A 141,283-nucleotide genomic window follows, 5' to 3' on the forward strand; every position below is an offset into this window, starting at 1 on the left:
CCCACGTGCCCTGCAGGTGCGGGGCTCAGCAGGAGGGCATCTCTGGGCCAGAGGCCGCCAGCCCCGACCTCGTCCCGCAGCTTTCCTCGTCCTCGTTCTTTGGGTCTTTGCCCGGCTGCGGCCCAGCTGAAATGACGCCTGCCCTGACCGCCTGGGGAAGCGTCTGTCTTGTCTCCCTTCCCTCCACCCCCCCCCCAAGCTGGTTCTCCCGAAGCCGCTCCTTTCAGAGGCTCCCCAGCTAACCCCCCACGCGCCCACTCCCTCCCCCCCCAGGCCCATCTATTGGCCCCTGAAGGACTTCACAGGCAGCTCCAGGATTTGCCGCAACGGTCCAAGGTCCAGAAAGGTGGCCCAGTCCCTGCTAGTGGCCCACGGATGCCCCGCGGGGCTCCCTGACCCGGAGCTACCTGACCCAGAGCGGAGGCTCGTTCCCTCCGCCCGCCGGGAGAGAAGAGCACAGAGGCCCATTGAGGATCCAGAAGTGGACCCAGGATTACAGCCGGGACGCTGAGGGAGGACGAGTTCCGAATTCGGACCCAGAACCTTCAGAGGAGGGCGGGAGAAGCGCAGGGCGGAGCGCACAATGGCTTCCCGGGTCTTCAGATCAGCCTTTTCCAGCCCTTGCCAAGGCGCAGCAGAGGGGCCTGGGACTGTTCTTTGGATCCTCCGCAGACCTATCACACAATGGACTCCTCCAGGATCGGCTTCCAAGGGAGAGGCCATCCTTCCCAGGGGCGTCCCTAAGGGGTCAGGCCAGGCCAAGGGGAGGCAGGGACTGCCGCAGAGAGGGGATTGCTGGCCCAGTCCCAGGGGCCCTAGGGAAGAAATGAGGGCAGACCTCGGGGAGCTGGGGAGCTCACCTAAAAACAGAATCAGGAAACCCAAGTCTGCAAGTGGATTTACACCAGACTGATCTAGTCTTCAGGTGTTTCCCGGGCTTTAGCCATCTCAGGGTCCTGCTTCCCGCACTGGCCCCTCCTATAAACCCTGTGCCCTCTGAACCCTTCTGACTGTGAGACCATGCTGTCCCTTAAATCCCACTCCTTCCAAGCTCCCGTTAGTCCTTGCTCCCCAGCACGCAGCCCCTGTCCCGACAGTGTCTGAAAGCACCTGCCCCAATGGCTGACACAGAAAAGGGAAACGATGAGTGTGGGAGATGTGGGAAAATTGGAACACCATTGCATGGCTGGTGGACTTGTGAACTGATCCAACCACAGGGAAGACCAGTTTGGAACCGTGCCCAAGGGCAGCCAAACTCTGCATGCCCTTGACCTAGCAATACCGCTCCTGGGTCTGTGTCAACTGGACTGAACCAGCCTCTAACCTGTGCGGGGCTGAAGTCCAACGGGGCAGGTAAAAGACGGGAGAGTTGGGAATCAACTAGAAGTTTAATTTCAAAGTGAGGGGAAGAGCTTCCAAGCAAGGATCCATGTGCCGGGATCCCACCCCTAGAGGGCTCCCTCCTTAGCGTGACCAAACCTCCATATCTATACCTATGGCCGCACAGTGAGCTGTATCCCTGACAGCGAGAGGGAACAGCAACACTCCGAGAAGTCTTGATTCACAGCAGGACTTGCACAATCAGAACTTGCCTGAGCTCAGAGAACACTCGGTACTGGTCAAAGCGATCCAATAATTATGTGATTTTGTCAAAGGTTGACATTATCCAGCAGGTGAGCGCAAAGAATTGTTGTTATGTCAAGCTCAGGGCGCCTCCTAACAGTATGACATGTCATTGTTTTAGCCAAAGGGAAGAGGGTCCTCAAAACCCCTCCCCTTCTGGTCAATAGGGGCGAGGCAGATATAAACCAAGACGCCGTGACAGGCCAGTTGGACCAGGTCAACCTTGTTGACCACAAGGTTATTAGTTCCTTGAGGGGACTTATTGAAGTAGGTTCCAGATATCATTACTAACTGCTGTTCACTTGCAAACAGAAAAGATAGGTCACGAATGCAGGAGGAGAAAATGCCAACACACGCTTAAATCAGGACCTTAGTGGTTGGGCAATTACAAAAGGGAAGAGGACAGTACACTCAGCCCTCATCTGGAATCTTGGGATAGCTGTCTCATCTTGATATTGGCTGCTTCTCAGTCCAAACTAGATGAAACTTGAGGTCCCTTGAGGAGTTTTCTTTAGATGATCAACTAGTCCACAAATTGGACCAGTGTGGGAATAGTCAGAAGAATCTGGTAGGGGTATCAATCTTTGAATCTGAGTTTTTGGTAAGACTGTTGTCTAAACAACAGAGATGATAGTTTCTCAGACACACAAGACTACGTCTAAACAATACAATCAAATTTCTCACGATTCCCATAATGACATAATTAAAGTCAGGTACAGATCAAATTACTTAAGAAGTCTCACAATGGACTAGTTTGGAGAAGGAAGATTTACATGACACCAAAATAACCCACCAAGCAAATTTAAATATAACTAAAATCAAGTTTCCTTGCATTCTGGTGACTCATTACAAGTATCCATTGAACCAGCACATTTTGAATCTCGGTGTAGTCATCTGATGCCTAAAAATCTTTTTTTGGACAATAAGCTTTATTCTCAGGACAGATCTAAAGAGGGCTCTGCTTCTCTGGTTTCAATCTAGAAGTTCCTGGATAATTCTCACAATATAATTTAGTACAGTCATTTAAATTTGATTCGCTAGTCTTGAAACTTCAGAGAATTTCCATTTATATGCCATTTGCTGTTTCTATCTTTACCTAAAACCTATACCCGATATAAGAGTATTTTTAAAATTTATGAAGATCTAACTGTAAAATGAGCTCTTTTGCTTTTAAAATGATCAGAGATGCTTTAGAAAATGGGAAAATAATTTCATTGGCATTATGCATATAATTTATACATAAAATCTTGATCCAGTTTTGAGAACTTATTACTAAAACACTCTCAAAACCTATGAAAGATAAATTTTGGAAGTCAATCATATACACATGTATTAGTCCTTAGAGAAAAATCTAATCCTGTTGCTTTTCTCAAAATTTATTGTTCCATTTATTTAGGAAACTTTCATATTACATCTTTGTCTTATTACTTTGTTTAATCGTTTTTCTCTTAGTTCCCCCCCCTTAATTTCCACATTATAATTTAATCACAAACATAGGTTCAAATTGTCATATGTTCATACCTGCATCCTATTATAGTAACTCAATGATGTTCTAGTATCAATCTATTATTTAATAGATTTCATATTTTACTCACAAAACTTCTTGATTATAGAAATTTGCTAGAAAAGGAAAAAGACAGACAGAGTTATAACAGTCATATATCATAATAGAGGCAAAAACTCCCTTAGCTCTGTGTGATTCCAAGAAGGAGTCATATCTGGCAGTCAATCATGTAGTCACAGCATATCAAAAGCCAAACAGAATCAATCAGGTGAGGAAAATGCCATTTCCTTCCTGGAGTCAAAGGGATCCTATCCAAGCCATGTCCAAAGTCATCCCCAAAACCTTTCCCAGGTACAGACATCCATCTTTAGCAGTTCTCAGACTGCAGCACATGCCATTTTCTACTTTGGGCTTTATGACAATTCACACAATTATCTCTATAAGCAAAGCTCAAAACAATAGTAAATGACAGTTCCAGGAATTTTTACCTAAAATAGCAAAATTTCACTAACCACAACTTAGGACTTGGATATCTTTACTGATGTTTCCCTAATAGTGAACATTTCATTTCTCCTTTACTTATAAATTAAAACTACCCATATTCTGGGGCTTCAACCATACAGCAAAGATCTGATAGTTGACTTATCACTGAAATGTTGAAGCTACATATTTAATTCTTTCATAATTGTAAAGAATTTCAAATAAAAATCTGGTGTTACATATCACGATTATCTGCTCTATACAAAATATAGCCCATTAAATATTTCGTAATTGTCAAATGTCTATTTTAATCACATCCTTTTAAAAGCCCAATTCACATATAACGGCACCCAGATTAAGAAGGTGTTTTGTCCAATAGCATTTTTGTTACATGGTGTCTCAAATTTTCCATTAGAGAATTTAGAAATACAATAATAATAATGAACTTCAATGGACATCAATTGCATTCCCAAACTATCACACATAAAAATCATTAATCTTATTACCTTTGGCATTTTAAAACCACTTTATAGAGTTATCGGATATGGAATAATTACATTCAATTAAAAATAATAACAGTGCTTTACATATACCGATCACTGTGTTAAGCACTTTATAGTCCCTATATTAGTTTGATCTTCACAACAATCCTGGGAGGTGAGTACCATTATTATTTTTTTCTTTGTAGAGCAGGAAACGGGGGCAAAAAAGAAACAAGCACAGCTAATAAATTTCTGCAACAGAATATAATTCAAGTTTTCCTTCATTTTTTTCATCCCCTGTATTTGGAAATGTGATCTTAGGTAAGAGGAGTTAATAGTGAGAGGGAGCGGATGGCTGAACTAGGGAATCAAAAAGGATTTCTGGTTAAAATAATCATTTAAGGAAGGGTTTGCAAGAGGTTGGTATAAAATGTAAAGCATTTACATTTACTTTATAGAGTTAGAAAAAAATTATTTCTTTATTCCGTCATTATTTATAAACCAGCTATCTCCTTTGATTGCCCTAAAATGATGAGGCTATTACTCTTGTCTCTTACTAATTTTTTTTCTGTGAACTATCAGACTTCCAATGAGAGAACTAAGGCGGGCAAGTACACCATCTCATGACTTCCAGAAGTTTGGGGGTGGTTATGCCTTATAAAAATTTTAATGTATTTTATTCTGAATTTAAGAAATAAAACAAGCATTTCCATAACAAAGTGGAATAGGAAAACAGGATTGTACCTGAATCGCAGATCCATCATGTACAATTTGCTGCTCCTTTTTTATACAACAAAGTTAATGATGTAATTTTTTTCTCCTCCCCTTTCACTCCAAACTTTACCTACCATTAAACACAAACTGAATGTGTGTATAAACACACACACACACACACACACACAGGTGCACACACATATACACACATATGTGTGTGTGTCAATTCTTTTTCTGGATTCAAACAGCATCTTCCTTCACAGAATCTTTGTGGGTAATTTAGGTATTTATAATCGAATGACTCAGTTGCCCAATCTTACCATTTACCTTTTTTTTTAATTAAAGCTTACTTTCAAACTATATACATGGATATACATTCACCCCTATAAAACCCTGTATTCTAATTTTTTTCCCTCCGTTCCCTCTCCCAGTCAGCTAGCGATCCAATATATGTTAAACATGTGCAGTTCCTCTCTATATATTTCCACAAATCTCATGCTGCTTCAGAAAAATCAGATCAAAAAGGGGGAAAAATGAGAAAACAAAATGCAAGCAAACAACAAAAAAATTGAAAATACTATGTTGTAAACCACGCTTAGTTCCCAATGTCTCTTCTGTGGGTACAAATGATTTTCTTCAACACAAGACACATTGGAACTGGCCTGAATCATTTCATTGTTGACAACTAAAATGTCCAACAGAATTGATTATCTATAATCTCACTGTTGCTATGCAAACTGATCTCCTGGTTCTGCTCATTTCATTCAGCATCAGTTCCTATAAGTCTCTCCAGGCCTCTCTGAAATCATCCTGCTGATCATTTCTTACAGAATGACAATGTTCCATAACATTCATATACAATAACTTATTCAGCCATTCTCCAACTTAGGGTCATCCACTCAGTTCCAGTTTCTTGCCACTACAAAAAAGGGCTGCCACAAACATTTTTGCACATGTGGGTCCCTTTCCTTCCTCTAGAATCTCTTTGGAATATAAGCCTAGTAGAAACACTGTGGGATCAAAGGGTATAAACAGTTTAATAGCCCTTTGAACATAGTTCCAAATTAATCTCCAGAATGGTTGAATCAGTTCACAACTCCACCAAAAATGTATTAGTGTTCAGGTTTTCCCACATCTCCTGCAACATTCATCATCTTTTCTTGTGATCTTAGCCAATCTGGGAGGTGTGTAGTGATACATCAGAGCTGTGTTCATTTGCATTTCTCTGATCAATAGTCATCTGGAGAACCTTTTCATATGACTAGAAATAGTTTTAATTTCTTCATCTGAAAATTGTCCGTTCATATTTGACCATTTATCAATTGGAGAATGGCTTGTTTCTTATAAATTTGGGTCAATTATTTATTTTAGAAATGAGGCCTTTCTCAGAACCTTGAATGTAAAAAATGTTTTCCCAGTTTGCTTCCCTTCTAATTTTGTCTGCATTGGTTTTGTTTGTACAAAAACTTATTAACTTCATCAAAATTATCCATTTTGCATTCAATAATGTACACAAGTTCTTCTTTGTTCACAAATTCCTTTCTTTTCCACAGATCTGAAGGGTAAACTATCCTTTGTTCTTCTAATTTGCTTATATCATCACTGTCTAAATCATGAACCCATTTCAGCCTTATCTTGGTATACGATATTAGGTGTGGATAGTTTCTGCCTTATTTCCAATGTTTCCAGCAATTTTTGTCAAATAATGAGTTCTTATCCCAAAAGCTGGGGTCTTTGGATTTGACAAACACTAGATCACTATAGTCATTGACTATTTTGTCCTGTGAACCTAACCCATTCCACTGATTGGCTATTCTTTTTCTTGGCCAGTATCAAATGGTTTTGTTGACTTCTGCTTCCTAACATAGTATTAGGTCTAGTTTCAATTAGACCACCTTTATTGGCATTTTTAAAAATTAATTTCCTTGAAATTATTGACCTTTTGTTCTTCCATATGAATTTTGTTATTTTTTTCTACCTCTGTGAAGTAATTTCTTTGGAGTTTGATTGGTATGGCACTGCATAAATAGATTAATTTAGATAGTATTGCCATTTTTATTATATTAGCTTGACCTACCCATGAAAACTTGATATTTTTCCAAGAGGTAAGATCTGACTTTGTGTGTCAAGTGTTTTGCAACTGTTTTTATATAGTTCTTGACTTTGCCTTAGCAAGTAGACTCCCAAATGTTTGATAAATTATTTAAATGCTATTTCTCTTTCTATCTCTTGCTACTGGACTTTGTTGTAATATATAAAAATGCTGATGATGTATCTAAATTTATTTTGTATCCTGCAACTTTGCTAAAGTTGTTAATTGTTTCTGGTAGTTTTTTAGTTGATTTTCTGGGTTTCTCTAAGTAAACCATCATATCATCTGCAAAGACTAATAATTTGGTTTCCTCCTTACCTATTCTAAATTCTTTAATCTCTTTTTTCTTCTCTTTTTAGTAAAGATACCATTTCTAATACAATGTTGAATAGTTACGGTGATAGAGGGCAACCTTGTTTCACCCTGGATCTTATTGGAAATGGGTTCTAGTTTATCCTCATTACATCTGATGCTTGCTGATGGCTTGAAATACATGCTTTTAGTCATTTTAAAGAACTCCATTTATTCCTATTCTCTCTAGTGTTTTTAAAAGGAATGGGTGTTGGATTTCGTCCAATGCTTTTTCTGCATCTATTGGGATAATCATATGATTTTTGTTAGTTTGGTTATTGTTATAGTCAACTATGCTAATGATTTTCCTAATATTGAACCAATCCTGCATTCCTGGTATAGATCCTACTTGGCCATGGTGTATTATCCTGGCTACTATTTACTCTCAAAACTTTTATAAAATCTAATCCTTGTTTTTCCTTAAAACAGTGGTACCCCCAAATTTAGTAAATTTAATACCCCCCCAAAGATCTCATACTAAGATAAGGAGTGAATTTCTTTTTCTTTTTTGCTGAAGCAGTTGGAATTAAGTGACTTGCCCAGGGTCACACAGCTAAGAAGTATTAAGTATCTGAGGCTAGATCTGAACTCAGTTCTTCCTGACTTCAGGACTGGTGCTCTATCCACTGCACCATCTAGCTGCCCCAAGGAGTGAATTTCTTAAATTACCCTAACATTTCAGGAGTACTCTCTTACAATCTTAAAAATGATAAATCTTCAAACTCCTCAATGATTAATCTCCCAAACTCTAAAATTTGCTAAGATGTTTTTAGTGGTTCTACAGACTTTCATTATCTGACTTTTTTTTTCTGTAATCCCAACGTGGCCAAAGCTGAAATGAAAAGTAGTTTACAGAGTTTTTTTTCTTTTCTTATAACCCACTCTCTCACAGAAAATCTAAAGTGGGAGTTAGTCCTGCTTACTGGGACAATTGCTTCAACTATGAAAGTTCACCAATCTTTCCCAGCGTTCTAAATTTTCTGTCCACAGCCCTTAGAAATTTTTCTGGCTGGCCGCATTTTAAATCTTTCAAGATAATAGAACCTTCATGGACATTGTACATGACAGAGATATTTTACATTTTACAAAGACACGCAGATAAAACAAGATAGAGACACAAAAAAGTCTCACAAATTACAAATCTAATTTTAACTGGCTTGGTGAGGCATACAGTTACTGAGGCATGGAGCTAGGGGGAAAAACAATCAGAAGATGCAGTTACAATTCTATAGAGGTGTGCAGTTTAAAATAGAGGCATGCGGAGAGGCCAATTAACAGAGACGTGCAGTTTAAAAAAGGATATCTTTATCAGAGTGATCTGATATGACTTGAATCACTAGAGGAACAAAAAACAGTGAGCTTGAGCAAGGCAGGAGCTTGGGAGGACTAGAGCAGGGACAAGAACAGACAACTCACCAGATGAGGGAGATATTTACAGTAACTATTTTTGGAGTGGCAAAAAGAAAGAAAGAAAATGGAGAGGATGCCCATTAATTGAGGAATGACTGAACAACTAACTTGTGGTATGTGAATGTGATGTGTGATGATCAAGTATGATTGACTTAGATCCTCTCAGCAATACATTGATCCAAGACAAGTCCAAAGGATTCCTCATGGAAACTGCTTTTCTCATCCAGAGAAGGAACTGATAGGCTCTGAATACATATTAAAATATATTTTCACTTGTGTGTGTGTGTGTGTGTGTGTGTATGTGTGTTTTCTTCTTACTCTGTTTCTTCTTTCACAACATGATAATATGGAAGTATGTTTTATGTAATTGCACATATATAACCTGTATCAAATTCCTTACTGTCTTAGAAAGAGGGAAAGGGGAGGAGGGAAAGGAGGTGAAAAATCTGGAACTGATTTGCTCATTTGCTACACTGAAAAAAATGAAGAGCTTTATTTTGGTTTTTAATCCCATGAAATAAGTACTTTCAATCAGACATGAACCCTTGCCTTCAGACTAGAATTTGAACTGGAAGCCTGAAAGGACTGTCATGGCTTAAGGAGCCCTGTGCCCTACCTCACATGTGGGGCCACGGAATATCACAGATGGGAAGGACTCTGAATATAACCAGAGTCCAATTCCCTAAATTACGAAGAGTTAGATCTAGGACTTGACTCCAAGACCTAATGTTCTTTCCCGTGCACTCCCCTACTCTACTCCTTTCCATTTAGTTGTGTATAAGTACAACACGGGATTTACAAGGTGCCAAGCTGTTGGTGGAACAGGAGGCACTGGCCAAATCAGCCAGGTCCTTAGGAGCTTGCGCGGTGGCTCTGCTCTGTCTGATGCGCCTGGGGATGCTCTGTTTCCAGGCAGCTAACAGTGTGGCTTTGATTGGCACTGATTGGCAGCCAAGAGGGAACTGAACATGCATAAAAGAATCCTCTGGGACCTCTAAGAACTTTCTCTTTTCCTGGCTGCCAACCAAGAAGCTAAACCTCTATGGACTTTCAGGGGAGGGAGGGTCCTTAGGGCCGCCCTCGCTTCCTTAGAGCCAGCGGGAAGCCATCAGCATATGGCCCTCCTGCTGCTGAGGGTTGTAGTGCCAGAGCTTGGCTCTTCTTACAGCCTGAAGCCATGAGCTTCTCCCAGACTCACTACAGTGCCTGAAGCAGTTATTTTCTGCCTTGGGTAAATAAAGGATTAGAGGTGGAACAGATTGGGCTGTCATTTTGGGAGCTTCGAAAGGCCGGGAGAGACAACAGACGTTGAAAAAAGGACCAAGGCCCATTCCCTCCAAGATGCCATAGATTAGCTCTATCCACTGGCCATGCTACAATGGGAAGTGAATTCGGTAGGGGCAAATGCTCTGTGGTAACTGCATTACACCCGGGGACCCAAGTGGCCTGGAGCATGCATCCAGGAAGAAATGTTTTTGCTTCTGGTCTTGCTCTTGCTCCTCAGATTTTTTTTTAAAATATCTCTTTACAAAAGCTAATGGATTGTAATTGGTTAAATGATACTGGGGTACCAATCGATGGCCAAGGCACCGTAATGGGAGTCTGAACTAATATTATTTGACACTCCACCCCCACAGGAGCACCAGTGGAATTCTGATAGGGAGACAGTTTGATGCTGGTCTCTTGGGGGTCCAACTCTTCCAAGAAAATAGAAGTTAAAATAAAAGGCCCTGGAGATTCTAAGGGCTTTGTGTCAACTGACAAAGCCTTTGTCTTGATTTCTGTGCTGTCAGGGATGGAGAAGGGAGGAGGGAAAGGGAGAAGGATCAGCCAAGAAATCAAGAATTTATTTAGAGCTCACCATTTGCCCCACCCAGTGCCTGGAATGTGGAGACAGAATTTAAAAAAGAAACCATCCCTCCTCCATTATCAAGCAAATTGGGAATTCAAAGGATCAAGCAGTGATTTAAGGAAGAGTCCCCAACATCACCGCCCTCTGCCCTAGGCAGCTCTAACCGGTATGGGCTGGGGTCTGGGCCACGCACTTTAGGAAAGTGCTGAAAAGCTGGACAGCACCCACTGCAAGAACCTGGCTAACAAAGGATCTGTGATTCAGAACACAGGAACATCCTCTGACGGTACTGGAACAGTTTAGTCTCAAGAAGAAAAGATTCAGGCCAGTGATGTTTTTGCTTTGTTTTGTTTTGTAAGTAACTGAGTGACTGTCTGGTGGAAGAGGAATTGACCTATCCCGAATGGCCTCAGAAAGCAAAGTTTGGAACAATGATACTACACAGAAGTATATTTAGGCTTATGTCAAAGAAGAAAAAAAAAAAAAACCTAAACTTTAAGGCTCTCCCAAAGTGAAGTGATCTGCTTTGGTCCTGAGAGGGTTATGCGTCCCTGGAGGTCTTCAGGAAAAGACTGGAGATCCAGGGGTCAAAAATGTCATGGGGTAGTGGGAAGCTCTGGGGACTGGAGGACTAGATGACTTCGTTCTGAGATTCTGGGATCCCAGCCCAAGCCCAAGCAGGTTTGGTGGCACTATACTCACTGCTGGTGGCACTATGCTTACTGCCGCTTCCACTCTGTTGTTAGAAAAGTATATTTATTCCACTCCCCTGTTTCTCTGTCTCTGTCTCTGTCTCTGTCTCTCTCTCTCTCTCTCTCTCTCTCTCACACACACACACACACACAGACACACACACACACACACACACACACACAATTATTTTAGAAACAATGTCAGGTGATTCAGGGTCTTCTGCATCCAAACTTCCTTTGAGAGATCTTCTGACAAACTTGGCAGGCCATGGTGGTCAGCCCCAGGAGCATCAATGCTTTGGTCCATCTACCTCTCTACCTAATGATCTGTCCATCATCACCTCTCCGTCTTGCCTAGGTCACTCTCTGCATCCCCACCTTTATCCATCCATTTGGCCACCTGTCAAAGTCAACTCCTTATCAAGGGCTCTCCTGTTCTCAATCTACTCACCATTCCATCCATCCATAGCTAGCTAGCTCTTGAATTAGCCATCTCTGCCCCACCTCAGAAGCAGATTTATAGAGTCACCTAGGTTCTTCTATATATAGATATATAGATTCTATAGATTTATCCATTTCTACCTAAACACCCATCTCTGTGTGCCTGGGAAGCATCATGGAGTCATGAATAGAGAGTTGGGGTCAGAATCAGAAAGATGCAGGCTGACTGTGTGACTTTGGACAAATCATTTATCTTCCCCTCCCCTCAGTACCTCTCTCCAACTATAAATTGTGGAGCAGATGCTGATCTGAATTGGTAGGGGGTGTTTTCTTTCCAAGAGTTCCCTACGCCAAAGAAATTCTAGATCCAATCCCAAAATATCTATCTCCTTGCCTGAAGCTGCCCCGCCAGTCCTGCTGGCCCATCCTCCTCTTGCTGCTTTGGGGTTGAGTTGGGGAAGAAGAGTAAAGAAGTGAGGGGCAGCTGCAGCAGGGAGACGAGACCGTCGAGGTCACAGAGGAGGAGAGGCTGAGGTACCAGCTAAGGAAAGCAAGTGACTCAAAGATGCGGGAGAACCCCTCCATAACTAGCAGCACCTCGGGACCCCGACCCCAGTTTTTTCCAAGAGACACCACCATCTTCCCTGCTGGGCACAGGGGGCCTCCTAGCACCCCATCCCTTTTACTGCCCCCTCCTTCCAGATTGGCTTGCCAATCTCCTGCCACCGGAATGGCCCCACTCAGAAATTCTATGACTGTGAGTCACAGGCTGCCCTGAACCACGCTGCTTTCCCTGACCGCCCCTCCCTGTTTTCTCTCTCTCTGACAAGCCCATCCTCCTGGGTTCCTAGTCCATCCTACCCTCTCCTATCCAATGGTGCCAATTGGAACCCTTTCTATTGTTAACAAGCTGCTTTTCCATCTGGACCCTCCTTCTGGAAATTGCTTTGCACATATTTTGCATTTAATTATATGTATGTGTGTGCAATTTCCTCTCGATAGAATCTAACCATCTCCTTAAGGGCAGAGGCTATAATGTTTTTATATTTGTATCCTCAGAATCTTGTGAAGTGCCTACCACACAGTAGGCACTCTAATTGATATAATAAATGCTTTTGAGTTAAACTGACCTAGGACACGGCGAGATGTGGAAAACATAACCTAAATATTAAGGCTCATACAACAAAACAATTAGCAAAGAAGGAGACCATATACCTCTCACAGCTGGGGAGAGAGGATGAATTCTGAACCAAAAAAGAGATCGATGCAATTGCAGAAGAGAAGAGAACTTCCATTACTCGAAACTGAAATACTTCTGTCCGGACAACCAGAACACAGAGGATGAGAAAGGACGTGGTCCCATAAGTTAAAAACACTTTGGATCAAATTTCTCTGATCAGGGTTTGGTATCCAAACAAATAGTTCTCAAAAGAGAGACTGCAAAGAACTCACAATCACAGAGTGGGAAAAAAGATAATCTAGATCACTAATAATAAGAGAAATGCACATCAAAACAATCCTGGGGCTTGCAAATTGGCCAGAAAAAAAAAAAAGATCTAAAATGGCAACAGTCAATGCTGGGGGGGCTGTGGAAAGATAGCCACACTGATAATACATGGTTGGTGGAGCAGTAAAATAGTAAAATTTTGGAAAGTAATTTTGAATTATGCAAAGTAAGAAAACAAAATTGCCTATACCCATAGGGCAGCTAGCTGGTGCAATGGGTAGAGTACTGGCCCTGAAGTTCAAATCTGGTCTTAGACACAACAATTCCTAGCTGTGTGATCCTGGGCAAGTCACCTAAGCCAATTACCTCAAAAAAAAAAAAAGCTTATACCCTAAAACAAGGCCTCTATTATTATTGGACTTATATCCCAAAGAAGCTACCAATAAGAAAAGAATCTTCATATGTGCCAAAATATTTACAGAAGTATTTTTGTGATAACTGAGAAATGGAAACAAAGTAAATTCCCCTCGATTGGGGAATGGATAAAACAAAATGAGGAATAATAGAATTCTACTGTGCTGTAAGAAATGATGCATGTGCTGGATACAGAGAAGCCTAGAAAGACTACATAAACTTGATATGGAAAGAAACAAGTAGAACCAAGAAAATCATCTACATAATGACAATGTTACTAGAAAGAACAACCACACACCCAAATGTAACCAAATTATAAAGAGCAAGAATTAAGACAAACAAGAAGATACCACCAACCCGGCCTTTTCTGGGGGTGGCGAGTCAAGAGTTATTGCAGAACTCCCCAGTATCCGATGCTGACACTGAGCAGGCTTCCGTGGGGAGCTATCAAAGATGCCCGGCGGTGGGACATTTGCAGGACTTTGCCCTTCCTGCTTCCATCTCCCAGTGCCTGCCGCCACTCTGTCTCCTTCGCCTGGGTCTCTCCAGATGCCAAGGCAAATTTCTCTACGTGCACAAAGGATCCCCTTTCTCCTCCTCTATAATCCCCGCTCACTCACAAACCTTAAATGTTGGCATACTCTCCCGGACCCTAAATTATGTGTCTGACAGATATAACAAAGGCAAACCGAGTGGAGTTCTCGCTTCTTCTGAATTCCAGTAGTTCAGGATGTCAAAAGACATAGGAAAGCTGTTATAGCTGCCACTGGTTGATCCAAACGTGTGTGTGTGTGTGTGTGTGTGTGTGCGCGTGCAGGATATGACAGGCCAACAATGGATGGGTGATGGGTCCAAGAAGTATTGAGGATGCCGAAGTAGCCTTTGTGATCCTGGACAAGATGCTGGGACACGATTTGATCGTTTTAAAAATTGCCTTCACATTTCTGTAAAAGAGGCCATGGAGACACTTAGTGCCCAATCTGCATCTTCTAAGGAATTATTCTCCCCGGACAGTCTATGTGCTATCTGGCAGCTAAAGCCTAGATTTGGTTCAGATAAGGGCCAATACGCTGCCAGAGCCCCTGCAGTAAAGGGACCCTCTCCTCAAAACGACCCCCACAAAGACTGTGCAACTTTTTCAGCCTTCACATATAAAAGGCCGCTTTCCAGCTTCATAAATCATACACGACAGCTCAGGTTAGAGTTCATTGCTCCCTCTCTACTGAAGCACAGAAATGGCCACCCCCCGGATCTCGCTATCTCCCACAAGAATTCTTCTTCCCCATTTCCAAACTCCTTCCTTTGGTCATCCCATGTTTCCCTGTGCCTTATAACACCTAAGCTTATTCTTTGTCCTCGGTTTTTACCCAGCCTTCAGTTCTTCCACAGACACTTACACAGTCTTCTCCCTGCTAAACCCCAACCTCAGATCCCTCCCTCCCTCCCATCCACGACTTCATCCCTATTCCCACGCCGCCACTGGCAGCTAACTGAATGGCTCTCAGACATCTTCGGGCGGCTCTCACTTGGTGCCAGGTCCCATGGAACCCGTTATCTAGGGAGAGGATTCCCAGATTCCTAGGAACAGCGTGAAGCCGTCTCCTGAACTCTGATCTCCCGTCACTGACTTTTTGATCTTCTCAATTGGTTACCTCATAAGCATTTCAGCCTCCATGTGTCCAAGTCAGAACTCACTCTCTTTCCCCCTTAACCCCTTCCTTTTTCCTACTTTGCCAGTGACTGAGGCTACCACCATTCTCCCAGCTGTCAATCAATCCTCTGAGCCAGACTGTTGCCCAGTGTGGTCGCTTCTGCCTCTACGATCTCTTTGATCTGCATCCCTTTCTGTGCCCTCACACAGAGCATACCTTGGTACAAGCCCTCAGCACCTCACACCGAGACTGCAATAGCCTCAGTGGGGCTCCCTACCTCAAGCCTCTCCCCATTCCATCCTTTCTCCCCTCACCTAAGTGAGGAACTCTCCCATTCTCCCCATTCTCCCCTCAGTTGCCAAAAGAATCTTCCCCAAACTCAAGCTGGTCCACATCACTGCCATAATCAAGGTCAGAGGCAGCTTCTTCCCTCCAGAATCAAATATAAAGCCTTCGACTTCCCCCATTTTTCTTCTGTCTTGTCTCAACAATCCACTTGACCACTGACCCTCTGGCCTCGTTGTTGCTCCTGCCACACAAAGCTTTCTCCCCACATGCCTTAACCCCAAGCTCGGAATGTTTGCCTTGCTCAGCCTCCTGGCTGACCTGGCTTCCTTTAAGATTCTGCCTTCCCGGAGGGGGGCCTTTCCTGCTTCACTCCCCAGCCCACTTTTAGCACCTGCCTCTGAGCTTGTCATGTATGTCCATAATTAATGGCCTTTTTTCTCCCCCATGTATTCCTTAAAGCCAGGGACAATATTCTGCCTTTTCTTTGAGTCTTCAGTGTCTGGAACACAGTAAGTGCTTAATAAAGGCTCGTCAAGTTATAATATGTGCCAATACCAGTAATTAGGGTAAGCGCCTTTTTTTAAGTCCAAGAAGTTATTACAATTTTAGATTCAGAATAAATTAATAAAAGTCATTAACATAATCAAAGTGGAAGCAAAAACGAGTCATTTTTCATCTTTACAATGGCAGCAGCACAGGAGAACACAGGCTTCCTTTCCTGCTCTTTGAAGAACCAAGGGATCATCTGTGGGCCACATTCCGTCTTGGTTGAGTCTGTATCCTCGCTATCTTCCTCATTTGGCTCAAGAACTTCTCTTTGTGGTCTTTCTCCAGTCCCCTCCTCCAGTAATAGCCTCTGACTGTTCTCTGTTGACTTATCCACACTTACTGCCACCAAATCTCTTTTCAACCCTTGGTGAGATGGCTTCAGAACCTACTTTCTTGATGATCAGGCCATCTTCCCTCCCACCCCCGCCATCCCTCCTCTTCCTCAGCCTCTCAGAAGCTTCAGTCCCTGTGGGACACCCTCCTCCCTCCGATGCTTTTCTTCTTTCTTTTACCTGCCTGAGTTCTCTGCCTTATTTTACCAAACCATCACCTCTCCTTCCCCCAAGGGTGGCAGTTTCTTCAGGCTTTGTTCTGGGTCCTCTCTACACTTCCATTCTTGGTGATCTCAATCAATTACTCTCTCCAAAGACATATATTGTCTACTATTTACCAAGCAATGAGCTAAGCTATAAAGACAAATGTCACAGGCCCTTCCCTCCTTCTATCAGAGCAGATGACATGCATGAGTGAAAATAGCTATGAAAAATAAATGTGGGTATACAGAAAAAATCACCAATAAAAACATAGCAATTCCATATAAGAAGTGGAAGTAAACAGAGTTGGAGGGAAAAAAGGAGAGCTGGAGGGTGGGAGAGAGGGAAAGAAGAGAGAGAGGGAAAGAGGGAGATGAGACATTTTAGGGTGGAAGGTGATGCTTGAGCTGTGTTTGGAAGGGAGATTTGGGGTTGTGGAGTTGGGGAGGGAGAGCAATTCAAGGGCAAGGAAGGCCTTGTAGTGGTCAATGCAAATCGAGCTGGGAGACGGTAGATTTGGCTGGATTATAGACCTAGAAGAGGAGATAATGTATAACAAAGGGGGCTCAGAAGATTGGTTGGAGCAGAGCTGGGAAGGGCTCTGACGTCAGAATGATTTATTTTGTCCCAGAATCAGTCGGGAGTCCTAGGAGGTTCTGAAGCAGGGAGCAACCAAATTGGATCTGTACCTAAGAAAAATCACTCTCCTCCGCTCCCACGGGTTAAACGATCATTTCTGTGCCATGACACCCAGCTTTTGTTATCCATCCGAAGGCTTTCCTGTGCCCAAGCGGTGCTTGGCCCCCACCTGGATTACCCACTCACAGACACCGAGGTCTAATCCAGCCTGAGTCTGGGCGGGAATCTCCCCCCATGTCTTTGCTGCATGCCCCATATTTTGCTTTTGCCTAAAGACTTCTCCCAGGAGAGAAGCCCTGAGCTCCTGAAGGCTTCTCCACTGGGAAAGGGACTTTTTACCTCAGTGGCTAAATTGGTCTCTTTAAAACTTCCCCCCATTGTTCCAGGATCTGGCCCTGGAAGAAAAGAGAACAAACCCGATCCCTCTTCCACACAGCAGTGCTACAGTCTCATTTCCCTGATGAGTCTTTCGTCCTCTAAGTTGAACATCCCCAGGTCCTGCATTCAAGGCGTGACCCTCAACATCCTTCTCTGGCCTCTGTCCAACTAATCAATGTCCTTCCTCAATGCGTAGCCTGTACCAACTCCAAGACTGACCTCCAGGCCTCCAGAATCCAAGTCCCAGCTTTTTCCACTGCCTTGGAAACCTCTAAACTAAGGGAGATTCTCTAAGCCAAATTAATTATCTTCTCACAACGATAAAAGTCCTTGTTTTTCCAGACACTAAAAGCAGTAGTCTAAAGATAGTCCTTGTTTACCTAATGCTCTCCCGTTTCTCGCGTGTGCCTGCAAACTGCCTCATCTGCTCCTCAGTGAGACCATTGCTATTCTTTAAGAGATCTGTGGGCTGTGACTGAGGCTGCTGAATTTACTGGCCCAGCTGCTTCTAAATAGGCTCAGGAAGAGTAATTGTGACATCATTGAGGGAAGTAGAGATTCCAAATTGTGTGGCTGAACCAGCCTGTTCTTAGGTGGGGGAAAAGCGGGGGCCCCCATGCAGAAGATAGGCCAAGGGTGGGTCTACACTACACCCTAGGCTCCTTTGGTTATCAGGAACCAGAATGAATGCCTTAGGGCTGATTTTCGGCCCAAAGGATTTTGCAGAGGGAAAGGAGGATTTTTCTTTGTGTATTTTCAAGTCTTGCTTCTCTTACTAGCTGTAGAACAGGGATCTAAGCTCTCTGAGGCTCAGTACCCACTCTTGGAAAATGAGAATAATAAAATATACACTCCCTCCCATAATATCTGAGCTCTGCCATACTGAGGTGCAAAATGACCTTCACCTCCAGAGCCATTCCTGGTCCTTGGAAAGCCTGCAATCAAGGCTTCTGCTGGGTTTCCAAGGACTCCTTCAACAATAATAGTGAACGTGTACCTGCATCATCTCCTTGCGTCTTTACAGCAACACGGACAAGGAGGTGCTACTGGGCTGGACCACGTTGGAGGCAGCTCCATCGCCAAGCTCTTTACAAACAGCATCCCCTCTGCTCTGCAGTTGTGGATCATTCTGGGTTCTCATAACCTTTCAAGGCAGATGCCATTGTCGCCATTTTACTATGGAGGAAACTGAGGTAAACAAAGCTCAAGTGACTTGCGTAGGATCGCACAGCTGTAATCTGAGTCAGGGTTTGCACTCAGGTCTTTCTGAGTCAGGGTACAGTGCTCTGTCCATCAATCTAGGGGGGAAATTGTCTCAGTTTGACTGAGATCCCCCGGTCAAGGTTCAAATCCCAACATAGGGGAAATGGCATTTCCCGGCTTCTTCTGGGAGGGAGAAGATTGCTTCTCATGAACGAAGGATTCGGGACCACCCCCGACTCAGGACATATCAGGGGCCTAGGAGGCTTCTGCAGCAGCCTCCTGGCTGTGTTTCCTCTCTCCTTCCACACCAACTGCTTTCAATGCAGAAGTCCATGCAGGACTTTTATAAAATTTTATTTTCTAGTTTATCAAGAGCAGGTGAGAGGATCTCCAACCACAGCAGAGCCTCTGATTAAAACTAGAGTGTTCAGGCCAACTGAATAATCCAGACTAATCGCAAAACATTGATCAAATGCCCCACTTGCATCAGTGATCATTGTGTGATCCCCCAGGGACGCACAGAACAGCTCGGCCAAGTCTACACAGAGCATACCGGAGGACAGCAGGGGAAGGCCCTGCTGAAGCCTTGTCACCCGCGTAATGCAAGCACGGGATAGGGAGGTCCCCGAGCCGTCCATCCCTTCTCACAGTCTGCAGAGCCGTCTGCAAGGGAGGGCAGCAGGGTCAGCTCAGAGGGAAGGGCCTGCGGCACTCAAGAGGAGCTGACAGAGATCCACTTCTACTTGGTGTCAGGAAAACCTAAGCAAGCGATGGTCAGCAGGAGCAGGCTGTGGGTGGACGCTGACTGGCTGACCACTCATTGGGAGAGCTGGAGTAGGGCTTCGGGGGGACTGGGCAACTGGGGTCTCTTCCAAGTAGGAGACAGACACGGATGTCTCCTTGGGCTTTTCACAAGCAGCCGACCTTGGGGAGTGCGGAGCCTCAGGTGGAGGAGGGGCTCCTTGGGCTTTTCACAAGCAGCCCCCCTCGTCCTCCGGGAGCACAGAGCCTTAGGTGGAGGAGGGGCTCCTTGGGCTTTTCACAAGCAGCCCCCCTCGTCCTCCGGGAGCGCAGAGCCTCAGGTGGACAAGGGGCTTCTTGGGTTTTACACAAGCAGCCCCCCTCGGGCTCGGGGAGCACGGAGCCTGGGGTGGAGGAGGGGCTCCTTGGGCTTTTCACAAGCAGCCCCCCTCGTCCTCGGGGAGCACGGAGCCTCAGGTGGACAAGGGGCTTCTTGGGTTTTACACAAGGGGCCCCCCTCATCCTCGGGGAGCCTGGAGCCTCAGGTGGAGGAGGGGCTTCTTGGGTTTTACACAAGGGGCCCCCCTCGGCCTCGGGGAGCGCGGAGCCTGGGGTGGAGGAGGGGCTCATCTGTAGGAAATGGCCAGCCCCTCATTCCTCTCTTGCCAAGAAAACCCACAAGGGTCCCGATGAGTGGGATTCACTGAAAGGCCTGCCCAGCAGTGGGGCCCTTTAGGTGGGAGCCACAGACGTTTGAGTAGGTGCCTTAATCTCATGGAAACCGGGCTCCCGGCAGCCCGAGGGCTCTGGCCGTTACACGCCCAGTCCCGGCCGCAGCGGCCAGAGCAGTGACCACACCATAGGGCATGAGACGGGAAGTTACGAGTCGGAGAGCCTGGGCTCCTTCATTCACAGGGAGACTCCTTCCAGCATTCCTCTGGGTCCCGCCTCCAGTGACCTTCGTTCCGAGTCAGAAACCCCGAGGAGATCCAAGCCCGCTGAGCCTCAGTTTCCCCTCCGGTGAAATGGACTTGATGATCCCCAAGAGGTTCTCCTTCCCGTCCCTCCTTCCCGGAGTCCCCAACCCCACCCCTCCCTTTCTTTCTCCCCCTCCCCGCCTCTCTCTCAGAGGAAACGCTTCCCCTTTGCCGACTCAGGGCCCGGGTCTCGAAAGGAGGCAGCCTTGGGGTGGGGGAGCGCGTGGCCCATGCTGGGGCGGGGCCTCGGAGGCCACGGTGGGGGGGAGGGGTGCGGCTTTCGAGCAGGTGTCGGGGGAGAGGCCGGGAATGGGGCGTGGTCACGGGCCACGGGGACCTTAAGGAGCCGAGCCTCGGGAGGCGGGCTCGGGGGGCGGGGCCTCGGAGAAGTTTATAGGAGAAGGCTCGGAGCGGCGGCAGGGCGGGGCCTCTGGACGGCGCATGGAGCGCAGCCTCGGAAGGAGGGCTCGGGGGCGGGGCCGATTGGGGGCGGGGCCTCTGCCGGAGGGCGGTGACGCCATCGATCCGGGCGCCGGCTCGGGGCGCCATTTTGCTGGGGGAGGCGGCGCTCGGTCCGCGGCGGCGGCAGAGGCGCGGGCGGAGCTGCAGGAGCCCAGCCAGGGCGCCGCCGCCGCCGCCCACCCCGGCCCGGCCCGGCCCCGGCCCCGGCCCCGGCCCCGGCCCCGATCAGCCACGCACCCCGGGCCCGGCCCGGCAGCCATGGCAGGTGAGGCGCCGGCCCCGCTCCCGCCTCCCCGACCCTCGGGGCCTCCCGCCGGGCCCCGCGTCCCCGCCCCTAGGCGCCCGGGCCGTGGCCCCGCTCCCCGGAGCCCCTCCCCCCCGGCCCGGGCTGACCGTGCCCTGTGCTTGCTTGCAGGAGCCGGCGGCGGCGGCGGCTTGGGCGGCGGCCCGGCCGCGATGGGCGGCAGCGACTTGCAGTGGTGCTTCTCGCAGGTGAAGGGCGCCATCGACGAGGACGTAGCCGAAGGTAAGGGCGCCCCGGGGCCGACCGCTCGGACTCCCCTCCTCTCCCCCGCCGTGCCGACCGCGTAGAACTTCCCACCTCCGGCGCCGACCGTTCGGACCTTCCCCCCTCCCCCCGCCGCGCTGACCGCCTGGATCTCCTCCCCTTTGGTGCCGACCGTTCGAACCCTTTCCCCTTCCTTCGTCCCCCTCCCCCTCCCCGGTCGTGCCACCGTTCGGACGCTCCCCCTTTTCTCCAGGGGCCGACCTTGCTGACCCTTCTGGCCTCGGGGGCTCACCAGGCCCCCTCGGGGGAGGCGCTTTCCTTCCTCCCTGAGGGGGTCCTGGCTGCTCCGAGGACAGAGCGCCCCAAAGTGTCCGGGAGTCGGGGAGCCTGAGGAACGGGGCGCTTGGGAGAATGGGGGAGGAGACCTGGGCGCCCCAACTCGGCCGGAGGGGAGGGGAGGGGCTCGACCGGGACGGCGCTTCTTTCCCCGCCGTGGCTGGCGCCCCGCCCCCTCCGGACCGTTTGGTGCCTCCGGCTTGGGGGGGCCTGGCCAGTTTTGCTTCTCCACCTGTGCTTGGACCGAGGGGTCCCCACTCTGGGATTCCTCCCAAGCCCCGAGACCCTGACCCGTTGTGGAGGAAACGCAGTTGGAGCTGCCCCCCCCTTACCTGAGGGGAGCCGTCCCGACCTGTCGTCGTCCGTGGGCCGCCCGTGGAGGGCAGGGCCGCGCTTAGCTGTGAGGAGTCGGGGAGGGCAGTTCTGTCCCGGAGCCGCCCCCTGGGCACTAACGCCAGGAGTGCCCGGGAGCGCCCCCCGTGGGCACTAATGCCAGGAGTGCCCGGGAGTGCCCGCCGGGCACTGATGCCAGGAGTGCCCCGGAGCCGCCCCCGTGGGCACTAACGCCAGGAGTGCCCGGGAGCGCCCCCCGTGGGCACTAATGCCAGGAGTGCCCGGGAGCGCCCGCCGTGGGCACTAACGCCAGGAGTGCCCGGGAGCCGCCCCCTGGGCACTAATGCCAGGAGTGCCCAGGAGCGCCCGCCGTGGGCACTAACGCCAGGAGTGCCCGGGAGCCGCCCCCCGTGGGCACTAACGCCAGGAGTGCCCGGGAGCCGCCCCCCGTGGGCACTAACGCCAGGAGTGCCCGGGAGCCACCCCCCGTGGGCACTAACGCCAGGAGTGCCCCGGAGCCACCCCCGTGGGCACTGACGCCAGGAGTGCCCGGGAGCCGCCCCCCGTGGGCACTAACGCCAGGAGTGCCCGGGAGCCACCCCCCGTGGGCACTAACGCCAGGAGTGCCCCGGAGCCGCCCCCCGTGGGCACTAACGCCAGGAGTGCCCGGGAGCGCCCGCCATGGGCACTAACGCCAGGAGTGCCCGGGAGCCGCCCCCGTGGGCACTGATGCCAGGAGTGCCCGGGAGCGCCTGCCGTGGGCACTAACACCAGGAGTGCCCGGGAGCGCCCGCCTGGGGCCTCCAGCTCCTCCGGGACCAAGGCGGGGGCCCCCTGGCATCGGGAAGAGAGGGAGGCTGAGCCAGGGCCAGAGGCCGGCAAGCGAGGGCCCAGCCCAGGCCGTTGGGCGGGACACCGGGGTCCAGAAGCCAGGGAGGGGGCAGGGGCAGCGCGGCTGGGCCAGGGGCTGGAGTTCAGCCCAGAAGTGAAGGGTGATGGGGAGCAGGGCGGGCAATGAGGGCTAGACGGGAGCGAACAGGAGCAAGGCGGAGGCTGCCGGAATCGGGGTTTGCCTTGGCAAGGAAAAGTTTGAGGAGAGGAGAAAACTGGAGGCCGCTGTCAGGAGGCAGGGCCTCGGGAAGGGAAGCGCAGGGATCTCCCCGGGAGGGTGGAGAAGGGATGCCCGGGGGCTCGAGGAGACAGACGGGAGTGAGCCGGAGCGCCCCCTCCGCCCTCCAGGGAGAAGGGTTAGCTGGGTCAGATCAGAGATTACTCAGCACAACTGGGCACACAGTAGGCGCTCTATTAATGCTTCTCCCCTCCCCCTGCTGCAGAGAAGGCCCTGACATGGAGCAGATGAGTCAGCTCGGGTTCCAGACTTCCCTCAGCCCTGTCCATGTGTGCAGAGGAGGGGGGTTAGATTGGGAAGGAGGGGGTGGCGCGGCCATCGGGGTGGAGGATGGGCTGGGCCCTAAAGGTCACAGCCTTGGGTCAGGGCAAATGGACAACAACAGGTCGGGGTGGGCCCGGTACTTACGGTGCGTCCCGGGGAAAGCTGCTTCCTTCCTTGGCTCCCTGTGCCAGCCGTGCTTGGCAGAGATTCCCCCGGACTCTACTCCATCTGAAAAGAGAGAAGCCCCTCCCTCACTTGGCGGTGACTCCACAGCCCCTTTTTTCTTTTTCTTGCTCTCCCCCTTAAGCTTTGGCTCCTGCGGGGATGCCATCTTGCTCCGCCCTTTCTGAGGCTCCCGTGTTCTGCCGTCTGCCCCCTAGGAAGGTGTGCCCCTCTCAGAGCCAGGGCCTCCAGTTCAGCTTTGGTCACCGATTCCATCTTCTCACAAAAACTTGGCACAAAAGGACGTTGGTTTGCCCTAACGTGACGGACGGAGGCTGCCAGCCTGGCCCGACTCCCTCGGGCAGCGCCCCCTTTCAGGCCGCTGCAACGGGGTCCCCGTTACCTCGCGTGTTCCGGTGCCAGGCTGGCCCGCGTGGCTTCTGAGAGCCTGCACAGACCCTTTTAGAGGCTCAGAAGCCACATAAGAGCACGTCTTCCTGTTTAAAGTGCTGCTTAAAACGGCGATCTAATAATAACCGTGGGGAGATTCGCCGTGCAGGAAGCATCTCCTTTTCACATGGGTGTTCAGAGGCCTTGAGTAAGCAATCTGAAGAGAAAGCCCCGCATTCATTCACACGAATCCAGATGCCAGAAGGTGACGCCGGCTGGAAAAGGGCCTTTGAAGGTGAAGGCCAGTGTCCTGCCCGGGCCTCGGCAGAGGAGTCTGGGCTTCCCGGTGCCGGCCCTCGGGGAGGTCGCTTCCCCACTTGTGCGTCTCTTTAAAAAGCTGGGGGGGGGGGTCTCATGATGTGGCATTCTGAAACTTTGACCCCATTTACGTAGCTGCAGCAGATGATAGGAGAGCCCCATCTTCAAACCCACTTTGGAATAAAGTCCTAATGAGGACAGCTGACCACCGTGCTTGCCCATTTGTAGCAGGTTTTCAGTAATTCCCTCTGCAGCCAAACTGCCCAAGAGAAAACTCGGGAAAGGGGGGGAGGACTCGGACATGGGCGTTGCTGGTGCATTTCTGGTTCTGTTCATTCTGAATTGCTTTTTAAAACCAAGTTCTCTGCTTGGTAAACTTCAACTAATAAAAGTTCGGATTTTGCGATAGCATCATTTTACTGATTTTGTGCAGATGTGGGAAAGGTTCTGATTTTTTAAAATTTCCATTCTGAGTCTTTTTTTTTTTCATTGAATTTTACAGTTATCAGAAACATTTCATTCCAACGAACATTGGGAAATCTAGTCAGTTCTTATGTCTAGCGGGCCCTTATCTTTTGACTTTTAAGGCAACATCTTAATGAGAATCAGCTTCAGGAGGCTATTTGTATGCCTCACTATTACTGATAACTGATTACATTGGCTGCATGTTTTGAACATTGACTGAAGCTAGGGACTGGGCCTTTCCAAGGGAAGAGGTGATTCCCAGGGCAGCCTGGAGGCCCAAGGAGCTCCTGGGATCCCTCCCCAACGTTCTCCAGGGGCCTGGGAGCCTAGTTCTGAGGCCCAGCCCAGACGCTTAGCCTTCTGGAAGGAGAGAGGGCGGCGGCGGTGGCTCTGGTGATGATGGTGATGGTGGGGGTTTGGTCTCTTCTCTGTGTGGGGCAGCCCTTGGGAAGAGTTGATTGATTTGAATAGTCTAACTACTATTTTTTTGTTACTCAGTCCTGCCTGACTCTTCAGGACCTCCCTGGGGGTTTTCTGTATGAGATACTGGAAGGGTTCACCATTTCCTTTTCCCGTTCATTTGACAGATGAGGGAACAGAGGCAGAAGTGCCTTGCCCAGGGTCCCACAGCTAGGAAGGATCTGACTACGGTCCTCCTGCCTCCAGGTCCGCCCATGCCATCTTACTGGCTTTTAGTCTTCCCCTTCATTACCTGCTGTTCTAGGGAGCTGTCCTCAGAGAAGGTGCTGACCTGTCTTGTTCGAGGGAATTGCTTCCCTTGGAGGTCACAGGTCCAGGACAGCTTCTCCCATGAGAGAGAAACTCTTGCTCTTCGTCAGAGATTCTGGCCACAATTTGCTTTTTGTTCTTCTCTTGCCTCCTCCTTTTCCATTTTTGTACAAACTTTGTTTTTGTACATTTGGAAGGAGAAGATTAAGGCTCCCTCTTTTCCTCCTCCTCTGGAAAGGCTCAATGAAGGCTTAGTAGGTACTTAAGAAATGTTTTTGAGTGGTTGTATCTGAGTAACTTGAAAAAGTGCTAGGAGGAAGCCAGTCACTGACTGAAGTGTGGGGCAGTCCTGGCACCTGCTGGATGCACACCCGCTCACAGCCACTCCATCCTGCCTTTTCCCCTCCCCCTCCAGCTGCTCTCTCCTGTGGCCCAAAGCACCTTGCTAGTTCTATGCCCCTCTCCACAATAATGCACTTTTACGTGGTTCTTTTTTAAAAGTCTTCATGACAAATTTGAGATGGCATTTGTTATCCCTAGCCCCATTTTACAGGTGGAGAAATGGAGAGTGCCGTGTTTTACTCAGGAAATGTATTTGCTCAATATCTTAGTTAGACCCCATGTCTTTGGAGTCCCAGATTGGGGCTCGTGATGGTGATTGACATGACTGAACGTTGGCTGGCACCTCTGCAGGATAATCCTGGTTACTGATCTCCAGTTACTTGTGTCCTTAGTCTTCTTCAGCGGGGGCAGGAAGGTGTTGGGAGAGGGAGATGGGAGGAAGCGGAGGAGGGAGGGAGGGTTAGGGTTGCTGACCGCAGGCAGGAGGGAAAACCTGAAGACTTAATGGCTGGTTTCCTTCAGTATGTGGAGAGCCTCCAGGGAATGGTGGGTGGAGTTAGAGGGCAGTAGATTGTTTTTCCAAGGACTGGACTAGGAGGGGGACAGAGACTGTGTGGTGTGTCCCCTCTGGCCCCCCATCGCTGGCACAGTGCCATGTATGGGCAGGTGCTACGTCTGTGCCGTGCTCCTTATCAGAGAGTCTTTGAGCAGCTTTCGAAATGGCTTTCAAGGTTTGTGTTTTCACTACTTTATCATTCAAGCACTGTGCTTGCTTTTTCTGTTCTATTTACTTTGAAACAGTACACAGTTCTCCAAACAATTAGGGTTAGGGTTACTGCCTAATGTCATTTCTTGACCACCGCCCATTTTCTCTTTCTTGCCTTCTAGACACTGGTCAGTTGCACTTATTAAATCTTTAAAATTTTAGTCCCAAATTCTTTCCCCGCTCACTGAGAAGGCCAGGAAATGCTCTCCTGTGCAGGTGCACCTGGTTCTATTGGGCTTCCCAGGTATGGGAGGGTTTGGGGGGGAGGGGTGGCCAAGCAAGGATCACAGCTCCACTCCCGTCCTGTCTGTGTCACGTGTGGGTAATTCTCAGACTTGATGTTGTTCTGGGATCTCGTTATTTGGAGCATCAGGAACTCTTCCTCAGGCCTCTGTTCCCTGAGACTCAATGATATTAAAACTGGAAAGTCATTTTTCACTCGTGTCCCATACTTCATGATCTCTTTGGGGGTTTACTTGACAAAGATACAGGAATAGTTTATCATTTCCTTCTCCAGCTCATTTTACTGATGAGGAAACTGAGGCAGACCGGGTGAAGTGATTTCCCCAGTCACCCAGCCAGAGAGTGCCTGAGGCTGGCCGTCCGACCCTAGGGCTGGCACTTGATGATGCATTGTACCTCCGGCAGTCCAAATATTGCTGGGAGGCCAATTAATGACTCTACTATGGTCTCTTAAGTGTTCGAGTGAAAGGAAGTGTCAGTCAGTGGGGCAGACTGGATTTTGTTCTTATAATTGCCACAGCCATCTCGGGCTCCAGCAGCCCCAACATCAAGGCAAGAGACTCTTGTCAGCAAAAATAAATGAAGAGAGAGAGAGAGATCACGAGAGATCACTTTGCTGAAAGCTTGGGTGAAGGTTAGCAGTTTTTAGCAGTATTTTTTTCATTAAAAAATGTCTGTTGGTTTTTTGACTTAACATGTTGTACACTTAAAAGGCTACATTGAAGGGTAAGCATAATTTTTACATGCATTGGGAAACCAAAAAGTTAATAGGATTTGCTTTATTTTCCCCAATAATATTTTATTTTTTGTCAAACACATGTAAACATTGACCTTTTCAAAATTTTGTGTCGCAAACAAATTTTTTTTCTCCCTCTTTCCTGTGTTCTCTCTGCATGAAGATGGTATTTTCCATCCCAAGTCTATTGAAATTGTCTTGGATCACTACATTGCTGTGAGTCACAGCAATTGTGATTATCACTTTATTGCAGTAGTTGGGAGCCAAACCTGCAATGTCTTTGAGCTATACCCGTATATGAAGCTTCATGCAAAACCTATTTTCATATTAGCTACCTCATGAAAAAAAGCAAGGAAAATAACTTCATTTCGGACTCACAGCTCCTTCTGACTCTGCAGGTGGGCAGCGTATTATAGCAGAAGGCCTTGGGAACTGGCCTGGATCCTTGTATTGATCAGAATCACCCGTTCTTGCACAAAGATTTCCTGGTTCTTCTCACTTTTCTTTGCATCAGCTCGTGTAGAGCTTGTCTTATTGTTAGTATTTTTTAAACTACCTACTTCATCAATTTTATTTTTTGCTTCTTAGAAACAAGAGTTTAATAAATCTGATTTGTTTGAAAGACATAAGGTCTTCAAAATTAAGCACTAGAAATTGTAGAATTACTCTTAAACTAAATTAAGATTTAGGATGCCCTGTATTTGCATTCCTACTGCTTAGCATAGAGCTTTATACATAGTAAATGCTTAATAAATGCTTCATTCATTCATATATTCATTGTTTTAGAGAAGGAAACAGCAAACCATTCTAGTATCTTTACCAAGAAAACCTCAAATGGGATCACAAAGGCACAGACACAACTGAACAACAACAAATGTGTAAAGAGGGATGCACTAGCAGAAATGGGAAGGGAGAGGTAGAATGGGACGATTTTTCTCATATCAAAGAGATACACAAGGAAGAACTTTTACAGTAGACAGGAAAATGGGGAGGATGGCAGGCAGTGCTTGAACCTCAAACATAGGAACTGGTTCAAAGAGGGGAGAACATAGATATACATTCGGTTAAGGTATAGAAATCTATCTCATCCAATAGCAAAATAAGAGAAGGGGACAAAAAATTGGGGCAGGAAGGGATAATAAAAAGGAAGGTGAATGAAGGGAAAGTGGTCAGAAGCAAAACAAACTTGAGAAGAGACAAGATAAAAGAAAAGAAAAAGAAGATAATGGGATAGCAGGAAATGCTCAGTTAATAATCATAACTGTGAAGCATTGTGAAATCATCCTCTTGTTTTTTAGTGTTCTGTTTTACATTAAGACCAGACTCTATCCTTTTCCAGTCACGCATATTCTCCATAATGGTCTTTAAACCATTTCTTATCTTCATAGCATTGTTGGTAACGCTGCATTTTATGTAATTTGCTTGCTATATGTCTTTTCTTTCTTTTTTTATTGAACTTTTTTATTTTCAAAACCTGTAGAAGGATAATTTTTCACCACTGACCCTTGCAAAACTGTTCCAATTTCCCCTCTCCCCTTTTCCCCGCCCTCTCCCCCAGATGACAAGTAATCCAATATATGTTAAACATGGTAAAAATATATGTAAATCCAATATATGTGTATATATATATATATGTTTATATTTATATTTATACAACTATCTTTCTGCACAAGAAAAATCGGATCAAAAAGAAAAAAGAGAAAGAAAATAAAATGCAAGCAAACAACAAAAGAAGTAAAAATGCTGTGTTGTGATCCACACTCGGTTCCCACAGTTATCTCTGGATGTAGACGGCTCTCATCATAAGATCGTTGGGGCTGGCTTGAATCATCTTTGTTGAGAGTGGCCATCTATAATCCTGCTGTTGCCAGCTTCATCATTTCTTAGAGCACAATCACATACTGCAGTTTGTTTGCCCATTCTCCATTTAATGAGCATTCCCTCAGTTCCCAATTCTTTGCCACAACAAAAAGAGCTGTTATCAGTATTTTTGTTCGTAGGGATGCTCTTCTTTTTTTCTTTACTCTCTTTGGAGTACAGAGCTAGTAGTCTATTGCTGGATCAGTGGGGTAGTGGTTTGGAAGCCCTTTGACCATAGTTGCAAATTGTTCTCCAAAATTGTTGGATCTGTGCGCAACTCCTCCAGCAGTTGTATTTTCTCTCATCTCCTCCAGCAGCTGTGAATGGATAAGATGGGGTCCCTCAAGAGTTGTTTTAATATATTTCTCGAATCAGTAATGATTTAGAGCATTTTTTCATATGACTAGAGATAACTTTGATTTCTTCTTTTGAAAATTGTTCATATCCTTTGACCAATTTATCAATTGAGAAAATGGCTTTTTTTTTTTTTTTTAATAAATCTGACTCAGTTGAGAAATGGGATCTTTATCAGAGAAATTTGCCCATGTTTTTTGATATTCACTGTCTACATTGTCTTTAAACAAAATGTAATTTCCCTGATTATCTTTCTTAATTAGGTCCATTTCTGTTTTTTGCTTTGTTTGAGATCATGATTACAACCCCTGCCTTTTTTTTTTTTACTTCAGCTAAATCACAATAGATTCTATTCCAATCCTTTACTTTTTAACTCTATTTCTTTCTGTTTCAAATGTATCTTATAAACAACATGCTTTTGGACTATGGTTTCTAACCATTCTTTTTTTTTTTTTTTTTTTTTTTTTGCTTCCATTTATGCGTGAACTCATCCCATTTACATTCGTCTTCACAGTTATGATTATTAACTGACCATTTCCTGCTATCCCATTATCTTCTTTTTCTTTTCTTTTATCTTGTCTCTTCTCAAGTTTGTTTTGCTTCTGACCACTTTCCCTTCATTCACCTTCCTTTTTATTATTCCTTCCTGCCCCAATTTTTTGTCCCCTTCTTTTATTTTGCTATTGGATAAGATAGATTTCTATACCTTAACCGAATGTATATCTATGTTCTCCCCTCTTTGAACCAGTTCCTATGTTTGAGGTTCAAGCATTGCCTGCCACCCTCCCCATTTTCCTGTCTACTGTAAAAGTTCTTCCTTGTGTATCTCTTAGATATGAGAAAAATTGTCCCATTCTACCTCTCCCTTTCCATTTCTGCTAGTGCATCTCTCTTTTTCCTGCCTCTTTTTGAAATCATTCCAACATAATTGACTCACATTTGAGCTTCCCCTTTATGGATACTTCTGCCTAAGTTCTTGGGAGTTACATGTATCATCTTCCCATATAGAAATGTCAGTAACTTTAGAGATCCTTCTTATGACTTTTTTATATTTACTTTTTATGCTTCTTGTGAATTTTGTGTTTGAATGTCAGATTTTCTCTTCAGCTCTGGTCTTTTCATCAAGAATGCTTCAAAGTCTTCTGTTTTATTAAGTGGATTATGGTCCATTTTGGTGAGTAGGTTAATTTTGGTTTTAATCTTGGCTTCTTTGCCTTCTGGAATTTCATATTCAAAACCTTCTGTTTAATGTAGAAATTGCAAAATCTTGTGTAATCCTGACTGTGGCTCCACAGTATTTGAATTGGTTCTTTCTAGACCTTGATTGAAGTATTTTCTTCTTCACCTGGAAGTTTGGGAATTTGGCTAGAACTCCTTGTTTTCATTTGGGGATCTCTTTCGGGAGATGATAGTGGATTCCTTTGATTTTTATTTTGCCCAATGGCTGTGAGATATTGGGGCATTATTTCTTGGTCAATTCTTGAAATAGGATGTCTAGGCTTTTCTTGGATTATGGCTTTCAGGTAATAATCCTTAAATAATCTCTTCTGGATTTCTTTTCCAGGTCACTTGTTTTTCTGATAAGATATTTCACATTTTCTTCTATTTTTTCATTCTTTTTATGTTTTTTGATGTCTCACAGAGTCACGAGCTCCCATTTTTCCAATTTAATTTTGAAGGAGTTATTTTCTTGAGTGGATTTTTGTCCCTCTTTTACTCCTTTTTAAACTTATTTCCTTCATTATATTTTTGTGCCTCTTTTACCAAGCTGTTAATTCTCTTTTCAATTTTTTTGAATCACTTTCATTTCTTTTCCTAGTTTTTTTTGTCAGTCTGAGATCGGTAAGGTTTCCATCAATTCTTATTGGGCTTGGGTCCGATTAGCATTTTTCTTTGAGGCTTTGCTTGTGGTTATTTTCACATTGTTATCTTCTAAGTTTATGTCTTAGGCTTCTTTACCACCATAAGTAGCTTTTTATGCTTAGATTCTTTTTTTGTTATTTGCTTATTCTCCAGTCTGTTTCTTGACTTTGAACTTTATATTAAAGTTGGGCTCTATTCACCTCAGAGTAGGGAAGCAGTGTTCTGAGCTTTTTTTGTTGCTGTTTTCAGAGCTGTTCTGAGGGTCTACAAGTTTTTGGTGCTTCCAAGTGGTGTGATCTGGGGAGAGGTGTGATCATAGCTTTCCTGGCCTGTGCTCTGATCTTTTACCCCCTTCTTCCCAGCTTTTGTTGGCTTTTTTTTTTTTTTTTTTTTTATACTCGCTCCAAAAGTCAAAGCATTATTTTGAAGTTATTTGGAGGGGATGTTAGAGGAGAGTTCACTTGGGCTGCCACTTTTCCTCTGCCATTTTGACTTTTCCTCTAGTTTGTCTGCATTTAGTAGTATGTTTCTGACACTCACTATAGGAAGACTTTTGAGCCATTCTCAAGCCCTGATTTGTTGTTGTCTTTGTCATTAATAAGCATATAGATCCTTAATTTAGTACTTAAAACTTTGTAACCATCCATATAATATTTTGAGTGATAGTTTTATTATTTATCAGGAAATCAATGAATATTTCAAGTTAGTTTTTTGAGTTCAAGTTCAAGTTTTTTGAGAAGCCTGTAGGTGGGGCAGAGATACCAGAAGACATTTGCCTTCAGCGCTGCCGCTGGTTATCTTACGGAAAGTTCACGGTGCCAGTAGAGGTCACTTGAGGTGGTTGATGTCCAGAAGTACCGAGGCTGGAGTGATTACTCGTGCTCACTATTGGCCAGAAGGAAAACCACCGACAAATCACCTGTGTCAGTGGTGACTTCATCTTCCGGGGGATCAGATGAACTGTTCTCTGAGCCTGACTCTGGCCAGGAGAGAAGCGACTTGCTGCCAAAGCTGAGACTGGAAGAAGTGACTGCCCTGGTCGCGGCTGAAGTCGATGGCCCCCTTCTGGGCCCGACCCGGGACTCTGCTACCAGGAAAGTCGAGAGAGGCGAAGCTGCTGAGAAAAAACTTCTAATAACCCAAAGAGAAACAGTTCCACAGAAGAAGGGGGCAGATGGGTGGGCCCAGAAATGTGAATGTTGGCAGGATGTTCTCGATGCCAGCACGGGCCCCTCTGCTGCAGGCTTTCATCCCAGGCCTGGCCCGTGACAGGTGCCTGGTGGAGGCGCCGCCTCTCTCACTCCAGCCCAGGGCGGTTCTGACCACATCACCCCCTCCTCAGGAAACTTCGGTAGCAAATAGGAAATGGTTTGTGGGGCCCTCAGAGCCCTTCCTAACCCAGCCCCCTTCCCTTTCCTGTTTCTTACACCTTAGTCTCCCACCTGTACCCTTTGATCCAGTGATGCCCGCCTCCCGGCACTGCACATATCTCGGCTCTGGGCATTTTCTCTGGCTGAGGAAGCCTGGAAAGCACTCCCTTCTCTGCTCTGACTGTGGACTTCCCCAGATTCCTTAAAGTCCCCCATAGATGCTCTCCAGAATCCAGCTTTTCCAGACAGCAAACCTCTGCAATGATGTCTCCAGGAGAGCCGAGATCCCGGTTCCTGTCAGCTCTGCTCTGAGGGTCAGGCCCGAGGGCAGGAGCTGCTCAGCAGGAAGCTTTGGCCTCTGTTTGGGTCCTGGCGAGCTGGTTTGCGCTCCCCATGTTGGGGACGGGACTTCATCCAGCTGCGTGCAGTCGACTTCCGCTGCGTCGTGGCTCTGCTCTTGGGATTCTGCCAGCACCGCGACTGTGGGCAAGGGCCACCAACCCCGGGAAGTTCTGCCCGAATTTGGATTGGCTTTAGGAGCATCCTTGAACATAAGAAAGGGTTTTTCCATTTTCTAGCTATAGAAATGGATGGGTGTGCCTCCAGCACAATCGGTACAAGGCTGGTATCCTAGCAGTGCAGAATGATCTCCGGACTCTTAATGCTTTATCCAAACTCCCCCTGCTCTTAGCCCTCCTCTCTCTCCCCCACCTTGGGGAGCCTGAAGAGGCGTACAGTGGATGGAAAGGATGGCCTGGGCCTCCCCTGTCCTGGCTAACCCACATCTTGAGGAACGTGACCTGTCACTCGGAGAAGGTGCAGGAGCCACGGGGCAAGAAGGGGATGCCCATGATAACTGTTCCCAAATAGTGAAAGCTCTGTTGTGTGGGGCTGCAGAGAATAGGAGCAGTGGAGTGAAGTGGGAAGCCACGTTTGGGGCTGGTACGATTAGACTCCAAGGAGTAAGCTTAGTTGGCTGTTTAGGGGGTGTTGGATAAAGCTTTGATGCCCGGGATACGGACTGGACCAGGTGGCTTGGGGACCCTTCCAGTTTGCTGATTCTGTGCCATGGAGTGAGCCAAAATGAAGGTTAGCTTTCTATGTCCTGGAACCCGGTTTGTTTCCTTTAGTAACGTGGTAGCCAGAATCTTAAAATTGAGGAATCAGAAAAATTGGCCTCTAAGGTAATGACTTTGAGGATGTTCATTATCTTTACTGAGCAACACTCGGACAGGTCGCTCCGTGAGGAATTGTAATTAACTTGAATTATGAAAGTACCGCGATCTTAATGGATTATCGGATGAGACTGAATAAGGTATTCAGTAACAATTCTCTGAGTCAAGTTGTTCATTAATCCAGATTATGTTTTTTTGTTTAAGAACCAGTATTTTTATCATTTTGATGCTTCTTTCTGATTCTTTGTAACTAAATCTCTCCTGAATGACTCTAGATATATTCCAAGATGGTTCCCTTGCTTTGCCTCTAACATCTCTGTTATCTCTCTAATGCTCTGACATCTACCGAAGAGCAGAGGGGAGAGAGGAGCAGCAGCTTAGAGTGGGTCTCGAGGCTTACTTTTATATTCAGCTAAATTGTGTGACGGTTTTCTGGACGACTGCTCGGGGACTATGACTAGAAGGAGGAAACTCAGAGGCTGTTCTGTATGAAACAAGGTTTTCTTGTTTTCTGTGAGAGCTTTGAATGGAGCGGGGGGAGGGGAAACATGCATGTGAACAAGAGTTAAAGAACTAACAGTTTGCAGGCCCAAATGCTTGTCACACCGACCAGCAGCATCGTCACTCAGAGCAGAAAATAGCTTCAGAGGCCATCTGGTCCAACACTGGTCGTCCAAGAGGCGAGATGACTTCCCACCCATTAGGAGAATAGCAGACGGTAACTCTTTAAGTTTTGTGAGACCCTTTACCCATTTTACCTCATTTTCTCCTCATAACAAGTCTGAGAGGTAGGCGCTCTAATTATCCCCAGTTGAGGAAAGGAAACTAAAGAAGAAGAAGACTAACCTGTTCTCTCATGTGAGCCTCGTAACAGCCCTGGGAGGGAGGTACTATAATTAGCTTCATTTCACAGTTGAGGAAACTTGGACAAACAGTAGCTTGCTCAAGGTCATGGTCAGGGAGCTGAATTTGAACTCAGGTCCTTGTGACTCTGCCCTGTCCACTAAGACTGTACTGCCTTTATCAGCTTTAGATCAATTCAGTGAATCTTGCTGAAGCCATTGCTGTGAGCCGGGTCTTTGCTCTCCCTGTCCTCTGGAGCCTGCAGTCTAATGGGGAGAAATGGCACCCAGAGCAGACTGAAGGAGCTTGAGGACCGAAAGACATTTGGACCTTAGAGCAGGGGTCGGAGCTGCCCTTTATAAAGGAGGCCTGGGCAGGAATAGAGGGTGAGGAGGGGAGACGGAGGAAGACGCGGGTAGAAGTCTCTCGGCCTCTCCTGGGCAGACAGAATGATCTCTGGAGTGGAACTGATTGTGCTGCTGCCGTCAGTAAGTGGAGAGTGGAGAGTTACAGTAAGTGCTGGACTCGAACTCAGCGCTTCCAGATTCCAGGTCCAGGGTCTTCCTCCCTTCCTCACATGAGAGACTTGAAAATTTGCATGGAAATGAAATCACTTCACTGTTTGAGGGAAGCTTTTTTAAAAGGTATTGCATTGGGAGGGCTCTGTTTGAAGAGGAGCTGGGCCCCCTCCTCCAGCAGAACGAAATTTTACTACAGGCTTAATAATGATCAGGAAAACTAGGGAGGTTGCAGTAGAACATCTTCCACCACACAGGTGCGCAAACCCACAGGGAGAAAGACCAGCACAGCCAGGCCATCCGACTAGAACCGGGAGCTCAGCTCCTCTGTGAAAACCACAGAGTGGTGACTTGGGGAACTACCAGGGTAGCACAGGATCGGGGACTCTGATTCCCCAGCTCTGTCCCGAGACCGCAGAGAAGGCCCCGAAGAGCTGGCAGCTTGAACCATTAAGATTCAGGGAGGCTGAGCTTCCATGAGGCAGCAAGAAAGAAAGATTAGAATAAAATCAGAACTTTATTTTAAAGCTTTTCATTTTCAAAATATATGCATAGTTTGCGACATTGACCCTTGCAAAACTTGTGTCGCACGTTTTTTCTCCCTCCCTTCCCCTTGTCCCCCCCCTCACAGTAAGTAATCCAATATGTTAGACATGTGCAGTTCTTCTATACATATTTCCACCATTATCATTCTGCACAAGAAAAATCAGATCAAAAAGGAAAAATGGGAAAGAAAACAAAATGCAAGCGAACGACAACCAAAAAAAAGGTGAAAATGCTATGTTGTGAAGCACACTCGGTTCCCAGAGTCTCTGTCCAGGCGCAGATGGCTGACTCCATCACAAGATCATTGGAACTCAATCACCTCATTGCTTTTTTGGTTTTTTGCTGAGGCATTTGGGATTAAGTGACTTGGCCAGGGTCACAACTAGGAAGTGTTAAGTGTCTGAGGCTGGATTTGAACTTGGGTCCTCCTGACTTCAGGCCAGCACTCTATCTATCCACCGTGCCATCTAGCTGCCCCGGAATCACCTCGTCGTTGAAAAGAGCCACATGAGTCAGAATTGATCGTCATATCATCTTGTTGCTGTATACACCATATACAATCATCTCCTGGTTCTGCTCATTTCACCTACTGATTACTTCTTATAGAACAATAATATTCCATTGCAGTCATAGACCATAATTTATTCTCCACCTGATGGGCATCCACTCCATTTCAGGTTCTTGCCACTACAAAGAGGGCTGCCACAAACATTCTTGCACACGTGGATCCCTTTCCCTCCTTTAAGATCTCTTTGGCATATAGGCCCAGTAGTAAGACTGATGGGTCAAAGGGGATGCACATTTTGATAGTCCTTTGGGCATAGTTCCCAATTGCTCGGGATTTCCCACTTAGGTTTTCATCCGGTTAGGGCCCCACTAGGCCTGTGGCCGCTAATTTGACACCTTCGGCATTGAAAATTTCCAAGCGTTCCTGATGAAAAGATCAGAGAGGAGCAACAACTTTGATATACAAAGACAAGAGTTCAGAGAAACGACCGTTTATTTGATCTTTTGGAAGGAATTGCTAACATTTGAATAAAGAGGAGACCCCTCTCAGAAGCTGAAATGTCTTCAAAGGAAGAGAGGCCGGTGGTCCTCGGGTCGGCCGGTCCTATTGAGGAAGAGGAAGGATGTCGGGATGGAGGATGAAGGGAAGGAAACAGGCTCTTTCTCAGCTGGGATGCCGGAGAAGGCCGAGCAGATGGGGGCACGGGATGGGTGTTCCTGGGGTCTGGAGGGAATAAAGGGGGGTCGCCTGCTCCGTCGCACGCTTGTCCTCCCTGCTCTTGACTGTCTGCTAACCTGAAGCCGCCTTCCAGCTAGCTTTGCCCCGTTTGGTTTCTGCCAAGGACCAGGATGTTACCTCAGATGGTGCTGAGAGCCGCTGCACTGCTCCCTTAGAGGAGATCGGAGGGCCTCATCTATGTGTGTAACGAGGGCACTTGTCCTGGGCGGCCGTTCTGCTAAGTATGAGGGGGTCAGTGGCCTCTGGCGGGCACAGTCCTGTGTTGGGGCCAAGGTACAGCAGCTTGACCTTACCATACATTTGGGAATTTTCTGGGGAAGTCACTCAGACCCCTCCCCCTGCCCTTTGTCCCAGAATCTCCATTCCCTTCCATAGTTAACACGGCAGCCCCCTGAGATACGGCAGCCCCCAGCCATTGTTGGCCCAATTCAGCCCTCAGAGATGTTGTCGCCTGGGGCGTGTATAAGCTCCCGTGACCTCGGGCTTTTCTAAAAAGAGAGAGGCCGGCCACAGAGCTGCTGCCTTCTGAACTCCTCCCTCTGCTTCTCTGCTCCCTTCCATCCCGTGCAACACCCGAGTTTGGCGGCTGAGCCCTTTCCGAGTGATTCTGGGGCAACGACGCCCTCCGTGGGGAAAAGAAAGGGAAAACCCGGCCACGAGACTTGGGTGTCCCAAGGAGGCTGATTGAAGGCTGGAGACCAAAGTGGGGCAGCCGCTTCAGAGCCAAAAAGGCGGCTTCCTCACCATCCTTCTTTGGACAAGAAACCTGGTGGCCTCCCTCCATCGGGGACTCGTGCCGAGGGAACGGGGGGCTGCTGGGTACCTCCACTGCTGACCTTCGACACCTGTGAGCGGAGGACGGGCTGGAGGGGCCTGGGGATGGGAGATGGGAGCATTTCCCAGCTTCCCTGATGGAGACCTTCCTCCAGCTTTTCGAAGATAAGGGACGGCCTTTGTGGGAAGCTCTTCTTCGCCCAGCCTTGGGCAGAGTTAGAGCTTTTTTTCTTGGGGTTTAACCCGCGTACCTCAGGATCCAGGAGAGCCGGGATTAACAGAACCCTGATCATCCGTCCGCCCAACCCTCTGAATGTCTACACACGCATCCCTCTTCGTAAATGTGTGTGCACCCCCAGGCCCTGATGGATACAGACCAGGGCCCCGCACCCAAGGCCCTTGGGAATACCCAAGCTTCCGGCCCAGGGCCCTCAGCCCCCACCCTGGGGATCAGCCCCTGCACAGAAGCAGCTGATCGTGCCCTGGCTGGGATTTGTCCGATGGTTCTTCATCAGAAGATGGTGCCATTTTGTCATGGAGATGACTTGAAAGGAGAACCACCCCCTCCAGCACAGGAGCCCCTGGGGAGCAAGCCTTGACGCACTTTCCCAATTAGCACATCGTTCAGTGCTCTATACTTGGCAGGGAGTCAGTATTGCAGCCATTAATGTAATCCCTGGCCTTGCCTTCCCCAGAGGAAGAATGGCCCAGAAGTTACAACTCCAGCCTTAGATACAGTCTTAGGGAAAGTCATCGAACCACAGGCCGGAAACCAGGAGAAATTTGTGGTCATTTTGTCAAATGGCCAGAGTCATCTGTGAGTCTTCTGAGCTGCCAGCACTGAAGGCCGGCCTTGGGGTGGCCCCCAGACGTGATGCCCCTGACACGGTGCCCAGAGCCCGGTGATCGACGGGACAGAGGAGGGGGACGGAGAGGAGGGGTGTCCGTCTGAGACACCGTCCTCGTCCGACGGCCGCGACTGCTTCCAGGAGAGCGTGGCCCGGGCCCTGCGCCTCCTGAATCTCAGCTGGGGGGGTCTGGGTCCGTCGTCCCCCTGGGGAGAGGCCTGAGGAAGCCATCCTCTTACGGTTCGCCGGCACTTCCTGTGAGCCCGGCACTGGGTGAAACACAGGGATGTGTGCCCGGAAGCTTTGGGAGCGAACTGGGCCCAGAACAGGCTGAATGTCATGAAGGAGGATCTCAAAGGGCTCCTTGCAGAAGGTGGAATTTTAGCTGGGGCGCAGAAGCACCCGGGAGGCAGCGGGAAGAGGGTGGGCATTCCGGGCACTCGGGGTGGCCACAGAAAAGGCCCAGGGGCTGGCACTGCACCCTCCGGGCAGGGCGCCACCAAGTGGCCCGATACTGGCTTGCAGAACATGCCGAAGTGAATCAAGTGGACGGGCTGGAAGGAGTCCGAATGCCCAGCAGAGATGAAGGGAAGGCAAGGGAGTTTATTAAGTGGGGGTGGGGAGTGATACGATCAGATCAGAGCTTGACTTTTACTTTAGTGGCCAAGTCGAGACTGGGCTGGTGTGGGGAGAGGCGTGAAGTGGCCGCTGCCCCCTTCTCAGCAGCTTCTGCCGTGGTTCAGGGGTGAGGGGGACCCGGGGGACCCACAAGCCTTGGCTCTGGCTTGGACATGGATGGCTCTTGGGCTGGGAGCCTGAGGCCCTGGGGCTGGAGAGGTCAGTTTTGGTAGGGGAAGGAGCTTTTGCCCCTTGGTATGGGGGCAGCTCCGCCCCCCCCCCCCCCCCGCCCTGTAATGCCGCAGAGCAAATCTCCCTCTTCTGTTCGACCTTCTGAGGGCTTGGAGACCCTCCAGCCTCGTCTCCGGGTGAAACGTGCCCCAACTTCTTCATGATTTTCATCTTGTAGCACCCCCTTCTCCCACTTCACTTCCTGTTGGCCTTCCTAAGCACCTCCTAGAGCTGCGAGTGGCCAGAATCCGGCATGATCCAATCAGGGCAGAAAGAAGTGGCCCGTCCTTCCCGCCGGTGCGGCATCGGGAAGTGGGGTGGCCCCTCTGGGCTTCGTGTCCCTGCGGCTCAGCGTGGGGGCCTGGGGTCCCTGGGCCTCTCTCCACGCCCCTTTCTTGGACGTTGGGCTCCACTAATGACGGTCAAACTTGGAGCGGAAAAGCCCAGAGCTGCCCGGGGCCACGCCTTTCTCCTCGGGGTCTGCGAGGCGAGGCTTTGAGAGCCACTTGGGACCTCGGGTTTTCCTCTTTGGAATGGGAGATTTCAGCTGTGTGGGCTGTGAGAATAACAACAACAATGATAATGTATATGATGAAATAATATGATGGTCATTACCACGTTCCTGGGCTCAGCACTTTACAGTTATCGTCTCTTTTGATCTTTACAATAACCCTGGGAGGGAGGGGCTGTTCTGATCCCCCTTTTACGAAGGGGGAAGAAATGGCAGCAAGTGGAGTTGTAAGTGATTGTCCCGGTAATTATCTGAGACTCCAGTTGAACTCGCGTCCTCCCGACTCCAGCCCTGGAGCGCTCTATCTGCGCTACCTTGTATTCAAGGGGAAAGTGAGGCTGGTGACAGCCCAGCACACCGCACTCCCCGCCTCTCTCTCCTCCTCCCTCCCTCTCTCCCTCTCCCTCTCTTGCTGTCCCCTTCTTCCCTACAACGTAATTTTTCGTTTCTTCTGCGGCCCAAGGCCGGCGGTCTTTGCAGCTCACCCAGAACCGGTCCACTTGTTTTAAGCAAATTGAGCTAGTGGTAGTAGTTTAAGAAATCTAGTGAAGAGACTGCCTCCTTTGCCCAAGTCACAAGAAGACTAACGTCGGCCAACAGTGGCCGAACTCGCTGATTCTTTCCCGTGTTTGGAGAGCGTAGAGACACGTGGCTTCTTTCCCAGATGCTGGAAGTTGGGCACGGGGATTGTTCAATTTCTTAGTTGAAGAGAACCCCTTTTCATGATGTGGTAATAATGCACCTGTCCTTCATTTCCTGATAGCGAGGGTGTGATCTAAGCCGGATGGCGCATCTTCCGGGAGCGAGAGCTGCCGGGCAGGAACGCACAGAGGTTGGCTGACGGGCCCCGCCGGAAATGGGGTTCAATACTGCGGGAAACAGAGGCAGGGGCCGGCACGTTTGTGCCACCTGAGAGGGGCCTGGGTGCTCCAGGTGTTCTGTGAGATGGTCGGAAGCAGAAAAGTGCCGTTCTGGCCACACGTCAGCGGGTTTCTTTCTCTGTAAGGTGATTTCCAAAGGCCTTTTTGGCTCGAAGTGCTGGGAGTTGATTTGCCTCTTGGCCTTCTCCCCAAGAGAGTGGGTTCCCAACACGTATGGGGGAGGGTTAGCGTTAGAAAGCCCCCTCGTCGGTGCCGACCTGTCCCGGTGACTCTGGACCCTTGGCTCCAAACTGTTCAAGTTGTGCTCGTGCTGGAGGGGGTGCGAGGGCGGGGAGGGCTCGGGCAAGGGGAGCACCGCACCTCACGGCGTCCTGGGGCGCAGTAGGGCCGACGATTCATTTTGGTGACAAAAAGTTTTCAGTTTAAGGTACGAGAGGATTTTGCTTCCTCCGGGAAGAGCTGGATTCTGTTTACTGCTGGTTGGGGCCTTTTACATTTGGCCTGGTTTTGTTTTTCCGCCAAAATAAATCGTGTAATTTCTATTTGTGTTTTATTAACAGCTGATATCATTTCAACTGTCGAATTTAATTACTCTGGAGATCTTCTTGCAACTGGAGACAAGGGCGGCAGAGTGGTTATATTTCAGAAAGAACAAGAGGTTAGTGACTTAAGAACCGCAGGATACATGTGGTTACTTCGCACAATGTCAGCGTCACGTGGAAGCAGGTCGGAGCTGGACTGTGGAGTGTTAAAAGGATTCTGGGAGAGACTCACAGAGAGTTCTTGATTTATTTGTGCTCCTTCTGTAAAAAAACAACAGCAAGTCAGCCGCCCGAGTAGAGCCATTTTCTTACTCTAGGTGGTTAAATATCACGGGTGCGATGTCTAATACTGGCATAGGTTACGTTTAACTGGGGGGAGTTACAGTTGTCAGGCATCACGGTGTCCCGGGCCTGAGACAGGAGAAAGCAGGTCCCCGGCCCTCCCCAACCTGTCCTGGCTCGTGGGAGACGAGACCCGCCGAGTCTCGCCGCTCTCGTCCTCGGGGTCGTTACTAGAGTTACTAGATTCAGCCCAAAGTCAGCCCAGCTTGGCCCTGGGGGAGCGGTCGCCCCCCACCCAGCTTGAAACCATCCTGAGATTCTCTGGCTCCGTGGACCTGGACAGCCTCAGGGTCACCCACAGTCAGGTCCCCGAGCATCCTTGTGAAGCCGCCACCATGTTCCGCGCCCCATGGGCAGAGCGCCGGGCCTGGAGGAACCAGAGCGGGGCTCACAGGCCATGCAAGCCTCGGCCCCATTTGCCTCAGTTTCCTCATCTGTAAAATAAGCTGGAGGAGAAACTGGCCAACCGTGCCACGTCCCTGCCAGGAAAAGTCCGAATGGGCGAGTGGACAGGTTTCTTGTGTGTATGAGTGTGTGTGTGTGTGTGTGTGTGTGTGTGTGTGTGTGTGTGTGTGTGTATAAATGTGTATGAGTGTGTGTGTAAATGTGTGTGTGAGTGTGTGTGTATAAATGTGTATGTGTGTGTGTAAATGTGTGTGTGTGTGTATAAATGTGTATGTGTGTGAGTGTGAGTGTGTGTGCGCGTGTGCACATTTGTGTCCTTCCAGCACAGCACGAAGAGCACAATGGCGGGCCCAGGGGGAATCCCCCCCGTGCCAGCCAGGCTCTGGGGTCAGTGTGAGGGTGGGGCTCGCCCGCTCGGGGAGTGCCGGGCCCCGAGGCCCCGAAGGTTCTTGCGGCTCCGGACGGCCTGGGGCCCCCTCGGGGAGGGCTCCGGAGCCGTCCGGGGGCCCCGCGGCCCCCCCAGTAACTGTCTTCTCTTCTGCCTAGCTGATGCCTGGCGGCGCCGGTCTTGAAGCTGCTTGGCCTGGGATATCAGAGGAGGCTCAGTCTGCAGTTTCCTGTAAGTGGCTCTTGAGGCCGGCCCTCCATGCTACCAGGGCGGGTGCAGCACTTCCTGCAGAAAAGGCACTCTGCAGCTAAAAGACAGCGAGGGGGGCCGGACCAGCCGGCCCCGCCCCCCCCGCCCCCAGCCGAGGTTAGCGGCCCCCGGCCCCCGCCCCTGCTTCCCGGGGAAGGGGAGAGATGGTCCGTGGTTTCCAGGGATGCCTCTCACCTTCCTAAGCACCTTCCCTGGACCCATTTCGTCTCTTGGGAGCTCCTCGAACTTCCTGTAAAAGCAGGGGGAGGCTGGGGGGCGTGTGGCCAGCTTCCTGGAGACTCTGGCTTCTCGAGCCAAGTTCAGGAGGGAGGGTCTTCTCCAGCCAGTAGCCGCCCAGACAAGGATGGCGAGGGGAGGGGGGCCGGCATCAGGCCGTCCGTCTTTGTTGTCCGGGGAGCCCAGAGGCCGGGCGGCCCCGCGGGGGAAACCGGGGTGCCGGGTCTTGCCCTTTTCCCCCTGCCCCTTGATCTGCTCTGCATTACACATGTGGATGCGGAGGCCAGAGGGTCCGGGTTCCCCTTGAGTCCCGCAGGGAGTCTTCTAACTGCAGAAGAAGGTGATGTGTTTGTGTTCTGCAGCCAATGCTGGCGCCCCTGCTAGCAGCGAGGATTTGCTTACCGGAAGCTGTAGGGGGGCCATTCTTTGATGTCACCAGTGGGGGGTGGGGACACGGGGGCCGGGCAACGCGGGGTCTCTGCCGGGCGCGCTCCCCCAGGCCCGCCCCCCGCCTCTCGGCCGGGCGCCCTTTCTACGCCTTTGAAAACTGGGGGGCGAAGCTCGTAGGTGAGCGCTCACGGCGCCAGATCTTCCTCGGAGTCTCCGGGTCTGTGGCAGACGGTCCGACATTGACTTTGGCCGTTGAAATTGGAGGATTTTCTTGATGTTTTCACAGGGAACGCTTGGCTGCTCTGTTGGGTGGGGGGGGCGGCCACGAGCCCACGCCCATGTACATCCGTACACTTTTTGGCCTCCCATACCCTTCCTTTTAGGGATTCCGCTGTGGCGCCTCCTTAGGAGGAACTGCTCACTTGTGCAAACCCACCCCCTCCAAATTCTGGTTCTTTTTTGTGTTAATTATCCCAATCTTTTCTCCCAAAAGAATGTAGTCAGTGGACTGGTGTGGCCTGGTCGCCCGTTACAGGGCCCGTTACACAGCCAGAGTTTCCTGTTGGCTTGGCTTTCTCGACGGCCCCAGCTCTGCCCAAAAGCCTCCTCCCCTCTTGTCCTGGGCCCTGTGTTCGGTGAGGACAAAAACAAAATCTTCATCGTTGCTTTGGCGACCACGTCACTTTGAACCTATTTGACTGAAAAGTTGAGATATTTTAATGTCTCCCACAGTGAGCTTTGTTTTTTATCCGGCTCGGATTTCTGAGCACCTGCCGATAGAAATGTTTAAAACAGTCCCATTTGACAAAGATGGGTCTCTTCCCTGTGCTGGGATAAAGGGCCCTTGGTTTAGCCTTTTTTTTTTTTTTTTTTTTAATATTTTGACCATTTCCCATTGCCCTCTGTAGAATTTTTCTTTTTTCTTTTATAAATTAAGCAAAAACATCTGATAAAAGCTATTGCAGTTCGCCAGCCGTCTCCCATTCTGTGCTTTGGTGTTGTCATTTAGTGACAGAACCAGCCGCAGTTCTCACCACCCATAAAACAGAGTCCCTCGGCCACAAGAAAATGGAGAAACGAGAAAACCGAGTTTCCGGGGCTCCTGCCCCGGCCCCTTACAGAGGCGGCCCCGGCAGTGTTGTACACACCTGACCCTTCCACCTTAGGACCTTGGCACCAGAGCTGGCGGGGACCTCAGAGCTCATCTCTGCTTCGCCCCTCCCCTTTTTACAGGTCAGGAAACCGAGGCCCACCGCTAGGTGCTAACGGGCAGTACACGTGTCACCCTTCAAAAAGCCAAGTATGGACAGTGTCGGGAACAAAGTACTTGTCTGTGCCCACGAGTAAAGTTCCACGGGACAAGCTTCCTGTCATCCAGAGGTCGCTTTGTCTCAGTAGAACTTCCTTGGAAAACAGACATGAGGAGAATCTGGAGGACGGGGGTGGCCGCCGGCCTCTCTGCGGGTCATCAGCAGAAAAGCATGCTGGGTAGGGGGCTTTATTCTGGTAACCGGGAGAAACAGAGCTTCAGCCTCTCCCTCTGCCTTCCGAGCATGGGCACCCGCCTGGGTCTCACACTGGGGCTTGACGAAGAGCACTTTGTACCCTAGAAGGTCCTAGATGAAAAGCATCACATGGGGAACCAGGAGTGGGAGGATGAGGAGGGACGAGGGGGACAGATGACCCCTCAGCCGGGTCACAGCAGAAGGAGGGTAGAAAGCGTGCCCCGAGGTGGGACGTGCTGGACACCGGGTATAAGAGAGCAGAGGATGCAGCCAGGTCAGGAGGACCAGGGGAGCCCCCGGAAACTCGGGGGCCATCGGTCAGAGAAAGACTTGCTCACGGCCCAGTGGAGAGGCAGCCAGAAAGGGCCTATGGATGACCTTGCTGGATTGAGCCGGAAGCAGGGACCGCACCCCAGAGCCTCTGGCAGACAGAGAAACCCAGAGGCAGCTTTTTACTCCTTCGGGCAGACAGACCAGGAGTGGAAGCCCCGTTTTACAGACAAAGAAAAGGAGTGTCAGCACTTGAACCTGGGTTTTCAGGTGTCTAGAAAAGGTGTGGAAGCTGAGCTAAATGCAGGGGCGGGGAGGGGGCCCCATCCCCAGGGGCTGCGTTTCATGGGCCCTTCCTGAGTGCGAGAGCTCCCTTTGCAGTCGCATTGACTGTAGGAAGAGGGCTAAGGAACTCGAGGTGTTGAGGTAAAAACCAAAAACGCTCTGTCTCTGAGCTGCCCAGATGAGCTAGCAAGTGGGGCCCAGCCGCCCGCTCATTTCCATTTGCAGGCCCGTGAACCCCCTTCTCCCCCGAGGCTCAGGGACTTGGTGCGTCCTCAGACTTTCGGGTAGGTCGTCCCAGACGATTGGTTAGTAGGGCCAGACGCTGACCACTGTCATCACTGAGGCGCAGATTACTTTGTATCATTCCTAGTTTTTTTAATTAGTACTCAGAAATTTTAAAGGCACCTCCTATATGTTTATTCTTATCCAAGATGCCAAAATATAACTTGTCCACTCAAAGATCCTCAGTTTCCCCATTCTGCCTTTCCTGCTCCAGTTTCACGTGTCCAGCTGCCTTCCAGATACTTCAAACTGGGTGTCCGGTAGACATTGTAAACCTGCGTGTCCAAAACAGAGCTCATCTCTTCCCCAAAGTCCTCCCCGCTCCCCCATCTTCCCTATTAGTGGTTTCCCGGTCCCTCTGGCTCTTGGTGTTGGACACATCTGGACCCCTCCCTTCCCCCCTCATAACCAATATGGCGCTGAGGTGTGTCGATTTCACCTGTGCCCCTTCTCCCCCAACTGGTAGGGGCCTTAACCCCCGCTCCCTCCTCCCTGCCGCCCCAGGGGCCAAAGTCCCGGTCACCAGCCGCACCTTAGCCTCCCGGCCGCCCCACGAACAAGATGTTCCACTTCTGGGCTCGGACGTCGTCTCTGGCTGCCCCACCTGCCCACACGCTCTCCTTCCTCCGACTACTGGCTCCCCCCTTCCGTAGGAACTCTTCCCCTCCCCCCTTCATTCTAAGGCCTTCCCTCTATATCTCTCTGGCCTGCTCTGGGTCCATTTGTTTGCGTGTTGTCTCTCCCGTTAGATGGTGAGCCCCTTGAGGGTCGCCGTCTCCAGTGCTCGGCACAGCTGTGGGGCACGTGGTCGGCACTCGCCATATGTTGCCATGTCCCGGTTAAGCGTGAATAGCGATTGGGACCACACAAAGAGTTCAGTTATATTTTGAAGATGAGGTGATTTTCCCTATAGGTGGTCGGAAGTTTTTACTTTCTTAAATGTAATCCTGCCTTCCTGAGGCCGGGAGAGCCTGACTCCATGGGGAAAGAGCGGCACTGGCTAAGTGACCCTGGACAGGTTGCTCGTGGCAGCTTCCTGCTGGAGGGAGTTTTCTCCCTAAGAGTTCCCTTTAACCACCTTTAACACCTGCTTGGCCCTTGATACATAATCTGTTGTTTAATTTCCTTCTTATGTGGGATTGTTTGGCTTCATAGATTACGTAATAAATGCTTCCTCTCTCTGGACATGTGTTTGTTCATTAAAACGACTGTCATGTTTTCCTTTCAGAATAAAAGCCGTCTTCATTCTAGGGGCGAATATAATGTTTACAGTACCTTTCAAAGTCACGAACCTGAATTTGACTATCTGAAAAGTCTAGAAATTGAGGAAAAAATTAATAAGATTAGGTGGTTGCCGCAACAGAACGCTGCTCACTTCCTGCTGTCTACTAACGGTAAGGCTTCCCGCCCCGTGGGAGCTCCACTTGGCCGTGATTCTCAGGTGGCGGGCTTCCGCCGCTGCTACTGCTTTGAGCCCGTCCGACTTTTTTTCTGAGTTAAACCTTCTAGAGAAATCATTAGATAAATGGGAGGCCTAATGGGAGTAGTCACAGGATAAAAATATTGAACCCGTATTCTGTGTCCTCAACATTTTGTGGATGTTCCCTCGATGTAGAAATCCCAGGGTGGGGGAAGGGTCTGCCAGCCTCTGGTGGCCCCCACGCCCTCCCGGGGCCGGGGTGTGAGTTTCTCAACCGCATGTAAAGAACGAGACCTTTTATTTTCAGATAAAACTATTAAATTATGGAAAATAAGTGAACGGGATAAGAGAGCAGAAGGTTATAACCTGAAGGATGAAGACGGGAGACTCCGAGATCCATTCAGAATCACAGCACTACGGGTACATTTCTTGCTTTGTCCCTGATGCTCTTTCCCTTGTACGTATCGATATGCCTTTTGTCCCAGTCAGAAAGGAGAAGGCTGCGGGGCTGGACTTGGCTCCTGCCCGTCTTCCCAAGTAGGTGGTTGGTGAGTGCTTGGAAGGGGAGGTGAAGGGAGCATTGCCACAGGGAGACATTCCCCCCCAGGGTTCTCTTAGTTTGCGTCTTCTTTGTGCTTCTCTGTGCAGCCTGGTGGCCTGCCACTTAGTAAGTACACTTAGTAAGTTGACAGGCCATAGCGGGTTGGAGCACATGGTTGTGACATCCCACACCCCTGCATGCGGGGGAGGCGATTCAGGAAGTAGTTTATTGATGGAATTGCCGAGGACTCGATCCTTCACTTTGGCCTTGTTCCCATGTTTATTTGAACTCGTAGAGGACATTGTGATCCCTGTTGCAGACAGCAGAAGGCTGGGGGCAAAAGCGAATTACTTTGGACACGCCACCAGAGAGATCCCAAAAGGCCCCCGGAGGAGGAGATGGGCAGACGTAACAGGCTCTGCCTTAGAAAGTAGGGAGCTTCCCATCACACGAGGTGGTCTGCTCGAGAGGAGACCTGCCTGGGACCCTTTCTTCAGGCAGGACTTGTTCCTAAGGATCTGCAGGCTTCTTTTGATTTTAATTAATGCAATTTCTGGATAGATTAATATAAATTTTTAAAGTCTCTGTTTACAGAGCTGGGTCCTTCAAGACTTTTGATTGGATGTCTCAGTAATTAATGTTAATTGAATTCATTTGTATATGGAATGAGTCACTAGCTACAAAAACACAAGAATTGTAATAAACATTGACAGTGTATCATCGTAAGTTCTTTGAAAGTTGGTAACAAAGGCCAGGGTATCAGGAGAACCCCTCACCCATTTCCTCCTCCGGGAGGCTGGTAGGAGAGCTGGTAGGAGCCGCATGGTCCTGCAGGGGTGCCCCACAGGGAGGGCTGTGCCTGCAGCAGTCCCTCACGTAGCTCTGGCTTAGAAGGCATGGACCTACAGAGATGTGCCGGTGAAGCAGAAGGCTTGTTAGAGTGGGCCCAGGAGGGGCTTCTCCCCCCATCGTGAATCTCTTCCTTGAAATCTTATACGGGAAGAAAATGGCCTCAGCCCTAAGGCTGTCCGGGCTCCTCTCGATGGCCATCTCAGAAAGACGGCCCTTTACTCTTGGCACCTCATTTTGTCCAGTCATGAGTCCTGTCTCTGTCCCAGGCCCTTTGTCCTGATGTTTCTCTTTGTGTCTGATGGGCAGCTGGAAAGATTCCGGTGCTTGTTAGACTTCCCCTGCCCCGCTTTGGGGGAACAGGTGAGAGCAGGGGTACTCCGGAGCTCAATGCTCTGGAGGAGCAGGATTAGTTCGGGACCTGCCAAGGAAATCCTCCGGACTCTAACCCTAAATGTTTCCTCCCCCTTTTTTAAAGGGATGAGGGATCGACCTGGACCAGAGCCATTAGATTTTTTTTTTTTCTTACTGTTTTTAAAGGCATACTGAGTAGGGTACCCAGAAGTTTGTGATTCAATGGGTGCTGCCCCCTGGAGAAGGCTCTTGGGTGGTATTTCCTGCAAATGGGCTTTTTGTTCTACATTTGAAGCTAATCAGTGCAATTTATGTTCTTGAAAAACATCTTTTTGGGGTTAAATGTTCCTTCCCAAAATCTTGTTGATAACCACTGAAGCTTCAGCCCAGACCCTGATGAATACACGTTCTAGATTGCTGAAGTGAGAGCGAGGGCCACGGGGCGCGCATCCCGAGGGCTTCATAGCTGCTCCCTTGCTTTCCTTCCTCCTTTGGCTGTCTGGATCTTCAGTGCATGGCAGCAGCAAGGGCTGCCACCTTTTTACTTCTCTTCACGTCTGTCAAGGGATCCTGGGTCTTGAGCTGTGACCAAGGGGTCGTGGCAGCCACCTTTGGAGGAGATCGAGTCTCTGAAAATGAGAAAATTGTCTGGAGTCCTAGTGGCTGTTCACGGCTTTCCTAAGAACCTGCAGCTTCTGGAAAACCCTGTCAGGTTCAGATGGCTCTCGGCTCCGTGGACCAGTACTTTAACTCCGTTGAACAGGCTCCTTCGGGGCTGTGGGAATATCCAAAACACAGCTTGCCCTCAAGAGACCGAAGTCTCGGGCAGATCTGGCTGACCACGCCAGCCACAAAACACCACTTTTACCTTCCACGTTTCTAGATCATTTTGGGTAATTGGTGACTAAGAGCAGGTGGGAGATTGTTTTGGAAGCTCCTGTCGTTGTCCAGCACAGTCCTTCACGTCTTTCCAGCGAATTAGCCAGCATCTCTTTGTTTCTATTAAGAAACTGTCTTATTTTTACTAGTTTTTGTTACAAGAGTAGGTGCCAGGAAAAGGTAGGAGGCGGCATCGGGGGGTTTCGATGGTTTGGGAGCATCTGGCACTGTCACGGCATTTTAGTGGTGAGAGAGGGACCTTAGGGACCAGTCTTCTCCACTCCTCCCATTGTACCGACGCAGAAACCATGAGGGCGGCCGGAGGCGATCCCCTCAAGCCCCGCTCTGGCCCTTCTTCCCCGGGGCCTGGTGGCCCGTCGGCCTCAGGAGTGCTCTCTGGAGGCCTTTCCAGATCGATTCCTCTCCAGGTCCTCGTGGATCCGTCAAGTGCCGTCCTCACAGGCTGCGTGCAAGCCAACATTCTTGGGTCCTTCCAAGGGCACTTCCCAGTGAAGTAAATGGCTTCTGACCTGGAAGTGTGGCTGTTCGAGGCCCTTTATTAGCCTGGATTTCTCCAAGAAAGATCCAGGGTCTGCTACCTTAGTGACTGGGGTCGGTCTGATCTTTGAAGCCGACTCTGGGGTCCCTTAGATTCGGAGACAAAGCTTTCCCTCGCGTGGCCAGGACCACGCAGCCCCCGCCTGTAACCACGCTGTCTCGTACCACGGCTGCCCCGGAGAGGGTTGTCCATCTCTCGACCAGGCCGTGAGCCTGTGCAGAGACGGATCTTTGACCCCTTTGTGTTTGTATTTAGGAAACTGGGCAAGGGAGACTACCACTTTATCACTCTGCTTGAGAATCACCTTTAATCCTTCGTTTTACTTAACGAGGGCAGAAATAAACATTTCCAGAAACAAGTTTTCCTTACGTTTGCAGCCTGTGTTTCTCCAGGCAGCGGGAGAGCTCCCGGAGCACCTTTGCTTTATAAATCTCCCGGTCCGGATTGCTTCTGTCCCGCCAACAGTCCTTGCAGGATAAGAATCCAGGAGCAGGGGCGGAAGCTGGAGAGCTTCCCTCCTCACCCCATCTTGCTGCGGTCACGCTTTTCTCAGCCCCCGACCTCCCATCCGCTGGCCCAGCCATCGGGGGCCACTTTGGTCTCTGCGCCCCTTCCTTGTTTAAATGATTCCTGGCGCACAGTAAGCACCTCATCCACGGCAGCGTGTTCGGTCTCCTCAGTGAGAGTGACTTAAAGATAGTGTGCTTTAATTCCCAAAGACGCAGCTGGCTGCTGGAGGAAAACCGTGGCCCCCCAGCATCGCTGCACCCCCGGCCCCTGCTTGAACTTGGGCCTTGCAGAAGTGCTCACGGCACCTTGGACAGTACCCCCGGTCGGGCCATCCTCCTCCGGGTCCCTGGTGCCCTGCCCAGGGGGACGGGTCCTGTAGAACCCCTGCTTCATGCCCTGTTGCCGGCTTTTCTGGTGGTAACTTTAGTACTGCTGCAGGTTTTTCACCCTGGATTCTGTCTGGTTTTCCTAAGGTGAAGGTGGTGGTGATGAAGGGTGACAGGGGTGGAGATCCTTGTACTCTCCCCTCCTCCGGCCGGGCCAGCAAATTCAGGAAAGCCAGGGTTGTTTCCTGGCTGGGGCCTTGATGCCCTTTCAGCCGGTGCCCCGTGAGCTCCTTCCCTCAACACGAGTGTGGGACATTGGTCAGGAGATGTCGCAGCAGTTAGTTAGGTGGCAGGGCTGGCACCAACCTTAGTCCAGGGGCCTGGGTCTTCCCCATCTCCCGGGGGCCTGTATCCTCCCCTAGAGGCCTGGGTCCTCCCTGTCCCCTGTGGGTCTATATCTTCTCCCAGAGGCCTGTGTCCTCATCCCCTGGAGGTCCTGTGTCCTCCCCTTCCCCTGGGGGCCCACGTCCTCCCCGTCCCCTGAAGGCCTGTGGGATAGGTTTGCACAGTGAAAGCAGGGTCCCCGGGGTGGCTTTCGAGGGGCCACTGCTTTGACGGCGGCTCTGTCTTTGCCTTGGCGTGGCAGGTTCCCATCTTGAAGCCCATGGACCTCATGGTGGAAGCAAGCCCTCGAAGGATATTTGCCAACGCGCACACCTATCACATCAACTCCATTTCTGTCAACAGCGACCATGAGACGTACCTCTCTGCCGACGACCTGAGGATCAATCTGTGGCACTTGGAGATCACCGATCGAAGCTTCAGTATCCTTCTCGCCGGCTCGCGCCTCATCTCGGGGGGAGCTTTACGGGTGGGGGACGGAGAACACGGTGAAATGGGGCTGGGAATCCTCACCACAAAAGGGCGGTTCAAAGCCAGGCTTGCCCAGCTTTGTCCTGATTGGGTGACGCAGGGGTCTTCTGTGTCTGGATGCACTCTGTGCTCCTCGGGCCGTGCCCTCCGTGCCTAGGCCTGTGTCACGGGGCGAGTGCTGGCTCGTTTTTGTCACCTGGCAGATGATGGTTCAAAGTGGATTCCTAAGGCCCAGGTGGCTCCGTGGCGTGAAGTCAAGGGCAGCAGTGAGTTTGGGCCCTGGCTGTGGCCCCCTCAAGCTGAGGGTCAGAAAAGGAGGCAGCTCATTTGGGGGAAGGATTTCCTCCCCTGGGAGTTCTCCACAAGGTCAGGGTGCTCATGGTCCAGATGTCAGCGTCAGTCGCCATGTTGTGGGCGATCCAGGACAGAGCCTTTTCTCGCCTTAGGCAGGAGGCCTTTCTGCTGGGCCGAGCGCAGGGCACAGATACGGAAGGCAGTGGTCTGCCCTCCAGGAGCTGCCGCTCCGTGCTTGTATGTGACACCTTGGGGGGGACGGGGTAACAAGCGGTTACTCAGAGTGGGGAGGGCCCTGGGACAGGGAGGTCAGAGGTTCTGAAGGCCACCCCTCCCCGAGAGCGTCCTAGGGGTGAGGTTGGGAACAGAAGAGGCCCATTGGCCCAAACATGGCGGTTTGGGCAGGAGCCTGGAGGAGGCGGGCGCTCAGGGAATGGGGCTCTTGTCAAAGGGTGGTATGGAGCGTCCGTGTCTCAGCCATAAATAAATCTGAGGTACCAGCTAGGGACCCCGAGGGGGCCGCCTCCATCTTGTGCATCCCTGCTCTCCTCCCCGACTTGCCGTGTTCCTGGGGGTTTCCAACAGCAGCAGCAGCAAGACCTTGCTGTTCTGTCAGCTTCCCCCCCTCCCCACCCCCGCTCCTGCCTCCGCGCTTGTGACGTCACTTGTCGTTGCAGCTAGCCCGGGCGTGGTATTTTAGGCAGTGGGAGGAGGGGGGACCCCTGTGGGACAGCGAGGCAGGGAGAGGGAAGACTGTAAGCCGGGGATTTGGAAGTCCGGGCTTGCTCTGGGACGACTGAGGCTGGGTCATGTCAGGCAACTCTCCGGTGACCCGGCTCACAGCCTGGGCCCGTGGGGCAGGGGGCCCTCCTCTGCTTAGCTTAAATTTAAATGGCACCTGCCACCCGCAGCCTTTTTGGGGTCTCTGACCAGTCCTGTGGTCTGAGGACAGGAGTGGGGCCTCCCCACCCCCTCTGCTCTCTCTGCCCCTCCAAGAGGTTCAGGGACTCGGCCGTGGTCCCAGAGCCAGGAGTTAGAAGGAGAGGCTGGAGCGGGGAGCTTGCCGGTCCGAGGTCCTGAGCCGTCGGCCTTGTGCCGGCCCTGTGGGGAGGGAATTTGGGCCGGTCAACCCTCGCCATCCCCGCCTCGCTGAGAGGCTTAGGCTTTTGTTAAGGTCTGGGCCTGCTGGGTCAAACCTTTGCCTCCAGCACCATTCTTGCTTGGCTGGAGTGTCTTGTGAAAGGAGGTCAGGCCGGCTTGTTCTCCTGCCCTGTGCGCCCGCCCTGCTGCCCCCTTCACCTGGGGAAGCCTGCCTGTAATTATTTTTCACTCTCTTGGGCTCAGATGAGGTTGGAGTGAATTGAGCTCAATGGCTCTTCTGACTGGTCAGAGGGAAGCTTGGACTGTGGGTGCCTGCCCCGCCCACATCATGCCAGACCCGTAGCCCCCCCCCCCCCCAAGCCGCCACGGGTACAAGGACAGGCCTCGTGGCCCAAGTGCTCCCCGAGCTGCCTCCCTGGGGTGGATGGTCCCAGATCGAACGATCCGTTGCCCGACGAGCCTCCCGAGCCGCTTACCTTGACCCCACGCTCGCAGACATTGTCGACATTAAACCCGTGAACATGGAGGAGCTGACCGAGGTGATCACGGCCGCAGAGTTCCACCCGCATCAGTGTAACGTGTTCGTTTACAGCAGCAGCAAAGGCACCATCAGGCTCTGCGACATGCGCTCCTCCGCCTTGTGCGATCGGCACTCCAAATGTGAGTCCCTGCCCGCCCACCAAGGGGCGCTGGCAGCTGGGAGGAGGGGAGGTGGCCCTGGGAGGGGACTGGAATAAGGCTGGGGGAGTTCTGAGCGCCCGCCTGTCCTCACACGTGCAATACGAGCCAACGACTTAGGGGAGAGTTGGATAGTTCTGTCCCTTTAATGCATGTAAATGATGGGGTGAAGGCTGGGGGTATCACTGAGCCAGGACGTCCGCCCAGGAGCTTGTGCTCACTCAGAGATAGCCGAGAACTGGGGCCAGCTCGAGGGCCTTTGTGACCTCGACCAGACTAGGAACCAGAATCCCTTTCCCTTGTGACGATTTTCAGCCGCCAGACTGTGCTCTGTTCATTTGGGATCTGAGTGGGAAGGGCGTGTTTTACGCCATTGAATTAGATGAAGCCTTGGCTGCAGAAAGCAAGCTGATTTTTAGCTCTAGATGATGGGGTCTCTGTTTCTGGAAAACCAAAAGGAGTGAGTAAGAACTCCACCCTTGGCACATGATTGGCATTGGAAGGCTAACCTGCCTTCTTAAAGTAATTTGATTTCCAAAAGTAACGGAGCAGGAGGGAAGCGGTCTCCAATTTCCTTAGAATGGAGCCACAGTGCATACATGGGGGCAGAACGAGACGTGATTATTGCCTGACAGTTCCCAAATGTCATCTGTCCCCCCAAAAAAGTTCTCCTCTTTGGGGTCATAGTCTGTGCCACAAGAGAGCACCGAGTGTAAATGGAGTGTAAATGGCTCGTCTCAGCAGCACCATCAGCTCCCGCCAAATGGGCCCCCTGCCGGGACGGTCTCTGCTCAGACCGTTGGGAAGCCGTTTATTCAAACAGGAGACACGTGCTTCAGTGGGCCTCGCTTTGTTTTTGGAACTGAAGAGCTAACTCCTAGTTAGTGGGGGGGGAAGGGGACCATCCAAGGAGAGGCTTGTTTCAGATGCTCCATATTACCCAGAATGCCGCGGGCCGTGGGCGGCCGGGCCCCAAGATCTTTGGGAGCGCACAAGCTGGTGACCATTTGACAGGCCACTCATGGCAAGTGAGAGGAAAGCTCCAGAATCTGTCGGCCTCTGGCTCGAGCAGTCTGAAATCAGTGATGGGTCTCAAGGCCTCTGACGTCCCAGTGAGATCACCAGCAGATGAGATCAAAGGAGCTCAGGGACAGGTGCAGGAGGGGGCCTGGCAGCGAGTGGGCAAAAGCTCAGTAGCCCCGGCCAATTCTAGTTTGTGTCGGGTCCATCAGATGCAGAACGGTTTAGGGTGCCAGACGGGCAGCCCACGCCCATCTTTGGGCATCTGTCTGGTCATTGGGCGAACCTCTGAGTCTTCACCGCCTTCCTCAGACTCTCTGAGAAGAGTCATGGCTCCTATATTCCTTGCCCAGAGCGCGGATGCCAGGACGGGAGCAGCTCCTGCCCACAGTAAGTGGCCGAAAGCCTCCGACGCGCTGGCCAGGACACTCGCTGACGGCGTCCGCTGAAGATCTCCTCTCGAGGAGGCTTCGTCCCGGAGCCCTCGGAAGGCTCACCGGGGCCGAAGGTTGCCGGCTGCACGAAGCGGGCTCTAACGACTCTGCTCTTTCATTTCCAGTTTTTGAAGAACCTGAAGATCCCAGCAGTAGGTCATTCTTTTCAGAAATCATTTCTTCAATATCTGATGTAAAATTTAGTCACAGTGGTCGATACATGATGACGAGAGACTACCTTTCAGTTAAAGTATGGGATCTCAACATGGAAACGAGGCCTGTGGAGACCTATCAGGTAATCGGGGGGACGGCCGGAGCCCTCCTCTCCTTTGAGACGTAAACGTTCCAACCTGGACGTGCTCTGCTTTTCAGGTTCACGAATATCTGCGAAGTAAGCTTTGTTCTCTCTATGAAAATGACTGCATCTTCGACAAGTTTGAGTGCTGCTGGAGTGGCTCCGACAGGTGAGTTGGGCACCTTCCAGGAGCCTCGGGGAGAAGCCCTTCTCTTTCTCTGAGCTGACTTGGGAAAGTCCAGGTCATCACGAGCTCTGTCGGGGCCTGGACACTGCCCACCATCCCGAAGTGAGCCGCGGGGCCAAGGGGCACGGCTCAGTGTGCCTGCATCCAATGTCTCTGATCCCCAGTGATCTCCTGGCTCCCTAGATCGGGGAAATCCCTTTGGGGAGGAGGCAGCCGGAGGCCCTCTGCTAGGCTAGAAAGCTCCACCGCTGCCCATGGCTCTGGGGGGAAAGTCCCCCTGCCAGGATGTGTCGGGCTCTTGGCTCACGGGCTGACTCATACATATTAAGGATGCTGCCCAACTGAAGAAGCCAAACATCACATAAATATTGGTCTGTGGCACTAACGGCGCCCAGGCCCCCAGGCCCCTGCCTAGGATTTTAGTGCACGAGAATTGTAGGCTTTGATTTGGAATTTCCAGGCTGAGGGGGCCGGGGCCCTTGGGGGACTCCCAGAGGGGGTTGGGGGGGCTCCTCTGGGCTGACATGACTTGGGGGACTCTCCCTTTGTTTTGCTCCCACACAGCGCCCTCATGACTGGCTCCTACAACAACTTCTTCAGAATGTTCGACAGAAGCATGCGGAGGGATGTCACTTTGGAAGCATCTAGAGAAAGCAGCAAACCCCGAGCCATCTTAAAGCCCCGGAAAGTGTGTACCGGGGGCAAGAGGAAGAAGGACGAGATCAGCGTGGACAGCCTGGACTTTAACAAGAAAATCCTCCACACGGCGTGGCACCCTCTGGACAACGTCATCGCCGTCGCAGCCACCAACAACTTGTACATATTCCAGGACAAAGCCAACTAGAGACTCGGCCCGGCCGGGGACGTCGTCCTCCTCCCGCCTCGGGAAGCCCGCGAGCTTTTCTGTTCAAAGAAAAGACCCCATCGTCCTCTCCGTGAAGAACACTGGCGCATTCACGTCCCCTGATTGGCAAAGGCAAAAAGCTGGCCGGGTTCGGCTTCGGGCGGTCACACTGCCTTCCCCGAGGTGGGAAACACCCACCAGAAGCAAGTGTTCAATAAAGGCCTTTATAGAGAATAAATGTATTTATTTAAGTCTGAGCCTTCCTTTCCAGTTTATAGACCAAAAATCCAACACTCCGGAGGAAAGTTACCCAAGCTCTCTCTTTTTCTCTCGTTCTTTCCCTTTTCTCTCTGCTGTTCTACCTGGGCCTTTCAGAACACACGGCGCACTTGATGACGAGACAAACGTTCCTTTTCCGGCCTTGGTCCGGGTCTAGGCGGTTTTGCCATCGGATGCCTCGGTAGGGCTTGAGCTGGGTCCGGCAGCAGGTTTTTCACGTGTATTTACTCTCCCACTGTATTTAATCACACCTTCTGGTGGAACCACTTAATAAAAATAAGAAACTATAAAAAGTGTTTTTAAATCTGGAAGTACGAATCGGTCTTTTTATTTTCTTGTATTGCATTATTTCAAATTGTGCAAAGTCATCCTGACGGGAGGCTGTGACCAGATTTTGTCCTGAATCATTCATTGACAGAACGGTGCCGTGTGACGTCAGGTGGCTAGCTGAGGAGGCCCGAGACGGCCGGTCACAGCCAATAATGACCGTTGTCGCTGCTGCTCCAATACTAAAAAAAGCTGGTTTTTAATCTGCCTCAGATTTGCCACAGTTGGGATACCTGATGTTCACTTTTTTTTTTTAATCTTTTTAGTACTTGGGCGGGTGGGAGGGCAGGGATATAAAATATTGGTACAGTTATCTGCATGCCGAGTTTCATATTGCAATTCAAGCCAGCATCTAGAATTTGTTATGCAAACCATCAGTATGAATTCATAAAGATTTTGTTAGCGGAGTACAATATTTGACGTGAGGAAATCGGGCTATCCCAAGACCAGTTAAAGGTAGAAAAGTTCCCGGGTGACGGATGCTATGGAACTACTGCTGGGAGATGAGAGAATAAACCCGAACCGCGACTTGGTGCCTCTCATGTCACGGGCAGGAGTTTCAAAAGTGTGTCTCATTGACCTTGTGTGTGGCTAGATCTGTCCAGAGAGCCCTCCCACCCCCAGAAGGCCTCGGTCTGTACCTCCTGTTTGTGACGCATTCACAGGTCCTGGGGTTCGGAGCCGGCTGGGGAAGCAGTGGCCCAACTTGTTCCTAACATTTCAGTACGAATACAATGGGATTGTATATACTTGTTCAACTATTTTGATCAAAAAGTTTAATAAATTTTAAATGTTTAACTGGATCTTCACTGTGTACTTGGACATTTTTCCATATTTAAAACCCGAGTTCTAGGAAATGAGGCATTAATTGGTCTTCAAGAGCGGCCTTTTGACCAGAGAAGGGGAGCCACCCGCCAGCTCTCTCTTGCTCAGATGGGGCCGCCCTGCTTGGCCGGCTCGGGGATTAGCCAAAAATATTCTGAGGCGTTATCCCCTATTGGGGTCGTCTTTGTGATTAGAAACAAACCCCAGGCTTCTCTGGCCTTGGCGTCTGTGCAGGCCATTCTCTCCTAGAGCACGAGTCTGTTTGGAAAGCCTTTATCCTGCTCCAGATGGGCAAGAAGTTACCGGATCGGGGATCTGTGGATACCTCAGTGGACCCGCTTTTGGAAGGTTCCCATGTGCTGCCAAGGATATTATGATGGATTCTGAGTCTCATTAGTCTGGGACCTCTCGCTCTAACTCGGGACAAATCCTTCACTGGGATGTTCTTAGCAAGGTCTCTACACCAACAGCCTTGAGGCCCTCAATCCATGGCATCCCCATGATATTTTAAAACAATCCCACGCCACCTTTTGTCCAAAATTAATTTTTATTTCTACAAACCCTCTCTCTTTCCACCTTTCCTCCGTCCATTGAGAAAGCAAGAAATACAGTAATGCATTTTACATGTGCAATCATGCAAATACACTTCCTTTTTAACCATCTTGCCCTCCCCCCTAAAAAAGCAAGGGAAAACAAGTGAAAGAAAGTGCTTCCATCTAGTCTTTGCCTTCTCTGTAGGGGGAAGCATTTTATAAGGCGGCCTCTGGAGGTGAACATCGGATTGATTAATCAGGATTAATGTGTGATTGGCCCACCAGGCCCTCCAAGTTGTACCTGATAAGCCTTCCCTCGTTGCCTTGGTGGTTGTGGTCTCTGGCTCCCTTCAGAGCTCACTCCTCTCAGTGTTTGGTATCCCTCTGTACGAGCTCAGAGGTTTCAACCATACCTGTCCTGGCAGGGTGCTTTGAAGATAGAACCTGGAGCAGGAACCCATGAACTTGGGGGAGGGGGAGGAGAAGGGGATGGTGCACTACAAAGGCTTAATTATATCCACAGCTTTCAATAGAACTGTTTCCCTTTGCAGTCCTGTGTATCTCTCTTGTATTTCTAGAAACTTTGAGACGGGACCCAGTATTTCAGTAGCTTGCCAAATGGGTCTGTGATACAAAAAAAGATTAAGAACTGGATCAGAGGGACAGGGACCGGTGCGGGGGGCGCCTTCTCTGCAGTACAGACTTGCAGGACGGGGCCTGCTCCCGAGTCAGATCTAGCCAGGCGCTGGAGAACCCCTCTCTCCCTGCCACTTTGGGGCCACGGTGAAATGTCTGGCTACTCACCCTGGAGGCTGCAGTTTGGGGCCCACTAAGGACCGTTTCCCGGCAGCGGGTCCATCCTGGGAACCTGTCCGGCTCGGAGTTTCCGGTCTGGGCTCTGCCGCAGATTCTTCACCAACCGCGTTGCAGGAAGTTGTTAAAATTCTAGTGAGCAGAAGCATTGGAGAAAGGACAGAGGAGTGTTGTCCCCCGAGTATTTCCACGTGCTCTGGCCGGCTCTGGCGTCCCAGCAAAGAATTGCTCTTCAAGAGCGGCCTTCTGGCCAGAGAAGGGGAGCCACCAGCCGGCGTTCTGCTCTCTTGCTCAGATGGGGCCACCCTGCTTGGCCAGCTCGGGATTAGCCAGAAATATTCTGAAGCGTTATCCCCTATTGGGCTGTTCTTTGTGATTAGAAACACACCCCAGGCTTCTCCGTCCTTGGCGCCTGTGCTGGCGGTTCTCTGCTGGAGCCAGGATCTGTCCGAAAAGCCTTTATCCTGCTCCAGATGGGAGCCACACAACCTTTGTGTTCTCGAACCCTTGGAGACTTTTGTCTTTGTGCTCAGCGGACCAGCCTTTATGACCCCACCCTAGATGGCTTAGAAGTTTAAACTGGGGAAGGGACAGTGCTCACAACACACTAGGTAGAGACCAAAATTAGCATGGCTGGGGAAGGGAAATATGGAGAAGTCAAGGACTTAACTTCTCTGGAGAGCTTAGGCTTTGAATTCCATGAAAATGTTGGGGGGATGGTCAGCCACGGCTACTGGAGTGGGTGAAACTAGTCACGTGGGCATAGCTTAGTGGGGAGTGGGAGCCAGCCCTGCAGACCCACTGCGCCCCCAGGAGCCAGGTGGACTGCCAAGTGCCTACTGTGTGCTAGGGACCAGAGAAAAACGAAAGCACCTGCCCTCAAATTGCAGGCTGTCCTACTGGGAGCACGGTGCAGGTGGTGACTACAATCAAAATAACAATTTGGGGAGGGCTCGGGAGAGCTGTGCGGGAGGCAGCACTGAGCCAACCTGGCCCGAAGCTGGGAAGGAGAGAGGACAGAGGAGACGCCCCGCCCCGGCGCGGGCAATCCAGAATGGCTGCAGGCCCCGAGCCCAGGCCTGAAGGGGGCCCGTTTCAGACTGAGTGCTTTGTTCTGCGGCAAACAGAAAGCACTGAGGAGTTCCGGGCCTGGAGGTTCATTTGGCAGCTTCCGGGTCCCCCTTGGAGACCAGTTGGGGACAGGGGGATTGGCCGAGTCTGGGGGACGCCCAGAATTCGGGCAGAGGCCTGGGCGTGAAGAAGAAAAATGGAGAGTCCGGTCCCAGCGCGACCACAGAGGGGCTGTGGGCCCGGGGGGAGCCGAGAGTCACCGGGGCTTCGGAGCCTGAGAGACCGCAAGGAAGGGGCTCGGGAGCCTGGACGGAAGCCTGGAAGCTGGGGCCGGCGAAAGAGGCAGCCGGGCGGGTCTACAGGCGGGGTCGGTAAGCCTGGAACCCTGACAGCGCTGGTTAGCTGGGGAGGAGCAATGAATGCCGCCAGAGACAAACGCCCCCGCCCTTTCCTCGCCATCCACTCGCCACGCAGCAACCACGTGGACAATAAGCCCGAGACTGGCGCTCGTGACCGTCCCCTGCTCCGGGAGCGTTCCCCCACCATGGCCTGCAAATGCAGGCTCCTCTGCCGACCTTCAAAGCCTTGATATCCCGGTCTCCAGAAGGATTCCGAAGTCCTTCGAGTTCTCCGGAGACGACGTCCGAACCGAGCATCCCGTCGTCCCTCTGGCGGTCAGTAAAACGAGCCTGGAGCGAAGCCCCGCCTCCGATGCCGCCTCCGGGGAGGGTTCCGATCCCCCTTCCGGCTGTTCATAGCAGCGCCCCCCCCCCCAAAGTGATTTTGTGGAACTTCTCTTTGCGGATGAGCTGCGGATCAACCGGCATTTATTGACGAGCCCATTATATGGTGTGTGCGTTAGACACAATGTAGCGTAGAGACAACGTGCACGTATATCATCTGCACGATGTCCACACAACATCTGCGTGTATTTACACGCCACACGTGGGTGGTGGGTGGGTAATTACACCAGTACAGTAAGTATCAATGATACTGTTACAGGCGCCGGGTCACACACAGAGAGCCAAGGGATCTCTGCCTTCGGGGGCCCGGAGGAGATAAACCGCAGGAGTCAGAGGAAAGGCGTCGGGCCGGGGAGCGCCCAGAAGCACACGGGAGGGAAGAGGATTCCAGGGGTGGGGAGCGGGGAGAACGTCCCGCCCCACAGGGACCGCATGGGGCCAGGGCGGGAAGGATTCCAAGCGGGATCTCACGTTCGATCCTAACAATGGTGAGCAATAGCCGCGGAAGCTGATTGAATGAGGAGGTAACGTGATCACCCCTGCACCTCAGGAAGATCAGCTTGCCGAATGGCAGATGGAGTGCAGTGAGGAGAGACTGAGGCAGGCAGCTATTGCCGCAGTCCAGGGCTAAGGGGCAGGGACCTGCCCTAGAGGTGGTGGCGGAGACAGTGTTAGAGGAGAGGAAGAGTCATAGATTACTGGGGGAGGGGAGGCAGTGGGGAGCCTAGGATGGTCGTGGGTTCCCAAATATAAGTTGCTTAAGGGAAAGGGCCTGCTGTTTCATGGGTCACAGCTGGAGTGATAAACCGTCTTACCTGCTCCTAGTACAGAGAGGTTTGGGGGGCTCTACTCTGGGTCACTCTAAGAAGTCGCAGAGCCAGTGTTTGAACCTTCCCTTTTCCCAGCACACAATGGGCATTTCATGAAGGCCTGTCAAGTTTCAACCGATTTAGATCTATGATAATATGATAATAATACCTATAATAGAGATAATATATATCTAGATAGATAGATGAATGTTATAGATATATGTTATATACATTATATTATAGATCTGTTATCTATAGATAGATATATAGATACTATATAGATAATAGCTATAAAAACATTGATAGGAGAACCAAAAAAGAGCAGATTATCCCAAAAGGTGAATGGCCATTGATGTCAAAAAGAGCAGAGCAATTTAATAGAATATGGAGTGGAAAAGGCTTTAGCAGATTGCTGGTGACCTTAGCGAGCGTGTTTTAGGTCAACTCCAAAAGTAGGTGGCAAGCAGGTAACAAACCGGGAGAAGTCAGGAAATGGGAGAACCTTGAAGGCTGAGAACTTTGGGATTGGGGTTATGATGAGTGGATTAAAATAGGGTACGCTCAAGGTAAGTTTGTTTGGGTGTGTGTGAGAGAGAGAGAAAGAGACAGAGACAGAGACAGAGACAGAAAGACAGTGAGAGACAAGAGATAGAGGCAGATCTTAGAAATGGGAAAACTGGTTTATTTGTAGGCAGCTTGGAACTAACCAATGGCCACAAAGTGATTGAAAGAGGAGAAACAGCAAATGTCTGAGGGGTCAGCCTCTCAGAGCAAGTGGCAAAGGGATGGGGGCAGACGTGGAAAAGTCAGCTAACCCAGTTGCTCAATAAAATATCCGTTGAGTTAGTGGTGATTACTCTCTTGCCAAATCTAATGACCTTTGCTCAATCCTTCTCCTTTCCTAGTCTCTCTGCTCCTTGGTTCTCTCATCTCTCTGGGTTTGGGGAAGAGTGGGGGGAGAGATCCTTCTCCTCCCTCCTTCTCAGTCTCCTTCGCTGGACCTCCCTCTAGCTGCAGGTGTCCCTCAGAGCTCTGTTCTGGCTCATCATTTCTCCCTCCATACAACTTCACTTGGTGATCTCATCAGCTCCCAAGGATTTAATGATCATCTTTTCGCTAACAATTCTCAAATCCGTCTATCTTGCCCTAACTTCTCTGTGCCTAGGCAACAGCATTTACCCAGTAAGACCTGCTTAGCTGCAGGATTCGAGGTTGTCTTGCCCTGGCTCCGAACCCCGCCTTGACCCTCCCTAGATGGCCAGAGACAGAGAAGAATTAGGAACGGGTGTGTTGTGTATATGTCATCAATCAGGAGGGGGTCTAGCTGTTTCTATAGAGAAAGCCCTGTTTCTACTAGTACATGAAACATTGCTCCTTCAGGCACTGATTGGTTTGTCTGCTTTATGTTTCCTTAGTAATTTTGTGGTTTTAGAGCTTAAATAGGGAGAACACAGACACAATAAACTCGTCTTGACCACATACATTGATGTTTTCTATCTTGCTTTCCTGGTCTCCGTGAGAGCCAACACAGCCGGTTTTCACCGGCATTTCACACTTCTTTCCTGACCTCTGATCTTGCACCTCCAACTGACTTTGAGCCACCTTGAGCTGGACAGCCAGTAGACATCTTGACTTCTGTCCAAAATTGAAGTCATTGCTGTGCCCCCGGACCCTGTCTTCCTCCAATTTTCCTTGTCACAGATGAGGGCACAGAAGCATTTCTGTACCATTAGGCTACTGTAGGTGCTAGGATTCCAGTTCAGCTATTTAAGAATCCAAAAGATGATGCTATTAAAATGCCGAACTCAATTCAAATGCCCACAAATTTGGAAAACTCCACAGTGGCCATTGGATCAGAAAAGCTCGATACACGCCCCAGTCCCAAAGGAGGGCGACGCTCAGCTTGCCGAGCTCATCGCACTCATTTCAAATGGCAGCGAGGCCATGTTTAGGGTTCTGCAGGATGGCCTTCAACAATAGATGAACGGAGAAGGAAGAGGCAGAGGCATTGGAACTCACTGGAGAAAGCAAGGGAGCTTCAGAAAAGCATCTCCTGCTTCACTGACTAAAGCCTTTGATTGAGGGGGTCACAGAACATGTGATCAGGTCCCCAAAGAGATGGGAGCACCGGCTCATCTCACTTGTCTCCTGAGGAACGTGTATGTGGTCAAGAAGCAACAGTCGGGGACTGAACATGCAAGCGATTGGGTAAAAATTGGAAAAACCAGAGTATGACAAGGCTGTACACCATTCCCTTATTTATTTTACTTGTCTGAAGAATCCTTCGTGTGAAATTCTAGACTAGAAGAATCAAAAGCTGGAATTAAGATTGCTGGAGGAAATATCAACAATCTCAGATATGCAGATGGCACCACACTGATGGCAGAAAGTGAACAGAAATTAAGAAGGCTCTTGGTGGGCGTAAAAGCTGGCTTGAATCTTAATATTAAAAAAAAAAGACCTAAACTTCCAGTGCTAAAATAGTAGAATGAATAAGGAACTCTCTGAAGCCTTCCCAAATTCCCCTTCAAACTAGAAACCTGCCTTAGAATTGATCCAGGAAACTGAATGGATGCCCATCCATTAGGGAATGGCTGAATAAGTGACGATGGTATAGGAATGCTACGGAATATTATTGTTCTGTAAGAAAGGACCAGCAGGATGATTTCAGACAGGCCATCGTACACATAACAAGAAGACTATACGATGATCAATTCTGACGGATGTGGCTCTTTCCAACAATGAGGTGATTCAGACCAATTCCAATGATCTTGTGATAAAGAGAGCCATCTACACCCAGAGAGGACTATGGAACTGAGGGTGGTTCACAACGTAGCATTCTCAACTCTTTTTGTTGTTTGCTTGCATTTTATTTTGCTTCTCTCTCTTTACTGGTTTGATTTGATTTTTCTTGTGCAATACAATAATTGTACAAATATGTATGCATATATTAGATTTAACACATATTCCTACCATGTTTAACATATATTGAACTACTTGCCATCTGGGGGATGGGGTGGGGGAAGGGGAGGAATCGGAACCCAAGGTTTTATGCTAATGTTGAAAAATTATCCACACATATTTTTTGGGGGAAAAAAAACGAATCGATCCAGGAGCAGGGAAGCAACTTACAAGTCCTACAGGAAAGGTACATCCTATTGGGGTAGTGTTGAAGTTCTGCTCCAATAGTGATAAAAATGAGGAAATCAGGGGGCCAGGCGAAAGACTTCGTTATGAAATCTTCAAATTTATTGGTAAGAGAGACATATATACATATGATTCCAATGCTTATAGAGCCAATACAAAATACACTCTTCGATATCCCATATCCTTTCTAACAAGCTCAGTCTACTGAGATGCAAATGATTAAGCCTAAATTTTGGCCACTTCAAAATTGTAAATAGCTGTGACGCAAATCAGAGCAAAATGATCGTACCAATGTCCTCAAGTACATTTCTCCCAAGTGCCTTAGGGATCTCTATCGTGGGCTGCTTTTCCCATCCTAAACTCAAAGGTATGTCTTTGATCTATTATATAGCTGATTTTGCATTTTGCTTCAGTCACCAGGACCTTTATCAATGTATGAAATAAGTCTGTCTCTGCTATTTCAAATCAAGAGGGAAATCGATGAGCCACGTTTCAAAACCTGAAATGGATTCTTAGCTCCTGGCCCTCTATAGGGGATGGAGGGTCCAGAACAACAGCAGTATTAACAACTGGCCAGCAGCCAGCCTCTGCCAGGGGGCCTGCAGCAAGGCTCTAACCCTGGAGCAATCCACCCGTGAGACCTGCAAACTGGCATCCTTAGGTAAGGGAGCAGATCAACAAGGTCAAGCACAAACCACCAGCCGGGCTTTGATCCCATTTCTGATCAATAATGTAGCATCGCCTAAGTGAAATGAGCAGAACCAGGAGATCATTATATACCTCAACAACGATATTATATAAGGATGTATTCTGATGGAAGTGGATTTCTTTGACAAAGAGACCTGAGTTTCAATGGATAAATGATGGACAGAAGCAGCTACATCCAAAGAAAGAACACTGGAAAACGAATGTGAACCATTTGCATTTTTGTTTTTCTTCCCGGGTTATTTCTACCTTCTGAATCCAATTCTTCCTGTGCAACAGGAGAACTGTTCGGTTCTGCAAACATATATTGTATCTAGGATATACTGCAACATATCTAACATATATAGGACTGCTTGCCATTTGGGGGAGGGGGAAAATCAGAACAGAAGCGAGTGCAAGCGATAATGTTGTAAAAAAAAAAAAAAATTACCCTGGCATGGATTCTGTCAATATAAAGTTATTATTGAATAAAACGAACAAATAAATAAAATAATAATGTAGCATCACCCTGGGGCTGACCATCAGTGAGACCCCACCGTGGGGCCTACTAGCAGAGTCCCCATGTTCATGGCAACCCAGCAGCAGAGCTCTGTCCCCGGTGCTGAAGCAAAGAAAGCAGGGGTAGCAATCATGAGCTCACATTTTGCAAAAGCAAAAATATAACTAGTTAAAAAACATAAAGCAGAAAACTATTTCTTGCTGAAAGCTACTATAGGCAATGAAGTCATAGTAAAACTAAACATAGATGCACAAATATAGAATATGTATATATATTCTATGCATAGAATATATAGTTTCTGTATATAAATCTAAATTTTTGAAGAAGTTGAATGAGTTAGAGGGAAATAAATAAAACTATCCTAGGGGAGACTTAAACTTTCCCTTCTCAGAAGTAGATAAATATAACCAAAAAATGAATGAAAAAAGTTAATGATAAATAAAATTTTAGAACAATTAGATATGGTAGCTCTCTGGAGAAAATTGAATAGGAATAGAAAGAAATATACCTTTTTCTCAGCAGCACATGGCATCTATGTAAAAAAATTACTATGCATAAAAACCTCACAATCAAATGCAGAAAGGCAAAAATAGTAAATGCTTTCTTTTTAGGTCATGATGCAATAAAAATTGCATTTAATAAAGGACCACAGAAAGATAGACTAAAAACCAATTGGAAACTAAATACTCTTATCCTAAAAAAACAAGTTGGCCAAAAGAACTAATCATAGAAACTAACCTCCCTAGTTTCTTGTTTATTTTGTGGTTAGATTTATCTAATTCTGAGAGGGGAAGACTTTTTTTTTTTGGGGGGGGGGGGGGTCATGGCCTTCAGGTAGGCCAATAATTTTTAAATGTTCTCTCCTGGATATATTTTTCCAATGAGGTATTTTGCATTTTCTTCCTTTTTTCATTCTTTTTTTTGTTTATTTGACTGATTCTTATTGTCTCAGAGTCATTAGCTTCCATTTGCCCAGTTCTAATTTTTAATGTATGATAGCTTTTATATCTCTTTCCATTTGATTAATCTTACCTTTCCAGATGTTTTCTTCCATGGATATGTTTTTTGGGTTGTTTTTTTTTTTTTTTTTTTTGCATTATATCAATTGAGTTTTTTAAGGAATTATTTTCTTACTTGTTTACTTTAAATAATAGCTTTTGATTCTCAAAATCCCTGCAAAGATACATGCAAAGCTGCTGGTGGGTCTGCTCGTCTCCAGTCCACCCTCCATTCAGCTGCCCAAGTGAAATACAAGTCTGACCATGCCACGGCCCCACTCAAACTCCAGTGGCTCCTATTGCCTCCAGAATCCAGGTAAGTCTTACTCTGGCACCCAAAGCCTTTCCCAGGCTGGCCCCCTCCCTCCAATTCATTCCTCTTACACAAGCATCTACTGATACTGGTCCCTTGTCAATCCCAGGGCGTGGCACTCCATGTCCGAGCTTAGCCACGCCCCCCATCCCTGGACTTCTCTCCCTGCTCATCTTCCCCTTCTGCTCGCCTGCCATTCCCAATAAGCTCCCACCGTCTCCGGAAGGCTCAGATGTACCTCCAGCTTATCCCGTGTACACTCGTTTGTTCGGCCGTTTGTGGGCCGCCTCCTTAGGCAGTGGGCAGAGCCCGGCTCTCCCTTTCTTTGTGTCCCAGCGCTCAGGGCGGCCTCGTAGGGTCGCCAGTCAGCACATGAGCAGCAGGTGAAGGAGTGGCTGAGGGGTGGGCGGTGGCCCAAGGCTGAGGCTTGGCAGGCAGACGCCTGACAGGATTAGGGGCCCGGGGACTGGAGGGAAGACGGCGGACAGAGTCTGCCAAGGGTCAAGATGGGGAAAGACAGGAGTGGACGCTGCAGAGGGGATGCTGTGGGAAAGAACTGGGCCTGGGAGGCACATGGTGAGAATAACAAACAAGGTAGTGGGGGTACAATGACTCGGGGAAGGGCATTGCAGAGCTCAGAGCGGAGCCCTGGTGGGTGAAGGCTAGATGCAGAATCTCTGACCCTCTCTGTGGGGGGCTGAGGTGGAGATCCTGAGGAGGGGAAGGGATCATCACTGTCTGAGCAAGGTTTCTGCTACGCGCACAGGAGGGAAAGGCTGACCTCCAGGGTCCCGGAGGCTGGCTGACAGTAGCTACTACAACTTTGACTACATGGTAGATCCGGGTTGATTGAGGCCATGGGAAGGGAGGGCCTTAAGTGATGGTGGTCGAAGGGAGCCAGGAAGACTCCAGCTCCCTCTCAGTAACCTGGGAGCGAGAGAACCGGCAGTTCTAGAAAGGAAGCCCTGGAGGCCGCATCATCCAGTCCAGTCTCAATGAGAGTCAGAAGGAGGGAAACACAGGGGAGCTTTAGAATGGGTCCCAGGGAGGGAGGAGATAAGGGGCTTTGAACAACGGCAGCCAATTCAGAATCACCAGATGGGGCCAGTTAATCATTGAGGAAAAAAGGGAGGTTCCCCCTTATCCCAGGGGATCAGTCTCAGGGTGCTCGGCAGCGGCATATCACTGCAGCCGGGCACAGCTGGCAGCCGGGCTCTGCCCTCGGGGAGCCAACCCGCAGCCTGGTACAAATGTCTCCAAGCAAACACCCTGTGCCCGGGATAAGCTTAGTGGCAAAGCCCATCTGAGAAGCCGAGGAAACGGGGCCTTGTGGGGCAGCCCAGGCACGGGCTCGGGCGGAATGGCCACAATTAGTCACGTCCTTCTCGGTGCTGATCAGATGGTGTCGAGGACTTTGGAGGTGAGAGACTCCTATAACCCACAGCCCGGAAGGTCTTGTTCAATGGCCACTCTTTCTGGAGAGTCGGCCAGACAGTCCTTGGGGGGGCGGGGGTGAGAAGGGACACGGGGGCCACATCCGGGTCTTCAGACATTACAGCCCATCCCGAAGCTCCAGAGCTGTCGGGCTTTTGTGAACACTGGCGCCGCCATGTTGGGGTTTGTACAAAGTGAGGGGGGTGGGACGCAGCCATTGAGAGGCTAAAAGGCTAACTGTCCATGGGCTTTGTGTTCGGACCAGCTCTTCCTGACCGCCTCATGCCCATCACTGGGAGGCTGCCCCCGAGCGCTCCTCAGCGTGACCAGAGGGCCACAGCCCCTTTTAGGCCGCTTATTTAAGGACCTAATCAGTCACGAGGAGGGCATTTCCACCAGCCAAGCTGGGCACCTGCCCTGCTGTGACCCTGCAGTGGGCTTTGCTCCCCAGCTTGTGTGCCCGGCACACAGTAGGTCCTCAATGCCTTTGCATCCGTTCAAAAATCAGTTTCTCAGAAACGGGGAGACGGGGATGCTCACTCGGAGCATCGCGGACATTTCGGCATCGGCCTGTCGGCCCTGGGCGAACATCACGGACCCAACGGTCTCACTTACCTTGGGGCCTCAGTTGCCCCGAATGGCTAAGATTGGTGGCGAATCGGGGTGGACCGACAGGCTGACTAGGGTCAGGCTCTAGGCCGAGGGGGCGAGGGTCAGCGGTGAGACCTGGAGACTCCCGGCCCGAGTCAGAGCCCCGAGGTCTCCTGCCCACGGCCGCCCTCCCTGCAGCTCCGGGCTGGGCGCTGGACAGCACGAGGGCCGTCCCCATCGGGGATGTGGCCATTTGGCCGAAGGCTTTCTGTTGTGTTACAGGAAAGGGGCTTTGGGGCAGGAGGGGAAAGCGAAGATCCCGCGTTTTTTACGAGCTTGGGCACTTGGCCATTAACTGTGCACCGAGCTTAATGATGGCAGGGTGGCCGAGAAAAAGGGGGGCCGGCCACAGGACGGGGCCTCCTTCTGGGGGCCTGTGCTCCCCACCTCGGAGGGGGCCGGGGGAGGGGCCTAACGGCCCGACGGACAAGGGGAGCCAGCCTGGACGTCCCGAGAAGCGGCGTGGGGCCCGTTCCTGCCTGGGAAGGGGGGCTGCTGGCAGACAAGGAGAGCCGTTTCCTTTTCAAATGAGAAGGTCGCCTTTATTTCGGCCCAGAAGAGCAGGGACAGGGAGGATGTCAGAGACGAAGAGAAACCCAGAGTGTCCAGCTCGGCACAGACGTGACCTCCTTTCACAAAAGATTTGCCCCAAGGAAAAAGGGAGGACGTGGCGCTCGGGGGGCGCACGAGACTCGGGTGAACCGGACCCCACCGCGGGCGGCGTGGAAGGGTTTGGCAAACCGAGGGGCCTTTATTCCCATTCCGGTTTTGGGGCTGAAGGGCCCAGGAGCACAGCGTGGCCTGGCGGGGAGCGCGGGGAAGGGAGCCGACCCAGCAGGGGCGGCCATCTGCTCTGTGCCGGCCACACCGGGCCCTACGCGGGAAAGCGCTCGGCCTCGGGGCCAGAAGAGACTCCGGTGCTGGAGACTGTGCCCAGTCAAGTGGCCCGCCCTGAAGCTCCTCCCTCTCCCCCCACTTGCCCAGGAAGCCCTCCCAGCAGAAGCATGGGGAGTCTTCGCCGAGCGGCTGCTACAGCCAGGGCAAATGGGCAGGGAGGAGCGTTCTGGGACCCCAGGCAGGGCAAACGGGCACGGAGGGGCATTCTGGGAACTCAGGCAGATCAAACGGGCACAAAGGGGCGTTCTGGGACCCCAGGCAGGGCAAACGGGCACGGAGGGGCGTTCTGGGACCCCAGCCAGGGCAAATGGGCACAGAGGGGCATTCTGGGAACTCAGGCAGATCAAACGGGCATGGAGGGCATTCTGGGACCCCGGGCAGGGCAAACAGGCACGGAGGGGCGTTCTGGGACCCCAGGCAGATCAAACGGGCACAGAGGGGCGTTCTGGGACCCCGGGCAGGGCAAACGGGCACAGAGGGGCGTTCTGGGACCCCGGGCAGGGCAAACGGGCACAGAGGGGCGTTCTGGGACCCCAGGCAGGGCAAACCGGCACGGAGGGGCATTCTGGGAACTCAGGCAGATCAAACGGGCACGGAGGGCATTCTGGGACCCCGGGCAGGGCAAATGGGCACGGAGAACGTTCTGGAACCTCAGGCAGGGCAAACGGGCACGGAGGGCATTCTGGGGACCCCGGGCAGGGCAAACGGGCACAGAAGGGCGTTCTGGGACCCCAGGCAGGGCAAACGGGCACAGGGGCTGGTCTGGGACCCCAGGCAGGGCAAACGGGCACGGAGGGCATTCTGGGGACCCCAGGGCAAATGGGCACGAAGGGTATTCTGGGACCCCGTGTGACTACAGCAGCCCTAAACACAATGCTTTTTAATAATGACATGATTCACTTGTTCACAGGAGCAGTGACTGTTGAGGGGAAGGAACAGGGGAGCTTGGGGATCTCGTGGGAGTCCAGGTCTCGGCATCGGGACGGGAGGGCTTCCACCCGAGGATGAGGGCGACCCCCGGAGAGGGGGCGGATCAGTCTGAGCTGCTCCCTACGCTGGGGGAATGAATACACGGACTATCCTCCCTTTCTACTGAACTAGGAACACGACATTTACACGACAAATGAACACAAGCCACGGGGGCCATCCCGGACGGACGGAGGGACGGACGGAAGGACGGACTCCCTCCGGGTCCCCTGCTGCATGCTCAGAGACAGTGGCCGGCGCCCGCCGAGCTCCGGCCCCGCCGCCTAGAAGGTGCTGGTGGAGGTGGTGAGCCGCCTTCCGATGTAGATCCTGAGGGAGAAGCAACGACAGAGTTTGGTGGGCAGCTCCCGAGTCGGGGCCCAGGCAGACCCTTCTCGGCCACTTGCTTCCTTCCACGAACTTGGGGGCCGGGGGTGGGGGTGGGGACGTCCAGGGCAGGCAGGACCGTCTCTTCCCAGCCCTCCGGGCCCAGACTCTTCCCTTTCTAACTAAGCCCCGAGAGCAACCGTCAGACAGCCACAGCTCACTGGGCCAACCCCCGCCCGCCCGCCCCCCTCCACCGCCAACTCGCCAGCTTTGCCATGATGTCTGTCCAAGCCCCTCGACGTTAGTCCCCGCCCTCAACTCCCCGGCACCCACTTTGCGCGGACTCCAATGCTTAGGAGGTGGCGCTGCCCGTTACAGGGCAGCCCGCGGTCCCCGTAACCCACGCCACGACCACTCGCGGGGCCCGCCGGACCCCAAAAGGAACAGTCTCTGCTCTGCCAAGGAGCCCAAAAGGCACCAGAACAAGAGCAGAGAACAGTGGGTCCTGCGGCCCCTCACGCCGCTGTCCTCAGGATCCTGGGGGGTCCTCGTTCCAGGGCTTCCAAGTGGGCCCATCCAGCCCCACCTTCCCAACCCCCCTCCCCCAACAGCTGGAGACTCCAAAATGGAGCTCGGCCTCCTTCCCCCAAACCCTCCTGGCCATCCCCGACTCCTCACTCACCACCCTGCACAACCCCCCGCCCCATGGAGTCTGCCGCCCAATCAATCAGTGTGCATTCATTAAGCACCTACTGTGTACCAGGCAGAGAAGAGGGGGACACACAAGACCCTCCCTGTGAAAAAGGGGAGACAACCTGCCCCCCGCCGTGACAGCCAAGACCCAGAAAGGAAAAGGCTAATCTGCTAAGATGAGGGAAGACTTCCTGCAGGTGCGCCCGAGGTGAACGTGGTCGGCGACCGGTCAGTCACAGAGACAAGCGCAGACACCCCCCCCCCCCGGTGAGCCCCGGCTCCAGCCAATCATGTGGCTGCCACCTGCGTGGGAGTCTGTCCTGCCCTCGCTGCGGGGGCCGGAGGCTTCCCCGCCACCAACTCTGTCCTAACAACGCGGCGGCGTTCTCCGTGCTCTGCTCAGCGCACTCGGCCACCGAGCACTTACTGAGCGCCTTCTGTGTGCCGGGCAGACATCAAAGGGACAAAAGCCGGTCCCCACCCTCTCATGGGGGACGCGACCATTAAATAGTACACACGGGAAATGGCCAACGTAGGGACGGCGCCGGAACGAGGGCCCGGGGAAGACTCCTCTAGAAATGGATGTAAAGGGAACCTCGGGGAACTGACACTGACCCGTGAGCCCCTGGGCAGGGGCCGGTGTGATCCCATCTCACAAAGGTGGAAACTGAGGCAGCAGAGGTCAAGGGACCGAGACCACAAGTGACCTCGGGCCTTCTCGACGCCCTCCGGGAATGGAGTCAGCCTGGAAAGACTTCCCGGCCCTCGAGGAGGGACAGGGACCCCGACGTGGGAGAGTCCTCCCCCTCCGCTCTGACACGGCCTACGGCAGGCTGCCTGCCTCAGTCTCCCCTAAAGCAGGACCACGGGCCCCCTTACCCTCCGACTCCGGCTCAGATTTCCCTCCCGATGGTACTCACCCCAACCCAATGGCGAGGAAGTGAGAGAGCAGCAGGGATGGGAGGAAGACCTTCAGGAACTCCGCTGAGAAGATGCCCCCCTTCTTCATGACACTCGTGTTCCTCATGCTGAGAGTGGCCGAGCGCTTTGGGTGCTTAAAAAGAAACTCCCTGCGCAAAGGGAAGCGAGGGCCAGGGGTCAGTGCTCCCACACTGGGAGCGGGAAGTCAGCCCCCTCCTTCGTTGCTCCTCCAACCACTGCCCTCTACAGCTCCCCATCTACGGCTCTCCTCTGCTCCCCTCCCCCAGGGACTCCCCCCTCTCCATCTTTCATCCCCACTCACTTTGGGGGGATGTTTTCAGGCCTGCTGGACCAGTCCCAGATCCAGTCGGAGTTTTTCTTCAGGATGCTCTCCACTTCTTTCCTTCTCTCCAGGTAATCTTCCTCTGACTAAAACAAGATGGAACTTACTTGAAAAGGACCCCTGGAGAGCCCGAGGAAACCACCAGGCCTCCCGGCGTGGCCACACAGGTGCCCCCTTCAGGGTCCGGGCCGGCCGCGTGTCGGGGCCGCGGTGACGCTTCCCGGACGTCCAGAGCCCGTTTGCCGCCGGTGAGGTGAGAGCAGACTTTGCAGACGGGCAGAGCCTTCCTTTCACAAGGAGGGGGGCCGGGAGCCGCCCGAGGGCTGGGCTGCTCACACCCTGAACCCGCAACTGTGATAGAAACCCCCGCTGTGTGACCTGAATTCGAATCCTGACTCAGACAGCAGCTCTGGGGGAGCGGAACATGCTGAAAACCAGCTTTGGGGTTCTCGCCACTCTGGAGGAGGCTCTGGAGCGAGTCCCACCCACAGGCCCCTCAGCTTTGGCCCTCTGGAGAGAAGCCCTCCCGCCGTCCCAACATGTGCTGGCGGGAGAAATCCCACTGAGGCTGGGCCTGGGGAAGCTGGGAGCCACGGATGTCCGGGCAGGACTCTTCCCCTCACCAGGGCTCAACTTCCCAGCAATAGACTCTGTGTGTGTGAGTGTGTCTGTATGTATGTATGAGAGAGAGTGAGTGTGTGTGTGTGTGTGTGTGTGTCTGTGAGTGTGTGTCTGTGTGAGAGAGTGTGTGTGTGTGTCTGTGTGTCTGTGAGTGTGTGTCTGTATATCTGAGAGTGTGTGTGTGTGAGTGTGTGTGTGTCTGTGTGTATGTGTGAGAGAGTGTGTGTGTGTGTGTGTGTGTGTGTATGTGTGAGAGAGTGTGTGTGTCTGTGAGTGTGTCTGTGTGTATGTGTGAGAGAGTGTGTGTGTATATGTGTGAGTGTGTGTGTGTGTCTGTGTGAGAGAGTGTGTGTATGTGTGAGTGTGTGTGTGTGTATGTGTGAGAGTGTGTGTCTGTGTGTCTGTGAGTGTGTCTGTGTGTATGTGTGTGTGTGTCTGTGAGTGTGTCTGTGTGTATGTGTGTGTGTGTCTGTGAGTGTGTCTGTGTGTATGTGTGTGTGTGTCTGTGAGCGTGTCTGTGTGTATGTGTGTGTGTGTCTGTGAGTGTGTCTGTGTGTATGTGTGAGTCTGTGAGTGAGTGTGTGTCTGTATATCTGAGAGTGTGTGTGTGTGTGTGTCTGTGTGTCTGTATATCTGAGAGTGTGTGTGTGTGTGTGTGAGTGTGTAGTGTATGTGAGCTTACTAGTCAAGGCCCAAGGTGGTCAGCGCTGGTCACCAAGTCTGTGTGTGAGACACACATTTCATGAAATTCTCCGGGACCTCAGTGACCTTCTAGCACAAGTCAGAGTCACTTTGACACCCGGGAAACAGGCCCGGGGAGATGCTGGAGCGCGCCAGCTGGGCCTTTCCCCGCGCCCCAATTCCCCAAAGCCAGCCCTCTCCCCTCCCGCCCTGCAGCCTGGGCCCCCGCGCCGTGACAACACGAAGCCTTCGGGCATCCCGGTCTGTAAATGAACACGTGGGGGGGAGCTCTGCAAACTCCACCTCGTGCTCCCTCCGCACGTGACGGCCACAGTCCCGGCCTGGCCTTGGGCTCGGTCACAGCTGCCCAAACATTAACCACCCGCCGGCCCCCGGCGCCAACAGAACCTGCGCACGAGACTTTGCTCAGCGGGCCCGGATCGCCTGGTTAAGCTGCCAATGAGGCGGAACACCGGTCGGGCCCATCCTCCCCCACTCCCCGCCCTCTCACCTGGGAGCTGTTCTTCTCTCCAATGCTGTGAGTGTCCACTTCGGAAGTTCTGTTAATATCTTGGGGCGTCTGGGAGCGAGGTGGGCTTGACAGAAACGAGGGGTGGGGGCAAAGGGCAGAGAAATGCTGTTAGCTTCCCTTCGTCAGTGGGAGGTGCAGGGAGCAGAGAGCAAAGCTACGGACGGATGATCCTCGAATAAGGAGGCAAAGCTGTAGCCGGAGTGGGAATCCCACCCCCAGGATGGCCGGGAAGGTCTCGATGCTCCAAGGATTGAGACCCTTTCTGTTAAGTCAGCCGGGGAGCCAGCTCTGCCCCTTTCCCACCATCAATGTTGCCTCTGACCTCTGGGGTCCATCTGATCCCCCTTCAAATATCTGAACCTCGCCTCCCTGCCTCCCATCCTTGTCCTTCAGATCATCCTCATGGGACAGATCTGCCCACCCTGGTCCTCCTCGCGCTCTCGGCCTGTGGGGCCGGAACTGACCAGTGACTCAGTGAGACATGGGGCAGGCAGAGGGGCCGCAGGACTGTCCCCCGCCCTATTCTTGGAAGCTCAGCCTCTCAAATGAAGCCTTTTGGGATATTCCTTCCCACAGCTGACGCCCATTACTTTTCCCAGCATGCTTCCTCCTACCCCATCGGGGAGCACTCGTCTACACCGAATTCTGTGTTGTTAGACCAATTCTAGTGATCTTAGCTCGTCCAGATCTTTGCGAATCTCTGCTTTCCGTCATCTGCGTCCTTGCTCACGGCATGGCTAAGAGCATAGATCCATGGGGCACCGCTCTGGGGTCCCAACCCCCCGGAGATCATCTGCCAGCCCGACACAGTGTCACTAAGACACCCGCTGAGCTCTGCCGCCTAAAGGCCCTCCGAAACCCCCGGGGGCCTGGAGTCCGCTCCAGCCACCTCTCTGACTTTCCCTGACCTGATCATCGGGTTCAGGACCACGGAGAGCACCTTCATTATCTCGTTCATCTTGGCTATGAATTCTGTTTGTCACTGTTCCATCGTTTCCAGCACAAGGGTCACGGCCCTTGCAGAGAAAACAGGAGCAACCCAGACTGAACAGTCCCGCTTCTCCCTGTGGCCAATCAGCACCGCCCCATGAGCCCGAGCAGGTCCCGTCCCAAAGATTCTGCTCCTTTACGTTTCACCTTCCCCAGATCATCACACTCACCTCCACCCTTTCCTCCCTCCCTCCCTCCCTCTGCCTTTTTATAAAAAACCCAATGCTGAGCTCCTGGGCATTCACACTGAACTTTTATGTTTCTGTGGAATTGTTAGTTTTCTTTCCCCTTGAATTTCATTCTTCAGAGGTGCCCCCCCCGCCCAGCCTCGGCTTTGCCTAGAGACTTTTAGTCTGTAGCACCCTAACGTGCCACCAAAACCCTTTCCCAACCTGCTCTTTCCATGCGCCTGCCCTGCCCTACGCCAAACTTCCCGCTCTTTTGACACGCTCCGGCTAGGACGTTCCTTCCCTCCGTTTCCACCCCAGCAGGCGAGCAGGCGGGGCGCCCTGTTTGTGAAAATCAGGGGCAAAATACAATGTCCCCTTGATGGTTCCTCTGCCCTGTTTGTGAAAATCAGGGGCAAAATACAATGTCCCCTTGATGGTTCCTCTGCCTTCTGAAAGAGGAAACTGTCACTTGGGCGAGTCAAGAAGCCACCAGACGCTCCGCTTCGGGAGCGAATCCGTTTCGGCAGATGCTGTACGACAGCAATCTCCGTCGTCTGCTCCTGTTCCTGGCCCATGGCGAAGGGAACGGGCAGAAGCCCATTCACGGCAGCGTCTCCTTCGCCTTCCTCCCCTTACCCCCATGGAAAGCCTACCTGTCACAGTGAGAACTCTTGGAGCTGCTCCTTCCAGATTCATGCTGTGCATCCAGAAGAATCTTTTCCATGTCGCCATTATAGGCCGAGATGGAGGCTGGCACAGCACTGTGGCCATTGCCGTTACTGCTGAAGTGCAGCTCCACCCAAGAACCTGTGGGGACAAAGCCAGGGGTAAGGTTGGGGAGGGGGCCCCACGCTGACCGGCAGCCCCCCTTCCCCTCCACCACGTGAGCCACGAGCCAGACAACGTGGGGCAGCTCGAGCTCTGACACCGACTCTGTGACCAAAGGAGATCATGACAAGTTATCAGTTTCAGTCCCATCTGCGAAATGGGGATTCTAATACTCGGCCTGCCTCCCAAAGCACTTTATAGAATACTGTTATCAACATGGAACAAGCCCTTAATTCAGCAAATTTCAAATCATCAGGACAGTTGTGGGAATGATGACAGAACAAATCTATGAGGATTCAACTGAGTCACTTGGTCCTGGGACTCGGTCCATTCAGGCCTGTCTGACCCCTCACTCCAAGCCTTAGGTCCAAATCTGGTGGCAAATGACCTCAGGCCCAAGTCTGCTTCTGAAGCTGCACAAGGCCCCCTGGGTAAATGCATTCCCCACTCTGGCCCCCATTTCTTCCTCCAAACATGGCCTTCCCGGTAGCCTCAGGAGGCCCTGAACAGAATGAGTCTTCAAAGACAGGGAGCTGGCCAGCTGTGCTTTGAGATCGTATTTGTAAAGGCTGAGCAGAGCCTGAAATGGCTTAATGAATGCCGGCTCCCTTCGCCTCTTTGGATGGAGGCCCTGAAAGGCAGACCAAATTGTGACAGCTTGTAACCGCTTAAAAAGGTGAGCGGCACAAAGCGGGAGCGGTCGCTGCTCGAAAAGGTCACGCAGCCTAGCAGTGCCCACCCTGGGTAGAGCTTTCCAAGCCCGTGCTGGTCCCGTCAGCTGCCGCCGCTGAACCCCGACACCGTGACGTCACCGGGGTCCTCCCTGAGCGCAAAGGACAACTCAAAGCAATTTGAAAAAGTGGAGTTCACACTGAGGGGGCAAATCTCTGGCCTTCCCCTAAACTGAGGCCCAAAGAACTGGGGGAAATACCCGTGAACTGGGAGATGGGAAACAATGACGAATTTTATAAAAACAAAAAACCCAAACACATTGTACCCTTGTGGGAAGAAGTCACAAAGGTCTGGGGCTCATGGCAAAGGGCACAGCTTGAAGCCAGAGGTCGCCATCCCCCGGCACGGACCGCCAAGACCAGCCTCGGCTACTCACCACTTGGGAGAGCCCTTCACCTCTCCTGACTTTGCATCTAAAAAGGCGGGACGTTGGATTAGGAGGCCAGAGAGTCCCGGGTTAGACCCAGGGCTCTGCAAAGAGCTGAGCCCCCTTTCCCCGGGGTTTCCTGCCAAGAGCAGTGGAAACAGTCCAGCCAGCACAGTAGCTGCCTTTGCCCAGTGTGCAAGGCTGCGAGGGAGGGAAGCCAGGCCCTCGGGGACACGGGGCCCTGCTCACAAGGCGCCCTTTGTCTCTAAATATGTCACTTCTGTGAGAGAAAACCGGGCCGATGGCCATTTCGTTCAAGGGGCCTGGGGGATGGATGAGCAAACTCGAGAGGTGGCCAGAGTCCAGGCTCGGCCCTTTAGAATGCGCCACACGCATCCCGAAGCCTGGATAGGTCTGAAAAATTTCCCACGTTAGTTGTGGCTGTTGAGGAAAGGCCCAGACGTGGGGAAAATATCCAAGGACGAGCCTGGCTTCCCAAGTGAGCACCTTGGGGGGCAGCGAGCAACGGGGCACTCACAGACGCTCAGGAAACCGAAGCTGGGCCTTATGGGCAAGTGGCAGATTATTAAAGAAGACAGTTTTCTAAAATCCAAAGCGAGGTCTAAAACCAGACGCAGGATTTTCCAGCAAGATCGGAAAGAGTGCTGGGCTTGGAGTATCCGAGGGTCTCTGCCTGGGGCCAGCCTTCATCACCTCCTAGGCAATAGCCTGCTCCTGGGACCACCAGTCCCACCCTAATGGAGTCCATCCACCTATAAAATGGATCTTGCCTGAAGGTAGCGCTGTCTCTGTCAACTCCTCTGTTTAGTAAACTCCAGGGACTCCCAAACTCTGCCCCGGGGCTCCTTCTCACCTCCCCAGTATTCTCAAACACTAGGAAGTTTCCCACACCCTCCCCCACACCCCTTCTGTGACTGTCCCGCCTGGGCCAACTGCACAGAACACTCTCCATTTCAGCCTCCGCACTGGCGGTCCCTGTGCCTGGACTGCTCTCACTCATCCCCACCTCCCTCCTTCAAGCCCCAGGCTGGACTCCCAATGCCGGTGCTTTCCCTCAAAACTCGTTCACCCTCCCTAGATCCCATTTTCACAGGGCTGCTTCTAGATTATCTCCACCGGATGGAGCCCTCTGAAAGCTGGGATGGTTTGGGGCCTTTTTTGGTATCCCCAACGGCAGCAATTCATTGCCCTTGTTGGGCCGTTTCCATCCTTTGATCCCATCCTTTCCAGACTCAGCACTGAAGAAATCTAGGGATTCTGGCTCCCTGTCCCATAAGGCCTTTCCCTGATCTCCGTAGGTCTCCACTCTGGGGCCAGAAAAACAAAGGCTGGAGGAGCTGCTTGGAAGGGAATATGACAAGGGAGACTCCAGGGTTGGACGCGCTGTTTCAAAAGGCAGAACCAAGAATACTGGTGGAAGCTACAGCCACTTTCAGTCAGAGACCAGGGGAAGCTTCGCCAGCCTGAGAGCTCTTTCCCAATGGAGAACAGCTTCTAGGGGAGACAGAGTAGGGAGGCCCCCCCGACTTTGGGGTACTTCTGTTCTATCAATCTGTCGGTGATTCTAAAGTTTTCTGGCTTGGGAATCGGTGATCCTGAGGTCCCCCTGAACTGGGAGTACTGTTGTTCTGGCGGATCTGTCCAGCAATGATAGTAAGTCTTCTGGCCTAGGGATATAATATTTCTTCCTTTAGATTTTAGGGAAGGATCAATTAGAGATCCCGAGGCCCTCTGACCTCAGAATGCTATTGTTCTAACAATCTGTCTGTCAACAAACATTACAGACAGAGTTGGTAGTGAACAGCCCCTGGCTCAATTCTACCTCTGGGCCATAAAATTAACATATTAGTGACCAGAACTGGATAAATTTATCTTCCTTCTCTGGGTTCTTTGGGTTTTTTGTGTTTTGGAACTTAGGCAGCTTCAACATTCCAATAATCAACTCTGCCCCTTGACTTAGTGAAGGATTCAAGCCTGCAAATTCTTTTGAGACACCAGTGTCCTGACCTTGTGGGATCCCTTCGGAACCTTAACATCAAGTGAAATGGGCGGCTCGGGCTGGAGGGCTAGGGGAGAGCAAATGGGAACTGAATTACCTTCCCCAAGGGCTACCCTCGGAACCATTATAGCAAGACTATTGTGCCACATGAAATAATGAAAAGTGAGAAGAGATTTGGAGAAATCTCTGAAGACTTATGAACAGATTCAGAGCCGGAGAAGAGTGAGCAGAAAGAGAGCAACATTTATGCAAAATAACATTGTTTTTTTTGTTTTTTTTTTTTTTTAAATCAACTTAGAAAGACTCCAGTGATCAACTCCAGCCCAGGGATTTGAACAGGATCTCCTCAAGGTAAAGAATGAAACATCCTTAGATCCGATCTACAGGGGAGCTTTTGTTTGATTACACATAAACGTGACAAGGGAAATTTTTTTTTCCAATAAAAGTTGGTGAAAGAAAAGGTTACCTAGACTTCAGAGTGCACCAAAAGAAAAAGTGGGCTATTTAAATCTTTTTTTTAATTGCACAGAAGAAAAGAGAAGGAAAGTGAAAAGGAAACAGATAAAGAGGCTCCTTTTGAAGTTACAAGGGGAATTTAGCCAGGCTTAAAGGAAAAGGCCCAGGAAAGATTTGCGGGTTCATCTGCATTTCTTTGTTCTCCTTTACATATGGAAATGCTCACTTTATTTGGGGATACTTGAAGTAGGAATTTTTTTTTTTTTTTTAAAGACAGCATTAAACTGGGTGAAGTCCAAGTCAGTCAGGGATAAGCCATAAACTCCACAGGCAGGGCAGGGTGGGGATGTGGGGCCTCTCAGGGTTCCCAGATTTTGTAGCTCAGAGAAAGTCCGGGCCACCAGGCCCAGCAGAGGTCTCAGGGCAGGCTGGGCTATCACAAGGTAAGGATACCTGGGTCCCTTGACAAGGCTTCTTCTCTCAAGTCTACCTGGGGCTAAGGTGACTTTCCCTCTCTGCTCTCAATTTTCCCTTCTAAGGAGCCTAAGTCTATGACTCCCTTTCCCACCGACTTTAAAGCGCTGAAACAAGCATTTGTGTGTGCTTTGTGTTTTTCTCCCCTCTGTATTCTGTCCCCAAGGTCGAGCACAGAATATAAGCTTCAGAAGGGAAGTCCATGGGCAATTTGTCCCCATGCTGCCTTAAAGATGCTCCCCTAGACTTCCCCCTTGGAATGTCATGGTCCAGCCTTTGCCCAGAGGCCTCCTGGGAGAAGGGGCCCAGCTTCTCCCGAGATAGTCTTCTGCAGTTTTAATGGGGGGAAATTTGGTCTGACTAAGCCTCAACCTGCCTCTTTGCCCCTTTAACACACGGCTCCAAGCTCTGCTCTCTGAGGTCGGGCAGAAGAGACGTCATTAGCTCCTTCTCCAAGAGAGCCGGCCCTTCCAATACCAGAAGCCAGCGCTTGTAGAGCCCACCTACCTTAATACTTTGTATGAACAATATGCGGTAAATCTTAAGGCACAACAAGCCACTATTAAAATCATTCTTAACTCTGATTTCCTAAAAGGAAGATTTCATGGCTGCCGCTCTCGGTGCCGGCAGCAGGGTGGGCCGATACACAGAATGCTGGATCTGGAAGAGGAGGATCCGAGGTCACTCCCTGCCATAGTGAACCTGGGAGAAGATGGGAGGCTTTGCTCTTCTGGGCCTCGATTTACCTAACTTGAAAATGACAGCCCATCAACAACTACTCATGAAGCACCTACTGTGTGCTACATACTGTGCCAGATGCTACAGAGGCTAAGATAAAGGCACCCAGGCCTAACCTCCAGGAAGGTAAAGCTGGCCGGGGCAGACAAAGGAACTGTGGAGGAGGCAGATAGATACCAGCAGCCGGAGGCCTTCGCCAGTCTTGGCTAAGGTGCCGATGCTGGAGGGCCCAGCTGGTCCCGAAGCTCTCCCAGAGCTGTCCCTGAGACACCTCACTTAGGCTGAGAAGTTGGGAGCCATTCGAGGAAAAGGAACCCACCCCAGCACCCCCAAAGCTCCATCAGCATGGTTTCTCAGCGAAAGGAAAGGTGCCTGCTAAACCATGACATCAGCTCCGGAGGCTCCCTGAGCCCCCTAGGAGAGGCCAGGGGAAGAAAGTGGCCAGGAGACGCGGTTGTGCTGGCCCACGCTTTCCACCTCTGGGCCAGCATTAGGACGGCTGGCGTGCGGTGAGGAGGAACACTGCCACGATACACACTTGGCCCGAGCAGTCCCCCTGCCTTCGTCCAGTGACCCAGGTTCCCGCGGGGCAGCTGCCGATCCCACATGACGGCTCCAGCAGCGATCCAGGCCGGAGGAAGCTGTGAGTGTCGGGCTGCACGTACGCAGGCTGGGCCTGAAGGCAAGTTTCCACGCGTTTACGTGTGTCACCAGCTTGTTCTGGATGGATTAATGGGGGTGGAGGGAACCAGCCCCCTCTGAAGTCCTCGCGAGCCCATCCTCCCACCCCCCGTGATTCAGCAGTTTGGTGCCGATGTCTAGGAGCAGCAGGAAGTTAACGGAGCATTGGAGGCCCCCACTGTGTCCTCCCAAAGAGTTTAAATTTAGATTTTAATGCAGAGGCAAAGTGCCCAATGCAAGGCAGCTCCTGGGAAGAGCTGATTGAGCTGAACAAGATTTTAAAAGCCCATTACCTGGGACGAACTGAAATTACGAGAAAATTGCCGAAAAGCCACATAAACGAAGAGCAAGCGAAAAGCCAAACGGAATTGGACGGAAGCCCGAGAGCGGCCTGGCACGGAGATCCCGGGCCCAGCTCTGCCCCTTCCTCGCTGGGGGATCTGGGCAAGTGAGCCACGGTCAGAATTAGATGGCTCCAAAGGCCCCTTCCAGCTCCGAGCCCAGGAGCCTGTGACTGGGTGAGCCAGGAAATCAGCTCAGGCCTGCCCAGGCTTTCCCAGGACGGGGCTGCCATTCTACTTGGAAGCAGCTAATGAGGGGCTCTGGAAGGGGGCCGGACACCTCCCTGGCCTTAAGACCCGCCCTGGACACAGACCCTCCATCACAGCTCTGTGCCTCCCACCCCAACGAAATCACATCCTCGTCTCTCCCCCTAAGTGTTGTCTTATGGAGGGCAGATTTTTAAGGAGTGCTAATAACTTAGATGGGCCTTCCAGGAGCACCGCTCTAACCACCGAGCCATCTCATTGCTTGTAGCATCTATCCTCCGGACTTAACACAGTCCTTGCGCAATAGGGGAAATGCTAATTGAACTGAATTGGGCCCCCACTGCCTTTTTGTTAGAAATAGTTAATCCTACTCCAATGGGGCTTTCAAGTAATCTAGACGTGGCAGACAGGCCACCTTTATTGTCCAAAGGAAATGGGAGGTGGCCACAGCAGGCTAGTTCTCACTTCTGAGTGGGGGCAGGGCGGCGGTTCATTATCCAAGTTGTGAAGGAGGCTGGGCTGGGAATACACTTCCACAGAGGAAACCTGGGCAGTCTGGAGCCTGGGGGCTGTCTTCCTAGATTCAAACCCATAAAGATCAGAAAGCCGGCTTTCCCAGGAGGAGCCCAGCCTGTGAATATTCTTCCTCGGCGGCCCAATTCTCTTTCCGAGGCCACACCTATCCCACCCCCAAAGCCCAAGAGAGACCCGGATTTAATCATTCTTCCTACAGCCTTTTTCAAAAACCGCTTTCCAACCTCAAGGGAACAAAATGGGGAAGGGAGGCTGGAGCCTGGGTGATGTGTTCCAAGGGCAAGCTCAAAGGAGCAGCTGAGCTCTGGCCTTTCTTGGTTAATGATTGCTAAAGCCCAGGAAGGCTGAATTCATGGGAAGAGGGAGAGAGGGAAAAGAAGAAAGGGGGAGAAAGGGGACAGACAGAAATATGGAGGGAGGGAGGGAGGGAAAGAAGGAAAGGAGGGAAGGAAGGAAAGGGAGGGCAGGAAGGAAAAAGGGAGAGCAGGAAGGAAAGAGGGAAGGAAGGAAGGAAAGAAGGAGGGAAGGAAGGAAAAAGGGAGGGAAGGAAAAATGAAAATGAGACATTTTAAAAACAAGTCATTTCAAACTTCAAGAATATTGGTTCCCCAATGACTACAATCTCTAGACAGCGGCCAGAGAAATCAGACTTCTTTTCCTAGTGTCCAGTTCAAGACCAGTTTGTTTTTCTCCTCAATAGAGGATGTTCGGGGCCATGAACCTCTCCGGACAAAGGATGGAAACAGGAACCTCCTCCCCCCCCCCCATCTGAGCCGCCCAGACATGGAGTCCCCCAGAAGTGCAGCCAGAACGCTGGGAGAAGTGGCCATCCTCCCCTTACCCACACCTGGAAGCGCCCCTGACACCGAGGCTAACTTAGCAGCTTATTTCAGGCTCCAGGGTGACCCCCCCCCTCCCCAGCTGGAGGATTCTTGTCCCAACCCCCTCCTCTCCATCTGACCCCCCCTCCTCGTTTAAAAGTCTTATTTTGGGAAGGTCCTCACCTGGACTCCGCCCGAGCTACTCATCACTGAGCCCAAGATGTTCCCTCGGAGGAAACTCAATTGCCAGCAGGAGCCTGAGGGCGAGCCCTCCCCCGCCAGCCCCCCCCCCCACCTCCCAGTTTTCTGCTCTAGGGCAAGGGATACTAAGTTACCTCCCCAACACTCAGGTTCAGATTCTGCTTTTCACTCACAGAGGGAACCATCGAGGAAGGTAACAAAGTTACCGCAGACGTGCAGGGAAGGCTTCCCTCCCAGGATCTCGCCTCCCTCCCCGTGGCCTCGGCCTCCCTCCCCGGGGCGTCGGCCTTCCAGTCTAACCCCCAGCAGGCTCTTGTCACCCAGCAGCAGGAGGCTCCAGTGGCCCTGGACCAGGGGTCCGCTTCTCCGGTTTAGGGGCCGGATTTGATTGATGTACCGGAGTGAGACTGCCCTCCCCCTCCCCCCGCGGATTCACTCCAGGCTAAAAAGGCCCCGCTTCGGCTTCCCTCCCCACAATCAGCTCGTGTGGGTGGGGCTCCCTCGGGCCCCAGGGAAGGATCCTCAGTCTGAAGTGGGGAGATAAGGGAACCTCACGGGTCCCGTCCGAGACCAGGAGAAGGGGCTTGCCTTAGCGGGCAGACCTGGCGCTTGGGGGAGCAGGGGGAGGAAGCCGACTTGGGGTCTCAGCCCCGAGCCCCACATTCTTTGCACAACACTGGGCTCGAGCGCGGCCTTTCCCAGGTTGAGATCGCAACTTCTCAGCCTGGGAGGGGAGGAGGGCGAGCGGACATCCACCCACCGACTCCTGGAGCCCGCGCCCCTGGATCCTCCCGGGCGGCCCGGGCCGGGTCCAAACTCCATGCCCCTCCCCCTTGCCCACAGACCTTCCGGCCCCCTGTGTTCCAGGCACCGGCGCTCGCTGCCCCTCCCCGGGAGGGCCTGGAGATGGGGGGAGGGGGAGCTCAGGGCCCAGCCTGGCACTCACCCTGCAGGTTCTCCTCGGGCGGTGGCGGGGGCTGCCCGCTCTGCGCCATGGCCCCGGACTAGGGTTCGGCGGGGAGCCGGCGGAGAACTCGGCCTGGCCGGGCGGGCCCGGAGGCGACTGCGGGGGCTCACGGGGGTCGCCGCGGCCGCTTCTGCTGCTGCTGCAGCGGCCGCTCCTGGGCCGCGGTGACGTCGGAGGAGGCGGGCTGCAGCCGGCGTAGGCACCGCCACTGACCGTGACCCTGACACCGACTAGCCGAGCCCGCCGCGCTCCGTCTCTTTCCCAGAGGGCCGCGAACGCCGCCCGCCCTGGTTCCTCTGGGCCGGGGGGCGGCGGGGCCCCGGATTGGCCGAGCGGGGCGGGGCGGACGCATGGGGGGGCGGGGTCGGTCACGCGTTCTCCTCCCCCCACCCCCCGCAGCAACTGCGACGTGACAACAACAACAAGCACCCCGCCCCCACTCCCGCCGCGCGGGGCCGGGTTATTTTAAGCGGCCACCCCTCCCCCCAGGTCTCTGGAGAGCCCTTGGGGCCCGGTCGGGGGAGAGGGGAGCTCGTGGCCGTAACCCGCCGGGGGCAGGGCGCAGGGGCTGGCTCTAGCCTTCTCTCGCGGGGGCCGCCTGGGAGTTCGAGGGAGGGCGCTCTGCCCACCCTTAGGGGAGGCCTTGGACACTGGGGCTGCGGGGGAGAGGGAAGAGGCGGGGCGAATCCTCTGTAAACATTGGGGGAGGGGGCGCCGATGGACAAGGCCTGGCTCCCTGCCTACCCCCACCCCCAGCCCGAGAGATCTGCCCCAGGAAGAGCCCCACCTCTGCAATCTCGGGGGATTGGGGGGGGTAAAGGGGAAGGGCAGGAGAGAGGAAACGGCCCTTTCTCCTGGTTTGGGTCCTGGCACCCAGGATGAGGGGCCCACCGAGGATGGGCTCCTCCCTCGGGCTCAGCCCGGTCTGGGCCTTTTTGAGGAGCCGGATCAAACCCCTGCCCTTCTCTCCAATACAAAAAGCTGGCATCTATTGGGCACCTACAGAATGCCAGGCCTGATCCCGGGCTCCGGTTCCTAATTCAGAGTCGCATCCCGGGCCTGCCTTCCTGAGACCCGGTCTGTCTTGCCAGGCTGCTCGTACCCCAGAGTAAAGGGCTTTCCTGAATCTGCCGGGGTCAGGGAGGAGAAGGGTGCCAGGGAGGGGGGTTCAGGCTCCGGGCCCTTACATGCTGCCCCAGGATGCCAACGGAGGGGGGTTCAGGCCCAGGGCCCTTACATGCTGCCCAAGGATGCCACAATGACAAGCTGGTAATGTCGCTCAGCCTGCACTTCGGCAAATAGTGCCCGGGGTGACAGAGCCACTAAGTGGCTGAAGCCCAATTTGAATTTAGGTCTTCCTGACTCCCAGGCTCGGGGAGCTAGCTACCCACTGAGCCACCCAGCTGTCTCCTGGGAGCAGCCCAATTCAGGTGATGATGTGAGTGAAAAATGCTTCACATTCAGTTGTGCATTTGGACCTCCCACATACAACCTCCCCCAAAAGATAGAAGGTGTGTATGAGAAGACTAAGGCTGGAAAAGGTCTAGGGACTGGCTTCACAGTCACATAGCAAGTAAATGTCAAAGACAAAGTTTGAATCCATCACGCCCGTCCCCAGGCCCCCTAAACTGCCATTTTCCCAAAGAGGAGGTTGTCTACCAACAGTAAATGCCCCCAGGGAGCAACAGCCCAGGTCCAATATCTATCTGCACTTTGTGAACAGTAGAGCAGGGATTCCAGCTAGCCGGAGGACAGGGGAGAGTGGGGATGAAGGGAGAGATGGGGAGGAAGGGTGGGGTACAAGGGAGCACAGAGGCCTGGGAAGGGGTGAGCAGCTCCCCGAGCTGGGGTTCTGAACCTCTGGGATTGGGGGGAGGCTGGAGGGCTGCAGTAGACCAAACCTTTGAAGGAATTGTTGGGATCTGAGCTGGATTCTCCATCCCAGGGCTTTAGGAGGGAGGGACAGGAGAGATTATCCAGAGGTAACTGCTTCCCCCCACCCAGGGTTTCCAGCTGGCCCTGCCCCCGGCTTTCCCTCTCTTCCATATGGTCTCCTCCCCACCCCCAATCCAGGACAGAGAATTCCTTTTAATAACGCCAGCAGAACATGCCTTGCCCAAACTCCTCGAACCCCAAAGTCCTAAACTGTCCTTCCCGTCTCCAGCCCTGTACAATGGCTGTGTCTCCTCGAGAACCTTGCCTTATTTCATCAAGAGCTCCCTGTTCTCCCACCCTTATCTCACCGTGTCTCATCAGGGACACGTTTTAGCAAGAACCAAAAGGATTCTGGGAGTTGCGCAGGTCCGGCTGACCCGTTTCAGGGAACGTCACATATGTGATCGTCCGGTGACACAGACTGGAGTGTGGCCCTCGCCCAGGCCTTTCCCCAGATCACAGGATTTCAGTGAGAGGCAGCTTTGAGGAAACCTTCATTTAATAGCTGAAGACCAGGAGGCCCAGAAAGGAGACTGTAGTTCCAGAAAGGAACTAACCCTGCCTGAAATCACTTGGGAAGGACATGAGGGCTAGGATGTGAACCCTTCTCTGATCCAGGCCCCGGCACTGTGGCCTCTGAAAGCTTTCTTGGATGAAGGAAAAGCTCTTTTTCCAAGGTAAAGGGATAGTGTGTTTGAATCAGGGATGAAGCTGAACACTTGGATGCTAAAATGCATATTTCCTGATTTCCTTACCTCATTGTGACAAGATTTGTCAAGCACTTCTCTGTGTAAGATGGGATTTAGGGTGGGGAGGGGGGGAGGGGAGGGACGTGCCTAGTGAGTTCAGGTAGGACAGTCCTGTGTGTGACCTGCCTTTCCCCACCCCCTTCCCAGGCATCCTTTCAAGGCAGGAATGTACCCGCAGTTCCAGGAATGGGAAGGCCCCATCTGCCCAAGGATCTCTGTTTGCCTCTTTCCAGGGAAAACTTAACCCTTCTCTGAGCTGAGGAGGCAGTCTCCTTCCTGACTAAACTCAAATTTTAAGAGCCAGAGTCGGGAGGAAAGGCTCCCAGGTGTCTCTGTCCTCCCACCACCACCACCCCAAGCTTGGGACTGAGGGCATTTCTTTTCACAGGGGGCCAAGAATTTCCAAACTGAAAGTCCAGAAGAAAGTTAATGCAGCTACCAGTCCCCAACTTGGTTCAAGTTCATGGCCTCCAGGCAGCCAGGGAGGAGTAGGATTGGGTGGGGCTTTGGCCTCTTGGACCATCTCTAGTAGGGTAATCACTTGTTTATTCCAAAACGCTGGGATTCTAGTAATCGGGCCAGAAGCAAAATAGATTCCCTCACTCAGCCAGGTTTTCTGGGCAGATGCCATGTGCCCCCCAGGTGCCAGCCCTTCCCCTGGAGGCTGGCCAGGAAGAGAGCTGCTGAATCAGGTCAGATTAACTTCCTTTCTCTTTTTGACAGGGTTACTAAAAGAGAGGATGAAGGGAATGCCCTGGTTATGTAGTTTGCCTGGATTTCAACATCTCTCAGACTACTCTTAAGGAGAAGATGGAGAGGAGGAGAGATAGGGATTGGAAAAAAGGGGCAGTCTAATGGATTCAGAGCTGGTTAGAAGACCAGAGAGCCTCAAAAGACTAAATGTTAATAGTTCAGATCTTCAATGGAGTGTCCTAGGGATCTGTCCTTGGTCCTGTTCTGTTTAATAATTTTTGTTAGTCGTGATAAGGCAGCTGGTCAGATTTCCCCATAACACAGAACTGGAATACATAGTCAAAACACTGCAAGACAGAGAACAGTCTCTTTTTTAAAAATTATTTCTTCCATTACACATTAAAACATTTTTTAAAAACATTTTATTAATGTTTTTGAGACAGTTGGGGTTAAGTGACTTGCTCAGGGTCACATAGCTAATAAGTTAACTTAGGTCCTCCTGATGCCAGGGTCAGTGCTCTATTCAGCTGACCTCAACATTTTCTTTAAAAAAAGTTTTGACTTTCAAATTCAATTTTCCCCTCCTTCTCTCTCTTCCTTCTTCAGACATCTGTTCATTCTTTGGAATCCTTTAGGACTTCCTCATGGGTCCTTTAGGATTGTCTTGGATTTCTGTGGCTTATAATAACTGTCATTTACAATTCTTCATCAAATAATTGCTGTTACTGTATGCAATGTTCTCTTCTTTCTGTTTACTTCACTATGCATCAGTTCATGTACATCTTCCCATATTTTTCTAAAGTAATATTGATGTCATTTTTATAGTACAATAATATTCCATTCCAACCATATACCATGACTTGTTCGGCCATTGCCTAATTGATGGGCATTCCCTCAATTTCCATTTTTTTTTTTGCCACCACCACAAGAACTGCTATAAATATTTTTATACAAATAGCTCTCTCTCTCTCTCTCTCTCTCTCTCTCTCTCTCTCTCTCTCTCTCTCTCTCCCCTCTCTCCTCTCTCTGTCTCTCTCCTTCTCTCTGTCTGTCTGTCTGTCTGTCTCTCTCTCTCTCAATTGACAGTAGAATCTTAAATCTTTTTCCAGGTTTGAAAACTGACCTGAATCTAATATAATGAAATTCAGTAGAAACAAAAGTGTTTCATTTGGATTAAAAAAACAAACAGTTCCTTTCATATAAGACAGAGAATGCCTGAATAGACAATAGGTGTTCTGAAAAGGATCTGGTAGTCTGAGTGAACTGCAAGTTCAATATGAAATCCTAGTTCCTCTGTGAGGTAGGAGCCTGTGTAACCTTGGACCAGCCATTGCTCTCTCCAGCTTCATCCTCTGCAGGTTTTTCAAGGTCTTTTTAGTTCTGGGGCTTCTGCTCCCAGAGAATGCCAAGCCTTCCCAAAAGAAGTGAAAACCTGCTTAGCTGCCCACTAGACAATGGGGGAACTTCCTGCCTGGTAAAGCCAGGCTTCTATTTCTATTAGTATCCCACTTCTGCTCCCAACCCTGGCACTGAGCAATGGGTTGGATAAGTATTGCATGGCTGTCATAGAGTCTGAGTCTAAGTAAATGGCTAAAACTGACTGAGTTATTATGAGATAAATTGCACTATTTGATGCTTGAGAGAAAGAGTCCACTAGATCCAACAGGCCCTGACTGCTCCCTTCTAAGAGAGCCATGAAGGACTCCCCATGGGAACCCAAGAGAGATGCAGAGTACACAGATCTGAGGTTAAGGAAAAAATATTGCCAGCAACAACCAAAAAAAGCCACAGAGATACAATCAGTATTTCACAAGCTGAGACTGCAACCGAGAATAACACCCAGCAAAGTTGAGTATAATCCTGAATAAATTTTTAAAAAAGGAAATTTAATGAATAAAGAACTTTCAGGTATTTGTGACCAAAAAAAAAAAAAAAAACCTGGAATTAAATGGAAATTTTGATATATCAGATCCAAAAGAAATATATGGAAAACAGTAAAGACTAATTGTAAGGGACTCATTGAGGTCAAACTGATTACTTATATGTGAAAGTGTTATCAACGTTCTTAAGATTGTCATCCTTACTAAGATATTTTGAAAGAAAGGCCAGCTTGAGTTGAGTAAGTTGGAATGATTCTAAAAAACAAAATTAGGAAGGTAAAGACAAAAAGGAGCAATTTTGTCTTACAGTGGAACATAAAAGGAAGAACTGATGCTCTGGAAGCAAGTGAAGGTGGGAGTGGAGGGCAGGTAGTGCTGGAATCTTACTCTTATGGGATATGAAAATAACATTTACATCTAAAATGGCATACAAATCTAAATTTATAAAGATGTAAGAGAACTAGAGAACAAAATAAAGGAGGGGCTTTTTTAGAAATATTTAAAAGATATTTTAATATCTTTATTAATATTTATTTATATATATAAAATCATAATATTTAAAAGATTAAAAAAATAAAGATTTAGGAGGGGGAGAAGATAAAGGGGGAACTTAAGAAAGTATATAGATTAAAATTTAGGAAGGTGAAGATGAGCATAAAGGAGAGACTCTTTTTTAAATAGCTTTTTTATTTTCAAAATATATGCAAAAATAATTTTCACTATTTACTCTTGAAAAACCTTGTGTGCTAAATTTTCTCCCTCCCTTCCCCCACCCCTCCCCTACACAGCAAGTAATCCAATGTTAAATATTAAACATGTGCAATTCTTCCATACATATTTCCACATTTATGATATTGCACAAGAAAAGTCAAATCAGAAAGAAAAAAAAAGCAAGCAAAAAACAACAGTAAGTGAGAATACTGCGTTGTGATCCACATTCAGTTCCCATAGTCCTCTTTCTGGAAGCAGATGGCTCTCTCCATCACAAGACTCTTGGAATTGACCTGAATCACCTCATTGTAGCAAAGAGATAATTCCATAACAGTTGATCATCACATAATCTTCTTGTTGCCATGTACAGTGTTCTCACTTCACTCAGCATCAGTTCCTATAAATCTCTCCAGGCTTTGCTGAAATCATCCTGCTGATCATTTCTTACAGAACAATAGTATTCCACAGCATTTGTATACCATCATTTATTCAGCCGTTCTCCAACTGATGGATTTCCATTCAGTTTCTGGTTCCTTACTACTATATAAAATGTTACTACAAACATTTTTTTTTTTTTTGCAAATGTGGGTCCTTTTAAGGGAAGGACTCTTAAAAAGGTGGGTAGAATAAGAAATAGGAGAGTTACGGGAAAGGATAAGACAATTGAGAGAAAATAAAAAAAGAGGCTGAGAAGGACAATAATGGGTTAAAAATAGAACGGAGAGAAATTGGCAAATGGTAATTGTAACTTTGAATGTAATTGGGACAAACTCACCCAAAAAATGGAAACAGCAGAACGGATTAAAAATCAGAATCCAACACTATGCTGTTTACAAGAAATACATTTAAGAACAAGAAAACAGACAGAGTAAAATGGAAGTTTGTAATCGAATTTTTTATGCTTCAGCTGATGCAAAAAAAAAAAAAAAGCAGGAGTATATTCACAATCTCAAAGTTATGGCTAAAATAAATTTAAGTAAAAGAGATAAACAGAGTAACTATTTTGATAACAGGTAGCATAGACAATGAAGCAATATCAATACTGAACCTATAGGCACCAAGTTCTAAAGTATCTAAAATTTTAAAATAGAAGTTAAATGAATTATAGGTGGGGATAGATAGTAGTAACATAATGGTGGGAGACTTTAATCTTCCCCTCTCAGAACTAGAGAAATCTAACAAAAAAATAATAAATTTAGCAAAATAGCAGGATATAAAGTAAATTCAAATAAATCATCAGCATTCTTATATATTACATATAAAACCCTGCAAGAAGAGGTGGTAAGAGAAACTCCATTTAAGATAACTCCAGACAATATAAAATACCTGAGAGCAAATACCTACTTTAAAAAAAAAAAAAAAAAAACCAAAGAACTATATAAACAAAATTGTGAAGAAAAAAAAATGGTGCAAATAAAACCAGATTTAAATAATTGGAGAAATATTAATTATTCTTGGATAGGCAGGATCAATATAATAAAAATGATTTTACCTCAATTTATTTATTCAATGCCATCTCAAACTATCAAAAAATATTTTACTGAATTAGAAAACTATAACAAAACTCGTTTGAAAGAACAAAAAGTCAAGAATATCAAAGGAACTGATGAAAATTGCCAATGAAGGAGGTTTAACACCACTTAACTATAAGATAATAATTATCAAAACTCTGATTCTGGCTAAAAAATAGAAAACTAGATCAGTGGAACGGAGCAGAAATACAATTTACAACATCAACTAAATACAGTAACTTTGTATTTGGCAAGTGTGAACACAAGTTTGGGGATAAGAATTCATTATGTGGCAAAAATTGTTGGGAAAACTAGACAGCAGTATGGCATAAATTGAGCATAGACCAATATTATACACCATTTACCAAGATAAGGTCAAAATGGATATATGCCCTAGATATAAAGAAAGATATTACAAGAAAATTTGAACATAGAACATAGTACTTATCAGACTTATGGTTACATGAATAATTTACGAATAAAAAAGAGAGAACAGAGTGAAGAGTTAAGTGGATAATTTTGCTTATATTTATTGAAAAGGTTTTGAACAAATATAACAAATGTACTCAAAATCAGAAGGAGAGCAAAAAACTGGGGAGAGGGAATTTTTTATAGACAGATTCTCAGATAAAGGTCTTTAATCCAAATATATAAACATCTTGTAAATTCTATAAGAATACAAGTCAGTCCCCAAGTGATAAATGGTGAAAATATATGAACAAGTAGTTCTCTGCTGAAGAGTTCAAAATAATTTATAGTCAAATAAAAATGCTCTAAATCATTAATGATTAGAGAAATAGATTAAAACAACCTTAAGAAACCATTTTACAACTATCAGATTGGCAAAAATTTATCAAAGGGGAAGGAGAAATGTTGGTGGGAATGTGGAAAAATTGGGATATTAATTCACTTTTGTGATCCAGCCATTTTGGAGAGTGATCTGGAATTATAGCACTAAGATAAGGGGAAAAGACAAAGAATTTATATATTCAAAAATATTTATAGCTGTTCTCTTTGTGGTGGCAAAGAACTGGAGATTGAGAGGATAAGCATCAGTTGGGGAGTGGCTGAATGAGGTATGGTTATATAATTGTGATGGAATACTATTGTGCTGTAAGAAATGATGAGCTTGATGATCTTTGAATAACTAAGTCATTTTGACTATTAAAGATACCCAAATTAGCTACAAAGACATGTGAAGGAAGATGCTATTTGCATCCAAAGAAAGAACTGATAAATAGAATGATTTCACACACACACACACACACACACACACACATTTGTGTCTAATGGTAAACATCTCTAGGGCTAGGGTGAGGGATGGGAAGAAAAAAGAAATTTACATGATAACTTTATTACATATTTAAAAGGAATAATAACTTTGCAATTTCATTGCAATCATCTTTTAAAAAGAATTCTACTTTGTTATGGAAATGCCTATTTTATTTCATAATTAAAAACAAAATAAATAAAAACAAAAAAAATCCAAGATTGGTGTGGACTTGATATGAAGCTAAGATACCGCGATATGACTCTAGGGGATCTAGGGGAGTCACTCCCTATTTGTTCCCCATCCCTACAACCTCTACCCCATCAGCCATACGGAAACATACAGGAGAACCCACAGGTGAAATTCTTGGCTGCCTTGAACTGAATCTGGGTTCTGTCCCCACTGACAGGGGATCAACAGGATAGAATCTATGGGGGAAGGCTTGAAGTTGCTCTTAGAGTTTCCATGAGAGCAATGTTTTGCTTGAGGGAAGGAGAGAAGGAGCTACATCTTAGACAAGAAAAATAGCCTGGATCATGGGAGGGAGAGATGAAGGGAAGAAAGAAGGAAGAAAAGGGGAGAAAAGGGGGGGGGGGAGAGGGAGGAAGAAAGGGAGAAAAAAGGAAAGAGGTTGGTTGGTTGTTGTCTTTCATTTTTGAAGGGGATCAAAATGACATTATTTGAGGATCAAATTCCAGTGTATCCCACTGTGGCTGATCAGACCAATAGAAACTCAGAAATGCTCTATCAGAGGTCAGCCACAAATAGTCCATATGAACATTTGGGGTAGAGATGTCTCTAAATTTGCACAGCTCACATTTCTTTTGAATTCTGCTTTGTTCATACAGCAGAGCAGCTTCTCTGCTCGGGACACGCCATGCTGGGTGGTCCTGTGCCACTGTGTCCACTCTCGTTCTAAAGTTCTTCAGAGGGACCTCAAGAATGTTCTCATATCACTTCTTCTGACCCCCGGGTGAGTGCTTGCCCCGTGTGAGTTCTCCATAAAAAAGTCTTTTAGGCAATAGCTCTATGACTGGCGTTTGAACAACATGATCAGTAAGAGTTGTGCTCCCTACAGGCTCTTAAGGCTTGGCAGGTTAGTTTGAGAAAGGATGTCCTTGTCTAGTACCTTATCTTGCCGAGTGAACTTTAAGATCCTCCTAAGACAATTCAAATAGAAGTGATCCACTTTCCTAGTATGGCTAGTAGACCGACAAGGTTTCACAGACTTACCACAATGAGGTCAGCACGATGACTCTGTAGACCTTCCCTTGAGTAGTCATGTAGCTCTTCTCTCCAACACTCTCCTTTGGAGCCTCCCAAACGCTGAGATAGCTCCGGCAATGTGGGTAGCAACCTCATTAGCAGAGAGGGAGGCAGTGAGGGAGATGAGGGAGAGAAAAAGGGAAGGATAGGAAGGGAAGGAAGGAAGCATGGAGGACAAAGAAGGGAAGGAAGAAAAAAGGAGGAAGGAAGGGTAGAAAGGAGGGGGGCATGAAGGAAAGGGAAGGGAGGGAAGCATGGAATTAGAGGAAGGGAGGAAATGAGGGAGTGGGAAAGAGAAGGCCATTGTTTGGACTTGGGGGGAGTGTTCTGGGCTTGGTTTCTCCCTCCCCCTCATGACCCATCTTTATCTCGAGGGGGTCTTTCTAAGCCTTCCCTTCTAACTGGCAGATTTGGCCCGTGTCTTATCTCACAGCTCTTTCCCATGATGCTTTCCAAGCTCAGGCTTTTTTGTTTCACTGCTTGAGCCAGGACTCATGGGAGACCTTCTTCCCATAAAAACACCTCAGTAGTCCTTGGGGAAAATGAGAAAAGATGGAGGACTGATGGAGGAAACGAGGAAAAGATGGAGGCTCACTGAGAGGCCACTCATCGTTTGGGGGATTGGGGAAGTGGACCAAGGTCTTGACAGATGGAGCATTTCCATAGAGAGCAGAACATACTCAAGAGGTGCTTGGGGATCTTTGTGCTTCCTTTTAGCCACTGGGGGTCCTCAGCAGGTGATTCTTGATCCACTCTTCCCAATTTCCCTGAGGCCAGGGAATCCAAAAGCTGCTGCCAGGAGACCAAGAGCTAGTCTAGCTGGGCAAGGGACTCCACAAATACTTGTCCTGGAAAATGATCTAATAAGGAAGATGGCCCCAGGGCTCACAGGTCTAGAGGGGGGAGGGGGGACTTGGGGGGGGACGGTTGTGAGGGGGAAGACTCCGGGGTCATGTGGCCCAGCCCCTCATCTTTCAGGTGAAAAATCTGAGGCCAGAGAATTTGGCCAAGTTGCCCGAAGTCAGAGATGGAAATCAAGGAGCTGAAGCCCAGGTGCCCAGGAGCCAGGGCACATTTCCAGGCCTCCCCAGCAGCCCGATAGATGGGGTTCCTGGGTGAGTGTCCTGGCCCCGGAGGCGGCTGCCAGGCCAGAAGCCCGGCTCAAGTGCCTGTTGACTGTCTGAGGAAAGCAGTCTTCAAGGGCTTGGGCCTGGCTGGGGGAGGGGAAGAGGAGGGGCCTGGGCTGAAAGGGGTTAGAAACCCAAGCTGTTTTGCATTTCCCACACTGGCACATCCCACTCTCCGCGGCTGGCAGCTTCCCTCTGGCTCCAGGCCAACTGGCCTTGCAAGTTTTGCTTGCCAGAAATCCCTGTCGTCACTTCTGGGATCCTGGCAGGCTCCGGGGAGGCAGAAAGTCCGGGGACCCAAACATCACGGGGCCCGGTCAATATTTCCCAAGGAGGGTCGGGTGGCAGGCGCGGGGAGTGCTCATGGGTCCTCTCAGGCCCAGCCTCTGGCAGGAGAGGTGGCCCAAAGCTGTCAGGGTTCAGGCCTTGAGGGGCAGCCGCTGGTGACCTCCCGGAGGTGAGGAGTCGCCCGGAGCACAGAGGGAAGGGCGGGGCTCTCCCGCATCACCCCGGGATTCGCTTCTGGTTGGGGAGAGGCCGTCCCGAGTGTCCTTTCGGGAGAAGCCCCGGAAAGGCAGACGGACGAGTCTAGCGGCAGGATTGGCCCGAGCCTGTGCTCGTGGCCGGAGCCTCCCGGGGCCTGGGGTGGAGGGGCGACCTTGGGAGCTGTCCAGAGTCTGCCCTTCCTTGGGAAGAGGCCATTTGGCTCCGGCCGCAGAGAGGCTTTTTGTTGAGACCTTGAGGTGGGGGGCGGGGGGGGAGGGAAAGGGGGGAAGGGGGTGAGGTCAGCTTGAGACCAGTCCGGAGGCCTGGACCGGCCACAGCCCCGCTCACTCTCAGCTTCCTTATCTGTGAAACGGGACAATACTTGCACGTACTCCCAGGCTCTTGGGGATCACCTGAGACCGCGTAAGGCCGCCGGGAAGGCCGACTCCACCCCCTCCACGAGCGCATCCTCCGGCAGGGAGCGTGCAATGCGTGATCTTCCCAGCAGGTGGCGCGCCTGAGCAAGATTTCTGCCTCCTGAACGGCGAACAGACTCCGGCGGCGGCTCCCGGGCCGGACCCCTGCCGCCTGGCTTCGGAGGCCAGTGAATGGGCCCCTCTGAGAGCGAGGGAGAAAGGAGGGGGGGAGCGGGGAGAGCCGGGCAGCAAGGCTGGCATCCCCTCCCCCCATTCTTCTCCCTGAACCTGGGTCCCAGGGAGTGCGTCCCAAGGCTGGGCAGCCTCCTGCCATGGCCGGGTCTGGTCTCCCACCTCCGGGGAGGCCGAGGCAGGAGGGAGCCCGGCCGGGCGCTCAGCTCTCTCCGTCCCCTGCGCCATTTGGGATGGGACATCCACCATGTCGCCCTGGCGCAAATGGCCCCCCCCCATCCTCTCCCCGCCCCTCCCTCCCCTGCGCCCTCCCAGGGCAGCCCGGACTCGCCCCGAGTCCCCTCCAGACCCCAGCCCCAAACGTGATGCAGACACCCCTGAGACTTCCCCGCCCTAACGGCCCGGACGCAGCCTCTGGTTGCCACAAGGCCCGAAGGAGAGTGTCCAGAGCAGGAGGCCCCTTTAAAGCGAAGGGGAGGTGAGGAAAGTGAGCGCCGGAGGACTTCGGGGGCAGCGCAGCTGTGCGCTGGGTGTCAGGAAGAACTTCCCGACCATGAGAGCCGTCCCGTGGGGAAAAGGCCTCCCTAAGAGGGGATGCTCTGCTGTCCGGAGGGATCCACAGCAGAAGGAGGTGGCTCTTTGGGGGAGATTTCCCCACACCAGAATTAAGGGGGATTAGGAAAGGCTGAAGGGGAAGTGGGAGCCAGGAAGGTCAGGAGATGGAGGGAAGAGTTTCCAGCCTTGTAAGGGCAGCCAGGGACACTGGTCATGAGATGAGGGGCTTGTTCCAGGATGAGCCACGAAGCCACAGTCACGGCTCACCGATTGTCTGGTGCGCCCTGAGGATGGTATAAGGCATAAGAAGCTTGAAAAGCTTGGAGGAGGGCAGCTCTTTGCCAAGAGCTTTCGAGGGCAAAGAGAACTCTTTCCCCAGATCACAAGGGCCTGCTGGGAAGCGGGCACCTGAGCTGCCCTGCACCTCCTCAAAGAGATGGGGCCCTCAAAGATCAGGAAAAAGTGGCCTGGAATGGCCAACAGAGAAAACTCTGGGCTCCCTCCCCTCTCCCTTTGAGAAACAAATTGGGTCCGAAAAGCAGTTTAAAAATCAAAAAAATATCGTCCCAAAGAGTCAGAGGACAGAGAATTAGCCATAATAGCCCTGGGTGTCTTCAGACTCCACTGCCCTGTTGGGTCTGTAGCAAAGGAAAGGGAGGGGGGCAGCCCCATTAGGCCCTCGGAGCACGGCTAGTTTGGGACATTTTCAGAAAGAAATGGAGAAGCCGTCCTGCAGATCCCAGAATCCAGGACTTCCCAGCTGAAGGGAGCTCGGCATTATCTAACCCACCACAGTCACAAGAGGCACCCCCAGGGGCACAGAGCCAGTCAGGGAGCCCCCGGCCTCTGCTGCGGCCCCTCCATCGTTCCCTCTGCTGGGCAGGCAGGAGCCCAGGACCTGCCATAGAGAGAGATGCACCAAGGAGCTGAGAAGGTTTGCTACAGAAGGGTGGGGCCCACGGCGGCCGGTCGGAGCACCAGGAAGCTGCTATGGGGTGCCATAGTGCAGAGAGCCCCGGACCTCGCATCAGGAAGGGAGATCCTGAATTCAAATGGGACGCCAGACACTTCTAGTGTGTGACCCTGAGCAAGTCATTTAACCCCGTTTGCCTCAGTCTCCTCCTTCATAAAATGAGCTGGAGAAGGAAACGGCAAAGCGCTCCAGGATCTTTGCCTCTGATGGGGTCACAAAGAGCTGGACACGATGGAACACTGGCAGATAAGGGAAGATAGACTGGCATAGGAGAGACTTCAGTTCCATCATTTAAACTGCAAGGCAAGAGGGTTGATGAGGGAAATCCCATTCTCTGACTTGGTGGGGTCACAGGCTTGGGCCCTTATTTGTCCACATGAGGGGGCCAGTGCCACCGGCGGCTGCTGAGGGGAAACCGAGAACCCCTGGCTGCATTTCCCAGACTGGGCTGAAAGGGATGGATTTGTCGTGTGTGGATCAGAGATATCTGCCTCCTGGGACGTAGCTGAACCTCAAGATAATCCCCTGGGTCCAGAAAGGACTAGAGGGCTACGAGGATGCAAAGATGCTAGAGGGAGGCTCTGATGGCAGCCTCCGATTCAGTCCTTTTTCCATGCGAGCTGATCAAGCACTTTCTTCATTTCTGTCAGCTCATGGGCTCCTCCCTGTGGGTCCCTCCCAAAGTCTCCATTTTTCGTGGACAATTAGGATTGTCTCGTGGGTGTGGTCAGCTCCAGGGCCAATAGGAGAGTTGGAACCCCCCCCCCCATCCCCATCCCAGGATGATGCATTTGGAGCAGGGAGGGACCTTAGGAGCCATTGACTTCTGCTCATTTTACTGGCACTGAAAGATTAAGTGATTTGCACAGGGTCACGTGGTTAGTATTTAATAGGTCTCAAGATTGCCCTGACTCCAGGTACTTCGTCTGATCCTTATATCATGTTGTCAATACTTAGAGCAATGAACTACAGGGAGCAAAATAGCATCTTCTGGCTTGGAGGGTTCTGGGCCCATGTTTCATGACTTAAGTGTCCCATCATTCAATCGCTTTATTGTCGCCTGTTTTTTATCAGCGATTCTTTGAGCTCGGCCCCATTCTGTTCAGAGCCCGTGGCAGCGAGCACACACCTCCCTCTGGGGCTGCCAGCTTCTCTCCTGACAGTGGGGGTAAGGAGGCTCATTACCTGAAGTTTCATTGGGCTGTTCCACCGCCTTGTCCATTTCCCCTTTTGTCGTCACATGCACCTGCTTCTGCTCATTTTTCTCTGCGTCGCCATTTCTTAAAAAGCAATGATGGACAACGCGCTCTGGTTCCGGATTCTGATGGCTTCACTCTGCCCCAATCTTGGTACTTATGGGTCATTTTTTTTTAAATTTCTAACACAGTCCCCTAACCGCTCCAGGGGTGTATGATGGTATGTGTGGACCTGGTTTCTGTTAAGTCATTAGGTTAAGTCTGAGTGTCTGTGACTTCTCTTGTCTAATTCCAAACTGAAGTTCAGAAGAGAAGGGACCATTCACAGCCCTCCTCTTGCCCCCCAGGAACAAACATGTCCCTGTTTTCTCATAGGTCCTCTGACGTGGGCTGTTTCTTTTTTTTTTCTTCATCTTTCCAATGAAGGGGATGGGACATCTGCATATGACACGGGGTCTCAGAGTCAGCAAATATCTGAACTGGGATTTGAACTTGTCTCTCTAACTCCAGTAACTAGAGAAGTGCATGGAGCATCAGGCTTGGAGTCATTAAGACTCTTCTTCCTGAGTTCAAATCCAGCCTCAGATACTTCTCAGCTGTGTGATCCTAGGCAAGTCACCACCCTGTTTGCCTCAGTTTCCTCATCTGTAAAATGTGCTGGAGAAGGAAATAGCAAACCATCCTGGCATCCTTGCCAAGAAAACGTTAAAAGGAGTTACACAGAGTTGCACACAACTGAAAAAAAGACTGAAGAAAAAAAGTACTAACTCTGTCTAGCAGTTTATCCACTGAGCTACCAGGCTGCCCGAGGGGTTCAGCTCCCAGCTCCCTGGCCAAGAAGCCATCCAAAAAGAGACAGGGTTTTTTTTTTTAACCAAACAAAATGAATTCACATGGGCAGGAGCTCCTACAGTGCCCCATGAATAAGGAGGGAAGTCCCTAATGGGCATGCTGGGCACATGCTCCAACAACCAATTTACCAAGCCCCTAGCTGTCTGGCCCTGGGCTGGTAAACTTTTCAGGAGACCCTGGGGACACCAAAACAAAGAGAACCATTCCCACCCTCAAGGATTTCCCATTTCAGGCCCTCGCTTGACCTCTGGGATAGGATGAGCAGAGGCTGGTGCCAGCTATGGCACAGAGCTGTCCAGGAACAAAACCTGCTCTCTTGAAGGATCCCAGGACTTGGACTTGTCTACAGCCACTCACGTGGACAATACGGTCCTGGGCTCCGCCGTCCCACCAAGCCCTTGGTGCTCCTTCATTCTCAGCACCCAGGGGCTGGTGCAGAAGGCCAATTTTCTCTCTCTGGAAGAGCTCTGGCCCATCCAACTTGTCTCTCCTGACAATGTTTGGAAATACAGCCACTACTGAACGAGGAGGAGAGAAAGGGAGGAGGAGGAGAAAAGGAGGAGAAAGGAAGAAGGAGGGGGAGGAAAGGGGAGAGGAAGAGGGAAAAGGAGGAGAGAGAAGCAAAGGGAAAGTGGGAAGGAGGGAGATATGGTGGGAAAAAGGTGGAGAGGGGAAGGAAGGAGGGGGAAGCGAAGGAGGTGAGGGAGGGGAGGGAAGAGCACGGAGGAGGAAGAAGAGGAGGAGGAGGGGGGAAGAAACAAAGTGGGAGGGGAGAGAGGTGAGGAGGAGAACAAGATGGGGAGAAGGAGATGGAAAGGAGGGAGGGGAGGGAAAGAGATGGTGAGCTGGAAGGTGAGGAGGAGAGAGCGGGAGGAGGGAGGGGAAGGGAGGAGGGAGAGCGGAGGGACCCCGGGCTGGGTCAGCGCTGACGCTCCCTGGGGGGCCAGCCCCATCTCCCCCGCCTCGGCCTGCTCCTGCCTCCCTCCCTCCCCTCGGTCCGGAGGGTGGGCCGGCCGCGCTCTGGGCCGGGCTTGGGGATGACGCACCCGGCGCGGGGTGGCTCCGCTCGCTCGCTCGGAGCCCAGCCCCTGGGAGGGAGGACGGCGTGCGGGCGCTCCTGGTGCGGCGGCAGCGGAGGCAGCGGAGGCAGCGAGCGACGTTGCTCAGCTAGGCGGCCGCCCACTGCTCTGCCTGGGCGTGGGAGGGGGCCGGGCCGGGGCGCGGCGGGGCGGGGCGGGGGCCGAGCCTTCCCCCTTCCCGGGCCAGCGAGAGCAGGGATGGGAGGGGGCCTCACCTGACCTGAGCTGACCGCTCCAGCGCTCCGGGACGCTCCCGGCATCCCCGTCCCTGCCCGCCCGCAGGGGCATGAGGGCGCCCCGCTCCCGAAGGCGGCCGGCCCAGCAGCCCTGGGCCCCCTGACCCGGCCAGGTGAGCTCGCGGCGCTCGGAGGGTCGGAGGGGGGCGGCGGGCTGCAGAGAGCGGCCCGGGCGCGGCCAGGTGAGGGAGGAGGGGGTGGGCAGGGGAGAGGAAAGGGAAGGGCGGACGGGATGCCTGGAGACGCTAGAGCGCGGCTCCGGACTCCAGGAGTCAGCCTCCGAGGCTGCGGGGCGGAGGCTGTGGCTGCCTGGGAGGGGCTGCGGGCCCTGCAGTAGTGCTTCTGCCTTCCGTACACCTTGCTTCCTGCATCCTTCATCCCTGCTTCTCTCCCGCCTTCCTTCCCTCCCTTCATTCTTGCATTCATCCATCTTTGCAGCCCTCCAATCCATTTCTCCATCCCTGCATCCTTCCATCTCTGCATCCTTCTATCCTTCCATCCTCCATCTCTGCATTCCTCCATCCTTCCATCCTCCATCTCTGCATCCCTCCATCCTCCATCTCTGCATCCCTCCATCCTCCATCTCTGCATCCCTCCATCCTCCATCTCTGCATCCCTCTATCTCTCCATCCCCCATCCTTCCATCCCTCCATCTCTGCATTCTTCCATCTCTCCATCCCTCTATCCTCCATCTCTGCATCCTTCTATCCTTCCATCCTCCATCTCTGCATCCTTCTTTCCTTCCATCCTCCATCTCTGCATCCCTCCATCCTACCATCCTCCATCTCTGCATCCCTCTATCTCTCCATCCCCCCATCCTTCCATCCCTCCATCTCTGCATCCCTATCTCCCTGCCCCCACCCATTTCTGGGCTGCAGTAGGCCAGGGCTGCCCTCACCTCCTTCTCTGGCTGGGGAGCAGAGGAGGCCTGTCAGCATGTGCAGCTGGGAAAGAAGAGCTTGCTTCTGAGCAGCCCAAATTGCCCCCCTTCTTTATCCCATCATGTTAGGACTGGTTGAGGGACAAAGATCCCCCAAAATGGGGCTCCCCAGAGCTTCTGCAATACTTCAAGCTCACCTATGGACATAGGAGCATCCTCCTCTGTTCCAACCTGCTTTCCTCTTCCTGGGGTGACCAAGAGGGAAGGCCCAAGGAGCAGATTTTATCACCAATAATGTCTGGGCACTTTAGGGTTCAGAACGGCTGCTCCTCTTAGAGGTTCTTCAGGTTTGGAGGGGGGGAGAAGGGATGCCCACATCCTCTGATCCAAAAGCCCAAAGGAGGGCTGGGCTTCTGGCCTTGGGGTCTCTCGTTCCTCTCCAGTCTCTGGTTCCCAATGTTAGTTTGTTCTGGAATTCCCTTGGGCTGAACTCAATGGGGGAGGTTGCAGTGGGTGGGAGCCGGGAGCCCAGCCCGGCTGCCAGAGACATTTCCTTACCCGTGGTTGCCATGTCAGGTCCTGGCCCAAAGAGGCCTTGGGAGAGTTGATGCTGCTTGGGGGCCCAGCTCCTGCCCAGGCCCTTCTCCCTGCCTGGGCACCGGAATACTTCCCAGAAAAGGAGAAGTCTTTGTCCCTTGCCTGACCTTGTCGCTTGTGTAGGATTTCGAAGGTTGCTGTGAATACCTCCGGCTCAGAGGTGATTCATGTTTAGCTCTGCTGTTCCCTGGAATGGGGGAGATGAGTGAATGGGAATCCAGGGTACGTGCATGGGAGACATGTTGGCAGGGAGAGGGCATGGACAGGGAGAGCCGGCTGTTCTCTCTTCCTGCTGGGAGGAGAATGAGAAAAACAAACTAGAAATGTGCATAGTGGAGTGAGTGTGTGTGTGTGTGTGTGTGTGTGTGTGTGTGAGAGAGTGTATGTGTGAGAATTTAAGTGTGTGTATGTGTGTGTGTGAGAGAGTGTATATGTGAGAATTTAAGTGTGTGTATGTGTATGTGAGTGTGTGTATGTGTGAGTGAGTGTGTATGTGTGTATGTGTATATTAGTGTGATTGTGTGTGTGTGAGTGTGTGTGTGATTGTGTGAGTATGTGTATGTGGAGGGGGGAATGTATGTGTGTATGTGTGTGTGACAGCATGTGAGTGTGTATATGTGTGTGAGAGAGTGAGTGTGTATGTGTATGAGTGTGTGTATGTGTATATGAGTGTGTGTATGTGTATATAAGCGTGATTGTGTATGTGTGAGTGTGTGTGTGATTGTGTGAGTATGTGTATGTGTGGGGGAGAATGTATATGTGTATGCATATGTGACAGCATGTGAGTGTGTATATGTGTGTGGGTATGTGTATGTGTGGGGGAGAATGTATATGTGTATGCATATGTGACAGCATGTGAGTGTGTATATGTGTGTGGGAGAGTGAGTGTGTGTGAGTAAGTGTGTATGTGTATGAGTGTGTGTATGTGTATATGAGTGTGATTATGTATGTGTATGAGTGTATGTGATTGTGTGAGTATGTATATGTGTGGGGGGGAATGTATGTATGTGTGTGTGTGTGTGACAGTATGTAAGTGTATATGTGTGTGTGAGAGTGTGTGTGTATGAGTGTGATTGTGTATGTGTGAGTGTGTGTGATTGTGTGAGTGTGTGTGTGAGTGTGTGTGTGTCTGTTGTGAGTACGTGTGAGAGTTTGTATGTGTGTAGGAGTATATATGTGAGTGAGTATGTGTGAGTGTGCCTAAGAGTATGTGTGTGAATGTGTATGTGTATGTGAGTGTGTGTGTATGAGTGTGAGTGTAGGAGGTATATGCTGGTTTTGTGAACTTCTTAAGAATCCGGGGGACTGCTTGGTCAGGGACAGTCTGAGGGCCAGGCTTGTGTGACCCTGTGCAGCTCCTGGAGCTAAGAGCACTTTGGGGCGTCTCTATTAATAGGCTTGATGCCGGGAGGCCGGCTTCCCCGGCTCGGAGGACGAGGTGTTTTTTGTCACTGTGGTGGGGGCACCTTGCTCCCCTCCTCCCAGCCAGGTGAGCTGCTCCCCAGAGTCTCTGCCTCCAGTTTAGCTTGATTTGGGGGTTGTTGGTCGTGACATCTGGCTTCCCAAGAACCCTGTACTTATGACGAGGAGAGTTCCAAGATACTTGTTGGGGGGTTGCTGAGCTGCCCCATCCTTCATCCCCAGCTGTGGTCCACAACCCCCAATTCCTAGAAGCCAAAGTTGGCTGCAGTTGTGGGGAAACCTTAGCCACATTTTCTCTGTGCCAAACTCATTTGGCTTGAGACCATACATGGAAAATTAAAAAAAAAAAAAAAAACTGGTTCTGGAGTGAAAGGGCCTGGATTCAAATTCTTTTTTTTTTTTTTTGACAACATGGATGGCCATCGAATGTCCCTGGGGATTGGTTTCCTCATTTTTAATAGGAAGAGGTTGGACTGGCCAGCCTCCTTTCAGACTGACAGCATTTGGTGAAAATGACTCCATTTTCCTATGGACTTCAACATGCCCTGAGTATCCCCTTTTATTTCCAAAAGAGATTTGTTTGGATGCTTTTTGTTTTTGCCTAGATTTCCCTCTCTATAATTCTGTTCAAAGAGAGAGGAAAAAAAAGCAGAAAAACTGCTCAGCACAATGAAACCAGTCTAAGGGGTGACGCTGTGCCAGATCTCTGCAGACGAACCAGGGAAGGGGCTTCTCCCACCTATTCTTTGGAGCCAGGCTGCTTCATTATAGTTTGGAAACATTCACTTTCAGTCCTGTTGTGCTGCTCAAGCTTCCTATTTATATTGTGCTCGTCATTGTGGGTTGTTTTCCTGACTTTGCATCAGTTCATAAAAGCTTTCCCAGGCTTCTCTGTGGTCATCAGGTCTGTAAGAGTCTAGGATATTCCAGTACCCCAGAGTGTTGTTTAATCCTTTCCCAGACCCTGGTTTTCTACTTTGTTTCCAGTTCTTTGCTAACACAAATACTGCTGCTATCAGGCTCTGGGGCCTTTTTCATTGTCAGTGACCTCCTCGGGAGAGCTGCTTAGCAGTGGGATCTCTGGGTCAAAGGGACATTTAAGTCGTTTTGTTTGACAATTTGAAATTACTTTCCATAATTGTGCTAATTCACAGCTTCACCAACAATGTATTAATGTGCCTGGATTTCCCCTGCCCCTCCAGCATTGATAGTATCCATTCAGTCAGTTTTCGGGGTATGAGGGGAACCATTGTTTTGAGCGACTTTTTTCTAATCATGGTTCATGATTTGGAGCATTTGCTCATGAATTAAAGAAACATATGTTTATGAGATGTCACGGTGGTCCAAAAAACCTCCCAAGGATTTATTTGGTCGGTGAGAAGTTGGGTGAATTTCAGTGGGACAAGAAGTTGAAGATTTGCTTCACTATGTTGTCAATTTTTATTTTCAAGGTAAATTTGATTGAGAATATCAGAAAACAAATAAAGGATGTATTATCCCATCAACCGGAGGCCGAGGCTGTGATTCTTAGGGAAGGGAGAAAAAGATAGGTAGTGCTGTGGAAGACCTGAATTCAAATCTGGCCACAAACATTTACTACTCTGAGACTCTCAGAAAGTCATTTAACCTGTTTGCCTCATTTTCCTCATCTGTGAAGGGGGATAATAATAACACCTACTTCCAAGGTCCTTGTGTGGATGAAATGAGATAATGGTAAATTTGTTGTATACTTAGTGTAAGTTTGTACACAGTAAGTGCTATAGAAATACTAATTATTATTATTAAGGCCCTTAGGGTTCCAGGATGTGTGTTTTTGGTCAGTGTCAGATGGTCCCATTGAAGGTGACTACACTAATGCACATGCAGCCCCCAAAACTGGTGCCTGAATTATAAAGTAATATTCATTCTCTCCCCCTCTCCCTCTCCCTTTCTTTCTTCCTCTCCCTCTCCTTTTCCTCCTCTCTTGTCAATCTGTTTCTTTCTGTGTCTTTCTTTCCTTGTACTTGTGCAAGGGGTTTGCTGCTTCTAGTAGGCTATTTGGTCTGTAAACCAGCTGTGAGTAAGCCAAGCTATTAACTCTTAAAATTTAATTTGTCCACAACAGGCTCTTTGGGGACCTGAAGACTGGCTCGAGGGGCTCTGATAGCCCATTGCTTAGAGAAGGGCTCCTGTTGGGTTTTGGAGGTGCTACAGTAGAGCTGTCCTTGGTCCTGATGTGTCCATCTCTAATCAGGGACTCAGCCATCCCGAGGCACAGGTGTCTGCTTCCTTCCTTCCCCTGGTTTTATAGTCCCTTTGCAGGCTGTGGTTCACATGGACCATTAAGAGATTTGAAATAATTAATAAGACCACCTCCTTGGAAAACCCCCGTTGAGTTATCATTCCTTGGCTGGTTAGGTTTCAAAGTGGCTTTTGTTCCCTAGGAAAACTCAAATGGCTTTTCCTAACTCCATTTGCCTTTTCATTCTTTCTCCAGAGATCAAAACCCCATCTTCATTTGCTTGTTGGTGTGAGATAGAGACCAGGATCCCCTAGGCAGCAGGAGCTTTGTAGTTTCATCTGTCTTCATTGCCTCCCACCTGCTGCCTCTGTATCCAGTCTCTCCAGCTTTCAGTCCATCCAGTCCACAGCCATCAACATGCTATTGCTAAAGTACGGGTCTGATGTCATAGTCTACTGCTGAGGAGCTACAAGGCCTCCTTGTGGCCCCCAGCCCTAAGTTACCATTTAAAGCCCTCATAGTCTGGCTCCATCTTTTTCACCCCTGATTTCCCATGACTCTCCATTTTATGTTCCAGTCAAACTGACTAACTCAATTTTCACCAGATGAAAGATTTAGACCTGGAAGGGACCTTAAAAGGTATCTACTTCTACCTTCTAAGGTGCCTAGTTCTACCCCCTCATTTTTTCTTTTTCTTTTTTTGTAATAGCTTTTGACTTTTAAGATAAATGTAAAGACAGCTCTCGACATTCACCCTTGTAAAACCTTGTGTTCCAAATTTTTCTCCCTTTCTTCCCACCATTCCCTTTCCTAGACAGCAAGTAATCCAATATACGTGAAATATGCTCAATTCTTCTATACAGATTTCCACATTTACCACGCTGAACAAGAAATATCAGATCAAAAAGGGAAAAAGTGAGAAAGAAAACAAAAACAAGCAAACAACAAAAAGATGAAAATCCTAGGTTGTGATCCACATTCAATCTTCATAGCCCTCTCTTTAAAAAGTGCAGATGGCTCTCTCTATCACAAGTTTATTGGAGCTGGCCTGAGTCACCTCATTGTTGGAAAGAGCCACAGCCATCAGAACGGATCATCACATAATCTTGTTGTTGCTATGTACAATGATCTCCTGGTTCTGCTCATGCCACTTAGCATCTGTTCATTAAGTCTCCCCAGGCCTCTCTGTATTCATCCTGCTGGTCGTTTCTTACAGAACAATAATATTCCATAATATTCATATACCACAATATACTCAGTCATTCTCCAACTGATGGGCAGCCACTCAGTGTCCAGTTCTTTGCCCCTACAAAAAGAGCTGCCACAAACATTTTTGCTCATGTGTCTACTCCCTCATTTTACAGGTGAAGAAAGGTTTTCCCCAAGAGCACACAAAAGTTCGATGAGACAAAGGTGGAGTCATTTTTAAAAATATTTATAACATATGAATTTATTTATTTTTAAAAGATAATTATAACTTTTTATTGACAATACATGTGCCTGGGTAATTTTTACAACATTATCCCTTGCACTTACTTCTGTTCTGACTTTTCCCCTCCCTCTATCCATCCCTTCTCCCAGATGGCAAGCAGTCCTATACATGTTAAATATGTCACAGTATATCCTAGATACAATATATGTTTGCAGAACCGAACAGTTCTCTTGTTGCACAGGAAGGATTGGATTCAGAAGGTAAAAATAATCCTGGAAGAAAAACAAAAATGCAAACAGTTTACACTCATTCCCCAGTGTTCCTTCTCTGTGTGTAGTTGCTTCTGTCCATCATTGATCAATTGGAGCTTAATTAGATCTTTTATTTGTTGAAGATCTCCATTTCCATCAGAATACATCCTCATATAGTATTGTTGTTGAAGTGTATAATGATCTCCTGGTTCTACTCACTTTACTTAGCATCAGTTCCTGTAAGTCTCTCCAAGTCTCTCTGTATTCATCCTGCTGGTCATTTCTTACAGAACAATAATATTCCATAACATTCACATACCACAATTTACCCAACCATTGCCAAGCTGATGGGCGTCCACTCAGTTTCCAGTTTCTGGCCACTACAAACAGGGTTGCCACAAACATTTTGGCACAGGTGGGTCCCTTTCCCTTCTTTAGTATCTCTTTGGGTATAAGCCCAGTAGTAGCCCTGCTGGATCAAAGGGGATGCACAGTGTGATAACTTTTTGGGCATAATTCCAGACTGCTCTCCAGAATGGTTGGGTTCGTTCACAATTAGGTGGAGTCATTTTTGACTTCAAATCCAGTCCTGTTTATTCAGTCAATCAACAAACAATTAGCAGTTGCTCTACTGTGTGTGAGACCCACTGCTAAGTCCCTGAGATACAAAGACAAAACCTGCATTCAAGGAGTTTACATTCTATTGACAGAAACACTATGCAGCATAATTCATACTTACAGACGTACAAAATACATAGAAAAGCAGGTAGAAAGTAACTGTACTTGTATTACTTATTTGTACGTGAATGGAAGCAGTGAAGACACTGGCAGCTTGAGGACCTCCCACAGAAGGGTCATTTGGGCAAGATACTAAAGGAAACCAGATTCTGGCAAGGAGGAAAAACATTCCAAGCATCAAGGAGAAATCCCTGGGTCTCTCTCATCCCTCCAGGGAGACTTCTTGCCCTCACTGAATGCTATCGGAGATCCTTTCCAAGTGACAGTGCTGTGATCCTGAAAGCGTTGTGGGAGATTTAGGGCCGCGGTAGTCCAGAAGCTGAATAAGAATTTTAGAATGTGGTTTTCAAGAGCTTAGAGGTGGCTTTTTCCCTCCATCCCCTTCCCATTTATAATCATGCTCAGTTAATGTGATTGCCTGGTGAAAAGCTGTAAAGATGGTGGGGTCTGGGCTGAGGGAAAGTTAATCTCTTGTTCTGGGTAATTTTAGATTTTGTATAATCTCAATGATTAATTCAGATCCATTAATCTTTGTAGTCAGTGCTAATGGGTTACAATCACAGTACTTTTTATTCATGTGGGATTTGGAGAGAAAAGATTTAAGTAATTTTACTATATGAAAGAGATTCAGGCTCAAGACAATGGGTTCAAAGAGCCAATACTTACAGGCTTTACTCCTGCTCTATTTATGGAAGGTTGCTGGAAGGCCCTACCTTCTGACCCTCCCTACCAAGCCCATTTGTGACCTTAAGTGAACATTCAGGGCAGAGAAACCAAGAATGAGGATGGGCTGACTTCCCTGTGAAGGTGTAAAATGCCAGAAACCTCTGAAGTGAGTGCTTAGGGGCTTTCCATTGCCTTGGCCTTTGAGGTGGGCTAGACCAGGTGACATAAAGGTTTCCTTCTGTCTCAGAGAGGAGTGGAAGAGAGGCTACCAAAGAGATGGGTGACCAAAAGAGGAGGTGACTGATTATGTAATGAGTAATGGCCTCTGGCCTGGCCACAGCCTCAATGAAGATCAATGAAGGCCTTTGGCTTCTGTAAGAGGTCTTTATGGAGTTATGCTAACTGTACTCTTCAAGGAGAAGATGTCCACTGTGGTGAAGCTCTGGACTTATTAGACCTATGGAACACTCCTAAATTAATTACATGCTTTCTTCTGACCTCAGACAATATCACTGCTCCCTCTGTGTGTGTGTGTGTCTCTGTCTGTCCATCTCTTTTGTGCCTCTCATATCAGTCTTTCTACCTCTGTTTTTCTATCTCTCAGTCTTTCTTCTCTTTGTCTTTCTCTTTTCAGTTTCTCTTCTTTTTTCTTAAGCTTCTCTTTTTTCCTATCTCTTTCTGTCTCCAGTTCTCTCTGTTTCTATCTCTGTCTCTCCCTATTCCATTCAGACCTTTGAGTGTTTTTGAGTAGGAAATTTCCAGAAAGGAAACTCTCTAACCATGTAGACATGCACTTGCTTTGCAACTTTGAGCCTAGGAGAGTTGCCTGTGGTTCTACAAATGTCTAACTCACTCCATTTAATGAAGAAATGAGCCAATTTACCAGAAGGTGGATGAGTGTAGACACTTTGTCCCTTTTCAGTTCTTACTTTTATCCCCAGATAGAGCCAGAGCATTGTTGTGGTTTTGTGGGCTGGCTTGTACCAGCAGAGATGTAAGTCCTCCAGGCCTCTTCCCCCGATTGAAATATTTATATTTCATATTTGTAAAATGGGTTCAAGGGCTCCATCTGCTGCAAAGGAAGGCTGGCTTCTTTGCCTCTCCCTGAGAACCAACGTGGATTCCATCTTTTGTCTTTCCCTTGTAGTCAGTCCTTGCTACGTGACTAATTACTGTATTCTCTCTCTTGTCCCCTCCTCTTGTATGTAGCCAGTAGGCTGTCCTTGTGCACCCATATGTCCTCCCCTAATTTCGGGGTCAGAATTCTTCAGAAATTCTAATGTTTCCTAATTCACAGCCATAGAACATCAAGGGAAGAATAGGAATGTTTAGAAAGAATTGAGGAGAGCCTCACTGAAAGGAGTTCATAGTAGCTCCAACAGCTCCCCAGCCTACCATATTCCTTTAAAAAAAAATTAAAGCTTTGTATTTACAAACCATATACATGGGTAATTTTTCAACATTGACCCTTGCAAAGCCTTCTGTTCCAAATTATCCTCTCCTTCCCCCCACTTCTCCCCAGATTGCAGCTAGTCCATTACATGTTAAATATATCAAAATATATGTTAAATTCAATATATGTATACATATTTATACAGTTACTTTGCTGCACAAGAAAAATTGGTTCAAGAAGAGAAAAACTGAGAAAGAAAACAAAGTGCAAGTAAACATCAGCAAAAGCATGAGAATGCTATGTTGTGGTCCATACTCATTTCCCAGAGTCCTCTCTCTGGGTGCAGATGGCTTTCTTCATCACTGAACAATTAGAACTGGTTTGAATCATCTCATTGTTGAAGAGAGCCACGTCAATCAGAATTGATCATCATATAGTCTTGTTGTTGCCATGTACAATGATCTTCTGGTTCTGCTCATTTCACTCAGCATCAGTTCATGTAAGTCTCTCCAGGCCTTTCTGAAATCATCCTGCTGGTCGTTTCTTACAGAACGATAATATTCCATAACATTCATATACCACAATTTACCCAGCCATTCTCCAATTAATGGGCATCCACTTAGTTCCAGTTCCTTGCCACTATGAAAAGGGTTGCCACCAACATTTTTGCACATGTGGATCCCTTTCCCTCCTTTACAGACCCAGTAGTAGCACTGCTGGATCAAAGGGTATGCACCATTTGATAACTTTTTGAGCACAGTTCCAAATTGCTCTCCAGAATGGTTGGATCCGTTCACAGTTCCACCAACAATGTATCAGTGTCCCAGTTTCCCCACATCCCCTCCAATATTCATCATTATCTTTTCCTTTCATCTTAGCCGATCTGAGAGGTGTGTAATCAGTCTACCATATTCCAAGCCTTTAATGTAGAAGCTGCTAAATCTTGTGTTATCCTGACTGTATAGTGTGTGACTATACTTGAATTCTTTCTTTCTGGATATTTGCAGTATTTTCTTCTTGATCTTTTCTTCTGGAATCTGGCTATAATATTCCTGGAAATTTTCATCTTGGAATCTCTTTCAGGAGGTGATTGTTGGATTCTTTCAATTTATATTTTACCCTTTGGTACTAGAATATCCTTGATATTTTTCCTTAATATTTTTTCCTTGATGATTTTTGAAAGGTGATGTTTAGGCTCCTTTTTTTTTATCATGGCTTTCAGGTGGACCAATAATTTTTAAATTCTCTCTCCTGGATCTATTTTTCAGGTCAGTTGATTTTTTTTCCAATGATATATATTACATTGTTTTCTATTTTTTCATTCTTTTGGTTTTATTGTTTTTTTGAAAGCCATTAGTTTCCATTTGCTCAATTTTAATTTTTAAGGCATTATTTTCCTCAGTGAGCTTTTGTACCTCCTTTCCCATTTGGCCAAATTGGCTTTTTTAAGGCATTCTTCTCATTAGCTTTTTGTATTTCCTTTTGTACCATTCTCAATTCTTTTTCTAATTTTTCCTTTACCTCTCTTATTTGATTTTTCAAAATCCTTTTTGATCCCTTCCATGACCTGAGGCAAATTCTTATTTTTCTTGGAGGTTTGGATGTAGGGAATTTGACTTTGTTATCTTCTGAGTGTGTATTTTGATCTTTTTTTTTTTGGTAGCCATAGTAACTTTCTATTATCGGAATCTTTTTCTATAACTTAGATGGAATTAGATGGAATTTCTGTTGTTTGCTCATTTTCCTACCTTATTATTTGGATTTATTAAAGTAGGTTCCTTTATTAAAGTAAGGTTCTATTTCCTAAGGACTTGTGTTTTGAGCCAGCATGGCTATCTAGATCTTAATATGGGCAAAGTAATAAAATTCTGCCTTAGTGCCAGCAAAGAGACCCCTACCACCTCCCTCTGTCCAGCCATTATACTCCCCTCCCTATGGGCTGATACCTCTGGAAGCCATGGCTATCATTGATGCTGTTGCCACTATTGATTCAGTGACTCCCAAAGCTCACTCTTGGTTTTTGGGGGCTTTTCTCACACTGTAGTGTCTCAAACCTTTCCTGCTGACCTTTTAAAAGTCATTCTTGGAGCCGTGGGCTGAGAGGTCTGGAGACTCTTGTTACTGTCGCCCTTCTGAAATCTGCCTGCTCATAATTTCTTCTAGCACAGCAATATTCCATTACATTCACATACTACAACTTGTTCAGACATTCCCCAATTTATGGATATTGCCTTGATTTCCAATTTTTTCCCAAGACAAGAAGAGCTACTATAAGCATTTTTGTACATGTAGTTATTTTTCCCTTTTTCACCATCTCTTTGGGATACAGAATTAATAGGAGTACTACTAGATCAAGTAGTATTTATGCATTAATAAACTAGTGGTTAGAGTGGTTTACAACTCCACTAACAATATATTAGTGTCCCAATTTTACCACATCTTCTCCAACAAATGTTGAATCATTTCTCTTTCTGCCACATTAAACAACATAAGTGTGAATGATTTTAATTTGCATTTCTATAATCAATAGTCATATAGAGCACTTTTTACATATGAGTATAGATAGCTTTAAATTCTTCATCTGAAAACTGTCTATTCATATCTTTTAACTAGTTATCAATTGGGGGATAATTTGTATTCTTATAAATTTGATTCAGTTCTCTATGTAGTTGAGAAATGAGGCCTTTTTTTCAGAGACACTGGCTGTAAAAATTATTTCTCAGCTTTTTTCCTTCTAATCTTGATTTTCTTTACTAAAACTTTTTAATTTGATATAATCAAAATTATTCATTTTATATTTCAGAATGTTCTCTATCTCTCATTTGGTCATAAATTCCTCTTTCTCCATAAATAGCATGCATAAACTCTTCCCTGTTCTCCTAATTTGTTAATGGTATCACCCTTATGTCTAAATCATGTCTAAATCTATTTTGACTTTATTTTGCGATATTGGTCTATGCCCATTTTATGCCATACTTTTTCCAGTTTCTCGCCAGTCCCTGTCAAAGAATGAGTTCTTATCTTAGAAATTGGAGTCTTTGGGTTTATCACACAATAGATTACTATAATCATTTTCTATTTTGTCTTGTGTACCTAATCCATTCCATTGATCCACCACTCTGTCATCTACCCAGTACCAAATAGTTGTGATGATTGCTGCTTTATAATATAGTTTTAAGTCTGCTACAGCTAGGCTACATTCTTTTCCATTTTTTTCATTAATTTTCTTGATATTCTTGACCCTTAATTCTTGCATATAGATTTTGTTATTATTTTGTTTAACTGCTTGTCACTTCTTATAGCACAATAATATTCAATTACAATCATATACCACTTCTTGTTTAACCACTCCCCAATTATGGGCATGCCTTGATTTCCAATTCTTAGCCACAATAAAAAGTGCTGCTATAAATATTTTTTTTATAAAAATAGGTCTTCCTCCCCCTTTTTTTTGGATATCTTTGGGATATAGACTTAGACATACATAGTTTTATGACTCTTTGGGTGTAGTTCCAAATTGCTCTTCCAAATGGTTAGATCAGTTCACAACTCCCCCAGCAATACATTAGTGTCCCAGTTTTCCCATATTCCCTCCAACATCAAATTCCTTTTTTTTTTTGGTCAAATTATCGCCTCTGATAGATATGAAGTGGTGTGTTGGTGAACTAGTTAGATAATTTGCATTTCCCTCATCAGTAGTGACTTAGAGCATTTTTTCATATAATTGTAAATAGCTTTAATTTCTTCATCTGAAAACTGCTGTTTGTTTACTTTGACCATTTGCCAATTGGGAATGATTATGTTCCTATAAATTTGACTCATGTATTTGAGAGATGAATCCTTTATCAAAGATACTTGTGGCAAAATATTTTCCCCTGTTTTATGATTTCCTTATAATTTTGTATTGGTTTTGTTTGTAATGCTTTCTATTTCTTCTTTGGATCTGAATTCTTCTCCTATCCATAAATCTGACAAATAAAATATTCAATGTTTTCTTAATTTGCTTATGGTATCACACTTTATGTGTAAATCATGTACCCATTTTGACCTTATCTTGGTATAAAACATGAAATGTTGGTCTATACCTAATTTCTGCCAGGTTGTTTTCCAGTTTTTCTAGCAGTTTTTGTCAAATAATGAGTTTTTTGTTCCAAAAGCTTGGATCTTTGGGTTTATCGTACACCAGGTTACTATGTCATTTGCTGCAGTATAATTTGTACTTAATCTTATCCACCATTCCTGTATTTAGCTAGGATGAACTTGTTTTACAGTTTGAGATCTGGAATGATAAGATTATCTCTTTCACATGTCCTTTTTCTTTTTTTAAATAGCTTTTTATTTACAAGTTATAGGCATGGGTCATTGTACAGCATTGACAATTGCCAAATCTTTTGTTCCAATTTTTCCCCTCCTTCCCCCCACTCCCTCCCCCAGATGGCAGGTTGACTAATATATGTTAAATATATTAAAGCATAAGTTAAATACAATACATATATACATGTCCAAACAGTTATTTTGCTTTACAAAAAGAATCGGAGTTTTAAATAGTGTACTATTAGCCTGTGAAGGAAATCAAAAATGCAGGTGGACAAACATATAGGGATTGAGAATTCTATGTAGTGGTTCATAGTCATCTCCCAGAGTTCTTTCGCTGGGTCACATGTTATTTTTCCACATTGATTCCTCTGATATCTTTGAGTATTTGTTCTTCCAGATGAATTTTATTATTATTTTTATTTTTCTATAAAATGATTTTTGATAGTTTAATTGGTGTGACACAGAATAAATAGATTAACTTAGATGGAATTGCCATTTTTATTATATTGGTTTAGCCTACCAATGAGCAATTAATATTTTAGCAATTGTTTAGATCTGACTTTATTTGTGCGAAAAGTATTTTATAGTTGTATTCATATAGTTCCTGGTTTTGTCTTGGTAGGTAGAATCCCAAGTACTTTATATTGTCTACAATCATTTTAGATCCCATTTCCTCTTAAAGATATGGTTGGTACCAGCAGTCATGGTTTCTGTGGGGGAGACTGTAGCTGTTGGGTTCAAAGTAGAAAATGCCAGTCTCGACTGAATTTATTCCAAGCTATTTTCCCATAAAGATTTGTTCATTAGGAAGTTCTTACTCAAGTAATTTGTTTTGGGGTTTATGTATCTTTGGATTATTGAGTTTGTCTCTGATTCTTCTGTCTAGTCTACTCCGTAAATCCATTTCTATTTTTAAGCCAGTACCAGAGAGTTTTGATGATTATTGTTTTGTAGTAAAATGTGATGAGAGAGTCCTCCATGAAGAGGATTTAAAAAATAACTCAGACTACCTGGGCAGGTGTACAGGGAGTTGTGGGGGAAGAACTAATGGATGGATGGGGTAATGGAACTACAAGAAAATGGATGAATGAAAAAATCATTTATTAAGCACTTACTATGTACAAAAAGCACTATGTTAAGTCTAAAGGTTACAAAGAAAGGAGCAGGGCAGTGCTTGATTTCAAGGAACTCACATTTTAATAGGGGAACCAAACAAGTAGAGGAATTCTCAGCTGCTAGTCAGCTGGAAAGATGCTATGGTTTTTAGGGGCAGAACCAAAGCAGATACTGATGCTTCATTCATGTTATTTCTACTGGGGAAACCATTTCATTTTCTTGGGTTGAACCATGAAGTTAAAAATAGTCAGTCAAGTCAGGCATTTATTAAGTGCCTTCTATATGCTAGGCACTATGCTTAATACTGGAGATACAAAGAAAGGCAAAAGACAAACTATGTTCTAAAGAATACATCATTTAATGGTGGAGGACATGCAAACAACTGTGTACAAAAAATGTATAGCAGACCTGCCACACATGTGACCCATAACACTCCTGATGACGGCCCAAAAGAGGCAAAAACTAACTGGGAGATATTTTATGAAATAAAAAAATACAACAAGATGCAGATAACATTATATTTTAAAATCAATTCAATATTCAGTCTACAGGGATCCTTACATATAGATTAGTGAACCCCATTTCTATTTGTGTACGATAGCACTGACATACAGAATAGATAATAACCAGAGGGAAAGTTCTAGAGCTAAAAGAGGCAAGCCTTGGGGAGAAATGGAGGCGTTCCAGGGCTCTACAAGATGTGTACAATGTCATCTGTGAATATGAACATATGGAGAAGAGTCTCATTGTCAGTGAGAACTGGTTTGGGTTCCATGCAGGGCATTTCCACAAGAACTATGATATAAAGTGCAGAGTTTGAATTCTAAGGATATGGTCTAATTTTATTGTCCAAGACTTCCAGACATAGAATATGAGAATTGTTGGGTCGCAGTCTTTTTGGAAGGAAGGAAGGAAATAAAGAAGGAAGGAAAGAAGGAAGGAAGGAAGGAAGGAAGGAAGGAAGGAAGGAAGGAAGGAAGGAAGGAAGGAAGGAAGGAAGGGACAGAGGGAGGTAAGAAGGGACGGAGGGAGGGAGGGAGGGAAGAAGGGAGGAGAAAGGGAAGGAGGAAGGAAGGGAGGAAGAAAACAAGCATTTTAAACAATATTTACATCAGGCACTGTGCTGAATACTTAACGAATATTCTGTGATTCGTACAACATCCCTGAAATACAAAACCATGATCTCCACTTTAAAGTTAATCAACTTGCTTAGAGTCATGAAACTGGTGTCTGAGTCTTGATTTGAATTCAGGTCTGACATTCTCTCTACCTGCTTTCATCAAATAGGAAAGGATGTCCTAAGCTTATTCCCTTGGAACCCGGAGGAGACAAAGGCCTCTGGGCTGGGCTCCTCTGGGCCAGTATCAGTCCCTTTAGATCAGACTATGGCCACCCAGAAATGGGTACTTTATCTAGAAATGTCCTTAACTGCTAGTTCAACCTTTCCTTGTTGGGGCAGAGCTCAGGGACTATTTGGGCTTCTCAGCATTTAGGCCATTGGGCAGGTATAGACATCCTGTCTCGAGAGCCTTGGAAATGAGACAACATTGAGGAAAAGCTCATCTCTGTTGAAATTTAGTGTCTGCCCCCAAATAACTGGAAGGCAATGAGCCAAAACTAGCGAGCCTCTGACTCCAGCTGGGCCGGAGGATGAAAAGGGGCAGGAATGCTTTGGGTAGCCTTTCAGCTTCTCTTACTTGAAGCCTCAGAAAGTGGGGACAGGGGAAGAGGGTGGGCAGCTTTGCTTCAACAAAGCCTGCTGCTTCTCCTTATCTCAACTTGGACAGTGAGGGGGGCACTGGACCCCAAAGTGCCTGCAGAGTTCGCTCACTTCTGCAGCGTCCTCTGCTAATTTTGTCCCGAGGTCCATAAGGACCAGGCTGTCCTGGAGCCCTGTAAACAAAACCTGCAGTGAGCATTTTCCCTTCTCCTCTCGTTCCTCCTACCTACTCCCTATGTCTTTTTTTCTGAAGCTTTTTTATGATTGAACTTTGATTTAGATCCGATTTAGGATTTTCAGCCTCCACTGTCAGTGTTCCCATTCTGCGGGCAGGCTGAGCACGGACATCTCAGCTCAGGCTCCCACCACGGACAGCTCTGGGGCTGCTCAGCTTCCAGTTGGACAGTTCATTTCCTTGTATTTTGCAGAGAGTTGCCCTTTGAAGTCTACCCACACATTTAACCATCTCCTCTTCTGTAGGAAATGTTTAAGAGACAGCCAGCATTAGGTCAGTTTGAGACAAAGTGGTCTATCCATCACAGGGCGTGACTCTCAAAGAAGCTGAGAGGGAGACAAGAGGTCAAAACTCATGTTGAGTCCAAGATCCTGCCTTTGCAACATCACTTCTGTTGTGTTGTAGTCGTTTGCCGTGCCTTAGATCTCCCTCTTCCCACCGGATCCGGAGCTCCTGGCATGGAGGGACTGGGTTTGGCTTGCTTTGTTTTTGCTTCTCTGGAACCCACTGCAAGACTTGGCATTTAGGACAATGACATTTATTTAACACCTACTGTGTGCAAAGCCCTGTACTCAGCATGCTGTGGGAGATAACGACTTTTAGGTAAAAGAACCTCTCTTGCCTTCATTGAAACTCACGGTCTAGTGGTGGGTAGATAGGGAACGGCACAAGTACAGGTACCATAGACAATATCACGTGATTACTTCTCCAGAGGGGTGCAAGTGTAGGATTCTGGGGGTTCTGGGGGAAAGGATAATTCCCAAAAGACGTGACATTCAAGTTTAACTTCAGAGGAGAAGTAGAAATTCAGTGGGCAGCTAGTTGGCACAGTGAATAGCAGACTGGGCCTGGAGTCAGGAAGACCCATTTTCCTGAGCTCAGATCTGGCAGTTAGTCACTTCACCCTGCTTGCCTTGGTTTCCTCATCTGCCAAATCAGCTGGAGAAGGAAATGACCCCCATATTTGTGCCAGAAAAAACCTAAATGGGGCCACAGAGTCACTATGAAAATGCTGCTGCTATACTTACAACAACAGCTGCCAGGGACAGTGATAATAATTGTCACCTAGTTCTCAGTTTTTTACTTAATTTGGAGAAGGACGCGGTAGCCATCACGACCCTTCTCTGCCTCAAGGAAGCTTCAGTAACTCGGAGCCCAAGAGAAGCCTAGGAAGGAAAACTTGTTAGGGACCCAGTGCAAAGATTCCTCTTCCTGGTGGAAAATAGAGACCTAAAGAGCAGAGCAGAGAACAGAAGAGGGAGGCACCAGTGGGCAGACTGGTCCTCTGGGAGCCTCCGGGAGAGCTCCCCAAAGCCTCTCAGGGACTAAGCAACCTCTTACTCAAATGATTGGCTGAATGCCAGGGAGAAACCTGGAGCACGGTGGAGTTCCCATGGATGGCTCATGACGAGTGTGTGTATCCTGAGAATGACAGGGCTTCTCAACAGTTCGAATCTGTGTGCCCCTCAGAGTGTGCGTGCGTGTGTGTGTGTGTGTGTGAGTGAGAGAGAGAGAGAGTGAGTGTGAGTGTGTGTACCTGTGTGTGTGAGAGTGTGAGTGTGTGTATGTGTGTCTATGAGGGAGTGTGTGTGTCTGTGAGTATGAGTGTGTGCATGAGTGTGTTTGAGTGTGTGTGTCTGTGTCTGTGTCTGTGAGTGAGTGTGTATGTGTATGTGTGAATGTATGTGTGTGTGTGTGGTGTAGTGTGGTTTAGAGTAGTCTGGAGAGAATTCTTTGCTCAGTTTTGGTGATGCTGTTGTCTCGAATCATAGAACGTGAACTGAGCATCTCTCAGGTGTCCCTGCCAAAAGGACCTCACAGTTACCAGTTACTTGTTCGCTGTGGTTCAATAGACCAGATTTCCTAATTTCCTAATATTGAACCCCACTCATACATCCAGAACAACCCTTTAAATCAGAGATGGATTCTTATAAATGGCACTTAAAAGGAGCTTGAAATTTTCATAGACCAGTAACACTAATTAGTAATAATAACAAATTAATTAATAACTATTAATATATATTTATTATATAATATGTTTTGTATAACAATAATATAACTATTATATAATAGAAATATTATATACATATGTAATATATATATATATGTCATCTTCTCCATATCTACTATGTACCAGGCACTGTGCTAACTCTTTACAGTGATCTCTGAGGTTCAGATTTTCTTTGCTTGTTTCTGTTTTTTCTTGTTTATTTATCCTATTTTCAAGCTTGTTGAGATTTTTTTCCTTGAGATCTTCGGTACCTTTATTCACCCTACCCCTCATTCGCCTTATTACCCATTTCTTGACTCCCTCCTCTCTGACTGTAGTTTCATTAGAGGGTTAGATCTCAAAACTTCTTGGGTTCCATCTACGCTTGGAAATCCACAGATCACCTTCCACCTTAGGTCTCTGTCTGTGCTGCCTTTTGCTGATCAGGCTTGGCGGAGCGCTGCACAGGCTCCCTTTCCCCCACCTACATGGTGACCTGTGCTGCTCCTGTGTGTTCCTCAATTCTCTGGTTGAGAGCCAGGTCTCCCTCAGCACTTGTGCTTCTGGGTTGCAGCCCTCGGCCGGATTTTGCTCCCGAAGGGATGTGACTAGGCTGAATGGTGAGTCCCAAACAAACTTCTGAAGCCCGGAGCCGGAGCTTCTGAGGCACTGGAAAGAGGTAAGGGAGAAACAAGGTGAAATGGAGTGTTACAACACCTGTTTTGTGTTCTTGGGCTCATTTGGCCTTGAGTGCAAGAGGTAGGGGAGGGTTTCTGAATGAGCTCAGGGTCACTAGCTTGGCTTCTGGATTCTTTAAAAAAAAAATCTTTTGTGTTCCAAGTGTCCTAGACTAAGGAGACATCTGAAGTTGCTTTAACTTTAGCACGTAATTTCTGTTTTTGAGAGGTTTGAGAAGTCATAGAAATTGGAGAAAATGTCTAGTTTGCCAGTTTTTTTGCTCATGTAACTTAGAAGTCCATAATTATTATCTCACTGGATCCTGACACTAGCCCTAGGAGAGGGATGTTATTATTATCCCCATTTTACAGAGAAGGCTGAGGCAGAGATAAAGTGACTTTTCCAGGACAGCTTCAATCAGAGTGAGTATCTGAAGCTGGTTTCCTGAAGCTGACCAGGATGATGCTTTATTTCTTGTGCCTCCGAGAAGCTCACATGAAATGAAGCAAAGTGTGCTAATTCATATCAAAACGACTGTGCTGACCTTGCTGAAAAGATACTGTTTGTGCTTCATGATATGCTTGCCTTCTCCTCAGGCCTGTATTAGACACAAAGAACAGAATCGAAAAGACCGGTAGTTCTCACGTCTAAAGTCATGTGAGATATCCAAAAATCATGCTTCAATGTCACTCCGTATATATACCTCTTGTTGAACACCTACTATGTGGCACATACTGAGTCACGTCCAGGAGATCCAAAAGCGAAAGGAAATGCTCTGCCCTCAAAATTCTTACATTCTGTTGATTGAAATAATATTCATGAAGACAGGTAATTGAAGAGAGCCATCTCCATCCAGAGAGAGGACTGAAACCGAGTATGGATCATAACATAGCACTTTCACTCTTTTTCTTGTTGTTTGCTTGCATTTTATTTTCTGTCTCATGTTTTTCTTTTGATCTGATTTTTCTTTTTCATTATTTATTTTTTATTGTATTTTATTATAGCTTTTTATTTACAAAAATGTTTCAATATTGGGTATTTTTTCAACATTGACCCTTGAAAAAACTTTCGGATCCAATTTTTCCCTTCCTTTCCCTGACTCCCACCCCTAGATGGCAGGTGGTCCAGTACATGTTAAATATTTTAAAATATATGTTAAATCCAACATGTGTATGTATATTTATACAGTTATCTTGCTGCACAAGAAAAAATGGATCAAGGAGGAAAACAAAACCTGAGAAAGAAAACAAAATGCAAGCAAATATCATCAGGAAGCATGGAAATGCTATGATGTGGTCCACATTCAGTTCCTATTATGGGCCAGAACTCTGAACTCGAAACAAAGGATTCTTACACGGTTCTAAGTCAGTGGGATTGATAGAGACAATAGTTATCTCATTTAGCATGGTTCAGTATGATTGATTTAATCCTCCAAGGAGATGTTATGGGCCAGAACTTGAAACAAGGTACTAAATGGAATTGAGGAGACGATGGTTAAATTTAGTTTAGCATTGATTTAATCCTACATCAAATAATGGAACACGGACTCTCTCTGGGTGTAGCTGATTCTCTTCATCACAGAACAATTGGAACTGGTTTGAATCCTCTCATTGTTGAAGAGAACAAGTCCATCAGAACCGATCATTGTATAGTCTTGTTGTTGTCCCGTGTAATTGATCTGATTTTCTTGTGCACCAAGATAATTGCTTAAATATATTTGCATATATTGGATTTTATCATTTATTTCTACCATGTTTAACATATATTGGATTACTTGCCAGCTAAGGGAGGGGGTGAGGGAAAAGGAGGGAAAAATTGACACACAAGGTTTTGCGAGATTAATATTGAAAAATTATCCATGCAGCTGTTTTGAAAATAAAAAGTTTAACAAAAAAAGAAAAGGAAAAAAGTCAAGTAGTCATAAGATGTGCTCAAAGTAACTGAAAGTAATTTCAGGGGGACAAAGGCTTCCCTCTTGGAGGAGATGATACTTGAGCCTTTCATGACGAGATTTGGAAGTGAATGGAAATGCATCCTCGACATCTTAGCAGCTTTTGCAAAGGTCTGGAGGTGGGAAATGAATGGTAACCCCCTGGTATACAAGCAGGTCCGTTTGGCTGAGTTATGGGGCGCATGGAGGGAAGGGAGAAACAACAACAAAACAGTAGTAGAAAAGTAGCCTGGGGCCGTGGCAGAGTAGTGCCTCATGATGTCTAAGGCTTCATGTGATTCTCACAGCAGCTTTAGGAGAGACAAGTGATAGATATCGTTACTCCCATTTTACAGAGGAGGAAACTGAAGTTCAGAGAACAAGGCTTGCGCGCATCTGTATCAGAAGCAGAATTTAACGGGAGACCCTTTCGGCCTCTGCCCAGCTCGGTCTCAGTATTGGTAAGGATGAACAGCCTCGGGGGCTCCTGATATAACTACTCTCCTCATTGAGAGAAGGGACAGGCGTTTTGGAGTCTCCAAGGCTTTGGACTCTTCTCCCAGTTGGGCGCAAACTAGGCGTGTGTTGGATAAGGTGCAAAAAAGACATCCTTGTGTTTTAGATTTTCGCGAAGCTCACCCTTTTTGATAATTTCCTTTTCATTTAGGCTAGAGCATAATAGGAAGAAATGTAGAAATTATTGGAGAAACTCGCTGCACGGTTTCCCTCTTGCCTCCAGTTCTTCTCTTCCTCCCTCCTAACTTAAGCTGTGCAAAGACATTGACATTTTATGCAGTCCGAGTTGGCCATTTTATCATCCTTTCCGTCCTGCATTTGACTGTGAACTCTCATCTTCCCGATGACTCTGATGAGCATTTCTTACTCGCTTCTCTACTTTATGATGTCATGGGAATCTTGACTAAGTAGCTTTAAAGTGATTCTTTTGTAGCAGGTGGGAGGTACAGTCTCTGTCTCCTTTTTGCCAGACTGGATTCCAGCCTATTCAGCAGTTTTTGTTGAATCATGAGTTTTTGATTCCGAAATGGACTGAGGGTTTGGGGCGTTCCAAGCACTCACTTACGGCCCTTGTACACCATCGGCTCTATTGATCGACCTTTCTGCTTCTTAACCAGTTCTGAAATGGCTTGATCGTTAGATCTGGTTCTCCTATTAATAAAAAAACCAAAAAAAACCCAAACCAGCAAAAATCAAAACCATTTCCTTGAGATTTTTGACTTTTTGTTCCTGCAAATGATTTTCTCTTTTGCCAAGTTACCCTTTGGTAGTTTGGCACGGCACTGACTAAAAACTTTAGCTAGGGTGGTATAATTACTTTTGTCACATGGACTTGGCCAGTCTATGAGCGATCAATCTATCTCTGGTTGTTTAGATCCGATGATGACAATGGGAGCAGCTAGCATTTATTAATTGCCTACCGTTTGCTTTACAGTTGCTATTTCTTTTGATCCCCACCACAGTCCTGGGAGGGAGGAGTTATAACTTCAATTTTACAACTGAGGAAACTGAGGGGAAGAGAGGTTCTAACTTGTTCAGGGTCACAGAACTAGTAAGATTTGAACTCGTCTTCCCAATCCTAGTCCCCCTGGAGCTCGTCTCTATTATAATCATATCCATCAAGTTCATGTATGTTTTAGGAACAAACCTAAGTATTTTACATATTCCCCAGTTATTTTAACTGGACTTTCTCTTCTATCACTTCCTGCCCATATCCCAGAGTTACTCTAGGTACCGTTAGTTAAACGAGGTAGGAAATCATGGTGCCTTTTCTTACAAAGTGGGTAGTTTAACTAGAGAGGGAGGGACAGGAGAAGGAAGTGCTTATGAACGTTCGGATGCCGAGAGAGGCTGTCATTCGGCGGGTAGAGACCCGAGCTCGGGAAGATCTAAGTGGCTTCTGGCTCTGGAGACTTTCTCAGTGCCAAGGTAGCTTCTGAACCTGTGACTCACCTGGGTTTGTTTGGGACAAGAAACAGTGGGATGGGGAAAGCTGGATCGGTGCTGGAAGAGAAGCCAGCATCCTTCCTGTTTATCTTGGGAATCCCGCATCTCTCAGCCACAAGAGCGGAATCAACCCAGATTTTACTCAGCTCGTGCCCCCTGGGGGGTGGGGGTGGGGGAGGAGGCCATGCTGATGTGCGATCAATGTTTATGTCTAGCTTCTCCCCAGAAGCTCCCGACCCCTTGGCTTCCTGCCCAAAGTGAATGTAAACTGTTCTGTTGTTGGTGAGAGGGACAGGGAGGGCTCCCCGAGGAGGCAGGTGGATATTTCTCCCCCCTCTCCCTGGAGCCTTTCCCAAGGGGCAGGGGTTACAATTTCAGCCTCAGGAGAAATGAATGGAAATTAATTGATTCTCAGAATGTTTTCCCACCCTCAGCAAAGCTTAGGCTCCTTGGGGGTCTGTGTCCAGCCGAGGTTAGACCGGGCAGTTCCAGAGGATCTCCCCCAGGACCCCGATAGCTGTCCAGCTCCCTGGATCTATTCTCACACTCTTATGTAAAGCCCCCATAAGTAAGTCCTGGGTTGTTATTATTGAGTTTTTTCCAATTTTTGTGCTCTATTTGGGATTTTCTTGGCAGAAATACTGGACAGGTTGGTCATTTCCTTTTCCAGCTCATTTTACACATAAGGCAACTGAGGTAAACAGCCCCCAAGATCCCACAGCTGGTGTCTGAGGCCAGAGTCCTTTTCCCAAGCCTTGCTCTATGCCCGATGGATTCGTCTCGGGGAAGTTGCCCCATTTTCTCTATAGATACATTGATTTTGTAGTCAGAGCAGCATTGGGGCCAAGGAAGAACTGCTGCTTGCCTCTAGCCTGTCTCCAGCCTGTGCTTGCCTCCATCAGCTGCAGCCTGGATATGGAGAGGTCTTTCCACAGTGGGGAAGGAGCGTGTCCCCCGAATTGATGAGACTTGGGGTCAGGTTCAGCCCAAGTGGAGGAAGCCTCTGGGAAGCCGACTCTCGGGGAGGCTGCACCCTTTGGCTGGGCCCCAGCCCCAGACTCCAGGCAAAGGCTTTGAGTTCCAGCCTGCCATGTTCTGGACCTCTTGCTGCAGTGAAGGCCTATTGCAGGTTTATGGGCCTAGGACCATTCCTCCAGCTGTTTCCTTCCCTTGCTGATGGTCGGCGGACTGGAGCCGAATGATTGCTCTTCAAGGTTTCCATTTATGGCTTATTTCTGATTCCTTGGGATTCCCTTCTTCCTTGTTTTCTGTAAATTTTACATGTTTTATGGCAAAACCAGCAAATACGTTCAGTACAATGAGCATGAAAAGGCCTCTCTAAGAAACCCAAAAGGTCTGTTCAGTTGGTTCTTAGGGAATCGGGCCGATGTTCCACTGAGCAGAGTGGGGACCTGGTTCCTTCTTCTGTCAGACCTAGAACTGAGTCCACTGAGCCTCGGGAGTGGAGAATCATTCCCTGATGTCTGCCCCTTCCTCTTGTTTCCTGTCCGTTCATTCAGATGATTGTCTCCGACTGGGCCCAGCAGCTCCATCACCTGCATAGTGTGTGAGGACTCAGAAAAGCCCAGACTCAGTAGCCCGGCTGTCCGGCTGGTTCCGTCTTGGAGTAAATAACGGACCAGCTGATGCTTATCTGTTTCAACTTAATTGGTGCCGGAGACATTTATTGCTTCCACAGGCCAAGTTCCGAGGCAGGAGGGTTGCAAAGAGTCAACCAAGCAAGGCCTGCCTTCAATGAGCTTACATTTTATCAGGGGAGAGATGATGTGTGGAGATGTCTACTCATATATGTTTCTATAAAAATAAATAGATAACACTCAAATATAAGTAGATAACATTCAAAATAAGTAGATAACATTCAAATATAAATAGATAACATTCAAATATAAGTAGACAACATTCAACATAAATAGATAAATTCGAATATAAATAGATGGCCTTATCATGGCCAGGGAAACTGGACCCATTAATTTTTGAAAGCTATCTGCTCTCTCTAAATTTCAGTCAATGCGTATAATTTTTGAATGGCTTTTGTCTCCAGATAAAGACAAAATGAGCTTTATAGAATTCTGAATTTGCTATGAAGGCGAGTTAACCAAGAGAAGGGGGCAGGAATCTATACTGAAAATCCTCTCTGGGGTGCAAAGAGGGACGTCATATAGTGTGCATTTACGGTGAATACAGGGGATCTTCTGAGGGGAGACTAACATGGGGGACTAGGAAAGGCAACTCTCGAGGAGTTTGGAGGAAGCCAGGAATCCCCGAAGCGGTTGTGAGGATCTAGAGGGTTCCAGACATAGAGATGAGGTCTCATTAAGGTATGGATCTAACTTTGTACTCTAAGGATCTTCTCGGTCCTGAGCTAGAACAGCTGGAAGCCATGGACTACCCCTTAATCTCTGCTCTTCACTAGGTGTGGACACCAGGGAAGGGGCTTTGGTTACCAGATGCTGAAGTGCTTCTCTTAAGATATGGTGGGCGAGTGGTCTACACTTGAGACCAAATGGAGGGCTCATGCTGACAGACCATTTCTCTAGTGGCTTAAGGCAGTCATCTACTGCTCCCTTGCCTGCCCCCACTCCTCCTCATCCCAGGAAGAGGAGGGTGGCAGCTTTACCAAACACCTATTAATTAAACTCCAAGGCTACCAGAGCCCTAGACGCTCACCCCCTCAGCTCATGGAGAAGGAGATTGAGAAGGACATGAGGGACCCAGCTCAAAGTCACTCTGCGGAGGGGCGGCGGAACCTGAACGGGGCTGTTCAGCTTGGGATTTGTTCCGAGTGCCCACATGAAGGCAGCTGCAGCTGTGAGGTTACTGCAGAACCCAGCCAGTGACAGGAACCATGTCCCTGCATGATGAATGGGGGCAGCCAGCCTTCAAGCGCCTTTTGTTTGGAGCCCCCGGTTAGAGAAGTCAGCCATCACTGCAGGGAACGAAGCTTGCTGCCTCAGTCTCCTCCCACTTCCAAGAAGTGTCCCTGGAGTATGGTTCGGCCATCTTGAATAAAAGGCCCAACTGAAGATGACATATAAATTTGGATATTTTCAGGGACCAGACTGGAGATTTGCTGGGTCACTGGATCATAAATCACTGACTCTCGAAATATATGTGATCATAATAACTGATATTGTTGTGTATTGTCACAGCAACCTTGAGAAATTGAGAGGAGCCATTATTGTCCCCATCTTACAAGATACTGAGTCACACAGATCCAAAGGATAAGAGATGGATTTGAACCCAGGCTCCCTGATTCCAGGTACAGACTCCACACTGCCTCTGAAGGGGACATGTGTGTACCAGAACCTTGGAACTGGGAAGTCTTGTAACATGAGATATTGGTATTATTCCTTTTTTGCTTCTTTTGATCAGTAAGCAGGGGGAACAAGCTCCAGACCATGGGCTCTTTTTCAGAGTAACCTCATGGGGAAATAGGGCTTATAAAACAAAAGACAAAGCAGACATTAGGTGTTTGGTTCAAGAAGGGCGCTATCCCATCCCATCACCTCAGGGACAGGAGAAGTTGCTTAATGTTGCTCGAAGGACCGTGTATATTTCTGATTTAAAATTTTTATTGATAACTTTGGCATTGCCATCAGCTTTATATGTTTGAATATCTTCCTCTTCCTTTCTGAAAGGGAGCAAAAACTAGAAAAAAAAAAAGATGAAAAAATGGTGCAAACTGGCCAACCCCTTTCTGATTCCACAATTAGCAAAGACCTCTTGAGAACCAGGAGAACCGTCCCTCCGTTCTCTGCAGAAGTGAGGGACCGTGTTCTTGCTGTTCCACACCACTTGTGCATTGGAGTCACCTTCATTTGGAGGGCTCTCCCGAGGGCCTTGGACCCCACAGGTTTCAGATGTCTGACGACAGCCAATGTCAGAGCAGGTTCAGAGAGCCGGGGATGAGATGTGGAGGTAGAGGCCCGGGAAGTGCCGACCCGGTCACTCTCACCCCTCCAAGACGACAGATCTCTCATAATAGTCTCATGAGAGAGATGGCTAAGGTGGAGGTCCTGGAGGACTCGTGTGAGAGACCGGACAAGACAGGAGCTGTGGACAAGCCCAGGGAGAGCGGTGGGACTGTGGCAGATTGAACGCGTGTATGTGGGGGGACAACTTACTGTTAGCTCCTGGATGGGGAGGTGGGGAGGAGGGACAAGCCCCCACGCCGGCTTCCTGACCTCCATTTCAGGGGCCTCCTGGGTCCCAGCAGAACAGAAAGTTGGACCGGGACGTGAACCGGGTGTGGATGGCAATGTCTGAAACCCGGACGTGTTGCTGGAAGCCATTGAGGAAAGGCCACAGAGGGTCAGGACATGCAGCTTTTCAAGGTGTGAGTCGAGTTCGAGGCGGCTGGTTCAGTTTAATCACAAAGAATGCTTCTCTTTTTTTTTTTAAATTTAATAATAACTTTGTATTGACAGAACCCATGCAGGGTAATTTTTTACAGCATTATCCCTTGCATTCACTTCTGTTCTGATTTTTCCCTTCCCTCCCTCCACCCCTTCCCCCAGATGGCAAGCAGTCCTTTACATGTTAAATAGGTTACAGTATATCCTAGATACAATATATCTGTGCGGAACTGAACAGTTCTCTTGTTGCACAGGGAGAATTGGATTCAGAAATAACCCGGGAAGAAAAACAAAAATGCAAACAGTTTATAATCATCTCCCAGTGTCCTTTCTTTGGGTGTAGCTGCTTCTGTCCATCCTTGATCAATTTTTTAAATATTTTATTTTATTTTATAATAACTTTATATTGACAGAATCCGTGCCAAGGTAATTTTTTTTACATTATCCCTTGCACTCGTTTCTGTTCCGATTTTTTTCCCCTCCTTCCCTCCGCCCCCTCCCCTAGATGGCAAGCAGTCCTATATATATTAGATATGTTGCAGTATATCCTAGACACAATATATGTGTGCAGAACCGAACAGTTCTCTTGTTGCACAGGGAGAATTGGATTCAGAAGGTATAAATAACCCGGGAAGAAAAACAAAAATGCAAATAGTTCACATTCGTTTCCCAGTGTTCCTTCTTTGGGTGTAGCTGCTTCTGTCCATCTTTTATCCATTGAAACTCAGGTCTCTTTGTCAAAGAAATCCACTTCCATCAGAATACATCTTCAAACAGTATTGTTATTGAGGTATATAATGATCTCCTGGTTCTGCTCATTTCACTTAGCATCAGTTCATGTAAGTCTCGCCAGTCCTCTCTGTATTCATCCTGCTGGTCATTCCTTACAGAACAATAATATTCCATAACATTCATATACCATCACTTCCTCAGCCATTCTCCAATGGATGGGCATCCACTCAGTTTCCAGTTTCTAGCCACTACAAACAGGGCTGCTACAAACATTTTGGCACATACAGGTCCCACTAAGGAATACTCTCTGGTCCATATGGTTGTTATGGGAGTGGGAGGGAGAATCGGAACTCGGGTCTGACCACAAGCTCAGCACTTTGATGCTTGTCTTAGGGATCCAAAAACTAAGGCGGGGTTCGGGTGCCTTCTTCTTGGCACAGAGTTGGGCCCCGTGGGTCCCACCGCCCCAAGCCCCATGTTTCCTCTTTACTTGCAGGGGTTATAATGATTTCCTTGAGTTTGATGATAGGATGGGACCTCGGAGGTCACTGACTGCAACCCCCTTTCCTTGCAGAGAAGCGTACTGAGGCCCGGAGTGCAAGCGCCTCCCTCGGCCCAGGGCCAGCATGAACCAAAGTGGGGGAGGGGGAAAGTCCAAGGCTGGGTCCTGGCGTTCTGACCCAGGGTCCTGTACCCCATGGAGTCAAGTGAAGGAAGCCGGGAAGGTCGTTGTCTCCCTGGCTTTCATGGCAGTACTTAGGGGGGCTTGTGTTTGGGTCAGCAACACGTGTTGAATGATGCAGGGCTCCAAGTAACCGATGACACATGGGGAAGGCAGGGTTCTCAGGGCAAGGGCAGGGGCTGGCCCGACCCTGCGAAGGTTCCCCGCTGCCTTTCCCCGAGTGGACGCAGCCATCCCAGGTCTCGGAGCCGCTCCCCCCGCCCCAGCCCAGGGGATGCATGTCGGCGGTGTCATCAGGGGCGCTCTCGCGCTCACCTTTGCTGGTGAGTGGGGAGCCCCGCAGCTGAGGGCCCGGAGCTTGGGGGGAACGGGGCTCCCCCGGGTGCTGTGGGGGTGCCCCCAGGGCCAGGGGGGAGCGGGCCTCCCCTGGGTGCCGCTGGGGTTTGGGGGGTGCCGCCGGGGCCGGGAAGGGGAGTGGGGTTCCCCTGGGTGCCATCGGAGCTGGGGGGAGCGGGGCTCCCCGCATGCTGCCGAGCTTGGGAAATTCCATGTGAAACGGGGAGTCGGCGGCCGCGCTGAGTCATCCCCGGCGGCTGGCGGCCGGCCGAGCTGCGGGAGGGGCGGCGGGCGGCCGGAGGCTGGCCGGAGGCGGCCGCGGGGAGCCGGGACGGCGGCAAAGGTGGGAGCCCCGGGCTCGGGAGGGGGCGCGGCCGGGAGCCCCCGGGCTGCCGGGGCTTGGCCGCTTTGGCCCGGGGTCGCGGAAGCCGAGCCCTCCTCCCCCAGAAGCCGCAGCCCTGCGCACCCCGTATTTGCAGAGGCGGCTTCGCGCTGTGTGCGGCCTGGGGGACTTCGGGACGGCGCGGCCCCGGCGTGGAGGGAGGGGCCCGGGAGGGGGCTGCCCGTTCGGGGCGCCTCCGAGGGCAGCGCTGGGCGGGCGCCCCCCCCCCCCCTGCTTCCCACAGAGCGGCCCCTTTTCTCTGTGGTCATGGGGAGCTTGGTTCTGGTCCTGGCAGGGGAGGGGGAGGGGGAGGGGAGAGGCTCAGGTTGTCCTGAGCTCTAGATGGGATTCTCTAAGTACCGGGGGAGGGGTAGAGGAGGTGGTGGGAGGGGAGGAGGAGGGGAGGGTCCCGGGCCGTGCAGCTTCGGGCTGGGTGGCTGAGCAGCCCCTGCTTGTTTGTCTTTGGGGATAAAGGATCTTTGTGATTCTGGCCCGAAGAGCAGCCGGCGCTTGGGCAGGATGCTGCCTTAGCTTCGTAGTTAATGGGCCTCTTTCAGGGGAGCCCGATGCCGTCTGTGGCCACCCCCAGCTTCCCGGCCCTCGCTGCCTCGGGGCCTCACTTCTCCGTTTGCTTGAAGCCAGTTTGCTGTGAAGGGCTCTCCGAAGGGAGGGGTCTGGGGGCGGAGAGCAGCCTTTTACTTTTCGGACAAGGAAAGTGACAAGTCGGTGGTGTGCCCAGGGGCACAGAGCTCTTGGCCTCCCAGGCAGCATCTGCACTCAGGTCCCGACTTCCAGTGCGGGGCTCTGGCTTTGTGCCCTCCGGGCGCCAGGGACAGAGCCAGTGCGGCTCAGGGGGCCCAAGGCTTAGGGGCAGCTTAGTGTAGTCAGGACGAGGCTGTGGGAGAGAACCTGAGAGCAGTTGGGAGCCTGGGCCCTTCTCCCCACTCGGGAGGTCTTGGGCACTTCCCTTTTCAGGCTCAATTCTTCTTTTGTAAAGCTGGGAGCTTGGGCTCAGTGACCGCGGAGGGCCTTGGAGCCATGATGAGTCTCCCCCCAAGGTTACAGATAGAAGCTGAGAGGTGGCTGGGGACATGGTGGGTGGGGCAGAGGCCCTGGAGGCAGGAGACCTGAGTTCAAATCCGGCCACAGTCACTTGACACTTATTAGTGGTGTTACCTTGAGCAGGCCACTTAACCCCACCTGCCTTGCCAAAAATGTATATATATAAATAAAACCAAATTATTTGCTTTTGCTGTGGATGCCCCTTGTCCGAGAGGACCTGTGATGGTTTCATAGCACATGGTGGTCAAACATCACATGAGGCCCATGGCAGCGTGTGTTTGCAGAGACCACTAGAGTTGCCGTCAGCAGTTGAATCCCAGCCCAAATGATGATGTGAAATGGCTGCTGGACAAGTCTTAGGGTGGTAGAAGGACCTGCTAGGTCTTCTGCTCCCTCCTGGCCCCTAATTTAATCAAAAAGGAGACTGAGGCCCAGGAGCAAGTCCCTAGCCCACGTAGGTGGGAAGTGTCAGAGACAGGATTTGAACTCAGGTTTTCTGACTCCAAATTGTCTTTCCACTACATTGTGTTCCTTCTATTCTTTAAGCTTCCGTTTCCTCACATGTCGGATGAGGGCAACAAGTCTTGCATAAAATACCCTACAGGCTGATCTGAGGATGAAATGCCAGGAGAGATGGACAACGTGCTTTAGAACCGATAGGAAATGGACTCTAAGAGGAAGGGGAGTCCTGGTTAAGCTTTTATCAGGGCTGCCGGCATGGAGGGGGGGCAGTGCTTCTTATCCCCAGTTTTGGTTTGCTTTCCAGAATGGTTGGATCAATTCACGAGTCCAGCAGTAGTGCATTAGTGTCCCAGTGTGCCCACACTCCCTCCTGTAGTTGTCATTTTACTTTTCTGTCATATTAGCCAATCTCATAAATGTGAGGTGGTGCCTCAGAATCCTCTTAATTTACATTTTTCAAGCAAGTTAAAACAAGCCTGAGGAACCACCTCACACCTCTCAGATTGCCTAAGATGATGGAAAAGATAATGACAAATGTTGGAGGGGATGTGGGAAAACTGGATCGCTGATGCATTGTTGGTGGAGTTGTGAACGGATCCGACCACTCTGGAGAGCAATCTGGAACTAGGCCCAAAGGGCTGTAAAACTGTGCATACTCTTTGATCCAACAGTGTCTTTGCTGGGTCTGTCTCTCAAAAGGGATCTTAAAGGAGGGGAAGGGACCCACATAAATTGGGGAATGGCTGAATAAGTTGTGGTACATGAAGGTAATGGAATAGTATCGTTCTGTAAAAAAATAATGAACAAGCTGATTTTAGAACGCCCTGAAAATGTTTACACAAACTGATGCTGAATGAAACAAGGAGAACCAGGAATAGGATGTACACAGTAACAGCAAGAATGTGCTAATGATCCACTAAGCAAGACTTGGTTCTTCTCCGTGGTTCAGGGATCCCAAGCAATCCCAATAGACTTTGGACAGAAAATGCCATCTGCATCCAGAAAAAGATCTAAGGAGACTGAATGTAGATCAACACATCCTCTGTTCACTTCTTTTTTTCTGTTTTTTTTTTTTAAATCTCTCCCATAGTTTTTCTCTTTTGCTCTGATTTTTTCTCTCCCAATGTGATTAATACAGCAATGTGTATTAAAATAAATAAATTTACCAGAATCCAAAAGAAGCCCCCAAAAATTGCTAGAAAATTTCTCTTAAGTGTATATAAAATCTGCAAATGACAAAATAAAATTTACATTGATCAGTAGTGATTTAGAGCATTTTTTTCATAATGTAGATAGTTTTGATTTCTCAACCTGAAAACTGCTTATATCTTCTGACCAATTATCAGTTGGAGAATAACTTGTATCTTTAGAAATTTGACTCACTCCTTTATATATTTGAAAAATGAGAATTTTATCAGAAACACTATTTTATGTTTATAATCAGTGTTTATTTCCCTCATCCTATTTCTTTTCTGTTTATTCCTTTCTCTCTCCTTTCACCATGTCCCTCTTCAAAAGTGTTTTACTTTTATGCATTACTTTCCCCAATCCACCTTCTCTTCTATTTGCACTCCCTGTTCCTCCCCTTCTACTTTCCTGTAGGATAAGATAAATTTCTATCACCACCTAAGTTATTAACTTTTAAGAAATTTTGATGAGAATAAGGTTTAAGTGTTGTCTTCCACCACTTGTTCTTCTCTCTTCTGTAAAGTTTTTTGTCTCTTTTATGTGAGATAATTTGCCCCAATCTACTTCTCCCTTCCCTATTCTTCAAATACATGATTTTCTTACCCCTTAATTTCTTTTTTTTAGATCTCATCCCATCATAATCAACTCACACTCACATGCTTTGTCTATGTGTATGTATGTGTGTGTGTATATATATATATATATATACACACACACACATTATGTGTATTTCCAACTGTCCTCATCATGAGAAAGTGCTTAGGAGCTACAAGCATCATCTTCCCATATAAGAATGTAAACAATTGAACTTTATTGAATCCCATATTATTTCTCTTTCCCATTTGCATTTTTGTGCTTATCATTAGTCTTATATATTTGAAAGTCAAATTGTCTATTCAGCTCTGGTCTTTTGATCAGGAATGCTTGGGATTCCTCTATTTCACTCATGACCTATTTTTCCCTTGAAGGATCATGCTCAGTTTTGTTGGCTAGATGATTCTTGGTTGTAATCCTAATTCCTTTGCCCTCTGGAATATGATATTCCAAGCCTTTTGATTATTTAATGTAGAAAGTGCTAAATCCTGTGTATCACTAACTGGGGATTCATGATATTTGAATTGTTTTTTTCCCAGTCATTTACAGTATTTTCTTTTTGGTCTGGGAATTCTGGAATATGGCTATAATATTCCTGGGAGTTTTCATTTGGAATCTCTTTCAGGAAGTGATTGGTGAATTCCTTTCATTTCTATTTTACTCTCTGATTCTAGGATACCAGGGCAATTTTCCTTGGTCATTTCTTGAAAGATGATATCTAGCCTCTCTTTTTTAAATCATGGTTTTCAGGGAGTGCAATAACTTTAAAATTATTTTCCCCTTGATCTGTTTTCTGGGTGAGTTTCTAAATGAGGTATTTCACATTTTCTTCTATTTTTTTCATTTTTAAAATTTCGTTTGCCTGATTCTTGATGTCCCATAAAATCTTTAGCTTCCATATGCCCAATTATAATTTTTAAGAAATTATTTCTTCAGAGAGGTTTTTTCCCCCTCTTTTTTCCATTTGGCCAAATCCACTTTTTTTTAATTAAAGCTTTTTATTTTCAAAACATATGCATGGGTAATTTTTCAACACTGACCCTTGTAAAACCTTGTGTTCCAAATTTTTCCTTTCCTTCCTCTCACCCCACTCCAGATGGCAGGTAATCCAATATATGTATTTTTTATTATAGTTTTTTATATACAAAACATGCATGGGTAATTTTTCAACATTGACCCTTGCAAAAACTTCTCTTTCAACTTTTTCCCTCCTTCCCTCTACCCTCTCCCCTAGCTGGCAGGTAGTCCCATACATAGTAAATATGTTAAAGTATATGTTAAGTACAATATATGTGTATATATTTATACAGTTGTCTTGTTGCACAAGAAAGATCATAATCCAATATATGTTAAACATGTTTAAAAATGTTAAAAATTGTTAAATCCAATATATGTATACATATTTATACAATTATCATGATGCACAAGAAAAATCAGATCAAAGAGGGAAAAAATGAGAAAGAAAACAAAATGTAAGCAAACAGCAGCAGAAGAAGTGAAAATGCTATGTTGTGACCCACCCTCAGTGCTACTCACTCTGGGTGCAGATGGCTCTCTTCATCACCAGATCATTGGAATTGGCCTGAATCATCTCATTATTGAAAAGAGCCATGTCCATCAGAATTGATCATTGTATAATCTTGCTGTTGCCATGTATAATGATCTCCTGGTTCTACTCACTTCACTCAACATCAGTTCACATAAGTCTTTCCAGGCCTTTCTGAAATCCTCCTGCTGATCGTTTCTTACAGAACCATAATATTCCATAACATTCATGTACCACAATTTATTCAGCCATTCTCCAGCTGATGGGCATCCACTCAGTTTCCAGGTTCTTGCCACCACAAACAGGGCTGCCACAAACATTTTTGTACATGTGGGACCCTTTCCTTCCTTTAAGATCTATTTGGGATATAGACCCAGTAGAGACACTGCTGGATCAAAGGGGATGCACAGCTTGATAGCCTTTTGGGCATATCTACTTTTTCTTTAAAAAAAGAAATCTAATCTTCAGTGGATTTTTGTTCCTCTTTTACCATTTGGTCTAGCCTATTTTTAAGGTGTTATTTTGTTTAGATGTGTGTGTGTGTGTGTGTGTGTGTGTGTGTATGTGTGTGTGCGCGCTCCTGCCTACTTTACCAAGCTGTTGACTCTTTTTCATGATTTTCTTGCATTACTCTCATTTCTTTTCTTAAGTTTTCCTCTTCCTCTGTTATTTTATTTTTAAAATACTTTTTGACTCTTCCAGGAATTCTGTTTTGGGGGGAATTGGGGAGGAACTGAGACAATTTACTTTTTTTCAGGCTTTGGATGTAGCTGTTTTAATTTTGTTATCTCCTTTTGAGTTTTTATTTTGATATTTTCTGACACCATAGTTACTTTCTATGATCAAATTCCTTTCTTGTTTTTTGCTTTTTTCCCCTCCAAACTTTTCCTTTTATGATAAAATCGGGCTCTGCTTCTGGGATGGAGAGGCACTATCCTAAGTTTCATATTTTGTTTGTGTGTGTGTGTGTGTGTGTGTGTGTGCATCTGTTTTTAGAACTAGTTCTGGGAGATCTGTAAGTTTTCAATTATTCCAAGGTGTTGTGATCTAAGGAGATGGATTTTTGCTGCCCCATTGCCCCCCTATGTTAGTGCTCCTTCTCACCCTAGGACTGTGACCCCTGTCTGAGTATGGACAAGAGTTCTGCACCTAGTACCCCCAGAACATCCCCCATAATCTCCTTTAGGTCAGTTATCTGACCCCTTTACTGTCTGTGGACTGAAAGCTCCAGAAGCTGCTGATTTAGCCATCCCTTAAGGCCTGCTGCTCTTTTCCTGGGGCCCAGCCTTGCTAGACTTTGCTTCACTCTTGTCCCAGTGAGACAGAGCTTTCCTGTCAACCTTCTAACCTGTCTTGGTCTGAAAAATTGTTTCTCCCCGTCCTTTTGTTGGTTCTAGCTGTCCAAAATTCATTTTGAGACATTATTTTGAAGAGAAATTTGGGGAAGTTCAGGAGAGTCTCTGCCTTTATTCTGCCATCTTGGTTTTGCTCTCTATTATGAATATTACCCAGACCTTTTAGTCTTTCATCTCCTTGAGGTATTTGTCCAATAATGGGATAATTTGGTCAAAGGATAAATGGATACAGTTTAGTGATTTTTTTTCATGTATCTCTAAATTAATTTTCATGATACACAACTCTGATAACAATATGTTAGTATGGTTGTTTTCTGGTAGTTTCTTTGAAATTTTTTCTTACATTATTTCTAAATCAAAATTTCTAAATTAAAACAGTATTTCTTCTTTGTCTTCTTTCTTTCCTCTCACTGAGAAGACAAGAACAATAAACCTTATTACAAATGTTGATTCAATGCTTTGAGTTCATCACCTCTCTATGGAGATGAGGGGTAGAGTAGGAGAGTAGCCTGTTTCATCAAGTAACTCCAACATTAACTTTTTCTATCTTTTGCCATCTTTAGAATGGTGTTTGGGTCATGTGAAATGCACATAACAAGCAGTTGTTAAACATTCACATTAGGTCTCCTTAAAACCATTTCTTCACATCCTTTGACCACTAATGAGTTAGGGAATGGCTCTTGGTCTTATATATTGGGATTATTTTTTCTACACTTTGGATATTAAACTTTTATTAGATATGGATTTCCCCCCAATTGACAGCTTTCCTTATTTTATCTGTATTGATTTTGTTTTTACACCAGGTTTTAAACTTCATGAAATTTCATAACTGTTCTTTTATTTAATTTTTAGGATTCCCCTAAGATTCCCCATTCCCCTAAAGTAAGATCAGTACC

The 141,283-nt window shown here is 48.8% G+C and overlaps 4 protein-coding genes across 42 annotated transcripts in view; 2 read left to right on the forward strand and 2 right to left on the reverse strand.

Annotated features, from left to right (window-relative positions):
- Positions 1-21,167: 21,167 nt before the first annotated feature.
- On the forward strand, positions 21,168-58,751 carry PPP2R2D (protein phosphatase 2 regulatory subunit Bdelta). Of its 3 annotated transcripts, XM_051982737.1 has the most exons (11): positions 21,168-21,189; positions 21,340-21,450; positions 41,844-41,941; positions 46,928-47,023; positions 47,407-47,572; positions 47,906-48,018; positions 52,263-52,440; positions 54,380-54,544; positions 56,142-56,311; positions 56,389-56,480; positions 57,063-58,751. In XM_051982737.1, the coding sequence occupies exons 1-11, from the start codon at positions 21,183-21,185 to the stop codon at positions 57,340-57,342; spliced, it is 1,476 nt and encodes a 491-aa protein (XP_051838697.1). In that variant the 5' UTR covers positions 21,168-21,182; the 3' UTR covers positions 57,343-58,751. The 3 variants fall into 3 exon arrangements, with proteins under 3 accessions (XP_051838697.1, XP_051838695.1, XP_051838696.1); XM_051982735.1 differs by lacking the exon at positions 46,928-47,023; XM_051982736.1 differs by lacking the exons at positions 21,168-21,189; positions 21,340-21,450; positions 41,844-41,941; positions 46,928-47,023 and adding an exon at positions 43,202-43,326.
- Positions 58,752-67,904: 9,153 nt separating this feature from the next.
- On the reverse strand, positions 67,905-72,364 carry LOC127547023 (DBF4-type zinc finger-containing protein 2 homolog). Its single transcript, XM_051973879.1, has 5 exons — positions 72,332-72,364; positions 72,117-72,250; positions 71,799-72,036; positions 71,640-71,719; positions 67,905-71,599 (listed from the first exon to the last, which is right to left on the reverse strand). The coding sequence occupies exons 1-5, from the start codon at positions 72,362-72,364 to the stop codon at positions 71,122-71,124; spliced, it is 963 nt and encodes a 320-aa protein (XP_051829839.1). The 3' UTR covers positions 67,905-71,121.
- On the reverse strand, positions 72,252-87,286 carry BNIP3 (BCL2 interacting protein 3). Its single transcript, XM_051982738.1, has 6 exons — positions 86,977-87,286; positions 78,284-78,437; positions 76,450-76,534; positions 74,616-74,722; positions 74,293-74,442; positions 72,252-72,682 (listed from the first exon to the last, which is right to left on the reverse strand). The coding sequence occupies exons 1-6, from the start codon at positions 87,023-87,025 to the stop codon at positions 72,637-72,639; spliced, it is 591 nt and encodes a 196-aa protein (XP_051838698.1). The 5' UTR covers positions 87,026-87,286; the 3' UTR covers positions 72,252-72,636.
- Positions 87,287-103,566: 16,280 nt separating this feature from the next.
- The window catches only part of JAKMIP3 (Janus kinase and microtubule interacting protein 3), a 179,096-nt gene continuing 141,379 nt past the window's right edge, over positions 103,567-141,283 (forward strand). For all 37 annotated transcript variants that reach the window (XM_051982747.1, XM_051982745.1, XM_051982751.1 and 34 more), the window contains exon 1: positions 103,567-104,237. The gene's annotated coding sequence lies outside the window, so the exon portion shown is untranslated. The remainder of the gene's footprint in view (positions 104,238-141,283) is intronic.

Source organism: Antechinus flavipes, chromosome 2, assembly GCF_016432865.1.
Source record: "Antechinus flavipes isolate AdamAnt ecotype Samford, QLD, Australia chromosome 2, AdamAnt_v2, whole genome shotgun sequence".
In the NCBI taxonomy this organism is placed as follows: domain Eukaryota; kingdom Metazoa; phylum Chordata; class Mammalia; order Dasyuromorphia; family Dasyuridae; genus Antechinus; species Antechinus flavipes.

Coding starts and splice junctions, on each gene's coding strand:
- LOC127547023 (XM_051973879.1), bottom strand. CDS start 72,364: ATGCCGAGACCTGGACTCCCACGAGATCCCCAA. Junction 72,251..72,331: donor GACTCCCACGAGATCCCCAA/GCTCCCCTGTTC, acceptor CATTGTGTTTAG/GGCTGCTGTAGTCACACGGG. Junction 71,600..71,639: donor GCCCGTTTGCCCTGCCTGGG/GTCCCAGAACGC, acceptor GATCTGCCTGAG/TTCCCAGAATGCCCCTCCGT.
- PPP2R2D (XM_051982737.1), top strand. Junction 41,942..46,927: donor TATTTCAGAAAGAACAAGAG/GTTAGTGACTTA, acceptor CTCTCCCGTTAG/ATGGTGAGCCCCTTGAGGGT. Junction 56,481..57,062: donor TGCTGGAGTGGCTCCGACAG/GTGAGTTGGGCA, acceptor GCTCCCACACAG/CGCCCTCATGACTGGCTCCT.
- BNIP3 (XM_051982738.1), bottom strand. CDS start 87,025: ATGGCGCAGAGCGGGCAGCCCCCGCCACCGCCCGAGGAGAACCTGCAG. Junction 74,723..76,449: donor GAGAGAAGAACAGCTCCCAG/GTGAGAGGGCGG, acceptor ATCTTGTTTTAG/TCAGAGGAAGATTACCTGGA. Junction 74,443..74,615: donor CCTGAAAACATCCCCCCAAA/GTGAGTGGGGAT, acceptor CCCTTTGCGCAG/GGAGTTTCTTTTTAAGCACC.